The sequence below is a fragment of the Magallana gigas genome, chromosome 6, assembly GCF_963853765.1.
Source record: "Magallana gigas chromosome 6, xbMagGiga1.1, whole genome shotgun sequence".
Classification (NCBI taxonomy): Eukaryota; Metazoa; Mollusca; class Bivalvia; order Ostreida; family Ostreidae; genus Magallana; species Magallana gigas.
Window position 1 is genome coordinate 28,334,639 of NC_088858.1, and position 121,896 is coordinate 28,456,534.

Genomic DNA, 121,896 nt, shown 5'->3' on the forward strand with positions numbered 1-121,896 from the left:
TTTTAACAAATATATATGGGAGTAGAGAAGAAGATTTTCTAAGATTAAATACATTTTTACTATATGGCCATATTGGCTCCACCCTAGAGCCAGAACCCCTGACCCAGGGGCCATAAATTTCACAATTTTGGTAGAGGGCCTCATGGACATCATAACCATGCATTCAGTTTTTTCCTCACATGTGTGGAAGTAGAGAAGAAGATTTTTGAAAATTTGGCTTTTTTTGCATATTTGGCCCCGCCCATGGCACCCCAGGGGTGGTAGAGCCATAAATTTCACAATTTAGATTCTTCTTACCATAGAGATGCTTCACACCAAAAATGGTAACGATTGGCCTGGTAGTTTTCAAGAAGAAGTTAAAAATGTAAAATTGTTAACGCACGACGCACAACGCACGACGACGGACGAAGACCAATTGCAATAGGTCACCTGAGTGACTCAGGTGACCTAAAAATGTTCAATGTTTCTTCATAAGGAAGCTAAGCACCGGACACGATTGCACAAACAGACAGAAGGTGATTCCTACTTACCCCCGAAAACAATATATACCGGCCGCCACAAACTTTGTTTGTGAGAGGTATAAAAATATATGGTCAAGGTCAAAGATTTTGACAGGGTTCAGCTACATTTTCTATCTATGCTACAACCTGAATGATAATTAACACTCCCATTACAAGACACCTGCCAATTACAGTTGTTTAATAGAACCATAAAACAAATTTTGATTTGTAGTACATTTATTACAAACAAAGTCATTGGAAAGCGTATATATACAATGTTATACATTATACTGACTTTCACAATGGATTCATAATAAAAAAATAAACAAGGAAGATGAAAGAAAAATTAATATACTTGTATATTGCACTGTTCAGACTATCACAGATGATCAATAACTGAAGACATCAAATGATTGTTACAGCCAACATGGCTAGGAAGGCCACCACAATACAGTCTGTATTGAATGAGGTGTTAGGTCAGTATTTATATACCCTGTGGAAGGATCTCGAAGTGCCAATGTTATATTTTCATTTGATCTGGAGGAAAAAAAGAAAAAAATGAGGATAGCAGTCATTACACAGATTTTTACACAGCGTTGTGAAAGAAACAGCAATCTTACACTTCAAATCATTTATCAACCTTAACATTTATGAATCATTTATTTGGCAATTTGATCATTTAATTAGGTGTGACCTGTATTTAAATAAAAAAAAAAATTATACCAGGTAGTCTGTTCTTTACCTGAGAAAATCATCTCTAGTTTTTAATGAACTTCAAAAAAAGAATTTAGTGAATATTAATGCAAAAATAAATAAAAATTGTCAAAATCTCAATTAATTAAATGTGACGGAGAGTAGGGGATCAGAAACCCTTGGCTAACAAAGATGGAGACATTGATATCTGATCAAGTTAAATTGGAGACAGTTATGTCCCTGTATATTCTCTTGAGATAGAACTGGAATTACAAATCATATCGTCCATTTTTTCAGTAGCATAAACTGAATCAACAGATCAGAAACATTCTTTCCATTAGAAACGATTAAATAGAATATCACACTATTGTTTTGAACTCAACCCTGGTATCAGCCCAAGTAGTTGGTATTGGCCCAAGCCCGATACCATCCAAGGCTGATACCAGGGACAAGATCAACACAACAGTGTGATATTGTTTGTATCTTATACATTGTAACTAAAATCAAAGATTTTTATTCAAATTCAAATTTCAAATAAGTATGGGCAGCGGAAAGGGCAAAAAATACATTTTTACAAAATCAATGGTATTTTAAATTCAACAATGCAAAATAATATCAGCAATGACTATAAATACAAAACCAACAGTCTTTTCTTTGCAATATAAATTTACTTTATGTAAATTTATATTAACCAAAGGTGTTTTTATACAAATCAAACAAACAAAACGTAAAACCAACATACATAAATGCAAAACGAACAGACATCAACATACGTATATGTAAAACAAGCGGACGCACAAAAATAAACGCCAGGTGGCGTATTGGTGAATAATAAACAACTTCTAAAAAATAGTTAACTTTTTTTATTAACAATGATATTATTTATTTCATTATAATTATAGAAACTACTGGTTTACATGAAACAGTTTTAAAATAGCCCCAAAACCACCGCCCATTTTACAGATTATCAATTTTCCCTAAACACATGCTCCATCTAAACCATGGCTCAGATAATGGCCCCCTTGGGACAAATGAATTCAGCCACACTTGTCTTTGATGTTCTTATTAGCTCCTTTAGAATTTATCAAAGAATTTATCATTAACAAACAAAAATTTGGCATTGTCAGTTAAAAGAATACTTATAAAAAATAAATTTATTTAAGACGTAAAGACAAAAAACCTCCATTTGGATGTATTCATACAAATATATTTTAGAGTGTTTTAATACTGTTAATTAATGATGACATTTACTCAAAATGAAATAAAAACCCACCGATGATAATGAAAAACCATCTATTGTGTCTTATAGACCTTTCCTTGTAGTGTTAATTTTCACTTTCAGAAAAGTAGGTCAATGACCTACTTTTTTAGTTAATTGCCATTGCATATTTTTTGAAAAATAAAGGAAAATCCCATAAAATTTTACACTATGATTGAGATTTTCTTAATGGTAAAAATGCTACAAATAATAAAACACTTTAAAAAATAAGATATGAATGGTAGTGGCACTAAATAAGCATTAATATTTCTGCAACAATTTTAGAAAATATTCCAGTCCGAATTTCCTCTATCAGTTTTCAAATCCCTACCCATTTTTTATCCAATTTTACAAAAAATTGAATGATGATAATACAAAAACATTTATGGTATTAAACTATCTATACTGACCTTATTCTGTTGGCATAAAATTTATATAAGGTCAATAATCAAAATTTTGAGATATGGTGTATTTTATCATTTTTAAGCATCTGAAATTCATGGCCAAGACTCAGCATCCAAGTCTTTCGAGTCTATATGTAGGTCCAGATACATCATCCATGCAAGTTTGGTGAAGATAGGACAAGTAGTAACTTAGATACAGGACCTGCAAAAAAAACTTTAACGAGGTCTGAATTCGATGCCGACGCCAGGGTATAGCATAAGGTGCTATAATGGGGGAGATTAATAAAGTGGAGGAGGGGGGGGGGCCTCATTTAAGAAAAAAAAAACCTTAATTTGAAATTCTTATCTGAGACAGTTATAAAAATTATCAGGTAATATATATTAATTTGACCTACAGAACAAAATTTAGAGATACAACGCACTAAATACCTATATACTGGTTTGAAATAAAATCAAAACAAGTTTTTTAATCCTGCAATAAAAAGAATTAAGATCATAAAGATATATCTAACATCAATTTCAGTTAAGATTTTTCTTCCCTGTCCGCTCCTCTAAATATCTAGCCATGCAGATAATCTTTTACATTTATTTTAAAAAATAGGTTAAGAAAGCGTAATAAGAAAATCAAAGGCCTGAAGGGCCACAATGGCGTCGAGTTAAAGTTAATTTGAAGAGTAAAAACCTAAATAATTTTTTAAACAAATGAAAAGCTGTCAATGTGACAGCTAACCGGGTTTTCTTTTTATATGTGAACTGTATCCATAATCCATGTCAACCCATATCCTATTTTGCTAAAAAAAAGACTTAGTTCAAAAGCTGGTATTTTTTTCATAAATAATCAGAAATAAAAATCCTAGATATATGCACACCTCTGATATATGTATAATTGATCTGCAAAAGACCAACTTCCTATCTTGAAAACTGTAGGAGGAGTTATCCGTACAATGAGGGTACCCTACATGCAATATTCTGCCAAAAAATGACTAAGTTCAAAAGCTGGTATTTTTTTCATAAATTATCAGTAATCAAAATCCTAGCAATATGCACACCTCTGATATATGTACAATTAATCTGCAAAAGAACAACTTTTTATCTATAAAACTGTAGGAAAAGTTATCCGTACAATGAGGTTACCCTATATGCAATATTTTGCTAAAAATTGACTAACTTCAAAGCTGGTATTTTTTTCACAAATTATCAGTAATCAAAATCCTAGCAATATGCACACCTCTGATATATGTATAATTGATCTGCAAAAGAACAACTTCTTATCTTGAAAACTGTAAGAGGACTTATCCGTACAATGAGGGTACGCTATATGCAATATTTTGCCAAAAAATGACCAAGTTCAAAAGCTGGTATTTTTTTCATAAATTATCGAAAATCAAAATCCTAGCAATATGCATACCTCTGATATATGTATAATTGATCTGCAAAAGACCAACTTCCTATTTTGAAAACTGTAGGAGGACTTATCCGTACAATGAGGGTACCCTATATGCAATATTTTGCCAAAAAATGACCAATTTCAAAAGCTGGTATTTTTTTTCATAAATTATAGAAAATAGAAATAAAATACATTAGTCAACTTTAAAAAAAAATAAAAAATGTTATTTATCACATAACTAATAAAATTACAATTCATTACAAATTTGCTCACCTAATTCTTAAAAAGTTTTGAATTTCAATTGAAAATTTAAGTTTAATATAGAAATTTCTTAGGAGTTAAAAAACGTTTAGATTTTTTTTTCTCTATTTATATGGAAATAAATATTAAAATTATTATTGTGTTTAATTCTATATATTGTATACTGCTGATAACCACTCTGTCTCTTATTATCAATTTCATCTAAAATTCACAAGGGTCCAAATGACACGGTCCGAAAAGATCAGGGGTAGATAAAAGAAAGCACCCATTCACATTGTTTACAAAGTGAAAGTAGTTCACTAGTTGGTTTAAAATAACTTTTGGTTGTAGATGTACTTATCGCTCGATTAGGAAGTTTTGTTCCTACAAGATCAAACATTTGTGCATTGTCAATTTTCGATATGGATACAAAATAATCTATTTTGCAGGCTAGTACATTTCATAACCAAATTGAGTATGTTAGCCCAGCTATCGCATGTGTCTCGGTGCTAATGTATTCATCCGCTGAAACCGAGACATGTTGTTTTCAATAAAATGTGAACATTTTTAAAGACGGCAACCATTTCGAATCTGCAAACTTGTTTTGTTGACGTACAGTTCTGCTCGAAATTGAAGTATATGTCATCTATTTTTCTTCAAACACATACGAAAACTTTGCACTCATTTGAGTTGTTTGGCTCCTAAAAATGTAACTTCCGGACGTACGATCCCTAGATGGCTTTCGAGCTTCGCTCGACGCCAAAAAAAAATCAAACACAGAATATACAACAATGAAAAAAAAATATGCTTCAACATATTAACATTGTATCATATTAATGCGTAAAGTATTAATTCTTGCGCTGGCGCGGGATATCATCTAGTTTACTTTAAACAAGAATTGTATTTTAATTGAACTCGTTATTTTCCATGTGAAATTTTGGCTTCTTGGCGATCGGCTAGGTTTTGCGGTAATGAAAACAATGCTAACAAGTTGTACACAGAATGTGTATCTGCATAAATATTTATTTAACTTGTATGTAATATAATTCCTTGGTAATGCAATGCATCATTTTCTTATACAGAAAGACATGTTTATGATATTTAGATCAAGCTTTGTATTTTAATTGAACCCACTTTTTCTGTGCGATTTGATCTCGGGCTAAAATGTTTGCGGCAATCGGCTAGGGTGTTCGGTTTGTAACAATGTTAACAATACAGATAATTTATTAATCATTCAAGCTCATAATTTTTGTTTAAAATTTAACTGTTCATTTTTATACATTCTAGAAATGATGCAGTGATGATAACGAAAATTATATATATATACACACACACGTATTTATATTGGGGTATCATTGGGGTTCATTGGGGTAAAAAGATGCACCGATAAAAAAGTATATCATTTGATACAATATAATACAATAAGAAGTTGTATCAAATTATATGATACAATAACATAATACATATATAATATAATACAATATTGTATCATATCATACTGAAAATATCATATTATTAATAAAACATAATATCATATGATTCAAGATAAAAGGAATTGGAATGATGGTATATAATATTTAAACAATAACATCCATCATGAAAGTTTGAGGTAGGAAAAGGTTTTCTTAGCATCAAGATAATCAAGATCAAGTTCTGTATCTGAAGCTTCCTCTGTGTTACACTTCAATAGTTATATTGATTGTGCAAGTCTCATTGGACATAAACAGAATTTCCTTTAATATGAAACCAGTTCAAAGACCTAAAACAAATTTGAGTTGTTCTTAAATCTTAAACATAAACATCAGGGTGAGTGTCAGGTTAAATAAGATCACTTCCAGTATCTAGATCTCACTCTGTTATTCACTTACATAGTTAAATCAACCATTTAGACGCAAGTTTAAATAAACAAGCTCCAAAATCCATAACCTTCTCCAGCATCCAAAACCTATGGCTCAAATTTAGCATCCAAGCCGGTCAAGTATCACAAGATACTCATCAATCCAGATTTGTTTTTAAGATAAACCAAAAATAACTAAGATATGGCCATCAAAGCCATTTAAAGGGCTCAATAACCTTAATATCCTTCAGCATCCAAAATCTACAGCTAAGTATCAGCATTCATATCTGTCAAGTGTATCAATCTCTCTAGATCCATCATCCTTCGAAGTTTGGTAAATATAAAACTAATAATAACTCAGATATGACCATCAATTGGCACCTTCTCTAAAAACCTTAATTTTCTCCAGCATCTGAAACCGTTGAATCAAATTCATAATTTAAGCCTGTCAAGTGTACCAGTGTCAAAACTTTACAAAATGCATCATCTATCCAAGTTTGATGGAGTTAGAAAAAGTATTCTCTTCGATATGGCTGCTAAAGGGAACCTGCTTAAAAAAAATCTACTAGCTCCAAAATCCTCAACCTCATCAAGCATCTGAAACCTATGGTTCAGATTCAACTTCAACATCCAAGCCTGTTGAGTGCTTAAGTTACATAAGATACATCATCCATGCAAGTTTGGTGAAGGTAGGACCAGGAATAACTTAGATGTGGTAATTTAAGTTCACCTGCTCCAAAAGCTTTAATCTACTAAATAAACCTAAACCTCCTTCAGCATCTGACTTTCATAGCCCAGATTCAGCATCCAAGACTTTTAAGTTTATTAGATGGCCCGGTGCACCACCATGCAAGTTTGTTGAGGATAGGACCAGCAGTAGTAGATATGGTCATTAAAGGGCACCAGCTCCAAAAACCTTACTGCTTTAAAACCCTTATCTTCCTCCAGCATCCAAAACCTATGGCTCAGATTCGGCATTCAAACCTGTCAGGTGCAAAAGTATCTTAAGACACATCATCCATAAGAGTTTAATGAGGATAGGACCAGTAGTAATTTAGATATGGTTATCAAATGGCACCAGCTCCAAAATCCTTATCCTCATCCAGCATCCAAAATGTATGACTCAAATTCAGCATTCAAGCCTTGTTAAGTGCATGAGTATCATAAGACCAACCATCCATGCAAGTTTGGTGATGATAGGACCAACAGTAATTTAGATATGGTTATCAAAGGGCATTTGCTCCAAAAAACTTTTACCTTTTAAGTCTTTTAAGTTCACTTTTTTTTTAGTTCTTTATCATCAAAGAACCTAATTGCTTAAAGATGTCTCATGTTTTTAACAAAATCCTGGCAAAGTGCATTAATTAAGTTTGTGTTATTGGTGTTTGCATTCAAGGAAGAATAGCAGATCAAACAGATATTATACAATTTTGGCATGAAAAACTAACTTGGTATAAATTAGATGATCAAGTATTTAAAGTCTTGTTTATCAAAGCTTGAATCTGAATGGCTTAAATTTGTATGTTTCTTCATACTTTAAAGGTCGCTCTAAGATGACCTCCTATGTTGTTAGATCTCGTATCATAGAGAAGCGGTTTTTTATTCTAATTAGATTGCTTTACCTCCTATAGAAAATCCTTTCATTTAGACATTATTCTTGACAAAAAAGACATAACTCCTGTTATAAAACAAATTTTAACATGCCAAAAGAGGATATTGGAATATTAAGACAAATTGCTATAGACATCAGTCTGATAGTCTTGATTTCAGTTAGAATTATACTTCTTGCAATGCAAGACACATAACTTCAGTTGTAAAGATATAACTACAAACATCAGTCAAAGCTCCTAAGATGATTTAGAATTTAAACACCTGTTACAATAATTAGAATTCAAATCTTGTGAGAAGAGGCATCCATACAGGAGAAAGCTCATGATGTTCTATGAATTCAAAAGCAATAGTGCAGGTTCCAAAATAGTTCATGTTATCTCCTTACCTGTTGAGTAATATACAAGCAATGGCTTTGTCTGGTCTTTGAAATCCAACAATGTACATATCTTTTGGAAGATTTTGGTTTGGTACCAGCTCAACTCTTTTTGACATGGGTAGAATAAACTTGCTATTTAAAAAAAAAAATACTATAAAATCAAGACATGTCATTTCAAAATTGATTCACAAACGATCTTAAATCATTTGTTTGTTTTCAATTGTTTGTGGGTAATTAAAGCAACATGACTTTTGAAATACAATGTATATATATAAACATTTCTTCATCTCACCTGAAATGGCCTAGTGCATAAAACATAGGTTGCTTGTAGAATTCATCGCTCTTAGCATTAACAATCACTGGACTGTCTACAAAGTTTTTTACCCAGTTTGGTCCACCCTCCATGTTCAGGGCAATGTTCCAGTCGGTCCACCCACTTACAAAGTTATTCAAGTCCTACAATGCAACACTTTTGTCACAATATGTTTTTAAGGCAATCAATAAATGCTTTACTTGCATAGTTTTAAATCCATTACACAAAATACACCTCTATTATTGCTTTGAAAAATTAATCTACAGGTATAATACAAGTAATTTTTAAAATTTCAACATATTACACTACTGAAATCTCCTAATTATCAAAGTCAGCTCAATGCCTGCAATTATAACAATCAAGATTTCAAAAAACTGCTATGCAATATTAAAGAAATAAAAGTGCAGCATTAAAGAAAGAGGCAACCTATATTCTTGAGGTGTTTTATCAGGAGGCATAGAACATTAAATCTTTGCTGTATCAGCAATATCGACAGAATTGGCTACCTGTATAATATCATGAGCGTAGTCCTCGCCTCTTTTCCAGCTCCCTAGAGATACTTTGGGGATATCCCATGGCATGGCCCCAGAGCAGGCCTCAGTAGCTAGTATGAATTTCTCTGGGAATTTTTTATGGGTACTGGAGAGGGCCACAGCTGGGGTTATAAAATCCTGATACCAGTGAACAGCTACTCCTGATACATATTTTCTGGCTTCCTCACTTCTGAAAACCTGAACACCTTAGCACCATCAGCATTGAAATATACTTTAAGACAATTTTATATATATATATCTATATCTATATTGAAATACAATAAAATCAAAAGTGGTCGGCAAGTTATAAAAAGTAAAAAAGAAAACACAAAAAACATGATTGCCGTGTTTTTCGTGTTTTCTTTTTTACTTTTTATCTATCTATCTATCTATCTATCTATCTATCTATCTATCTATCTATACATCCAAAGTATCTTTTTCAGTGAAATCAGAATAATAAAAAACTTAACAAGAGGCCCATGGGCCACATCGCTCACCTGAACAGCAGTTCCTTGTAACATTACATTTCGTAGCATAATTATGCTTTTTCTATTTTAAACATTGAACCCCTTTCTGGGGACCCAGTTATGGTCCGAGGTTTATGGTTGGCTTGAACAACATAAATAGTAACATAGGAATGAAAATGTGAAGCACTGCGGTGGGACCGCACGTACACAACCTGAAAAACTGAACATAGCAGAGTTCCACTTCAAGAGGAATAACTCTCAGACTGTACAGAACACAAGAAAGATAACTCTTGGTTCCACTACATTAGAGTTTACACAATTTGAGGATCCTTGCATAGTAATCTCACAAACTGTAGCATTATAGTTCTCGAGAAAAACTTTTTAAAAACATTTTCAATATATCTTTCTATGTTAAACTTTGAACCCCTCTTGGGGCCACAGTATTAGTCCAGTGCTAAAGTTTTAATTATTTGGAATCTACATTATTTAAGGATGCTTGCCTAGTTATCTCACAAGCTGAAGCATTATAGTTCCCTAGAAAAAGATTTTTCAACATTTTCCCTCTATATTTCTATGCTAAACTTTGAACACCTCTTGGGGCCCCAGTATTAGATTGAGATCACGGCTTTTATAATTTCGAATCTACACTATTTGAGGGTGCTGACGTAGTTATCTGACAAATTGATGCATTGTAGTTCTCGAAAAGAAGATTTTGAAACATTTTCCATATATACCGGTACTTCTACATTTAACTTTAAACCCATCTTGGGTCTCTAGTATTAGTCCAGGGGTCACTATTTTAAAACTGTCGAACCTTCATTATCCAAGGTTGTATGCATGATAGTAATCTCACAAATTGAAGCATTGTAGTTCTCGAGAAGAAGATTTTTTAACATGTTACCTTTATATTTCTTTAATAAATTTTGACCCCATCTTGGGGCCCCAGTATTGGTCCGGGGGTCACGATTTTACCAATTAGGAATCTACATAAGCGAAGGATGCATGCATAGAAATTCCACAAACTAAAACATTGTAGTTCTTGAGAAGAAAATTTTTAAACTTTTCCTTTATGTTTTTTAAAATGTTTAAATTTTGAACCCCTCTTGGTGCCCATCAATTGTCCGGGAGTTACAATTTTTTGAATCTACATTATTTAAGGATGTACATGTATGTATAGTAATATCCCAAACAGTTGCACTATAGTTCTTGAGAAGAAGATTTTAAAACATTTTCCTACATATGTTAAAATCTAAACCCCTACTGGGGCCCCACTTTTTGTTCGGGGGTCACGATTTTTACAATCTTCACTATGTATACAACCTTTTGTGTATGTATTGGCATTTTTGGTGAAGTGGTTCTTGAGAAGAAAATTTTTAAACATGTTTCATATGTAGTTCTATGTTAAACTTTGAACCCCGCCTGGGGCCCCAGTCTTGGTCCGAGGGTCACGATTTCTACAATTTAGAATCTTCATTATACATACAAGCTTTTGTGTAAATATTGGCATTTCTGGTGCAGTGGTTCTTGAGAAGAAGATTTTTTATACATTTTCCTAAGGTATTTCTATGTTAAACTTTGAACCCCGCCTGGGGAACCTTCGGTTCAGGTGAGCTAAAAACACTGTTTCAAAATATTTCAACTGTGCTACAGGTCTTCATCAGCTGGTGTTTCCAAATACCGACTGATGAAGACCGGTAACACGGTCGAAATATTTTGAAACAGTGTTTTAAAGTTTTTTATTATACTGTTAACCAACATTTATTCGCAGTGAATTTATTTCGCAATTTACTACTTATAAACTGGTTCGTGACGACTACTGTTCGTGACCAAGCCTTATCCAGACCTGTGTTTTGTTATAACAACCATACGAAAAGACTAGTTCGCGGCAAGAAATATTCACTACGACGAGGCTTTCGCGAACCCCACGAAAATTTCTCACATGCCAATAAAAGTTAATTAAAAGTGTATGTATATATAAATATATATATATATATATATATATATATATATATATATATATATATATATATATATATATATATATATTTTTAAACTTGGTCAATTGTCTGGTCAACTGCAAAGGTTGAAATCTGCCCAGTGGTTCTTGAGAAGAAGATGAAATTGTGAAAAGTTTACAACGACGACGACAACAATGACGACGACAGACAACAGACAAATTGTGATCAGAAAAGCTCACTTGAGCCTTTGGCTCAGGTGAGCTAATAATAATAGGGAAAAAGAAACCGAACGAAAACAATAAGGTCTTCCGTTTCCAACGGAAGACCTTAATGAACATATCTTATGTACATTCACCTGAAGAAGGATGTAAATCCAGAAAGCACTAGTGAATAGAAACTTTGGAACATTTTGGATTATATATATATATATATATATATATATATATATATATATATATATATATATATATATATATATATATATATATATATATATATATATATATATCCTTTTCTTGGTATCGGGGATGAATAAAGACAAAGAATAAGTCCAATGATTTTGTTAAACTGTTTCAACCTAAGTTAAATTCTTAAGGTACCTCACTACACCTACACCTATACTTTTTAAGACACTACGTCACAAGATGGCGATTTAAATGTTTTGTTAAACTGTTTATATCGTTCGATTGTGTGTTATATCGTCGTAGCTCAGTGGTTAATGTATTGGGCTTCTGAACTGCTGATCATGAGTTCCAATCCGCCAGGAGCTTTTGTTCATGTTCACTGGATTAAATTTTTGAAAATGTACTTTTTCATCCAAAATTGAACATTTTTTGTTCTTATTAGACTTAAATACTTCTTATCCATTATGATATCTATCATAATCAAGTAAATTTCTGTTGATTTGAGAAAATATTTCACGGTGTAGTGATCCACCTTAATATTATGTATTTTTAACATCTGCATATAATATCTCTTTAACATATATATACATGTATATAATTATGTACAAGAGACACTGGATTTCTATCATTATAACTGTGTTGACTCTTTTTATGCACTGTATTTTGTTTTGACGTCACTATGTTTTGACGTCACAATCACATCTTAAACACTTTGTTTGTATAACGCTGCCTACCTAACGTCACGAGATTTGACGTCATAATGTTCATGTTTACTTTGTTTAAATCTACTGAAGAGCCCGGTAGGGCGAAAGCGCTAAAGATAAAAGTTGTTTGAGCATTGGACTTATTCTTTGTGTTTATTTAAGGAATGAATTCAATATTTGTTTGTTTGGGACAGTTTACGCTTTATAAACCGCGAAGCGGTTTATAAAAAAGCGTAAACTGTTTCAAACCATTTTATATCGTATAAAACTAATAAATATTGAATTCATTGCTCATAAATTAATCTTTTTACCCTTCATTGTAGATAAAAACGGTTATTTGACCTTTAAAATGACATAAAATTGTACAAAATTCAAACGTAATGTCAGGTGTATTGATACGTTTTTGACGTTAGTCTTACTATGACGTAGACAACATTCTTTATAAGATATAAAATAATTTTTTAGCCAATCAGAAAGCACGTTACAACCAGAATTATATATATATATATATATATATATATATATATATATATATATATATATATATATATATATATATATATATATCTATCTATCTATCTCAAACATTTCATCTTTCCATTGTTTTCAGACCATTGTTCACAAAAGGCCCAAATTTGTAAATGTCACATATGAATCAAGACAATTTTTGCTGTGAAAGACACCAAATCTTATGAAAAGTATTACTGGTACGTGTAAGTAATTGAAGAAACTGCTCATACATCTGCTATCAATGGAACCACACTGTAACAATAAAATGAAAAACATGAAATTTTAAAATGGCATTCAATAGAGATCTACCTGTTCTGCCCAGTATGGGAGCTGCAGTCTGGAGTCATCTAGAATCATTATTTTCACATGCCCAAGAGAGTTCTGTTGTAGTGCAGGACCCAGATCCTTCACAATGAAGTCTCTCTGCATTTCAGGTGTCCAGCCCATAGCTTGAAATGAGAAGTTTGTGATGAACCCATCAGTAGGCTCGTTCTGCCCGGTTACACCCCAGATAGGAATACCTTCCTTAGCATAAGCTTTCAAAAACCTGAAAATGTAGTTATTATATACCAAGGCCATCATTAAAAATATCTATGTTTCCCCTAGCACGAACCTAAATTTTGAAGTTGTGTAGGTAGGTAGGTAAATAATTTTTTTTTCAAATTACAAAACTAAAAAAAAAAAACAAGAGGCCCAGGGGCCACATCGCTCACCTGAGCAACAATTGCCTTAATTCTGATCAAATAAGCATTACAGTATCAAAATATCTTGACAACTAAGTACAGTAAATCTGCCAATTTTTATCCACCTCTTTTTGGGGGGTAAATACCAAGCCCCTTTTGTACATGTAAGAAAATTTTTCTCTATTCCTATTTACCCCCCCCCCCCCTCTATTTCGTGGCCCCACTTTTCTCTAGGGAATCATGGTTTCATCAAACTTAAATCTGCCTAACCTGTGCTTTCACACTAAGTACTGAGTTTTGGACCGAAAACTTTCCCAGAATATTTTTAATGATTTTCTTAATATATTCCTATGTAAAAATTCAAACTGCCATCACGGCCCCGCCCTATCACTAGGGACTGTGATTTTGCAAACTTGAATTTACACTATCCGAGGATGCCTCTACACAAGTTTAAGCTTTTCTGGCCAAATAGTCTTTAAAAAGAAGATTTTTAAAGAGTTTCTTTATATATTCCTATGTAAAATTTCACCCCCCATTGTGGCCTCATCATACCCCATGACTATTATTTAAACAAACTTAAATCTATACGATCTGGGGATGCTTCCACTCAAATTTGGGCTTTCCTGGCCAAAAATTTTTGAGAAGAAGATTTTTAAAGATTTTCTTTATATATAAAAATTTATCCCCCACTGTCGCCCCGCCCTAACCCCAGGGACCATGATTTTAACAAACTTGAATATACATTATCTGAGGATGGTTACAATTTGAGCTTTCTTGCCCAAATAGTTTTTAAAAGAAATTTTTTTAAAGATTTTCTCTATATATTCCTGTATAAAAATTTATCCCAATTGTGGCCCCACTCTACCCCTGGGACCATGATGTGAAGAAACTTAAATCTACACTACCTGAGGATGCTTCCACTTAAATTTGAGCTTTTCTGGCCTAATAGTTTTTGAGAAGAAGATTTTTAAAGATTTTCTCTATATATTCCTATGTAAAACATGATCCCCCTATTGTGGCCCCATCCTACCCCCAGGGATCATGATTTCAACAAACTTGAATCTACACTACCTGAGGATGCTTCCATTTTAATTTGAGCTTTTCTGGCCTAATAATTTTAATCTTTAAAGATTTTCTCTATATATTCCTATGTAAAACTTGATCCCCCAATTGTTGCCCCACCCTACCCACAGGGACCATGATTTGAAGAAACTTGAATCTACACTACCTGAGGATGCTTCCATTTTAATTTGAGCTTTCCTAGCCTAATAGTTTTTGAGAAGAAGATTTTTAAAGATTTTCTCTATATATTCCTATGTAAAAATCCATTCCCCCATTGTGGCCCCACCCTACCCCCGGGACCATGATTTGAACAAACTTGAATCTACACTACCTAAGGAAGCTTCCACTTTAATTTTAGCTTTTCTGGCCTAATTGTTTTTTTAAAAGAAGATTTTTAAAGATTTTCTCTATATATTCCTATGTAAAACTTGATCCCCCAATTGTGGCCCCACCCTACCCCCGGGGACCATGAATTGAACCTGAATCTACACTACACTGCCTCAACACAAGTTTAAGCTTTTCAGGCCGAATAGTTTTTGAGAAGAAGATTTTTGAAAAATACCAACAAATTTTCAATAATTCTCAATTATCTCGCCTTTAAAGAGGGCGTGGCCCTTCATTTGAACAAACTAGTGGTGCTTTGTGCCAAATTTGGTTGAAATCTGCCCAGTGGTTCTTGAGAAGAAGATGAAAATGTGAAAAGTTAACGACGACAACGGACAAACTGTGATCAGAAAAGCTCACTTGAGCCTTTGGCTCAGGTGAGCTAAAAATATGACCAGTTGTAAAACAAATTGGATGGGGGCTATAAGGGGGGGGGGGGGGGGGGGGGGGGGGGGGTGTTATACATAACCGTAACCAAGGGGGGTTATACATTATCGTAACCAATGACAGTATTCAAGATTTTTATAAGTTTAGCCCCTCCTTACTTATAATTTGCTTCCGACGCCACTGTGTAGTTTATAAAACTGCAAAGTGCATTAGCTATTAAGGAGTTCATTCTGACGACGCGATGAAAACAGAACGCTTTGGTTGTGTTTATATACAAGAACTTACTGAAATAATGCTTCGTAAGACTTTTTTCCACCACCAGTAAGCATTCATATTCAATATTTTCAATTCCGAATTGTTAGGCTAGTGTGTGTTTTATAAAACATCAACAACTGTTCCTTGTTTGAGTAAATTCAAACAAACGAGCATTCTCAACTTTGTGTATGTCAACTAACTTAATTCAAGTCTTCTGATCAGTATTTCCATTTAATCAGGTGATTAAGCTCTAAGAAAAAATATTTACAGCTAAAAAATTATTTCAAGCTTTATTTCAGTGAAACTTTACATTAAAATAGTTAGATTTATCTCCGATATGACGTACTAAATTGCATTGCACTAGGTCGCAATAATCGCATAACACAACATTGTATCATCGCTTTTAACCTTTGAAAAAAATCAATTCGGGGTTGTCTCAAAAGCTTCATAATATAAATTGTATGAGATAAATAGAACATTTATAATTGTGTGATTTTATATTTGCTTTATCCAATTCATTGAAATGGTTATATTATATCATATATATTCACCATTTCAACTCGTTGGATAAAGCAAATATAAAATCACACGATATAGATATATGATAAAGTTAAAGGGACTTGGACACGATTTGAGATCAAAAATTTTATTTTTATTTTTTATGTAAAAAATGGTTTACTGGTGCATTTTAAATGATTGACCAAAATATAGAATGTTAAAGTCAAGTTACCAGTGAGATACAGAGGTAAGAATTGATTGTAATGTTAAAAAAGCTAGAGTCTTATAGTTGTTTACAAAAAATGTAATGTAGCGAATTACCATTTCTTAGACAAAATGACACGTAAAAACAATTTAAACTTATTCAATATCTTCATAAATACTATTATCAACAAAAGAAAAATACATTAGATTGAAACTTACACCAATACAACACATATGTAAAATATGATAATATTCCAGCTTTGTTTACAAAACAAAGAGTTATGAACTCTGTATCTTGCTTATAACTTGATATTTGAAATAGGCGTACATACAAAGAAATATTAACAAAAATGTGAAACATAATGCCTGGGAAGAAAAATAAATTTAGATAATAAAGATTTTTGTAAATTTACCAAATTTGACTTTAATTATAGTCATTACCAAAACCAACTCTATTTGAAATTTGACAAAATTTAGAGAACTGTTTAAATTTTTAACATCATAAAGAGTCTTTCATATCACAAGTACCAACCTAATTTTTGGGAGACTTATTTCTCCCTAACAGAAAAGTTATAAGGAAGAAGTTTGAGAAATCAGAGAGACTGTCATTATTTAATTCAGTTAGTTGTCAATAACCAGGGAGGCAAATTTGGGTTTTTTGTACACAATTTAGTTGAATAAATGGAATAAAAATCTAGAAATAGGTTTAATAATTTAAAGAACTTATTTCTTATGCGCATTTAAAAGGCGGTGCAGAGCATGAATTTTTGGATAATTGCCAATCCAGACTTCACCAAACAGTTACACAGAGAGCCATGTTATGTCAAATCTATAGGTTTTTTATTTGTTTGCGAATAAATTTAGTGTGAATTTTTTTCCTCTCTTATTAATTACGTGTTTTTAAACAAGACTATGCATTTTGGGCACATGTACAAAGCGCATAAATTTCCATGAACTACTTTTCAAAGCATTAGTGTTTGGCTGCACATAGAGGTAATGAGGGGAAGGGGGTTGATTTTATAACGCTTGTTTCAAATTTCAATACAGCTGTTGATTTTTTTCTACTAGACAGACATATTTTTATTTATAGCTGCTAACAAAACAATTCAGTCACTCTCTGGCGCATTTCCGACATTAAAAGCATGAGAGAGAGAGAGATTGCCAGTTTTTACTACAAAATATGCAAACGACACATCAAGAGACCGGCTTTCAGTACAACTTCAGTACTTTCATTTATATTGTTAATTTTAAAGAGCGTGATCCAATTTTCCTGATTACCACACTATGAATTTCTGAATTCATATCACCATCATTCTTTGAAAATAATGAAGTTGTTTACAATAAATAATGTTTACCTTTACTGCATTTTATAAAAAAAAAGTTCCTCTCAAATGGTTTTTTACCTAGTGTAAAATTGGAAGTATATATTTATCACAATAACAAGCATTCTGAGAGTATTGCATAAGCAATACACGTCCCCTACCGGTTTGTATTATTCTATGAAAGCTTCGACGCATTCATCTTTTTCAAAATTATTATAAACGAGATGTTAGGCTTTAATCAGAGATAAATGAACAGAGAAAATTCAAACTACATAGTTGATATAGAAATTAAATAAAAAATGGGTTAAATAATACTCTTTATTTTATCTCCAGTAATTTCGCCAAGTCCATTAAGTATTTGCTGGTAGAAATTTGTGAAAACAATGCACTGTAATGCAGAATATCATTTCTTACCGTCTTCTGTTCCCTGAATCAACAGACTAACCCGATAGCGAACCCGATTGTAATAATACAAAAAAAACCGTCGATTAAATTTACAACACAATGCTTGACACTATTTTACAGATTGAACTTATTGTTTGTTAGAAACATTAAAAGGAATGGTACAAGTGAATCACAATATCATTACTGACTACATACTTTCCTCGTTTATTCAATACACACAAAACCCGATAACGAACCTGAACATTAAAAAAATGGAATATAAAAAATTAATTTTCTCGAAAATATGTCAACCAGACGTTACAAAAGTGTAAACTTGATCTGTAGTTTGACATTTTGAAGCTGTTCAGCAAATTTCATATTATTCCTCAAACGCATAAAGAAAAAAAGTGTAGAAAACTGAAGTGGGACAGACTGACGGACGGACGGACAGACGGACTGACGGATGCAGAGGAAAGCTATAGTTCCCTCCGGTGAAAACCGGTAGGGGACTACTAACAGTAACTAAATCTTAAGAGTCAGTTCATATCTCACAGCAGATATAAAAACAGTTCAAAATCAATGCTTCGCGCCTTCTTTATTTCTGATGATTCATGTCCGGCAACTTAATGGAATCCAGCTCTTTAGATCCAGCTACTCTGATGCTGGTATTTATTTCCTGTTGAAATTCTTTAAGTTCTCTTTTAGTGAAAGTAAACTGATTCATATCTTACTTCACAAAATACATTGCCCAGGTCTTGAAGTATGGCCCGCCGGGCTCTCCAACCAGGGTCCCCTTCCCAGTCATGTTTTTGTTGGTTTTCATCCAGGCGGGAGCACTCCAGGGGCTCGCAAATAATGTCAAGTTTCTTTTGTATGTCCTCATGACTGCTTGTATGATAGGAATCTATCAAGACAAGGAAAAGTGTATAAGAAGAATATAAGTTTATAAACTTTATGTCTACACCAAATGTGACAAATATCATAAAGATTTTGTTACTTTAAACTTTTTGTCTTCTTGGGTTAACGAAAATTTGGTCAAATTGAAATCCCCGCTATTGTCATCATAGGAATATGGATGCATGGAAAAATCACAGCTAGCCATAGGAATTCTTCCCAATGTATACTCAATACCTAAATGAGAATTGTGAAATGAGAATAGGATACTAATGGGAAGTAGTTTTAGCTCAAAATTAGTTTCAAGACTCCATAATTTCAATAACACAAATGTGAGCACAATAGTTATTTTAATTTCAGTTTAAAACAACTCCCAGTAATATCATTGCCAATGTGCGATGATTACCCATACCTCACAATCTCTATCATTTGATATTTTGAAAAGTGATTAAGACTTTTCATAAAAATTAATAAACATAGGTAATCACAGATTAAAAAGCTCACCGAGACAAGGCATCTCCTTTATGAAGCATCACCTTTATGAGACAACATTTATCATAGTATATGAAAATCATAGTTGATGATCTTGGATATACATGGATACTGTTTTGACACAATATAGTATTACTATATCATATTTCAAAATATTGTATGATAATTTTATGTTTATTTCATACATTATTATAAGATACAATGTTTATCAATACAATAATATAAAATAAGATATAGCATCCTATGATTCATACAATAAATATCATATAATACAATAAAATATTATAATTATAAATATTGATGCAATATGAAAGATAACATGATTTGACATTGTATCGTGTTATACATTATTGTATATGAGCACTTAATACAATATCATAATATAAATGATACATTTAAGAATCATATAATACAATATCATATTCACATAATATATCACAATATTGTAACTTATGATTTTATTTTGTATACTATAGTATGATATTGTATTGTATTTATAATATTGTATTATATTGATTCATAATATGATATTGTAAAGTACAGGCAACGCGGATCCCGTGTTTCCCGCGCCCTGTCTCGGTATAAACATATCGTGGTGATCGGCCAGGTGAGACAGGTATACCGCGTTCCCATCACGGTAAACTCATCATCTAACTGTCCTCACCACGGTAAAATTATCGATGGAAAAGTATCGTATACAAACGTATTTCATAGCTATCAAAAAAATTATTAAAGTACTTAATTTAATACTTGTGCAGCAATTGCAAATAAAATATTTTCGAATCCATTATCATATTTTAAGAAGGTTGTTAAATTAAAAATTATCATGAAGTGATTTTAATGCCAATAAAATTATAAATGTGTACGCAGTGTGATTGTGTTTTCTTAACAATTAATTGGTCCACCTATATTTGTATTGTTTGTTGTTGAAGTCCATGCATGTCAACTAATGATGAGCAAGTGATTAAAAATTAGGGCTCCTATGAAATAACCAACCCGGTATTTTTAGCACGTTCCGTTCATTTCTTACAAGGTCTTCTACGTGTAAAGAACATTTTTTTGTGAATTCACGTTTTAGTGAATTTGTGTTGCGTTACTTTTAGTATGGCTCGTCGTTTGTCATTGCGCGAGGATTCCCACTTTCTAGTGCATTACGTTTGCGACGACAATCTTTAAGTGCGAAGCCGTGTGTTCTTCAAGACTCAGTTTGACTTGAATATTCAGTGTGGAAATGAGTATGACATTCAGTGGGGCCGGCCTGAGGAAGTCAATCGAGCTGTGGTCTTGCATGCTGGATGTGAGCAGGACATGAGGGCCAAGCTGTGAGAGATGGAAGATACTGAGTGTCTACCAGCCTCTCCTTGCTCATCAACTTCTTTGCCACCTTCGAATACGCCCCATCGTAATGTGAAAAATCAAATTAATGTGTATCTCTCTGCACTGAATTATAACAAATAGAGAGTAAGAAGCCTTAGAGATACCTAGAGTTGCATAAAATTATGTAATCGAAAGATATTGCGGGTATCCCTTGTCATGTTGTCGTGATGGTGTACCAGCTACCCGCCGTGAAGGAGGTTAGCGTTCGATCGCGACCGAACCCCCCCCCTCTCTCTCTCTCTCTCTCTTATCAGAATAACTAGATTTTTTTTTTTGAGAAGGAAATGTTGTTAAACCGTTCTTATGTTCCTACACATTTCAAAGAAATTAAGAACATGTTTTGAAAGTTTTGCTGTTGATATTTCATGCCGATAAAAAAACATTTAAACATTTCAGTAAATGTATTGATATAATTTTATGTGTGCATGTACATGTAATCTTATTGAATATAAAGCTACTACAAATATGTAAACCCGTTTCCCGTTGTCGTAACCTTACCCCACCACCACAAAGCTTTATGACTGTCAAAGTTAACTTCATTTGACTTTAGTCCCAATTGTTTTACACAAAGGTGTGAAACCATCGCACTGACAGGAAATTACTCTACGCTTGAACGCACAGAATACACAGGAATGAGGCAGGTAGATAATCTGTGTAACGATTGACCAACAAGAATTCTACATGCATATCAAACAATTTTCAAATAATTGATTCATTTTACTGCATTCTTTGACCGCTAATTGTGTTTAAGATGTTCCTTCCCGCAAAAAACCTCCATTATAAACTAAACAAGAGATAGAGAAAAAACACAATGAATTAAACTCCAAACACAGTATATCATGCATCACAAACATTGTAAAAAAACTTAACTGTTAGACATACTTCTTATTTTCTTTATCAAAAATAAAACTAACAGAACGAAACTTTATCAGGGAGGAAACACATGGTAGAGCTAGCGGGCTGATTTGATTAACAGGTGCAGCACGTGGACTCAAATCTGAAATTGCATTGCATGATGGATTCAATCACAGTGTACCATATTCTTTTATAAATTCTAATTTTATGAATATTTAGTATTGGATATTAGTATATTTCACATAAGTGTACGTTAAATTACGCCTAAACATCTCTCTCTCTCTCTCCTCTCTCTCTCTCTCTCTCTTTTTTCTCTCTCTCTCTCTTTCTCTCTCTCTCTCTCCTGTAAGGTGTTGTGCGATTAGACGAAGCCTTACCCGATATAGACTTTTTCTTTTGTCATGAATAGGTGTGAAAAACCCCAAGGGCATGTCATTTTCTACCCTGAGTTTGTTAATCACTACATGTATACACAGAAAATGATCGTGACTTAAACTTTATTAAACTTTATATGTATACACAGGAAACGCATACTGACATAACACGTTATGATTCCATGTGATTTAACGCAGCACCAACTTTATATATGAATGATAATTTTATTATTAAATGGAAAAATAGATTTGTTAGTTGATTCCCGACATTTGTTCATTTCTCAATTTAAAACATACACATGTATTGACAGTTTACTGCGCTATGCATGTCAGCTTATAAAATGAGAAGATGAAATTGCTCTGCATTGATAAGAGTTCATCTAATGAAAATATTTAATTTTAAGATTGTTATAAAAACATGATTATCAACTAATAGAAATAATAACTGAAATAACCACGTCAAATACAAAGATTTGTGTTCTTATTTACACATCACAAAATTTAACAGCATAATAATCATGTTATGTTGTAACTCCAATGTAGTTTCCGATTTCATGAAATTCTATTTCATAAATATAATTTATTAATTTAATCATAATATGGACCACAATTTATTTACAATGCAGCTGTTATGCTTAAATCTGAAGTCGCATATTTGACATGGATTTAGGCGACCCGCATTGTCTGTAATGTACAGTACAGGTAAGGTAACAACAACAAGCAGCAGCAGGAATAACGGTAAATCACACCGTCGCGGTGTCATCACGGTCGCAATCCATACCGCGATCAAAAACCGCGATGGTGTATCGTGGGAACGATGAAAATACCGTGACGGTAACGCGGGCCAATACGGGATCCACATTGCCTGTACTGTATCATATCCTTATCAGTAATATTGAATCTAAAATTATAGAATATAAAAATTTACTGTAATCTCACTAAAAAAAATTCTAAATATTTCTATGTTGAACTTGAGCTCCTCTTGGTGCCACAGTTTTGCTTTGGGAGTCATATATTGAACAATTTAGAATCTTCACTATTTATACAAGTTTTAGTGTAAGTATTGCCATTTTGGCTTCCGTGGCCCTTGAGAGAAAGACAAACCCAACAATTTAAAATCCACTTTCCTAAAGGATGCTTAATTTGGACCAAGTTTCAAAAATGTGAAAGTTTACAGACAGACAGACAACAAGGGATCAGAAAAGGATTAAGTGAGATAAAAAAGGAAAAAAAAATTGATGAATTAGAACTAGAGTAAACAACCTTCTGTTGAAAAGTAGGAAGCCAGCAAGTTCTTCTGAGTGCTGGCCGACAAGGACTGGATGTTGATCCCTGCGGCATCAGTGAAGGCTCCACCAAAGCCAATGATGGACTGAAACGTGTTGTTCAGATTCACCAAGACCTCTGTTATATCGAGATAAAATGGAACCAATGAATATAGAATACAGGTACCATACATAAAACATAACACATGAAAAAATCATTTCTTAATTGAACTCAATGTAACAAGTCGAGCGGTCCTTGCCACAAAAGAAAAGTTTTTCTATAGTCTGTCCCAAGATATTTATGCAGCACATTTGGACGATTTTTAATAAAAAAAACACATACCTGTAAAACAAGTGCAATTGAAATAGTTGAAAGGGATAATTTCCAAGATAATTTCATTGACACATTATAATCTTTCACTCAGAAAAATTCACAGGAACGAAAAAGATTCCTTACGAATATTTATAATGGGGAATGTTTACATCTTTTCTCCTTTCGGAATACATCGCGCAATTTTTCAATGTTATCATCCCGGCTAACTCCAATACAAAATCCCCATAGACATTACATTTTTAGCATTGTATTGAAACCTGATAAGCTAACAGGGGCGTTTTGACTGAGAAATCTTGGAAATGTTTCATACTTTTGAATGTACATCGTTTGAACCCCGAGGTATTTATAAATATCATGCAATTAAGCAAAATGTAAATCCAGGATATCTTGGGACAGAGTATAACACACAACAATTTATTCAGGACAACATACAAACTGAAACCTGGGGCTAGCTATCACTGTTCTAAAAACTCATCCAAAAAAATTAAATGCTACTAGTTCTCTCATCTGCAGGATTTGTCGTTTTCAAGCTCAATATCAACAATAAACATAAGATGGTACTTAATTGAAAAAAAAATTTATGCATTAACTTGCACCGACACATTCGACACACGCAGTCTAATTCTATCTGGTAAAATCACACACCCCCCCCATTTGTACTAGGTATGCTAATTAAGTCCTAATAATTTCCAGTAAACTGTAAATAATCTAGTCAGCCTTATCCGGACATCCGGACAACTTGTTATAAAAATAATGAATAACCTATTTGAGCTTATAAATTAAGAAAATACGAAAAGCAATAGTACTGATTCCCAACTATCCGGACACTCTAAATTCTAAACTTGAAACAGTTCAAACAAATACAGTCTAGACTGCCTTAGCAACTCTCTGTATTAAGCGACTCTCTGTCTTATGCGACGATATTTAGTCCGCCCAACAAAAATTTCCTATATGTAAGCCCTGCATTAAGCGACCCCTTGCCTTACATGACAAGCGACCATCATTTTTTAGTCCCAAACTGCTGTGTAGACTGTTTTAAGCAACTTTCAGCAAATTAAAATGGCGTCCAAAGCTGAGAAACAATTAGAAATGATTTGTTTTGATAACCAATTAGAATATTTATCACCTTTTATGATAACGGTTATTATTATTAACCCCCATACGTGAGGTTTTTCAAGACTCCCGCTATATCTCTAATGACGATTTTTGTCGCACCCTGTATAAACAAACATGGTATTGGGTTCGTTCACCCTATCCACCTGTTTGCCTTAGTCCATTCCCTCTTGGTCCATTTGCTCTAATTATTGCTCGCCCAAATTATCGTTTGCCCTAAACCTCATTCGCTCCTTGTTTATTAATAAACAACATAATAATTAGTTATTTCATTTACTTTTAACTTAAATCTTGTTAACTTAATAACCTCTTCTTTGGGATAGTTTTCTCTATTCAATAACTCTTTAATCACTGATATATTAAGCAGCGTAATTTTTTGCTTAATTTCCACAAAAAAATAAAAGGATCGAAATCAAGACCAGAAGTAAATTTTGAGAAATTTTTATGGCGGTACAAACTTCAGATTACGAGGCATTATCCCTGAAAATTTGAAGGAAATCGAACGAGCCATATTCAAGAAATCGCCTGCACGAAATGTGTAAGGAAACGTAAGTAATCACAGATTACAAAGCTCACCGAGACGAGGCATCACCCTTATGAGACATCACCTTTATGAGACTACCTTTATCATATTATATGAAAATCATACTTTATGATCTTGCCAATGGATATTCATGGATTCTGTTTTGAAACAATATCGTATATCATCTGTTAAAATATTGTATGATAATCATAAGTTCATATGTTAATCAATACAATAATATAAAATTAAAAATTGCATCCTATAATACTTACAATATATATCATAAAATACAATAAAATACCATAATATACAATGATGAGATATGAATCAGATATTGTAACATATGATATGACATTGTATTGTGTTATACATCATTGTATTTGGTTATATAATACGATATCATAATATATAATACAATATTATTACTTATTAGGTTAGTTACATGTATATATTAGTTCTATGAAATTGATCAACCCAATATATTTCCGTAGTGAGTCAGTAACTAACCTAAAAGTTTTGTTTTCTCAAGGACTATCAAGCGACATATTTATTCTCAAATAGCGATGATCATGGCACAGCCATGTACAAGATACTTAACATCTCGTCCAATTTAACTCATTTAAACTCTTCAAAATTTTCAATCTCACCTTTCAATACTCTTTAAAAATCTTTGCTTCACCCATGTTTACATACAATGTTTTGTTGCTATTCAATTTTAAATGTTTTCTCCCTTTTCTCTGCAGAGATTTGAGCAAATTTCGACGCTGCCATTTTGTTCTGCTCCAGACAAAACAATGTGACGTCAATATTCTAAGGGCAACTACTCTAATTTTAAAGAATTTCAAAGGGCAACTACTCTTAATACTTTAAGAACTTACGGCATGCGGTTTATGTATAAAATACTATGAAATGGTGAAATGAGTAAGCGAAGCGTCGACCAATGACGGCCATATTGCCTAATATTATTTCTCACAGAACAAATATAGAGATATATGAGGCATTCACGTGCTATGTTTAAACCAATGAAAATGTGACATTTCAGTCCAAGGGAAAACAAAATATTATTTTATACATATTGTTAAATATTATACAATAATATATATAACAATATCATATAATACAATTTCATGTGATATAATTCTTTATTACAGAAACCAATATCATATCATACAACATCGTATGATACAATATTACAGAATATACAATATTGTATCATAGGATACAATATTATATATTGCAATATCATATGTAATAGTATCTTGTGATAAAATAATAAATTAATAATACAATATAATATCATTCAATATTGTATCATAATTTACAATACTATACATAACAATATCATGAGACAATATCATATCATAAAATATAAAAAAAAGAAGTAATGATACAATATCATATCGTATCATATAACTTTTTACAATATATCATATGATATTATATTATATCATATTAAACAATAGTGTTTCATATCATGCAATACTATATCATAGGAATCAACAACAACCATATCTATCTATCAAGCAGGTTTGAGTGAGGTAGGAGATTTCTTAAGCATCCTTGATAATGGAGATCAGGCTCTGCATCTGAAGCAACCTCTGTGTTTCATTTATAATATATTAAAATCAACTATGCAAGCTATCATCAATAAAACATGTGACCTGTTCGAAAAAACTAAACCCCATCCAGCATCCGAAACCTATGGCTCAGATTCAGCATCCAAGCCTGCATCAGTATCATAAGACGCATCATCCATGCAAGATTGGTGAAGTTAGGACTAGTAATAACTAAGGTATCATCATCAGAGGGCACCAGCAATTAAAACCTTAACCTCCTCCAGCATCCGCAACCTATGGCTCAGATTCAGCACCATGCCTGTCAGGTGCATCTGTTTCATAAGCCACACCATCTATTTAAGTTTGTTGCAACAAAAATTTTAACCAGCTCTTAAAACCTTAACCTCCTCCAGCATCCGATACCTATAGCTAAGATTCAGCTTTCAAGCCTGTCTGGTGCATCAGTATCATAAGATCTATGCAAGTTTGGTGAAGTACAGACCAGCAGTAACTTAGATATTGCTATCAAAGTGCACCTGCAACAAAAACTTTAACCTGCTCCAAAAACCTTAACCTCCTCCAGCATCTGAAATTTAGGACCCAGATTCATCATCCAATTCTTTCAAGTCCATAAGTAGGTCCAGATGCAAGTTTGATGAAGATCGGACAAGTTATAGCTTAGAACAGGACCTGCAACAAAAACTTTAACCAGGTCCGGACGCCGACATTGACGCCAATGCCGGGGGTATAGCATAAGCTCCCCTTGACTTCGTCTCGGTGAGCTAAAAAAAGAATAATAATAAGTAAATTGAAAAAGAAACAATAGAATAATAGTAGGGTCTTCCGCTGAGGACGGAAGACCCTTATAAGAATTTTGGAAAAATTTCAGAATAATAGTAAGGTCTTCCACTCGGAAGCGGAAGACCTTAATAATAAAACTGTTTTATAACATAGACAAGATCAAAGAACGCCTTTATTCAATTATAGTCATGCTAATATGTATTTTTTTAAAAATTATGAGTCCAAAAACCTACTTTGTAGGTAAAGGTATAATCTTTTTTCATTTACTCATTAATATTGTTAAAATCGGAATTCTCTGTGTTTGCAGCTACATAAAAAAGCCCAGGTGTGCATTACATCAAGGCGCAAATATTGTGCATTGAATAACAGTAGACCGCTAGCAAGGCGCAAATCTTGTGCATTGAATAACTGTAGACCGCTCGCCAGTCCAGCCACGACCTATTTCCTCGGCCGAGGGCAAGTGATCGGATACGTATACCGGTAATTGTTGACATACACAGCTCGGAATCCAGCTAGATTTTATAAGAGTCTCAAATGCAGTATAGAAGCAGTTCTTTTATCAATATTGTTTTTCGCTAGAAAAGAATTAAACTGTTTAAACACTTTTCACATGTAAGCTGGTACACTGTCTATGGTACATTGTAAGTTAAGGTATAATCTTTGTTTTATTTACTATTTAAATCGTAATTTTTGTGTTTGCAACTTCATAAATAAACCAATGTGTGCATTACAGCAAGACGCAAATCTTGTGTATTGGATAACAGCAGACAGTTCGCTAGTCCAGCCGCGACCTATTTCCTCGGACAAGGGATCGGATATGTCATTGTTCACATACACAGCTCCGAATCCACCTAGATTTTAAATGGGACTCAAATGCATAGCACAGAAGCAGTTCTGTTATCCATAATGTGTTTCACTAGAAAATAACTAAAATGTTTCAACACTTTCCGTATGTAAACGGGTACCCTTTATGTCAGTTATATGCACATATACCCCATTTATTTGCCAAATAAAACACAAATACATGGTAACAAGTCTAGCTTTTTACACTAATAAGATTATAATGAACAACTTTTGCAGCGACAGCTATATTGAAATCTTAACCGCTTTTGAGTTATAAAGTGAAACCTTTCAAGGGTTTTAGGTCCCTAATTTGAGGGGCCAACCCCTTTTTTTTATGTCAAACAAAAGATCTTGTAAATTAAAATCTTTTTTATTCTACATGTCTTAACAAAATATTTGTGAGAAACGAGATAACTAAGAAAACCAAGCAAAATTACAACGCTTTGTTTTTATCAATTTTCTAGCCCTTCCGAGCTATGGCGTTTCTTGTGCTAGGCAAACATGAATGCTTTTGTTCAGATAATCAGTCTTTTGTCTATCATCCCTGAAATTTTGAAAATCGATATCGTTTGTAATTTCTGATTACACTCGTGGACAAACCAACCCCCTAAAAATCCTTATAATGCCAATATCTCAAACATAGGTAATCATAGATTACTAAGCTCACCGAGACGGAGCATCACCATTATGAGACATCACCTTCATAAGACCACCTTTATCATTTTATATGAAAATCATACTTTATGATCTTGGATATTCATGGATTCTGTTTTGACAAAATATCGTATATCATCTGATAAAATTTTTTTATGATAATCATATGTTCATATGTTAATCAATACAATGATATAAAATTAAATATTGTATCATTTCATATTTATAATATATATCATATAAATCAATAAAATACCGTAATAAACAATAATGAGATATGATATTATAATGTATGATATGACATTGTATTGTGTTATACCTTATTGTATTTGATCACATAATACAATATCATAAAATATAATACAATATAGTATTATATTACAATATCATATTACATAATACATCATAACATTGAAACATATTATATTGTATAAAATAGTATGATATTGTATTGAATGACACTGAAACATATTTGATACATTATATGATATTATATCATATAATACAGTCAATATAATTTGATTCCAACATTGTATCTTATCAAATGATACAATATTATGTGATAAAGCAAAATATTATAAAATACATTATTATATTATACATATTGTATCATATGACACAATAATATATATTACAATATCATATAATACAATTTCATGTGATAAGATAATATATCATATAAACCAATATCATATCATACAATATCGTATGATACAATATTATATAATATTACGATATCATATAATACAATTTCATGTGATATAATTCTATATTACTGAAACCAATATCATATTATACAATATTGTATGATACAATATTATAGAATATACAATATTGTATCATAGGATACAATATAATATTTTGCAATATCTTATGTAATTGTATCATGTGATAAAATAATAAATTAAAAATACAATATAATATCATACAATATTGTATCATAATATACAATACTATACATAACAGTATCATGATACAATATCATATCATAAAATATCCAAAAAATTGATACAATATCATATCGTATTGTATAACTTTTTATAATATAACATATGATATCCTATTGTATCATATCAAACAATATTGTTTCATATCATACAATACTATATCATAGGAATCATGTTATATCATTTATCAACAAACACATCTATCTATCGAGCTGGTTTGAGTGAGGTAGGAGATTTCTTTAGCATCCTTGATAATGGAGATCAGGCTCTGCATATAAAGCAACCTCTGCATTTAATTTAAAATAAAGTTAAATCAACTATGCAAGCTATCATCTATAAAACATGTGACCTGTTCCAAAAAACTAAACCTCATCCAGCATCCGAAACCTATGGCTCAGATTCAGCATTCAAGCCCATCAGGTGCATTGGTATCATAACACGCATCATCCATGCAAGTTTGGTGAAGTTTGGACCAGTAATAACTAAGATATCATCATCAGAGGGCACTAGCAATTAAAACCTTAACTTCCTCCAGCATCCGCAACATATGGCTCAGATTCAGCATCCATGCCTGTCAGGTGCATCTGTATCATAAGACACACCATCCATTCAAGTTTGGTGAAGTTAGGACCTGTAATAACTAAGATTTATTTTTTAGCATCCTTGATAATGGAGATCAAGCTCTGCATCTGAAGCTACCTCTGCGATTCATTCATATTACAGTTAAATCAACTATGCAAGTTTGATATAGTACTATCATCTATTAAACATGTGACCTGTTCCTAAAAACTTAACTTTATCCAGCATCCGAAACCAGACTCAGCATTCAAGCCTGTCAGGTGCATCAGTATCATAAGACACACCATCCATGGAAGTCTGGTGAAGTAAGGACAAGTAATAACTTAGATATCATCATCAGAGGGCACCTGTTTCAAAAACTTTATTTAACCAGCTCTTAAAACCTTAACCTCCTCCAGCATCCGAAACCTATTGCTCAGATTCAGCATTCAAGCTTGTCAGGTGCATCAGTATCATAAGACGCACCATCCATACAAGTTTGGTGAAGTAAGGACCAGTGGTAACTAAGATATAATCATCAGAGGGCACCTGCAACAAAAACTTTAACCAGCTCTAAAAACCTTAACCTCTTCCAGCATCCGAAACCTATTGCTCAGATTCAGCATTCAAGCTTGTCAGGTGCATCAGTATCATAAGACGCATCATCCATACAAGTTTGGTGAAGTTAGGACCAGTAGTAACTTAGATATTGCTATCAATGGGCACCCACAACAAAAACTTTAACCTGCTCCAAAAACCTTAACCTCCTCCAGCATCCGAAACCTATAGCTCAGATTCAGCACTCAAGCCTGTCTGGTGCATCAGTATCATAAGGCACACCATCCATGCAAGTTTGGTGATGTACGGACCGGCAGTAACTAAGATATTGCTATCAAAGGGCACCTGCAACAAAAACTTTAACCTGGTCCAACAACCTTAACCTCCTCCAGCATCTGAAATTTAGGACCCAGATTCAGCATCCAAGTCTTTCAAGTCCATAAGTAGGTCCAGATGCATCACCCATGCAAGTTTGGTGAAGATAGGACAAGTAATAGCTTAGATACAGGACCTGCAACAAAAACTTTCACCAGGTCCGGACGCCGACGCCGACGCCGACGCCGAGGGTATAGCATAAGCTCTCCTTGACTTCGTCTCGGTGAGCTAAAAACGGAAATGATGTCATCAACCAAAAAAATTTCTGATAAGGTTCAGAACATAGTTGGTAAGATCTGAAAATTTTGTGCAAATCGGTAAAGCCATTTCTGAGATATCGCGTGCACAAAAAAAGGCAAGAAAAAGTGAAAGGGGAGACACAATAAACATTTTATTCCTATACAAAGCCTTGTCCGGATATTACTAATCATATATATATTAATATAACAATTTGTAAAAAAAGCTATTGTATTATTTTTTTTAATCTGCTTCAAAGTGAGGAAAATGAAAGTTTCCTATATATTCCTGTAATAAATGTACCACTATTTTGAGGTGGTCCCTAAAAAGAACCAGATGGTTGATTTTCTTGAAACTTGGCAAATAAACTAGAGTTGGTTTAAATGAAACAAGGGCACAGCTAAGCGGAGCATCCCCTCGCAACATGAGTTATTGTGTGGGGAATGCATTACTTAGGAATATATAGTTATGTAAATGAGGAGATCACATTCTACTAACCCTCCATTACTACAAAAACTACTGTTTCTTTACCTGTATCTAAATCCAAAAATATCAAGTTGTTGATTGAACTGCTTACTTTCACTTTTGTTTCACAGAAGTGAAGCGGAAGTAGTTATTGTCAAGTCATACATAAAATTTCTGTATAAAACTGTGTTATTTTTACGATATATTAAAAAGTACTCAACTAATTGACTTGAAAATTATCAAGCTTTATCCTTTTACCATGCCAAATACTTGTACGAAGTTTGATAAATATCAGTGCAAGGGTTTTCTTTAAACTTGCTTCAAAGCTGAACACACACACATATACACGCACAGCAGCGATGCTATATCCCTTTCGTATAATAATACATGATATAATAAAGCATTTTGTAATGTTGATAACACATAAATAAGTGTCAGAATACGTTTGCATGTCAATGAGTGAAGTGGTACATCAAACAGCATGTTTCGTACAGAGAAGTTTGTGAGCGGTAAAATGACGATTTATCTCAAAGTACAGGGGTAGTGTCAAAACACTAAAAAGTTCAGAACATGTAAACATTAATATTTTGGTAAATCACATCTACGACAGGTTTTTGAAAGGTAAACAATGAATAACTGAACATATGATACAAGGCATTTCAACTAGATTTGCATGTCTGATGTATGATGTCTGATGTATTATAAAATGAAATATTAATAGAACTAGAGCAAAACTTGTGGCAAAGCCACGAGTAGGTCTTCCGTTATTGCTTCCAGTTGAAAATATATATGATTTGGTGTCAAACAATTGTAATGACTAAAATTTCAGTTCTGCTCTCTCTCTCTCTTTTGCCTTTAATATCTGCAAATCGACTAAATTTTGCAAGCATCTTTTAACAAAAATTTGTGTCAAAAGAAGAAAAATGCAGTGAATTTTGAAATAAGCATTATAAAATCAATCCCCATTTCTTTGATGTGTAGCCAAATAACAATGCTTATCAAGTACCATAATGTAGTTCATGGAATTTCATGCACATTGTATATGTGCCCAAAATGGAGAGAGTCTTGTTTTTACAACTTTTGCAGTTGTGCTACATAAATAGAAACACTGGCTAAAAATGCAAGATACATGTACATATATTTCAGTATTTATTTGAATTAAGTCATCCATTGTTCTCATAGAGAAATATTGAAGATATTTAGGTTTTTTAAAAGCTTCAAATGTGTTGAAATCAATGCACTTTCTTAAACTACAGCCAAACTGTACATTCTCTTCCATCTGCCCATGGTTCAATGAGATATGAGAATCCCTTAGCCTATCAATACGTCAGAAATTTACTTCAAAAATTCAGGGGCCAATTGACCATCCACTGAATAAAAATGCAATTCTATAATTGGTGCATACTAACAAATGCGTGTTCAAAAATCTTTTTTGCATGATATACTACTCTTCATGATAAACTGATTGACCATTTAAAATATTTTAAGTTACCTGTATGCATGTATTTGACCAAAAAATGTTTTGAAAACTTTTGGAAAGGTAAAATTTACAAAGCCCCAGCAGGATTCAAACTCATTACTTTAAGATTCGTCCTTAACACTCTAATCAATTGCACTAAACTGTTAGGTAACAATTTAAAATTACAAAATCATGCTTTATCTTATTGGGGTTTTAAAGGAAGTACTTTACATTATGGAGGGGTCCTATACAACCTTAATATTTCTTCTTGGCACAGATGCTAGGTGCAACGGGGTTGGTATTGCAGGAGGAAGCAATAGTACCAATAGACAACTCAAGTGTCTGAACATGCGTCCACAATGCTCTCTCAGTTTCAACTGCTGCCGATCTCAGGTTCAGGCTGAGAGGTGAGTTATCCACTATGCTTGTATATATAAGCTATTATATGTCCTTTATATACTGTAGAAGCAGAAATATTCGTTGAGGATTTTATTTCATTATTTTCGTTGGCAGTATAAATCAACAAAATTAAATCCATGACCAATTTTTTAACCCAAGTATTAATAAATACAGAGTTGATACACGATACATTTTAGGGGTTACGATATGATGAAATTAAATGCCAATAAAATTGCATTTAGTTCAAAAATATTAATGTTATGTTAAATGTTAAAAATTAACAAAATTTTAACCCAACGAAAACAATATGTGCTTCTACAGTATGTCTTTCTCAATCATTTATATAAGAATATTCCTTGCATGAGTATATTAGATTACTAACCTAATCCACAGGCCTGTTTGCTAGCACTGCCATAGCTATGAAGTAGGCGCTTCCCTGTGATGTCGGACTGGTACATGGAGTAGCCTCCCTTGCTTGCCTTTTGTGGGTCGGTGTTCTCCACCTTGTCACAATATGTGGAGTTACAAACACAGACAAAAGCATTCCCACCAAAAGCCTTCAGCATACAGCCATTGGAACCTGTTGAGTCAAACAAAATTATCTACATACCTGTTCAAAAACAGACAGACAAAACACAGACTTCAACTTATCTGCAGTACTACGAAGGTCAATCAAAAAATACGAAGACTATGTGGCTGTCTATCATATATTTTTCATGAAAGTCATACTTAACAGATTATTCTGTGCACCAACACTTATGTTATTGATATGCGAAGTTTTAGTCCATTTGATGAAACGATATTTTTGTTACCCCTTTTTAAAAACATGTTTTGTCACCACGGCGCACAGTAACGTTCAAAGCATGACGTCAAGATTTAACATGCACAGTTTATAGATATACCCTATTTTTATATCACGCTTAGTCTCTTGTGCCTGTCTCCTTACAATTTAAAATGGCACTGAACCACTTAACATCTTATTTGCACACATTTGTTTGAGAATCATAAGTTAGTTCTTCAAAGTTTTCATTTTCTAACCGTGTATCTCTCAGTTTACAGTAAGGATAACCCTGAACGTCAGTTGACGTTATTTATTTTTTGACCAAATATTTACAGATATTCTACTGTTTCAGACTGTTTTATATTAAAAATACAATTACAACCACCCCCACAAAATTTATTACAATCAAACACAAACTTACAATTGTTGACTTATTTTTTGCACCATTGAGCATTTTTACAGCTTGTATCTGCTTTTTCCTGAGTTAAATCCATTTTGTGCGTACTTCTCGTTGCGCCATGAATTTATTAACTTTTTCTTCTTGCAAATTGTTTGAAACTATTGCTAAATTATGTCTACCAAATTTAGTAATGATACGACGTTAAGTAACATAGCTATGACAAAAGTCTTCATATTTTTTGATTGACCCTCGTAGATGATATCCAGCGCAAGCGTGGGTCTGAACACTTTACACATTAATGACAAAATGCTAAAATGAACCAAATCTGTTTTTTATTTCCATATATACTGTGTCTGATTTTTTTCTTAATTGTTTTCTTAACCTATTCTTTAAAATTGAAACAAAAAACTGCATAGCTACCGTATTTTTTGGACGAATCAATAGCGAATGACTAGTCGAATTGCTCATTTTTAGCCCAAATTTTAACAAATTCCTACAATACGTCGATTCAGACGATCACTTCAAAATGGCGTATAAAACTGCAGTAACATTATCAGTGTATGATGCAACGATGTCCCTGATGTTGCTACCAATTATTATTAATGATTAACATTTAAACAATTATGTTTCAAATTCAAAGGGGGATAGCTAAGTAATTACTATGATTTGATGAAACTTGTTTACTTTACAATTCATTTTAATGCAGTTGCACACAATTTTTTTACATAGACAATGTTAGAAATAGATCGATCAATTGTACGACTTGATTATGTTGATATTTGACATACATACGTTTCCTAAACATTTTTTTTAACAACAATCAGAGACATAAATAACATTATTTATGTCTCTGCAACAATCAAAGAATTGGACAATAATTAATTAATGAACTATAATCACTCTTATAACAGTACTCTTTATATACACAGGGAGTGGACACGCCTTATAGATCTCAGCACAACCATTGTCAGCCTACTGTATAAACTAGAACTGTCCTAATGGGACTAATACCCCCGCTAGGCTAATTTCAAATGGGACAAATAATTGAATTGAATAATAATTAAGGTTTGGAACACATACAAAAAAAAAATTCTAGAAAAGTAAAAAAAAAAAAAAATAGTTAACAAAGAAAAATTAAAATCAAAATTGTCAGAATTTCACTGTAAATACATATCTATAACAGTAATACATTTACAAATGTATGTATTTGATGATATATTTTTTTAATTTAATTGATTTAAAGAAAAACCAACAAAATGACAATAACCCCTCCCTTTGCAGTGAATAGAAATACCGGTAGCCAACCAATGGTCTTCTGTTGATAAAACTTTCAATATCTTTCTAATAAGAGTCTTGACAGATGCAATTAGTTGTTTCAAATTTTCCTCACTTTCTCCTATGGCACAATTGAACTCCAAATCAGAAAATTGATCCCATAGGACTATGATTTTCTTTGATGAGCTTGTTAAATTTAATAAACTCCCAAAACATGACCATAATTACAATACTATGTAAAAATATGTAAAAAAGAAAATTTAATATTACAAACAATTTTAAAATTGCCAAAACACTTCAATCATATCAGTAATTTTGAATTTCATTTAAATTAATGCCCAATAGGGTCACTTCATCAAATTACTTGACAAATAAATTTAAACAACCTCTAAAAATAGTTTAACTTCTTTAATAATAATTATATTATTTATTTCCTTATAATGATAGACCTTTTGGTTTACATGAAACAGTTTTAAAATAGCCCCAAAACCATCACCCATTTTACAGATTATCAATTTCCCCTAAACACATGCTCCATCTGAACCATGGCTCAGATAATGGCTCCCTTGGGACAAATGAATTCAGCCACACTTGTCTTTGATGTTCTCATTAGCTCCTAAGAATTTATCATTGACAAACAAAAACTTTGCATTGTCAGTTGATAGAATACTTATAAAAAATAATTTTTTTTTTATTAATTAAGACATAAAGACAAAAAACTCCATCTGGATGTATTTATATAAATATATTTTAGAGTGTTTTCTATTAATTAATTAATAAAATCTGTAAGGATTACCTCCCTTACTTTTCAACATTAGTGTACAATATATAGAATAAGGAAAATGAAAACTGTCATAAAATCATTAAATCTTGTCTGATCTTAAAAAAAATTGCAGGTGCACATCTTCAGATGGTGTTCAACATATGTACAAATTTTCAAACTGTTCCATGCAGTAATAAAAAATTCTATAGGGGGGACAAAGTTGCGTCTACAGACAGACGGACAGACAGACAGACGGACAGACGGACAGACAGACAGACGGACAGACGGACAGGGTGAAACCAATATACCCCCCTAAACTTCGTTTGCGGGGGTATAACAATAGTATTGATAATTGCCCATTACGTATTTAAGATTGAATTTGACCATGAAATATTTCTTATTTATACTTTCCACACATAACTCCTTACTAATAAAATAATAAAACTTAAAAACATTTCCCAGACTTACAGCAATATTTTTTTCCATTCAAAGGACAATGTGTGGTATTTAGCATATTTATCGTCCCCAAAATTAAAGTTTTAAGAAGAGATTTAAAAATATGGTGGAAGATTGTTGAAATCATATTGAAAATAAGGGTGTGAAAGGTTATCACAACAGTTACGTCATAATGTAGAAATGACGTCATGAATATTAGCCTTTTTTGATAAATTGATGTTTTGTAGCAAAATATGGGACGTGTTTTCCGATGGTTTTTCAAATGGGAAACATCGAGCTCAGGCTTGCTCAAGTACCATTTTTTAATATGATGTGTATACTTGTGTGAACAAAAACATATGTTAAAACTGCACTTAAGCAGACCTGCGCTCTACTCTTCGGAATGTAAAATATAAAGAAAAAATGGTAATATTTTATTTGTTTGCAAAATTGCGGGAATTGGGTCATTTAGGTGATATGATAGATAAACAGCGAATGAGAAATGATGACTAAAACCAAAATTAAAGTGATAGGCATCCTCTGTAAGATGATTTATGAAGATTCATTTGTAAATGATACAATTTAAAAATTGGTTAAAATTAGGGGCAAATATTTGACCATATGAAGTATAGCCCTTTGGTTTCAATTTTACTGCGCAATGTTATCTTCCCACTAGTCACATATGGAACCATGTGACGTACAATGTGTTTATAAAAACGGAACAGTAAAATTTTTAATTGATTAAAGACATGTGCCATTTCTTTAATTATTGTTATTATTATGTATACTAGTGTTAACAAATAAGTGAAAACGATAATTAATAAAGATGAATTCAACAAGGTAATTTCCAATCACACAACAAACTCAAGACAACATTTGACAACATTTGTAACATTGTGTAGGAGGATTTGTGCAACTTTTGTCAAGTACAGTATTTTTCGAAAATTAGGTCGATACGATTTATTGGGCGAAGGAGGTCGTTTTTAGCCAAAAAATAAAAAATTTCATCGAAAGTTTTACGTTAAATATACAGAAAAAAAACTTGTTCATGTATTCTATTATGAAAACACATTTTTTTTTTTTTATTACTACCCGACGATATTTTCCCCCCGTAATTACCCTTTGTACGGTTCTCATTTTACTTTTACCGCGCGAAATCGATTTCCTGTTTATCGTAAGCACACGATCGAGCGATCAAACTGCATGACAGCATATAATAATGATCGAAAGATGATTCAGTCAGTGATCTAAGTAAGAAATGTAAGAAGAAACTAGAGCAAAGCTCGTTGCAAAGCAACAAGTGGGTCTTCCGTTAATGTCGGAAGTAAAGCTGGAAGTTCCTGTAAAATGCAGATTTCTTAAACCAATAACAAGAGTAACTAAAATAAAAAGATGGAAAAAATTGAATTATTCCTGGTACGACTTAACAAAATCCGAATGATTTTAAGTACGAATTAACAAAAACCTTTTTGATTTCAAGTACGACTTAACAAAAAAGTTCAGAATATGTTCAAGTACGATTTAACAATTATTTTTGGTACGAGTTAATTTTACTTTGAACATTATGTATTTTTTAAACCAAGGACGCGGAAACAAAATTTCCGGAAATAACAATTTTTAAACCCCGATATCTCTGTAATGCATATTCTGATTTTTAACGGATTTCAGTTTTAAATTAAGCTTAATAAAAGCTCCTTTGTTGCTTTATGATTAATATCAAGTTATTGGTCAGAAAAGAGTTATCATAAAAACACTAAATAGCCCTTCTGGCCCCTAATTTGAGGTGTCAGCCCCTTTTTCTTGATATCAAATAAAAGGTCCCTCTAAAATAAACATATTTTGTTCTACAAGTGTTCACGAATTGTAAACCGTTCTCGAGATATCTAAACAACTGTGTTTTAGGGACCGACCCTTTAACCCCTTACCGGGGCCACTAACAACAAAATGTTTGGTATCATATTGTTAAGAACATTATTTTGAGCAACTTTTTTTATACATTGCTTTTCAAAATATTTCTCCTTTTTCAGATATTAATGATCAAAATTTTGAATTCTGGCCCCTTAAAACCCCTAATTACGTAATATATGACTTAGGTATGGTACTGTATAGATAAATAGTTGTACAATAAAAATTTTTGCTTCGATAATCAATAACAAATTATTGTTTAGTAAAGAGTTATTATAAGAAGACTTTATAGCCCTCTTGGCCCCTTATATGAGGGGCCAGCCCCTTTTCCTTGATATCAAACAAAAGGTCTTGCAAATATAAACATATTTTGTTACACAAGTGTTAACGAATTGTTAACTGTTCTCGAGACATATGTATTAATATGTTTTAGGGGCCGACCCTTGAACTCCTTACTGGGGCCACCACCAACAACATTTTAGTTATCACATTGTTAAAAACATTATTTTGAACAAATTTTGCTCTACATTGCTTTTTAAAATATTTCTCTTTTTTACAATATTAATAATCAAAATTTTGAATTCTGGCCCCTTAAAACCCCTAATTACGTAATATATGACTTAGGTATGGTACTGTATAGATAAATAGTTGTACAATAAAAATTTTTGCTTCGATAATCAATAACAAATTATTGTTTAGTAAAGAGTTATTATAAGAAGACTTTATAGCCCTCTTGGCCCCTTATATGAGGGGCCAGCCCCTTTTCCTTGATATCAAACAAAAGGTCTTGCAAATATAAACATATTTTGTTCAACAAGTGTTAACGAATTGTTAACTGTTCTCGAGACATATGTATTAATATGTTTTAGGGGCCGACCCTTGAACTCCTTACTGGGGCCACCACCAACAACATTTTAGTTATCACATTGTTAAAAACATTATTTTGAACAAATTTTGCTCTACATTGCTTTTTAAAATATTTCTCTTTTTTACAATATTAATAATCAAAGTTTTGAACTTCTGGCCCCTTAAAACCCCTAATTACGTAATATATGACTTAGGTATGGTACTGTATAGATAAACAACTGTACAATAAACATTTTTGCTTCTATAATTAATAACAAATTATTGTTTAGTAAAGAGTTATTATAAGAAGACTTTAGAGCCCTCTTGGCCCCTAATATGAGGGGCCTGATATCATATTAAAGGTCTTGCAAATATAAACATCTTTTGCATTAGATGTCTTAACAAAATATTTATACATCAAAAGATATTACAGAAAATGTGCGAAAATTTCGTGAAAAAATTTGGTGCTTATTTTCAGGTTCAGGCGAGCTTCGAGGCATTGAGGAATTTTCATAATTGGAAGCATGGGGGTACATCTACATACATTCATCTACAATCCCTGAAAATTTAAAGCTTCTATCTCGATTACTTTTGGAGAAGATGCGTGGACAAAATGACCCTTAAAAATTTATAAATCGATAAAACGATTGGGTCTTCCGGTAATGTCGAAAGAAAAGCTAGAAGTTCCTGTAAGAAGCAGGGTTCTTAAACCAACAAACTAAAGAAACTAAGACCAAAAAAATCGAATTATTCTTGGTACGAGTTAACAAAATCCGAATGATACCAAATACGAATTAACAAACCTTATCGATTTCAAGAACGACTTAGCAAATACAAATTCGAATCTGTAAAAGTACGATTTAACAATTATCGAATAATTCTAGATACGAGTTAATTCAACTCTGAACATAAAACTATTTTCTTAACCAAGAATGTGGAATCAAAATTTCCGGAAAAATCAATTTTTAAACCCCTATATCTTTGTATTGCATCGTCCAATTTTAGAACGGATTTCAGTTGTGAATTATGAATAATAAGCTCTTATTTGCTGCTTTATAAATAATAACTTATTATCGCTTAAAAATAAGTTATTATGAAAAGACTTTGTAGCCCTTTTGGCCCCTTATTTGAGGGGCTGGCCCCTTTTTCTTGATATCAAATGAAAGGTCTTAAAAATATAAACATATTTTGTTACACAAGTATTCACGAATTGTTAACCGTTCTAGAGATATCCGAACAACTGTGTTTTAGGGGCCGACCCTTAAACTCCTTACCAGGGCCACCAAAAACATATTTTTAGATCCCATATCGTTAAGAACATTATTTTGAGCAACTTTTCTTCTACAAGGCTTTTCAAAATAGTTCTCCTTTTCTAGATATTAATGACCAAATTTTTAGACATCTGGCCCCTTGAAACCCCTAATTACGTATCATATGTCTTAGGTATGGTACCGTATAGATAAACAGATGTACAATGAACATTTTGGGTTCTATAATTGAAAACAAATTATTTTTCAGTAAAGAGTTATTATAAAAAGACTTTAGAGCCCTCTTGGCCCCTTATTTGAGGGGCCAGCCCTTATTTCTTGATATCAAATAAAAGGTCTTGTAAATATAAACACATTTTGCTCAACAAGTGTTCAGAAACTGTTGACCGTTCTAGAGATATTTGAACAATTGTGTTTTAGGGGCCAACCCTTAAAATCCTTACTGGGGCCACCAACAAAAATTTAAGGTAGCATATTGTTAAGAACATTATTCTAAGCATTTTTTGTTCTATAATGCTTATCAAAATATTTCTCCTTTTCTAGATACTAAAGATCAAAGTTTTGAACTTCTGGCCCCTTGAAACCCCTAATTACGTAACATATGACTAAGGCATGGTACTGTATAAATAAACAGATATACAATGAACATTTTTGGTTCTATAATTGATAACAAATTATTTTTCAGTAAAGAGTTATTGCAAAAAGACTTAAGAGCAATTTTGGCCCCTTATTTGAGGGACCAGCCCCTTTTTCTTGAAATCAAACGCATGTCCTAGTTAATCTAAACAACTTTTGCATTACATGTCTAAACAAAATATTTACACATTAAAAGCTAGGACCGAAAATGTGCGAAAATTTCGTGAAAAAAATTGGTGCCTATTTTTGAGCTCGGACGAGCTTCGCCGCCTTGCGCATTTTTCAAAATATCAAATAAATAGGATCATCTACAGACATTCATCTACTATCCCTGAAAGTTTAACGTTTCTATCGCAATTAGTTTTTGAGAAGTTACGTGGACAAAATGGTCCTTAAAAATTCACTAAATCCTCAAAATCTCAAACCGGAACTGACGTCATCAGCCAGAAATTTTATAATATCAAGTATAGTTGATGCTCAATGTGTCCTGTAAATTTCATGCAAATCGGTCGTGTAGTTCACGAGAAATAGCGTTCGAAAAAAGTCAGAAAAAAAATAAAATAAAAAATAATAATAAGGAAAAGAAACAATAGAATAACAAGAGGGTATTCCGTTGGAAACGGAAGACCCTAATAAATCTATTTACATTTAATTTTGTTTAAATGATAAATTACTACAATATTTTGATCAAAATCCATACGATTTTTACACAGAAATTCAAGCAGTATTATAGTAAACACTCATGATTTTATTGGAGGGTTGTATAAATTTTTGCAAAATTTCATATCAAATTTTCCAACCAAAAAAAAAACATAAATTGGGCGAAGCGATGAATAGGGCGAGGTCCACGTGTCTGGAAAAAAAAGTATTGACCTAATTTCCGAAAAATACGGCAAGTTGTTTTTTGACATTGTTTACAAATCGTGTCCTACTTTCGATTCTTCCCTTGTGTATTATTTATATATATGTCATAGAGTGTAGAGCGGATACCATGCCCCTGTGACCGGACCAATGGATTATTAGTCTGTTTGGTTACGAGTCGGTTAAGGTATGACTTCACTTTACTGCGTATGGAATACCGCGAACCCGAAGCTATAAACTGATTGAAACACGCCTTTTCTTTATTATTATTTTCGTAATAACTCAGATTTGAAACAGAATTAGCCCATGATTTTTGCAATTTATATTTTCCCTTCCATAAGGATTATTTATGTTAAATTACGTTAAATGACTTTATGTTAAATTACATTAACTGACTTAGTAGTTCATGAGAAGAAGATTTTTTAAGGTACTTCACTACACCTTCAAATAGTTTCTCAAATGAGCAGAAAATTACTTGATTATGATAGTGAGCATGATGGATAAGAAGTGTATATGTCAAATGGGCGAAAAAAATGTGCAATTTTGGCTAAAAATGATATTTTAAAAAATTTCATTCAGTAAACATAAACAAAAGCCACAGGCAGATTCGGACTCATGATCTGCGGTTCACAAGCCTAATACTTTAACCACTGAGCTATGACGATATACATCTGAATTGATTGATATAAACAATTTAACAAAACATTTAAATCGCCATCTTGTGACGTAGTGTCGTGAAAAGTATAAGTCAAGGTGTAGTGAAGTACCTTTAGTTAAAATGCACCCCCCCCCTTTCTACAGTTTTGAGGTTATCTCCGCTTTGAATAAAGATCAGTTTTCATTTCTGCAATTTATATTCACCTTCCCATAAGAATGCTTCGTGCCAAATTTGATTAAAATTGGCCAAGCGGTTTTAGAGAAGAGGTTCAAAATGTAAAAAGTTTACATACGGACAAACAGAAAGACGGACGGACGGACGACGGACAAAATGTGATCAGAATAGCTCACTTGAGCTTTCAGATCAGGTGAGCTAAAAAAACTGTAACAGAAAAAGGAACAGATTGAAAAAGATCGGGTACGTTAGGGGCACCATTTTTTCAATTTTTCTCTTTGGGGGGGGGGGGGGGGGGGGTGGGGGGGGGGGTGCCAACAAACTACATACGTGTTAGTCGAGGTTTCGCATAGTATTACCTGGATTATGCTGGTAACTTGAATGTGCATATAGTGTTAAAACACACCCAATAACCATGGACACTACTTGAAAACCCATTTCCCACTTTCTGCTCATGTGACTCTTATTTAGTAGGCCATACCCGATTGAAAAGAATTACAGACGTTTAGACCCCAACATGTCTAGGCCCCAAGACGGTTAGGCCCCAGGTAAGATATTTAGGTCCCAAGATGTTTAGGCCCCAAGATGTTTAGGCACCTGTTGTTTATAATAATAACTGATAGTTGAAAGAACATGGCTTTTAAGCACTTTGGAGCCAATAAATGCAATTTACTTTAATTTGTAGTAAACTAACAATCGTTACGCAAACATGGCGTTGTTTACTTTATATACAAGTTCTTGAAAAACTTTTATCACGAAAAACATTATGCTATAAACTTGCATGCACACGCTATCAATGATAGTATCATCCAGCATGGCTATGTGTCCGTGCTTTAAATCAGGTAATACCGTGATCAAATCATACTATCATCACAAAGAAACGAACAAATGTTATATAAGGGGAAGTATTTCATTATTGATATTTCAAGAAAAGAAAACAATTTATGGTATTTTTTTCAGTAAGCTTATTTATGGCAACTGATTTATACATAATATTTTTAAGAACCCTTATATATCCCAAAAGAATTCACCTACTTATTACCCAAATACAAGTGAAATATTATTTCTGTGATCATATTTGTACAATTAAAGGATATCTCCCAAAATTATGTAATCTTTCTGCCAATGAAGCTTAACTTGTATTTAGCCTGTCTTCTTTTGGAGACCCGTCTCTTCATGGTTTACTTTCAAAGTGAGGTGTGAAACCCTCGTTGTATTACTTGAGGATCTCTACATTATCTTCTCCTAATTAGCACCTATCTAGAGAGGGAGCAGGATACGGTGGGGGTGTTGTTTTAACAATTTAATTCATGTCATACACAAAGTAAATAAAAGTCTTTACCGTTTCTTTGATCTCCAATTAGAAAATTGAATATAGAAAATAATATGATGTGACAAAATAATATAGGCCTATTTAAAAAATAATAAATTATGCATGAGATGCAGATTATACTTCTTTATAATTTTTAAATGAAATGAAGTTTTAATTAATAAAATGTAAATTATAATTAATTTAGAAAAATGTAGGCTGGTGCCTAAACATCTTGGAGCCTAAACATGTTGGGGCCTAAGCGTCTTATCAATGAAGGGCCTAAACATCTTGGGGCCTACCATTGAAAACACATCGGGATCGGAATTTTAAAATATATACCAACTTTGTTGTTGCTATGTACAAAATGCAGTCCAATTAGTGTTTTTTTTTATATTTGAAAAAATCTAAATATGTCAAAAACAGTTGGGGTAGCGGAGCACGTATCAGTAAGATTTCGATTACGATTACAAGTTCCTATCCAACTTGCTTGTCAAGAAAGCTAGATTTTATTAAATTTATGTTTTACTCTGCTAGCTGACAGTCCTGTGCTAAAAAAATCTAACGTTATCTGGTTAAACGTTCTTTTTCGTATTGTCATTTTATCTCCCTATGCAAAATGCACACAAAACGACTAAATAATACAATTTTCTACTTCAGGGAATACTTCCTGTAGTCCCTGGAAAATGGATCTGGAAAGAGGAAACCAAATCTTTGGATTTTGTGAGGTATTTAAGAATAGATGTTTGCATGATCGGTTAATATATAGATCTCCTGAAATGTCAACACATGGAATACCTCGACCCTCTTTCACACCAAAACTTCCACACCATGCAGTTGTAAAAGTTACTGTGAGTTGAAAGACAATCATCTGACCATTTTTCCAAAACCAGTTTCATATAGACCAGTCTGACTTGCATGATCACAATATCCACCCAGATAGCAGGACATCATTGGACCTTTGTTTGGCCAACAAAGTTCCTTATGTTGGGCCACAGTATGCATTTAACATTGGACCAACAGCAATTTGCTCATCGGCCCTCAATCGGACCAACTTGTTGGCTTATTGTTGGGCCAATGTAACAGACAATAGTGGCCATTATTGGGCCACTGTATTCTTTTAATGTTGGGCAAACGTCACTTTTGTACAGTTGGGCCATTGTAAGCAATTAACATTGGGCCAACGGCAATTTGCTCATCTGCCCTTAATCGGACCAACTTTTTGGCTTATTGTTGAGCCAATGTAGCGAACAAGATTGGGCCTTTGTTGGGCCACTGTATTCTTTCAACATAAGGCAAAAAATAAAATACCTGAGCAATAAGAAAAGAGTAAATTTAATTATAACCTATTGCTCATGCAGTTCATGAAGAAAACATTTATAAAAAAAACTCGCAAGTCTCCTCCTCCCTCCTTTTCTTCTCTGCATGTTACTTCCTCCCCGTCTCTTTGGTATACTTTGTAATGTTAGAACTTACAACATGAAAAAGTGATGGGGGACCAGCATCTAAAGAAAAACTAACTGTTGAAAACAGACCCCCCTTCCCCCTCGCATTCTACTGGCCTGTGTATAGTTTGTCGATACAAAGAACAAATTTTGAATGAAAGCATACGTTTGAGTATTGACTATTGTTTTAGTTTAGTATTTTCAGTATGTTTGACCAGAGACATAAATAAAATACTGGTAAATGTTTTGTCTCTGGTTTGACCATGTGCTCGACAGTGTTTACTCTACGTACTTGGCTTCTGCACTCCCCATTATCTGTTTCATGAAATCGTTTAACCTTATAACGTTAATTATACCCGCACTTTCTAAAAAAAAGTTCGGGTATATTTTTGTTACCCTGCTCCGTCTGTCACGTTTTACTTTCTCAAACTGCTCTTACATCTTATAAACCAGCAAACTGAACTCTTGGAGTTTGATTTAGGGTGTCATGTTGTTCTGCAAAAAGGTTTCAAAAATTCTCTAGTATTCCTGGGTGTCAAATAATTGGTAAAAATTTATGTTTTTTCACAAAAAAACCTTCTTCCTCGAACTCCTCCTACATTTTCAATAGTAGACAAATCATCTTTTGGATTACGGTATGTTTTAGGGTATCCTATAGATGCGCAATAAGGTTTCGGAAATTTAAATTTTGTCCTGGGGGTCATTTAATGGCTGAAAAATGATGTTTTTTAACAACAAAAAAATGGTTTCCAAAAAAATCTTTTTTTTTTGCAGTCGCCAAATGATCTTCTAGAATATGATTGGGGTGTCATATTGAAGTGTGATCAGGTTCCAGAATTTTTTTTTAAGGGGATCAGTGGGCACCAAAAAATGATGTTTCTTTTTTGCAAAAAAAGTATGGTTTCCAGAACTCCTCTTGCAACTTTTGGAGTAGCTACGTCATCTTTTGGGATATTAATTGGGGCTGTCCTACAGATGTGCAATGAGGTTTTAAAAATTTAAATTTCATCCAGGGAGTCAAATAATAGCAGAAAATTAACGTTTATCACTCAAACAAAAAAAACAGATCCCAGAACTCCTCTTATGATTTAATGGATAGACACATCATGTCTTGGGATATGATAGGGACTGTTCTATAGATGTGCAGTAAGGTTTTAAAAATTTAAATTTTATCCAGGGAGTCAAATAGTAGCAAGAATTGACGTTTATCACTCAAAAAAAAACCATAGATCATAGAACTCCTCTTATGATTTGATGGATAGACACATCATATCTTGGGATATGATAGGGACTGTTCTATAAATGTGCATTTTTATGACATGAAATGTTAAGATTATTGATTAAGTTAAAATTCACATGCAGACAGTTCAACCCCAAATTGCACATAAAGTGCTGCTCATGTGTATTATCATATGGGAAGGGATCTCATTCTTCAGTTATGCAAATGGCGCGGCTACGATATTACGAAAAGTAGCCTGGATGTTGTTTACCCATGATGCTTAGCCAGATTCATGACATTGGGCCAACTCATTAGGCCGATATCAATCCCACAACAAATACTCTTTCTAACTTCAGGCGTTTTATGAAAATATGCCAACAGTTAGCCCAACATTGGCCCCATAATACATCACCAGCTATCAATATTTGGTGTTGGACCACCGATGTTCCAATAAAGTTAACCCAACGGCGACAATACAACCATATGAGATTGGGCCAACGATGTGCTGCTATCTGGGCATGCATCTGTATACTGCTTTTTGTGCAATGCAAAATGACACAGTTTGATGAACAGTTTAGTTAAATAGTTTTTCTATTAATGTCTTTTAAATAGTTTTAATTATTTATAGTCAGTTTTGTCAAACTACCAGTATATTATTTGTTTGTTATGCATATAAAATTATAAGAGGAGTATATGTACCACGGCTATTGTGAAACAGTTTGAATCCACTATAATGTATGATTATTATTGAAGAATTAAAGGACCACAGTTGATAAGACCAATAACCCCCCCCCCCCTTTATCAAATTTTTAGATACATGTATTAATATTCCATCCAAATCAGTTCTTCATAAAAACATAAAATGTTACACAGATCTTGATATCATTTATCATTGAATCAGAATGCAGATTTAAATACATATTTGAATTACATTCATTACATGTAATAACACATAGGAACTTTTAGTTTATATAATTATTTCTCAATTCCAAGTGAACTATAGCTATTACCTTAATATCTGGGAATTTTACAAATAAAGTGAGTGAATACCAGAAATCCCTCCTCAGCTATTAAAATGTACTTGTGTAAATGAAACACAGGATAAAACAGAGAGAGAGAGAGAGAGAGAGAGAGAGAGAGAGAGAGAGAGAGAGAGAGAGAGAGAGAGAGAGAAGGGGGAGGAGAGTAAAGGTTTTTTATTTTAATATGCACATACATGTACCATAATCAAATACAATATGAGTTGAAATGATTTGGTACATACAAAATCCACTTACCAGTAATGATAAAATGTGTCTATTTAATGGTAATTTATTTAAATTATAGTGCAAATCCAATGGCAGAAAGAGACAGAAAAAAAAGAACAAGAGAAGGAAATAAATTAAAAGACAGGTAAAATATGACCTTTATTTCTTTAGCCTGAAAATAGACTGTTACTTTTGAGTATGCTACAGAAAGGGCCTAGGTGTCCTGAGAATTATAACATGCATTCATAATTCAAAATATTGGTTACCACTAAATAATGTTTGGGATTTTTTAAAATTTGATTTGTTTTAGAGTTGCTTCCAGTGTTGCAAGGGGCGGATTTAGAGACAGAGGTCAAAGTAAAAGAAATGCCACAAAATCTCCACATCCGCCAATTAAACAGACCACAGAACACTCTACCGTCACACTGGATGATGTGAAAGGAGTTGCTTACAGCACAATATTTGATGGAGAAAATCTGTCGGAAACTTTTGAGGGAATATTCCAGTAGGTTATATTCCACAAAAATTTTGTATTTGGAGTGCAAAAAGTTGTATTCAATTTCATGTATACTAAAAAGAAGTCATTATAAAATGTATTCATGCATTTTCATTAATTTATAACATGTGATATGTTGCAGCACGGACCAGTTTGATAATTTTCTTCTACATCTTCTGAGTTATTTCCATTGCTTCTTTGATAAACTCCACCAAGAGCACAAAATAAACACAACAACTTACATGTAAGTACAAGTAACAAGCATATATTACAACATTACAAACTGTATACAGGGTTATTTTCGCCCGTCTTATTTTCACCCTTCTTCACTTGCAAACGGTTTCGCTCTGTCTTGAATTCGCCCGGATGCAGTTGTGTAAACAGAGATATTATAATTTGCTAAATAGAATTCATCCATTCTTAAATTCACCATCGGAAAACAAGGGAAAAGGGGCAAAAATAATATGGGGGCGAATATTTCCATGTATACAGTAAACATGTAGTACCTGTACTTTTTTAAGCATCCCAGTTTTCTGTTTTTACCAGAGAAAACTTTTGAATGTATATGCACACATATATCTGTACATTGCTTACCAGGAAATTTTACAAATTTTTTTTTATCAGAGAGCCCAGTAAGTCAGAGAAGGAGGCCTATGAAGTGGCCTGTGCCAAGCTGAAGGTGGCACACAGACTGCTGGGACAGTCCTATTGTTTACTTGTGCTGGGTCTGGGGCTGGAAAATGTGCACCACATGGCTTGTGGAGGGTAGGGACTTATTGTCAATATGTAGCATAATGCTTTGTGCTGTCTGTTGAGTAGATTGCATTAGAAGGAAATGAAGGAAATTTACAGAAGATAAAATTAATGGTGGTTTTTTTTTATGAGAAACTATTAGTAGATCATTTTTTTTCCTCTTTAGATCAAGAGTCTCATCTACTCTGAAGGACAGAAGCATGTTTGAGGTTTGTCATAGACATCATGATAATTGTAAAGATATGTACATCTGTAGTCTAATTTTGGCATCATTTTATGTTAAAATGAATGTAATGGAATATATGATAATTTAAAAATTTATGAGTATGTGATTATTGATTTTGAGAAATATTGGTGCTTTTTCAGTGTTTATGAAATTTTACAAGCCTTATGTTATGTTTGCTCTACTGTTGCAGACCCTTTACTCCTTCTGTGCTTATTTCGTGTGGATTGCATTTAAAAAGAAAGAATACGAAAATGTTAGAAAAGAAATAGGAAGGTAAGAAGATTTCAACTACATTGTTTTTAGTTTTGATTATCACCAAGTCAGAATAAATCATTATCTTTTAAGAATATATTTCAAGATTTTAAATAATTTTGAAATTGATGGGAGCATTTACGCAGTAATGTATTTTTCTCTGCAGGTTGCTAAGATCAGACACATTTAATCCTGCGATTCGGGTAAAAAATGCACCTGATGGTAAGGTTTTGTAACACACCATATGTCTTTTAATTCATGCATCATGACTAATTACACAATGTACAGAAAATTATTTTTATTATTTAAGGATCTATTGTAGGACAGTATTATACTCGAAAGACTGTAAATTAAGACCAATGGCCTCTTCTTTTTTGTAATAGAGAAAGATCTGAAGGAAAAGAAAGACAAGGAAAACAAAGAGGAGAAGAAATTGACCCCAGCAGAATACCGGAGACTGCATCCGTAAGTAATCGGATGCTTCATACCCAGTTGCAAATATCCAAGCAGTATAAGTTTAGGCTGTGGTTTGCAATTTAACATTATCATGCTATTACTTGTTAGGTTTATTACTGCCTTACTGCAGATATGTATCGGGTTGATCAGTCTCATAGACATCTTGGCTTTGCCTCACCATCTATGAGACTGATCAACTTGGTATATTTCTGTAGTCAGTCAGTAACAAACCTAGTAAGCGTTTTGATTTCCCTAGGACCATTCAGTGAGATAGTCATTGCACAAGAAGCAATGGTTTATGCAAATGCATCTGAAACTAAACATGGAGTTAGGCCTTACTTTTTGTCTAATTTTACAGTTGAATCTCATTCTTATCTTTCAAATAGAACTTAAAAATCTTAGCTACATTCCTGACCACTTTCAATGTTCTATTTCTATTTAATTTATACTTTTCTCCCTTTCCTCTGCAGAGGTTCAAGCGAATCTCCATCCTGCTATTTTTAGGTCACCTGAGGTTTTGTATGTTGTACAGAAAATTATTTTTATTATTAAAGGATCTATTGTAGGACTATTATACTCAAAAGACTGTTAATTTTAGGTTACAAAACCTATTAAATGAATATGTGAGACTCCTCAACAAGTTTGTGTATGGATTATATGCTACTCAGGTGACCGTTAAGGCCTATTGGCCTCTTGTATTCTGCTCCAGCCACCACAAAGTGACATAATTTCAAAGGGCAACTGGTTCTTAATAATTTAAGAACTTTCAGAATGCTGTTTCTGTATTAAATATTATGAAATGTCAAGATAAGTAGGAGAATGATCGAAATATTGCCAATGTTTACCATGTTTTTATATTTACAATAATGTCAAACGATAAAAGCTTATAGTAATTATTGTGACACTATTAAAAAGTTCACACAAAAATTTACATTTTTAGCTCACCGAGACGAAGTCGGGGGGAGTTTATGCTATATCCCCAGCGTCTGTGTCGGTGTCAGGACCTGGTTAAAGTTTTTGTTGCAGGTCCTGTATCTAAATTATCACCTGTCCTATCTTCACCAAACTTGCATGGATGATGCACCAAACCTACTTATGGACTTGAAAGACTTGGATGCTGAATCTGAATCCTGAATTTCAGATGCTGGAGCAGGTTAAAGTTTTTGGTGCAGGTGCCCTTTGATAGCAATCTAAGTTGCACCTGACAGGCTTGAATGCTGAATCTGAGCCATAGGTTTCGGATGCTGGAGGAGGTTAAGGTTTTTAGAGCTGGTTAAAGTTTTTGGAGCAGGTGCCCTCCGATGAATATGTCTTAGTTATTACTGGTCTTAAAGTCACCAAACTTGAATGAATGGTATGTCTTATGATACTGATGCAACTCACAGGCTAGAATGCTAAGAAGGTTAAATTTTTTTGGAACAGGTCACATGTTTTATAAATAATAGCTTGCATTGATTTAAGTATATAATGTAAATGAATTGTAGAGGTAGCTTCAGATGCAGAACCTGATCTCCATTATCAAGGATGCTAAAAATATTTACCTCACTCAAACCTGCTTGATAGATGTGTTTGTTGTTAAATGATCTATCATTATTCCTATGATGTAGTATCATATGATAGGATATGATACACTATTGTATAATATGATACAATATAATATCATATATTATTTTGTAAAAAGTTATATGATACAATTATGTGATATTGTTCTAATTTTTTTTTTATATTTATGATATGATATTGTTTTATGATATTGTTATGTTTAGTATTGTATAATATCACATGTTATTGTATCATATGATATGATACAAGGTTGTATCAAATCATATTGTATCATATGATACAATATTATACAAATATTGACTGGAGTTTAGGGCAACATTGATTATATTAGCCCCCGAGGGACAAAATATTGCCCGACGCGAAGGGAATCAATATTGCCCGAAAACACAGTCAATATTTGTTTTGTTATATGAAGAAACGTACCAAAATTTAAGAAAGTAATTAAAAAAAGATCGCTGTGAATTTCTTCGCACAACAAAGAATTCACAAATTCATCACTGTGCTTAAGTTCATCTCCAAAATATCCTCAGCATCAAACGGTCACTGGTGATCCGATCCGCCGCCCGTAAGAATTAAGACACAGATGTTCTACCTGATTTAAATTCACAATAATTCGCAAATCCTTATATCCGTTATGATAGCATTGTGCGTCCGTTGTTTGCTTGCCTTGACTGGCTGTCTATTATGACATCACCTTGTTTTGGAGTCGCGATGAGTTATTTACTTCATTGTTTACGAATCAACAAATCAGAAGTGATTAATTGAAATAGTGGGAATATTCTCTAGGTATTATTCCTCGCCAGTCAATATTAAAAAATATTGACCGGTCAATATTTTTCGGACGAGCTAATATTATTATTATTGACTATTTGTCTATATAGAGTTATATAGGGAGAATATACTACTGAATATAGCAATATATATTATGTATCAAATATGATATACAGTATCATACAATACAGTATCATACTATATTATACATTATATTATTGTATTGATAAACATTGTATCTTATAATACCGTATGAAATGAACATATGATTATCATACAATTTTTTAACAGATGATATACGATATTGTGTCAAAACAGTATCCATGAATATCCGAGTCATAAAGTATGATTTTCATATAATATGATAAAGGTCGTCTCATAAAGGTGATGCCTCATAAAGATGATGCCTCATCTTGGTGAGCTTTGTAATCTGTGATTACCGCTATGTTTTCTTTCTATAGGTTAATTGATTTATTGCTATATTAGATATAATTTATTTATTGTAGAAAAAGACCAGCAATAAAATCAATTATACAGTAAGTATTGATTATACAAAGGTTTACGGTGTTTGTTTTGGCAGTGTGAAAAAAAATTGAAGAAGCTTCCATTTTGAACTAGGGATTATGGAGAGAGAATAATGATAGGTAATAAGTGGGAATACATCTTGGCTAAGCCAAGGGGGGTTTATAAGGGGTTTATGGGTGTAAATTAGAGAAGGGGTGGTTTTTATAAATCAGACTGAATTAAAGTTTTTTGCAAAAGGGCTATGTGCGGTATGGTCAAATATCTGCCCCGATTTCAACCAATTTTTAAATAGTATCGTATAAAAATAAAATCTTCAAATATCATTGTACAGAGGATGCCTATCACTTTAATCTTGATTTTAGTCATCATTGCTCATTTGCTGTTTATCTATAACGTCACCTAAATGACCTAATTCCCGAAAATTCGCAAACAAATGAAAATATTCTCATTTTTGCTTTATATTTTGCATTCGGAAGTGTAGAGCGCAGGTCTGCTCAAGTATGATACTAACATTTGTTTTTCTTCAGATAATTATACACATTATACTAAAAAATGGTACTTGAGCAAGGCTGCGCTTGATGTTTCCCAGTTGAAAAACCATCAGAAAACATTATAATATTAATCAAAATAAGGCAATCTTCATGACGTCATTTCTACATTATGACGTCACTGTGGTGATAACCTTTTACACCCTTATTTTCAATATGATTTCAACAATCTTTCACCTTATTTTTAAAGCTCTTTATAAAACTTTGATTTTGGGGGCAAAAAATGCTTAATACCACACATATAGTCCTTTCTAGGAATAAAATTTCTTCAATATAATACAAAACTTTATCAGTTTGAATTTTTTATATTTTTACCCATTAGTCAGAGGTCTCCAGCCATTGTAGCTGTGTTACCATCTCCTAAAGAGGAGGCCCATTGGCTGTTCAAGATGAGAAATGCTTTGTCACCAAGGTAATATTGTTGGTGTTAATTTTGCCTTTATTGAAATGGTTAATAGTAGCCTCCCAAAATCTTGCATTTTGTTCTTGTTATAAGATACTGGTTTGCAACATCATGGAGATCTGTGTCCATCAAAAATTGTTAGAAGAAAACATTTGAACAAGTAAAACACCAAATATATACACCAGTTAAATAAACCATTGTTCCATACAGAATCTTGACAAGTTACCTATGCAACTTTATATAAAGCTGAAATTTGATCATTACATTATTACTTGCATGTACATGTATTAGAAAACTCTACATAAATTTCTTTAATTATACCCCCCGCAAGTGAAGTTTGGGGGGGTATATAGGAATCACCTTGTCCGTCCGTCCGTCTGTCCGTCCGTCCGTCCGTCCGTCCGTCCGTCTGTCCGTCTGTCTGTTCGATTCGTGTCCGGTCCATATCTTTCTTATGGAGAAACATTAGAAGTTCCCTCTTCACACAAAGATTGCTTATGACCTAAGGGTGTGTCATGACCTTGAACCAAGGTCATTCGGGCAAGGTCAAGGTCACTGGCAGAAAAAGTACAAAATTCGTGTCCGGTCCATATCTTTCTTATGGAGAAACATTAGAAGTTCTTACTTCACACAAAGAATGCTTATGACCTAAGGGTGTGTCATGACCTTGAAACAAGGTCATTCGGGCAAGGTCAAGGTCACCAACAGAAAAAGTGCAAAATTCGTGTCCGGTCCATATCTTTCTTATGGAGAAACATTAGAAGTTCTTACTTCACACAAAGAATGCTTATGACCTAAGGGTGTGTCATGACCTTGAACCAAGGTCATTCGGGCAAGGTCAAGGTCACCAACAGAAAAAGTGCAAAATTTGTGTCTGGTCCATATCTTTTTAATGTAGAAACATTGGAAGTACTTACTTCACACAAAGATTGCTTATGACCCAAGGGTGTGTCATGACCTTAACCCAAGGTCATTCGGGCAAGGTAAAGGTCACTGACAGAAAAAATTGCAAAATTTGTGTCCGGTCTATATCTTTTTAATGGAGAAACATTGGAAGTTCTTACTTCACACAAAGATTGCTTATGACCCAAGGGTGTGTCATGACCATGACCCAAGGTCATTTGGACAAGGTCAAGGTCAATGGCAGAAAAAAGTGCAAAATTCTTGTCCGGTCCATATCTTTCTTATGGAGAAACATTGGAAGTTCTCAGTTCACAGAAAGATTGCTTATAAGCTAAGGGTTTGTCATGACCTTGACCCAAGGTCATTTGGGCAAGGTCAAGGTCACTTGCAGAAAATTATAAAACTCATGTCCAGTCTATATCTTTCTAATGGACAAATATTGGAAGTTCTTAATTCACATCTAGAATGCTTATAACCTGAGAGTATGTCATGACCTTGACCAAAGGTCAATTGAGGAAGTTAAAGGTCATTGTTAAAAAAAAAAATCGGGCTCAGTATACCAATAATTCAAAATGTTTATATTAAGTGGCTGCTTGACATGTGGAATTTCGTTTGATTCGAGTCATGTTTGTTAACATAAGGATGCAAATGTCCTCATGCATTAACAGTTAACTTGAACTAAAATGGAATTTAAAGAATAGAAATTAGTTTGTGTACTCATATAAGCATTAACAGTTTTAAAAAATAGAGCAGTTGTTATTTATAGAAAATGGACGATGAAATAGATTCATCCAATATTTTCTATAATAGAAAAAATACATGAGTTATGATTTTTCTTAGCGGGGGGTATCAATTGTGAGCTTGCTCACAGTACCTCTAGTTATATTTTGGTTATTTATGATAAACTTCCTATTCAATATTCACAGGCATAATCAATCAGTATATATTTAAGGCCCAGGAAAGGAATTTGTTGGTTGATGCAGAGCAATGCCCAGATTTTCATAGATTTAGAGTATAAGGAAGCAGAATCTATAGAACTGTCGGATACATATCTGATCTCAGGATCATAAAGCAGTCTTAGACTTAACTCATTTGTACGCTGTATTATTATCTTATGATTAAAAACATCAAAAAAATAAAATGCTATTATCAAATATGTCTCTATATTACATTAGTAGTTACATATATTAAGCACAACTTTTATGATTTTAATTATTAAAATTTTATGAACAATTGAAATTTAGACTTAAGTCTAAAATTGCTTCATGATCCAGAGGCCAAATTTTTTACATAGGAACAAAAATATTCCAAAACAATGTAATTTTTTAACCTTTAGTATCTCTTAAAAGGGCATGGTCACGATTTTGGTCAAATCTTATTTTTCTGATGTGCTTATTTACAAAGCTTTAGGAATGCATTACTAATGATCACATGAAATTTGAGAGACAGTCGTTGAGTTATTAGCATCATATAGGACTCACAAGTCATTTAAACAAGGCTCGTGCCCTGTTTTTGTTTACATATATTCAATATACCAGTAAAAATTCTTTTTCAAGCTGATATGTATATGTTCTTATTCATTTGACGCATAAATAGACAGTTCCTAACGTTATACACATACATATTGAATCTAAAACTGGAATTTTCACCTCAACATTCAAAATGTAAACAAAAGCTTTGTTTACATAGCAAATAATTGTAAGCTTTGTAACTCCCTTATAACTCAACGAATGACGCTCAACTTTTGGTTGTTTATTAATAATGCCTTACTAAAACATTGTAAAATCGGAAAAATAATTTTTGACCAAAATTGTGACCATGCCCCTTTAAGCCCTTGTACTTCTTATGTTGGGACGAAGTATATGTATATGCATGCACTAGTAAGTATGAAGTAAGTATGAAGTAAGAGTCTGCATGTACATATATAAAGAATAAGGAATCATTCTTTGAGTATTATGAGGTGATAATTTTGGTCGGGGCGTGATCAAATCCAATAAAGCCCGAAGGGCTTTATGATAGATTTGATCACGCCCTGACCGAAATTATCACCTCATAATATTCAAAGAATGATTCCTTATTACTTATATTTGTATAATTTTAAACCATTGTATGACTAAATATTTAAATATAAATAAGCAAACCCCGCTGGCGCCTCAATTTGGCATAATTTGTATTATGGTTTATATATAGTTCAAAATCGATAAGCTAAGTGTTATCACAGGCAAAGACACTGGAAAATGTAAATATACTGGTATATATGTCTGCATGATCTTTTGAATACTTATATTTTGAAGTGAGTTGGAGAAGATTGGCAGAGGAGAGGAAGAAGAAGAGGAGGAGGTGTTTGAAGAAGATCAAATTTACCTCAATAAAAAGACAATCAAGTAAGAATGTGATGCTTTTGCAGGGACAACATGTATTTCTTACTGTGGTGAATGAAGATAAAACATTCATGGAATTATTGACTTTATTACTGACCTGGTCACTTGTAATTTTTAATGAATTTAAATATCATTAAACATGTAATAATGGTAAGGAGGACTTTCAGGATCGGAATAATTGGTGAGCCACTAGCCATGTTCAACCTCCAAACACTGTCTCCTCTTGGAGCTGACAATGAAGATGAAGAAAATGAAGAGGAGGGAGAAAAACAGTAAGAAACACCAAAAGATTAGGGACATTTGTTTTTTTAATGAATATATGTACACCAGCTGATATCTTGTACTTTGAGTAACGGGTATTACATGAAAAGCTGAAGAAACTGTAGCTCCATGGGAAATTCAGGTTGATGGACCGTGGAGCTACAGTTCCATTCATACAAAAAACTATATGTTTTGTGCACAAAAAAGCTGTGCTCTGTATTCTGTAAATATTTTCATACCCAAAAAATTCCTGAGATATTCTATTACGGTAACAGTAGCTGCAGAACTGTAGCTCTCCGGGAAAAAAATATTGACAGACCAGAGAGCTACAGGGCCACCCATTGAAAAAATTGTATATTTATTGCGCAGAAAAACGTGCGCTAGTTTTGGACTGATTTACCTTATTTATACACAAATTCTGTGAAAACAATTAGTACCATTAAATTCTTCATGCAATTTACTACTGATATCGCCTCTTTATTTGCCTCAGACTTTCATCAAAACACGCTACCGACCTCAGAAAATCAAGTATGTTGAATTTACATCGAGATTAGGAGTCGCCATTTATACATGTAAACAAAGTGCACCACATGAATTTACGGGACTGGTGATGGTGTTTAAAAGACTTTCCGAGACAAGTGAACAGACGATATCAGTAGTAAAATGCATGAAGAATTTAATTGTACTAATTGTTTTCACAGAATTTGCGTATAAATAAGGTAAATCAGTCGAAAACTAGCTCACGTTTTTCTGCGGAATAAATATACAATTTTTTCAATGGGTGGCCCTGTAGCTCTCCGGTCTGTCAATATTTTTTTTTCCCGGAGAGCTACAGTTCTGCAGCTACGGTAACAGTAACTAATTCCCCACTTTACTTACCTCAAACACCCTAACCGATCTTAGAAAGTGAAGTATGTTAAATTCAAGTTGGGATCAGGAGTCCCCATTTTTACCTGCAAACAAAGCACACCATTTTACTTTTTAAACTTATTCAGAGGCAAGTGAAGTAGTAACATTGTTCAAAATAAAATGTTTCAGGGAATTTTTTGTATTCTCCCAGAATATGTTCCTATTTTAGTTAATAAGTTCATGCAATACAGTGCACAACTTTTTGTGCATAATAGGTATACAGTTTTTTGTGTGGACAGATCTGAAGATCCATGGTACGTAAACCCAAATTTCCCTATGGAGCTACTAAGTTCTGCAGCTATACATGTATTTGACTTAATTTTAAACCATCAACATGCAAAGATAATTTGTAACTTTATCATCAAATGATTAAAAAGAATTATCTCTCAAAAATCAATTTCTCAGGTCACTATCTTTGGCAAGACTTCAGTTTTTAGTTATTAAATGCTTTGATATGTTACAGGACCCCAGTAGAAGACCAGTCAGGGGAGACAGTACCTCCAGGTAAGAGGCTGAGATGATGACAATGTCCATCAGTACTGTATTTATAAAACCAAGGATTTTTTAAAATATATTTAAAATTAATTTTGCATAAAACTAAGTCCTTGTATTTCATGATTCTTCTCTGTTTCCTAGTGGATTGTGTACATGTGACTTAACAAGGGGTATTGTGTTGCTGATTTAGATTTGAAATCATCATAAACCATTACATACCATATTTCAGATGATAAGGAAAAGAAGGAATGATTTTTCTTCATTGCACTCGGGGTATGGTTCTGTATCTAATTCTCTGGCACAGATTTCAGTGTGAATTGGGTTGAGATATGGTCACTGTGTTTTTTATGAAATCTGTGTCTTGAGATTTTTGTTTAGTCCCCTATTCAACCATTGTGTGATAATGCTTAACATGTTGTCATCCTCTTTGAGTCTTGATCAGGACATCAAAGATAACCAATTTAAGGAGGCTTGTTGGTTAACAAATTAACAATCAGAATTACCTGATATTTTTAGGTATGCTCTTTTAAAGCTGCTTGTTTGAATTTTATATCAAATTTTGTGTACACCCTTAAACAGGTCCTTACCCCAACACCCCCTCCTCTGACCCCAACCCCCCTCTAGATCCATGCGTGCTGTTGTTAGTTCTTTTTTAAGCAATATGAATTGCTTATAAAACAACTGTGCTTCTAAAGCTCTCCAGAATAAAGGAATAAAAAATGAAGTCACAGATTTTTTTTTATTTTCTGTATGAAAGATTTATGAGAATAGCTAGTTTATAATATTTTTTGATTTGTTTTTCATTGAACTGGATTAAGTACATTGCTTAGGATGTTTTTCTGCAGATGAGCTGAAGCAACGACAGAGGTTGCTTAGCAACATGTTTTCAATGTTTGGTAAGAAATAAAAATAAATGCATGGTATGAAATCAAATTTTATTACTTCAGGAATTAATGCATTTAAATATAGGTAAACTAATGTGTAATATTCGGAAGTTTATTTTTAACAAAATTTGTCAAGGAAAGAGGGACACTGAATGTCCAATATCTTAACTATAGTTCTCTTATCTGTTTGTGTTAACTTACTAATTACTGTGGCTGTTCAGACTTAACATCACATTGTCTGTCTCTCAGTAAAGCTCTATAACTATCAAATCCTGGAAATGTATGTTTCGATAGTAATGAAGATGCGCTATAGTTATAGTACAGTAGACATTTTGTTTTTGAGAGAGAGAGAGATGTTATTTTGGTCATCTCAATTCAAAGGAAATATCAAAGCATCCAAAACAGTTTATCCTTGTTATTGCAAACCTTGTCCACTTTGTAAAACATTAACATTATATCATCAAACAGAGTGCGCATGAGTTATGAGATGGTGAGTAAATTACATATTTAAGTGCTTTCCATATATTAAGTAGGGAAAAATATACATATTTATATTTTTACTAGTGTACCATTATAAAAGGAGGGTAATTTTTCTGTAGTAGGATATATGAGATGCACAAAAACATACATGCAGCAATATATAGAGCCCATGCTTGGTAAAGTATAATGACATATATACAGAGGCCAGGTCCACACATGGATCATAACTGTCCCAGTATATCCAGTCTATGGAACTTTGAGGTTTTATCAAATTTAAAATCAGCTGGTGAATTTTCTTAATAGTTCTAATGAAAATGCTTGAAAATACTGGTAAAATCCATAATATACCAATATTCAAATGTAATTTTTTTTTATGGAATAGGAATAAATATAATTTGAAACTATTGTCTAGTTTAGCTGATACAACAAGATTTACCCATGAATATGAATTAAGGGACAAATTTAGTTTGTGTCTGTTAATTGGGTTAATTGCTTTTATCCACAGAGCAGAGAGTGAGTCGACAACACACAGCCATTTCCACAGCCACACTTGATGCGGAAGAGACATAGCAACTTAAGGAAATGTAAACAAAAGGAATTCTTCAGTGAAAAAAAAATAATTATCTAGATATTTTGTTATAAAGAACACTTGCCAGACAAGGTTTTTATGTGTTGTAAATAAATGTAAGAAATGTATTATTATTATTCTCTGATTCTTTTACAAAATTGGAAAAAATGCACTGTTTTGTATACATTTATGACATGTGATGTCTTGATATATAAGTCTAGGTTTATTGAGCTGAATTAATTTTGTATCAATTAAGATTATCAATCTCGAAAAAAATTGCATAAACCTACTGCTGGAAAGATTTGTGGTTCAAACACCCCACCCCCACCTTGAAAAAAAATCACCTTTAAGATAGCTCACTACACCAAGACTTAATCAAGGAATAAGGAATCTTTCTTTGAGTATTATGAGGTGATCATTTTGGCAGGGGCATGATCAAATCCCCAAAAAGCATGAAGGGCCTTATGATAGATATGATCACATCCCAACCAAAATTATCACCTTATAATATTCAAAGAAAGATTCCTTATTATGGTGAGCCCCTTATTACTTATAATTATATAATTTTCAGCAATTGTATGATTAAATAATTGAATATAAATAAGCAGACCCTGCTAGTGCCCCAATTATACGTCAATTGAATTTATTGGACTGTATAGTACAAAATCAATACGTAATGTTATCACAGACAAGGACACTAAAAAATTTAAATGCGTGTATATACTTTTTAAGTCACAATATGGCAATCAAAATATATTTTGTTAAATGGTTTGGATCATTCAATTTTTTTTAATATCATTAAAGCTTGGTGGTTAAAGTATCTGACTTGTAAACCGCAGATCATGAGTTCGAATATCCGCCTGGGGAGCTTTTGTTTATATTTTTTGAAATCATCATTTTTTCCCCACAGTTGCATATTTTTAGCCTATTTCAATTTAATACTTCTTTTGCATAATGAGATCTTTCATAATCAAGTATAATTTTCTGCTGATTTGAGAAACTATTTCAAGATGTAATGAGCCACCTTAAAGACCAACCCAGACCACAGGTGTTTATGGCCAGGACCCCACCCATCCTTATCAGATTGAATCTCTTATTTTAAAAAATTGAAATAAAACAGTTGAAAGACATTCCAATGAAATTTTAAAAACACAAAAAGGACTGAAAAAAAACTTCCGAAATCCTCTGCATATGCATGATATATACATGTAATTAACAACAAAATATAAGTTTTTGTATTGGAGATACAATTAGCTATATTTTGTGACTGAAGTCTATAATTAACAAATATAAAAATATGAAACATAGTTTATCCAATATTCATATATGACCGGTCAACCGTCTTTGAGTTATTGGTTATTTTAGCTACTGTTAAACAACTCTTCCATGTTTATCATAATACAAACTGGCGTGGTTATCTGTATTTTAATTTTAGCCATTTCTAAGTAAAAATTAGATGGAAATGTTTCGTATATTTCTGCAAGGCAGAAACCTTTCATGGCAATACTGCAGGTATTTTAAATTTTAATAATTCTTTTGTATAATCTCGAAAAGAAATATCCCATTTTCTAGCTTTCTTAAATTTGGCTGTATAACATAACTTATTTGCTTGTCTTTTTTCTACAGTCGATTTAGAATACGAATTTCTCTACGCAGTACCGAGTTAAACCATGGCTTTTCACTTAATCTAAAATGTTTCAATTGATTTTTCGGGTATGCGTTCTCTAACATGTTTTTTAAGAAGGTTGACGAAATTTTTTTTTTTAATGGCATGGTTAACATCGTTAGCTTCTTAATTAATTGATGCCAGTCTGAACCAGAAATAAGTTTATCAAAATCGGCATGTTTATATAGCTAGACATAAACTTTACTTTTACTACAAAATCTCCGGAATCCAAGAACCTATAAGTAACTACTTTTAAACAACCCCAATCCCCCCCCCGGCGAATGAAGGTTTTGAGAATGGGTTGGGTTTTTTTTTGTTTTTGTTTCTTTTGGTTTTTTGGCTCGTCAAAAATCAAGATCGGATAAAGGTCACCTTCCACTCTCACTTTCAAGCTGTTCCGACGCTACTGAAAGTTAACTTATAACCGTATTGCAGGCAAAAACTACAGAAAATGAACCGTAAGTATGGTTTACCGTCCAGAAACAATCGTCTATATGTATTTTCAAGATGCGATTCAGTTTTTTCAGAGGCAAAATGATTCGACAATCGATGATTTGCGTTCATGAATAATGGCAACAGCATATACAATCAAGTTAGTGTACAGAGTTGATAACAGTAGCAACAGCTAGCATTTTTGTTGTTTTGATTTTGAGTTTTTTTTTCGGGGGGGGGGGGGTTATTTTTGTGGGGTCGAAATATTTTTATCATCTTCCCGTATCTGATTAGTTTAATATCTTATTATCTGTGACTTTGCTCATTAAAAAACAGTTGCAAGGTGTCCTGCTCTGCATTTTGAAACGTTTATTTTCCCCAACTAAACTGCAAGCTAAAAATTCTGTATGTATATACTTAACTAGTACTAAAATATATGCAAATAACTAAAATGACAATTAAAAAGTGGCCAAGAAATATTTTTGGCATACCGATTTTTCTAGCTGAAAGCTCAATTTAAGTGAGCTTTTCTGATCACATTTTGTCCGTCGTCCGTCTGTCCGTCGTCAAAGCAAAGCAAAAGAAACAAAAACAACAAAAACATAGCAGCAGACACTACAACAACCAGTAAACATTTGGCAGTAAGAAGTTCGCAGTATTCAGCTGGTTTACAGCTAACGTACAATGTATGCCAGTCTGAACCAGAAATAAGTTTGTTAAGTTTATCAAAATTGGCATGTTTATATAGCTAGACATAAATTTACTTTTACTACAAAATCTCCGGACTCCAAAAACCTAAGTAACTACTTTTAACACCCATTTAACGAACAAGTCCAACAAATTCGTAAGTAGATTTTACTAATTATTTATTTTGCATATTATTCCGGTAATGAAGATAAGTTACATTTTAAATTACGATACGGCGAAATATGGTTTCAACCTAAGGACAATTTTTGGGAGTTGATTTTAATCAACTCTCCTATGCAGTTACTGTGGCAAACCGAAAGTGAAACAGTGTTTGGACCTAAGCACAAATCATCACCGCTGACAAGACTTAGATCTTGAAAATAATAGATAAATTCGGTGTACTGCATGCTGTACCATTGTTTTTCAAAAAACGTATTTTATAAATACCTTGAAAATAGTCAGATTTTATATAGTACGAACAATTTAATTGTTTTTTAGTAGTTGCATGTATTCCTTCGCCAGAGTTCAATATAGTCTCGTTCAACCAAACGCTCGGCTGTCTCCGTAAATCTCCGACAAGCAATGAATCTCTCTTGGTAGTCGGAGATTAACGGAGACAGCCGAGCGTCTGGTTGAACGAGACTAGAGTTCAATATTGCTTGGATCCAGACGTGTAAAATTTTAGAAACATTTCGATTACTGACAGTTTGATGGAATTAATTCTATCATATGGGCCGGGTTTTCTCGAAATTATTGTCGGAAAAGTTCGAGAATTCATATATTAATTATGATCGATTGTGCGTGCCAACACAGATTAGAAACTACTTGCCAGGCAAAATAACATATCGTTGATTTTAATATTGATGATAATCAATAAAATCAACTCCCGACAGTAGGGTATAGTCCACTAATGCATTTTCCATAGGCGGTAATGTTAACGTTATGGTTCATAGCTCTGGCCCTAATTTTCGTTCAGCAACGAGGGACCTCTTCAATGAAAGCTCATCAAATTGTCTCTTTCCTGTTAAAATTTCGTGGTTTGAAGTCAGATTCGTTTTCCGGCAAAATGCGTCTGTATTGAAAAACTCTGAAAATGAAAGTAAAAGTAGGGAATTTCTCAGTTTTGGAAAGGGTGTACATCAAACAATTTCAATTCTTTATTTCAAATGATAATTCAATTTTGACACTTGTTTTAAAAATTGCAAATCCTCTTTTCTGACATGTGTCAAGCATTCTGATCTAAAATGTCCCAATAAATGTATATACACTCTGCAAGTATAGGGACTATTTTGCTTAAAGGCACTTCTTTGTTGTCCTACCGATTCTAAAAATAGTTAGAGGGATATACCCAATATAAAACAGTCATTGTGGTTATTTACAATTCTTAGCTTATATATTCACTCTAGACACTATAAAGAACCATGATTCCAAATTTGGAAAAATTCAATACATAACTATGGATTTTGCAGCATTGATACACATGCATGAAATTTGAAGAAACAGTCCAGTCATAATTTACCTAAACAACATATAGCTCATTGGCACTCGATGCTCTTCAAATTGCATAAATTGAGGAAACATAATCTCAAGGATTAAAATACATGTAAAACATAAACATTCAATATTTTACCAAATTTATTTTGTTCATATTCTTATGAAAAAGCTCAATTATGTCTGATTTTATAAAATTGTTGTCGTAAAAATCATGAGTTTTTCTTTAGTTACAAAAAAGAATTGTTTTCAAACACCACGAAAAAGGTAAAATAGAAAAGTATATGAATTTCCCTATCCATCAAGGTATTACATGTAGGTATTGGTTTATAAATAATAAAGTTATATGACTCTATAATGTGAGGCCCTCAATTCAGTTTTTGCTCCATTTTGATGCTAGCTTGAGATTACCTCACCTATGACGTCATAGTGATGAGTTGTTTTTACTCATATAAGTGTAATATTTGCTGAACTTTTTATTTAAGCCTAATTTCGGAACAAATGCACCATGACTTAACTCCTTAAATATATGTCATAGGGAAAAGAAACTTGCTAATAAGGATTTTTTCTTTTACTCTTGTATATTGTTACCATGGTAACAAATTTAACAAAAAATTATCAAAAGACATATCCTGTGGAAGAGAGTCTACATTTAACTAAAGTTCAAAATCCAGAAGAACAAGAAATACCCACAAAGTCTGTGAAATATGTATAATCAATGTAAAGTTTCCCAGTATCTATAATATTCTAAATTATCTGCATGTAAAATACTGGCCATGCAGGGTATATAGTTTTTATAGGTTCCTTCTTTTAAACTTGGACGATTGAAGTTACAAAAATTAAATTTTACTTACATCAAGTGTGGCTCATTGTTGTGTTTTATTCTTTGAAGGACTGACTTCCATTTCAATTTACATGTTATCTAAAATGAAATGTTTTGAATTAAATTCTACATTATCCAACACTATTCCCAACATTTGCAATTCCATATCAAAAGCAGCCATATGTTGAGAGAGAGAGAGAGAGAGAGAGAGAGAGAGAGAGAGAGAGAGAGACAGACAGACAGACAGACAGACAGACAGACTTAGAGAGAGGGGGAAAGATACAGAAAGAGAGAACAGATAGGCAACAATAACTACATCTTCATGCACAACACATCTATACAGCCTAAAGACCAATACCCCCCCCCCCCCACCCCAACATATTGATCTATTTTTTCAATAGTATGAATGAATAAATACTAGTAAATATCTACTTAAAATGATCACTGATAATTTCATTCAATTTTGATTATGATAAACAAAGATAGATTTTGTGGATTAAGTACTAACCAACATGGTACTGGTAGGCTTCTACATGTTAAAGAGTGCATACCTACATCTTCGGTATATAGTCATGTCACATGCATGACAAATTAATTTACTCCAATTTAATGCAAATCTATCGGACACTAAAACAATTCCCTTACAATGCAAACTAATCTAAGATAGCTGGACACTGCTAGAATGAAGTATTTTTTCTCACCGGAAACTTTCTGCTTTTCTACTTTCACTTTTGCTCGCTTGAAATGATCGCACTAAAAACCCGAAGTGATATTTGGTCTCAAAATTTATAAAGATGTCTTCTAAACTCATATATAATTAGAAACACACCTACATTTTCATTTTTTTATGTAAAAACTCAAAATAAATTACTTTCAAGTTAAAATCACAATTTCTTTAATTTTAATTGGTTTTTTGAAAATCCCGGGGGGGGGGGGGGGGGGGGTGGGGGTGTTGTGATGGATATTTTCTTGGAAAATATGCTATTAAAATGATTAAACTTGTTGAACTTGTTGGAAATTTAGTTTATTCACATAAATGAGAAGATATACAAAAGAAAAATGCACTTTTATCATAATAATTGCAAATAAACAAGAAATATGCCTTACCAGCATGGAGCTCAATATGGGTATAGTCCACTAATGCATTTTCCATAGGCGGTAATGTTAACGTTATGGTTCATAGCTCTGGCCCTAATTTTCGTTCAGCAACGAGGGACCTCTTCAATGAAAGCTCATCAAATTGTCTCTTTCCTGTTAAAATTTCGTGGTTTGAAGTCAGATTCGTTTTCCGGCAAAATGCGTCTGTATTGAAAAACTCTGAAAATGAAAGTAAAAGTAGGGAATTTCTCAGTTTTGGAAAGGGTGTACATCAAACAATTTCAATTCTTTATTTCAAATGATAATTCAATTTTGACACTTGTTTTAAAAATTGCAAATCCTCTTTTCTGACATGTGTCAAGCATTCTGATCTAAAATGTCCCAATAAATGTATATACACTCTGCAAGTATAGGGACTATTTTGCTTAAAGGCACTTCTTTGTTGTCCTACCGATTCTAAAAATAGTTAGAGGGATATACCCAATATAAAACAGTCATTGTGGTTATTTACAATTCTTAGCTTATATATTCACTCTAGACACTATAAAGAACCATGATTCCAAATTTGGAAAAATTCAATACATAACTATGGATTTTGCAGCATTGATACACATGCATGAAATTTGAAGAAACAGTCCAGTCATAATTTACCTAAACAACATATAGCTCATTGGCACTCGATGCTCTTCAAATTGCATAAATTGAGGAAACATAATCTCAAGGATTAAAATACATGTAAAACATAAACATTCAATATTTTACCAAATTTATTTTGTTCATATTCTTATGAAAAAGCTCAATTATGTCTGATTTTATAAAATTGTTGTCGTAAAAATCATGAGTTTTTCTTTAGTTACAAAAAAGAATTGTTTTCAAACACCACGAAAAAGGTAAAATAGAAAAGTATATGAATTTCCCTATCCATCAAGGTATTACATGTAGGTATTGGTTTATAAATAATAAAGTTATATGACTCTATAATGTGAGGCCCTCAATTCAGTTTTTGCTCCATTTTGATGCTAGCTTGAGATTACCTCACCTATGACGTCATAGTGATGAGTTGTTTTTACTCATATAAGTGTAATATTTGCTGAACTTTTTATTTAAGCCTAATTTCGGAACAAATGCACCATGACTTAACTCCTTAAATATATGTCATAGGGAAAAGAAACTTGCTAATAAGGATTTTTTCTTTTACTCTTGTATATTGTTACCATGGTAACAAATTTAACAAAAAATTATCAAAAGACATATCCTGTGGAAGAGAGTCTACATTTAACTAAAGTTCAAAATCCAGAAGAACAAGAAATACCCACAAAGTCTGTGAAATATGTATAATCAATGTAAAGTTTCCCAGTATCTATAATATTCTAAATTATCTGCATGTAAAATACTGGCCATGCAGGGTATATAGTTTTTATAGGTTCCTTCTTTTAAACTTGGACGATTGAAGTTACAAAAATTAAATTTTACTTACATCAAGTGTGGCTCATTGTTGTGTTTTATTCTTTGAAGGACTGACTTCCATTTCAATTTACATGTTATCTAAAATGAAATGTTTTGAATTAAATTCTACATTATCCAACACTATTCCCAACATTTGCAATTCCATATCAAAAGCAGCCATATGTTGAGAGAGAGAGAGAGAGAGAGAGAGAGAGAGAGAGAGAGAGAGAGACAGACAGACAGACAGACAGACAGACAGACTTAGAGAGAGGGGGAAAGATACAGAAAGAGAGAACAGATAGGCAACAATAACTACATCTTCATGCACAACACATCTATACAGCCTAAAGACCAATACCCCCCCCCCCCCCCACCCCAACATATTGATCTATTTTTTCAATAGTATGAATGAATAAATACTAGTAAATATCTACTTAAAATGATCACTGATAATTTCATTCAATTTTGATTATGATAAACAAAGATAGATTTTGTGGATTAAGTACTAACCAACATGGTACTGGTAGGCTTCTACATGTTAAAGAGTGCATACCTACATCTTCGGTATATAGTCATGTCACATGCATGACAAATTAATTTACTCCAATTTAATGCAAATCTATCGGACACTAAAACAATTCCCTTACAATGCAAACTAATCTAAGATAGCTGGACACTGCTAGAATGAAGTATTTTTTCTCACCGGAAACTTTCTGCTTTTCTACTTTCACTTTTGCTCGCTTGAAATGATCGCACTAAAAACCCGAAGTGATATTTGGTCTCAAAATTTATAAAGATGTCTTCTAAACTCATATATAATTAGAAACACACCTACATTTTCATTTTTTTATGTAAAAACTCAAAATAAATTACTTTCAAGTTAAAATCACAATTTCTTTAATTTTAATTGGTTTTTTGAAAATCCCGGGGGGGGGGGGGGGGGGGGGTGGGGGTGTTGTGATGGATATTTTCTTGGAAAATATGCTATTAAAATGATTAAACTTGTTGAACTTGTTGGAAATTTAGTTTATTCACATAAATGAGAAGATATACAAAAGAAAAATGCACTTTTATCATAATAATTGCAAATAAACAAGAAATATGCCTTACCAGCATGGAGCTCAATATGGGTATAGTCCACTAATGCATTTTCCATAGGCGGTAATGTTAACGTTATGGTTCATAGCTCTGGCCCTAATTTTCGTTCAGCAACGAGGGACCTCTTCAATGAAAGCTCATCAAATTGTCTCTTTCCTGTTAAAATTTCGTGGTTTGAAGTCAGATTCGTTTTCCGGCAAAATGCGTCTGTATTGAAAAACTCTGAAAATGAAAGTAAAAGTAGGGAATTTCTCAGTTTTGGAAAGGGTGTACATCAAACAATTTCAATTCTTTATTTCAAATGATAATTCAATTTTGACACTTGTTTTAAAAATTGCAAATCCTCTTTTCTGACATGTGTCAAGCATTCTGATCTAAAATGTCCCAATAAATGTATATACACTCTGCAAGTATAGGGACTATTTTGCTTAAAGGCACTTCTTTGTTGTCCTACCGATTCTAAAAATAGTTAGAGGGATATACCCAATATAAAACAGTCATTGTGGTTATTTACAATTCTTAGCTTATATATTCACTCTAGACACTATAAAGAACCATGATTCCAAATTTGGAAAAATTCAATACATAACTATGGATTTTGCAGCATTGATACACATGCATGAAATTTGAAGAAACAGTCCAGTCATAATTTACCTAAACAACATATAGCTCATTGGCACTCGATGCTCTTCAAATTGCATAAATTGAGGAAACATAATCTCAAGGATTAAAATACATGTAAAACATAAACATTCAATATTTTACCAAATTTATTTTGTTCATATTCTTATGAAAAAGCTCAATTATGTCTGATTTTATAAAATTGTTGTCGTAAAAATCATGAGTTTTTCTTTAGTTACAAAAAAGAATTGTTTTCAAACACCACGAAAAAGGTAAAATAGAAAAGTATATGAATTTCCCTATCCATCAAGGTATTACATGTAGGTATTGGTTTATAAATAATAAAGTTATATGACTCTATAATGTGAGGCCCTCAATTCAGTTTTTGCTCCATTTTGATGCTAGCTTGAGATTACCTCACCTATGACGTCATAGTGATGAGTTGTTTTTACTCATATAAGTGTAATATTTGCTGAACTTTTTATTTAAGCCTAATTTCGGAACAAATGCACCATGACTTAACTCCTTAAATATATGTCATAGGGAAAAGAAACTTGCTAATAAGGATTTTTTCTTTTACTCTTGTATATTGTTACCATGGTAACAAATTTAACAAAAAATTATCAAAAGACATATCCTGTGGAAGAGAGTCTACATTTAACTAAAGTTCAAAATCCAGAAGAACAAGAAATACCCACAAAGTCTGTGAAATATGTATAATCAATGTAAAGTTTCCCAGTATCTATAATATTCTAAATTATCTGCATGTAAAATACTGGCCATGCAGGGTATATAGTTTTTATAGGTTCCTTCTTTTAAACTTGGACGATTGAAGTTACAAAAATTAAATTTTACTTACATCAAGTGTGGCTCATTGTTGTGTTTTATTCTTTGAAGGACTGACTTCCATTTCAATTTACATGTTATCTAAAATGAAATGTTTTGAATTAAATTCTACATTATCCAACACTATTCCCAACATTTGCAATTCCATATCAAAAGCAGCCATATGTTGAGAGAGAGAGAGAGAGAGAGAGAGAGAGAGAGAGAGAGAGAGAGACAGACAGACAGACAGACAGACAGACAGACTTAGAGAGAGGGGGAAAGATACAGAAAGAGAGAACAGATAGGCAACAATAACTACATCTTCATGCACAACACATCTATACAGCCTAAAGACCAATACCCCCCCCCCCCCCCCCCACCCCAACATATTGATCTATTTTTTCAATAGTATGAATGAATAAATACTAGTAAATATCTACTTAAAATGATCACTGATAATTTCATTCAATTTTGATTATGATAAACAAAGATAGATTTTGTGGATTAAGTACTAACCAACATGGTACTGGTAGGCTTCTACATGTTAAAGAGTGCATACCTACATCTTCGGTATATAGTCATGTCACATGCATGACAAATTAATTTACTCCAATTTAATGCAAATCTATCGGACACTAAAACAATTCCCTTACAATGCAAACTAATCTAAGATAGCTGGACACTGCTAGAATGAAGTATTTTTTCTCACCGGAAACTTTCTGCTTTTCTACTTTCACTTTTGCTCGCTTGAAATGATCGCACTAAAAACCCGAAGTGATATTTGGTCTCAAAATTTATAAAGATGTCTTCTAAACTCATATATAATTAGAAACACACCTACATTTTCATTTTTTTATGTAAAAACTCAAAATAAATTACTTTCAAGTTAAAATCACAATTTCTTTAATTTTAATTGGTTTTTTGAAAATCCCGGGGGGGGGGGGGGGGGTGGGGGTGTTGTGATGGATATTTTCTTGGAAAATATGCTATTAAAATGATTAAACTTGTTGAACTTGTTGGAAATTTAGTTTATTCACATAAATGAGAAGATATACAAAAGAAAAATGCACTTTTATCATAATAATTGCAAATAAACAAGAAATATGCCTTACCAGCATGGAGCTCAATATGGGTATAGTCCACTAATGCATTTTCCATAGGCGGTAATGTTAACGTTATGGTTCATAGCTCTGGCCCTAATTTTCGTTCAGCAACGAGGGACCTCTTCAATGAAAGCTCATCAAATTGTCTCTTTCCTGTTAAAATTTCGTGGTTTGAAGTCAGATTCGTTTTCCGGCAAAATGCGTCTGTATTGAAAAACTCTGAAAATGAAAGTAAAAGTAGGGAATTTCTCAGTTTTGGAAAGGGTGTACATCAAACAATTTCAATTCTTTATTTCAAATGATAATTCAATTTTGACACTTGTTTTAAAAATTGCAAATCCTCTTTTCTGACATGTGTCAAGCATTCTGATCTAAAATGTCCCAATAAATGTATATACACTCTGCAAGTATAGGGACTATTTTGCTTAAAGGCACTTCTTTGTTGTCCTACCGATTCTAAAAATAGTTAGAGGGATATACCCAGTACTTCAGTACTTTGATTATTTTTATGAGCATGTATTTGAATTCTTATTCCTGCTAAACTAATATGCCCCTTCCTCTAGGATTGATGAATTCTCATATAAAGCTAATTAATGATATATTAATTGGTTGAGGGTGTTATTTCAAGCCCCACATTCAAGCTGGTTTAAAAAAGACAACACTAGCTAAAAATATGTAAATATCAATGTTGCTGTAATCGTATCTATATATTGATTAACATGCAAGGACAGTCAGTCGCTACAAGTTAATTTGTTTCAATTTCTGATAAAGAGCTCATAATGGACGGAAAGTAACTTAGCTATTAAAAAAATCAAAACTCCTCGCAAAAAATTAAACTTGCAAGCTTAGAAATGAAAAAAAAAAACTGTCAACCGAATAAAGTAGTCCCCTGTTAATAATGACAAGATGAATATGAAACTGTTTGAACATATACTTATATTACTTTTTGATGTGTGCAAAACCAAATGCTCACATATATATATATATCTTTATCAACACTTAGTTTTCAGCACTGATTATATAAGATATAACTTACAAATTGCACATTTTCTTAGCAATGAAATTCATCTTTATACAATGTTTGCATGTAGTGTATAGGTAATATTACCCCGCAGTCTGAATCCAGTTGATTCTTACCAAAAGATACAGAAAGATATGCCCATAAAACACATTGTATTTCCTTAACAGAGAACATTATCAATACAGCAGACGATTTCTATCGTAAAATTAAACTAAACTGAAAAGTAATGTTGTTTTAGGCTAAATACATTTGCAATCTTTTTGTTATAGCCTAGCCTAATATACATGTAACGTTATATGAAAAGGATATCCAATCTTGACATGTTTATCTATTTTAAATATTTTTGAAAAGTGAACTTCTTATTTGAATACAGAATTTTATTATTATTTCAAATTATTTCTTTAATTTGTGTATGGTCTTTCAAATCAAATAGATTAAGAAAACATAGACCTAAGGTGAAATATTTTAGCATATTTTCAGTGATGTCATAACGGTATAGATCCACCAATCAAAACCCCCTATTAGCAAAAGGTGCGCACGACGTTCTCATTTTGGCGTGGAACGAGTCGGCCATTTTTGTTGCTTGACATAGGAAATAGAATTTGTTTCTATGCGTAACCTAGAGGTCTAAACTCTGAAATTTCATGGCCCAGGCTGAGAGTAACAAGTCTTTTTCCCTGTGATGTGTTTTAAATGGAGATAACACCACAATTGCTTTGTAAACTTCACTTTTTGATGGACCCAAGGGCAGTTCTCCACAGTCAACTTGGTGCAGTATTTGTGAAAAACAAAGTAAAGAACGTATTCTAAAGATCGTCGTAGCAAGATAAGTAGTCACACTGTGTGTAAGAAAACTGAAAAGTTGAAAAAATTGCGAATGACGTGCATTATTGGTGCGTAGAAGAGCATCAACTGTAGTCGCACCTGGACGTCAAAAAATAATTTATTCAACATGTCGACTCGAACACCACTACAAACAGTTCATGAATCGGTTACATCCGAATCAAGGAGCAGCAATCGTCGGGTAAGTACACATTTATGGGTCCTGTGTTTATTTAACACTGAGGTTATTTCATTTTTGCGGCTGATGTGCACTTCCTGTGTGACCTAATTATTTTGCTTTTGCATACGCAGCAAACCGATGACAATGCCAACCCAAGAATCTCATCCTCTGGGCGAAGAACGGATGAACCGCACATTGGAAAATACAGACTAATAAAAACCATTGGCAAGGGAAATTTTGCAAAAGTGAAGTTGGCTAAACATGTCCCAACTGGCAGAGAGGTGAGGTTTAATATGCAAGAGGTGTTGTCTTGTGGTGATTACTGCAGCTGTCACTCTGATCAGCTGATTGTCAAAATTTAGAAATACAAGAGGCATATGCTTAAGTTTTACTTCTATCTGTGCAAGCAAATAATGAGTCAGACATGACATTTTGTCATCATGATAATTGTATGCATAAAATCAAACAAAAGAAGCTTTATTGATATATAATAATTATTTGCATTTTTTAACTCCATTGGTGAACAACACACCTTAGAATGAAAACTATTAGAAATGATATTATTACTTGAAAAATATTAAACAGTAATTGGAATGAAAGTGTGACTGCTGAAAAATGTCAAGTTGTTTTCTGAATATAAGAAAATTGCTACATGTGTTGAAAGTTTCAAACAGTGTTTTATGAAATGAAATAAACATGACGATAAAGCAGTTTTGATGCACGAACCAGGCATTAAAATTGATTATAAACCATGAAACGACGTATAGCCTGTCAGTTGTACATGAGGTCTGCAGTTGCCTTTAATGGCTTTATATTTGTAAAATGTTGCATGTTGACCCTGCACATTCATTGTAGGAAAATAGTGTCAAAGATTGAACAGATCAGAAAACCTCCAGAATTTTATAATATTTATCATTTAACAACATTCATTTGTCAGTACTGTGAGCTCTTTTTTTTGTATAAAGTGCAACTCTGACGCAAGATTTGTATTGAAAGTCAAAGATGTAGAAATGTTTATAACTTTTGCTTAGCAAATGATGACATAATTTTTTTTCTGTTCAAATTGAATAGGGTGGGTTTTTTTTCAAAACAGGTAAAATAAAATCAACATATTAACCTTGAGAACGGTACTATCCATACTAGTAATCATATACAAAAACTGCTAAATAAGGGATGGGGTGGGGTACTGGGTTAAATGACAATCTGCTTAATGTTGGGAGGAATTAAGACAAACTGTCATCATCATTTTTACTTGACAATAATGATATCACATAAATGAGGTGGAAATGAATGTAATTGTATATGATAACACCAAATTAATGCATAAAAATGGGAGTATAACTTACACTTTTAAGGCAGTGGTCCATTATCGGCCTCATTTACAGAAAATGTACCCTTACATACTTCTATAGAAATTGACATCCCTGTACCCTACATACTTAAATGCTGGTAAGATATTTGGGATTGAAAATTGGAATGAAAAACTTAACCATGACCTATTATTAGTTATTTTTGTTTAGTTGTCCTTTTTTGTGTTCACTTTTTCAGTTAGATGTATCAAAATTTCTTCTCAACATTGGTTTTGCACGGAGGGTTAAAACTTTGTAAAAATTAGTTCTGATGTGGCTACGTAATTAAATTTTGCCAAATTTACTCCAGAATTAATTAAATCAACTTATTTATGAGCTTGACATTGTGTGCAGTTATTTACAGCTCATATATTTCTTGTGTTCACAAAATGATGAAAGTGTCATACTTTCCTATGTCTTATTTCATCATGATTATTTTTCAAACTGTTGGAGGTTAAATAAGCTATCCATCCTCTTTTTGGTCACTTTCACCTTCAATAGTGTGTACCTCTTGAACTGTTTGCTTCTGAAACTTGTGCATCATGCTTATAATAATGTCATTAAGGCCACATAAGATTAATTTTTAGATTCGAATCCCCGTCCGCCCCTCTGAAAATTTTGTATTAAAAAAAAATTATGGAAAAGAAAATTTGGGGGGGGGGGGGAAGCCTGGCTCTGTATTAAAAAAATTCAAAACATTTTAATGGCTGCCTAAACATGTGGACCGTGTCATTCCAGTCATGTGTGTTATCATAAGGATACAAATGTTGTTATTTCTAGAATATGAATGGTGAAACAGGTGTTTTTTAAAAAATAATAAATAAAATCCGCCCACCCGTTCCATATTTTTGGCAAATTAGGATGAGAATCTAAATGTTAATTTTATATGGCCTAATATGGGCTCATGGAAATAATTTGCTAAAGAGGGAGAACAAATTGTTGATAAAAGTACATTAATGGTTAGGGTTGGATACCGTTAAGGATGAAATGGTACGATACCATACCGGTATTTTTTATACGATATGGTATTTTTAACGATATGGTACTAGACCTTAATAAATGAGAATGATGATTTTTTTTTTCTTCAATGAATGAGTTTTTGATCTTTCAGTGTTAAAATTTATAAAGATAGTATCATATATTTACAATAGCATACGAGTTTACAAACTGTGTTAATTTGTGCTTTTAATAAAAGATTAACAAACAAATAAATTGAATCTGATTCTCAAATGTTTAGTAAAGTTACTGGCGTTTCCCCCTTTTCCCAGGCAAAATAACTGGCAATGGTTGCAAACACCACCATCTGATTTCCTACTGAAATGAGACTAGACAGCCGAGCGCTTTACCCGGTTGCCAGCCATTGTTTGGTCGCACTAATTGACGAAACATCAGAAAATCGAACGGAAATAAATAAAAAAAACTTTTGCGCTATATTGTCTTTAATTTACATTTATTGTCAGAATAAAATTTAAACACCATTATTGTAAATGTATTTTACTTTTTTTTTTTTTAAATTATGTATTGATTTATTAAAGTATTGGCAGTCGAATCAAGTGTTGTACTAAGAATGATAAAGCACATATTTCGTTAATCAGCCCATCCTTATAATACGCGGAGAATTCGATTTTACCGAGTTTTAATCGTTTTTTAAAATCATTTTAGATGTATAAAAAGGTTTCAAAGATACAGAAATACCGTTATTAGTACCGGTATTAAATGAAACGGTACTTTACCGGTATTTTTAAAACAACTATTCGGTACGGTATTGGTACCGTGTACCGGTATCCAACCCTTTTAATGGTAAATTTTAGGATATCTGTTACGAATGTCATTGGCCTTTGCATTTATGTTGTACTTGTTTCCATTTAGGTTGCAATCAAAATTATTGACAAAACACAGCTAAACCCATCAAGTTTGAACAAGGTAAGTTGGAAAGATTAACCCTTAGGCTGCTACGCGCGACAGTTGTGGCGCCGAAATTTCAGGTCCGACACTGCTACGCGCGACTTTTGTTTTTCCGAGAGCGAGTTATCTAAGGTTTCCCTAAGCCTAGCTTTAAACAAAAACACGATGGCTATTGTTAAGAATGAAATATGATTTGTCAATTGATGTTTTTTGGAAGGTTTCTAGAGTTTTCCAGAGTTTAAAATAAAGGCTATAGAGCAGTAAACTTCCGAGAAATGTTTTGAATTGTAGCCAAAATGGCGAAAGTAGACTGAAGCAACGAGACGAAAGTTTTGAACTTTTTCACAGTGATAGAAAAGACGATAATAATTTTTATGGATTTAATTCTGTAGTACATAACTTAGGAGATGTTAATTTATTGATCTATATGTCTTTGATGGACTTTGTGCCAAGAAATGACCGAGAATTTGATGTTGATCTTGAGGTAGGCTAGTCGCATGTTGATCCACAGCCATTGAATATCCCATTCACCAGAGAGGAAAAATTAAACGTTAAAATGGAGGATTAAGAACCTTTATCATTTCTAAATTATTTTTCAATGATATTTTTATAGACATTCTTGTTTAATTGATCAACATCTATACCTAGAGACGTGTGCAGTCCGAGAATGTGAACCAGAGCAACATTAAAAAATAACATTGATAAAGTGTTTGAAGTATTTCTTTATTTTTCTGTTATTTTTACCTCTAAATTGTTTACCTGATGTTCGAAAATTATATGAATAAAAATGAATCTCACAATGTATGACTTATTAATATACTAAGGATCTTTCACAGTCATTTGGGTTCTAAGATTTGAAAATTGAAGAATGGAACAATAAAAGGCATTAATTTTAATTGATTTTCACATTTGAACGTGCCCAGATTGATAAATACAAGTAAAATGAGAAAAATGAGCATTGCATTGAAATCTTCAACATTTTCTCTTGCAATCAAATGTAAGTTTGGTAACTGTAGCATAAATAGCTGCTGAGATATATGATTTTAAAACTTGATATTCATTTACCATTAATTGTAATTAATTGATTCAGTAGTGGCAGCCATCTTGGCGAAAATTAAACCAGCAGCCTAAGGGTTCATAGAATTTCTTTGATTTAACATTTGGAATTATCAAGGTTTAGGTAATAAATGTTTTGTAAGCATTCAAATCAGTGAAAGCAGCGAAAGATATGAATTTTTATGCCCCCCTTTGAAAAAGGAAGAGCATATTGCTTTGCTGCTGTCGGTCGATCAACCAACAGTTTCTGTTCACTTTCAACAGAATAATGCCCCTTGGATGTAGAAAAATTCCAATTATTTGCAGTTTCCGTTCATTTTCTTCGCAGAGGATGCAAATATTGATATGAAATTTGGTATACAGATTTATCATAATATCTAGGTCAAGTTTGATTTTTTGGTACGATCATAGAAAAATTCCAAGTATTTGCATTTTCTGTTCATTTTCTTTGCAGAGGAATGCACATATTGAAATGAAATTTGGTATACAGGTTTATCATAATAATATCTCAGTCAAGTTTAATTTTGGGTACGATCGAGCAATTTTCGACAAATTTATTTCCCTTGGGTGTAGAAAAATTTCACTTATTTGTAGTTTTCGTTCATTTTCTGTGCAGATGTTTCCAAGGTAGAGGGGGCATAAGTGTTTTACAAACATCTCTTGTTGTACATAGTATTTCACATCATTAGCATATGCCAAGAAAATATATTTGAACAAATTAAATCTCAGCAACTAACAGTGACAAATGTTTGTACTTGCATATTGTAGCTGTTCAGGGAAGTAAGAATAATGAAGAACTTGGATCATCCTAACATTGGTACGTATTGATCTCCCTAATCAATATACATACTAAATGATATCCTAGTGTGGAAATCATAGATAAATCCTCTTATTTTATTATGTAAATATGTTGGTGCAGAAGATTGGTTGTGACAAAATATTCCATTTTCACCCTCATTGATTGTATGGATGCTGAAGTACAAAGCTCATTGCCAAAAAGTTTTTGTTAGCTCACCTGAGCTGCCCAGCATCCGTCTGTTAACTTTTTACATTATTGACTTCTTCTCCTAAATCACTTTGCCAATTTCAATTAAACTTGGCACAAAGCATCATTGGGTAAAGGGGATTCAAGTTTGTTGAAATAAAGGGCCATGCCCTATTTTAAGGGGAAATAATTAGGATTTATTGAAAATTTGATGATATTTAGTGCTGAAACGAATGTGTGAATGTTCGCGAATGAATAGTAAATTTCTAATATTCGAATGTGTATTTAGCATTCGAATTTTCGATCACATGTTTAACACTCATATAAAGTGCTGTAAACTATGCAGCATCATGTTATTTCATTACGATGGAAAAGCGAAGCTGGGAACATTTTACTCTGAACGAAAGTGAAGACAAAGCCATCCATGACTTCCATGCTTGGTAGAGTCTTTTTCTTAACCCAGTTATAAACTCTTCCACCATGCTTGTTTACATTGAAAGTAAAAGCAGGGTTTACATCGAACGGAGACAAACATTTTACATTTTGGATTTTTCAATTTATTAGACAATAAAGAAATAATTTGCTTAAATGTTTGAACGAGTGTGAGCTATTGAGTGTTTATATCAAAAGGTACATCGAAAGTTTTTTTTTTATAGATTCCTCAATATAATTTTTTTTTTTTAAATAAACAGAACATTTCATGAATTATGAGCGTTATTGGTTTCTTTTTTAAGTCTATATCAAACATGGCAGAAATATTTGGAATTACTTTCGTTATGTTACATATCTGTCTCATACAGGAGTCAGGACTGCAGTATATTATTAAAGAAGTTATAAATCTTTTGATTGTAGTTGATGGAAAAATAAGTTTATTGTTATTTGCATAAAAAATAAATACGCACCTAATTCAATGAATACTGATGCATTAAGTGTCAACTTCGAACTGACGTGTTTAAGCAGTCTACACATACACCCACTTCGTAATACAAACTATCAAATATGCTTAATTAATACCTTGTAAATGACATCTACGAATATTCGAATACGAATCGAATAGCACTAACGAATATTAGAATACTGATTCATGGTATTCGTTTTAGCACTAGTGATATTTTTTTAAAGTCTTCCTCTCAAATACCAATAGGCCAGAAAAGCTGAAACTAGTGTGGAAGCATTTTCAGATAGTGTAGATTAAAGTTTGGTCCCAGAGGGTAAGGTGTGGGGCCATAATGTGGGATCAAATTTTACATAGGAATATATAGAGTTAATCTTTGAATATCTTATTACAGTAAAACTCGGTTATAGCAAGGTCCTAGGGAACAGTGGATTTACTTCGTTATATCGGTAATTCGTTATATCTGTATAATGAATTCGTAATAATAACTATAGCGAATTCACTATATACATGGTTTCTTTCACCAGACTATAATTGTTGTTAATTGAGGATTAAAATAAAAATACATCTCTTTGATACCTTTGATAATTGGATTATGAATTGAAAAATATTTATAAAAATAAACTCATTCAAACTTTTATGTTTAATGGTAGTGCAAATTTTTTTTTAACTGTAAAGAAATTCGTTATTAAAGTGTTAAATTTCGTTATTACTCACTTCTACAGGACTCAAAATGAGTTCATTATATCCGTAAATTCGATGTATTCGAATTAGTTATAACCGTAAATTTTTTGCTAAGATTTGTTAAGAATTTTCCAAGGGATTCAAAAACACTTCGCTATATCTGAGAATTTGCTATAACAGTGTTTGTACTAAAAGTGTTTGTACTGAAAGCATCCTCAGATAGTGTAAATTCAAGTTTGTTCAAATCATTGTCCCCAGGGGTAAGGTGGGGCCACAATGGGGGGGGGGGGTTAAATTTTTACATAGGAATAGAAAGAAAAAATTTATTTTAAATCATCTACTCAGAACACGACTGGCCAGAAAGCTATAACTTGTGTGAAGCATCATTAGGTAGGGTATATTCAAGTTTGGTCAAATTATGATCCCCAGGGGTAGGGTAGGGGCACAATGGGGGCCGGTTAAATCTTTACAAAGGAAAATATTGAGAAAAATCTTTAAAAAAAAAACATTTCATAAAAAAGGTGCAACATTAGTGAAAGCAACTTTAGATAGTGTAGATTCAAATTCGTCAAAATCATATTTTTCAGGAGTAGGATGGAGCTTCAAGGGGGGGAGGTCCAATTTTACAATGGAAAACATTTTAAATTCACTAAAACTCAAATGTTTTAATATAAGGTATTACTTATATGCAAGCATTTTGACATATTTTTGATTCTTTAAAATTGTTTAGACTTTGGCCTCTGGTCACAAGTTTGATGTAGGTTTATATCCCATTTGATTTAGATCTGCTTGAGAACTGTAATGCTCAATATGTGAAATGACTATACTGTGACAAAAATGGATCAATGATAAACAGAATAACCAGGGAAAAAATTGATTTTTTCAAATACAGGATCTCTTACACATATATTTTTGGTATATTACTCCGTAAAGCTGATTTTATGATGTCTGTTGTTGCTCAGGTGAGCAGTGTGGCCCATGGGCTGCTTGTTAAGGGTAAAGTGATAAAAAAAAAAGTAGTAGTACATCAAATATGCTAAGTTGAATCATTTTGTACTAAGCTTAATGCCAGCCATTGCCACTGAAAGAAATAGCTTAAATGTTGTACTTTTCTTGCAGTGAAGTTGTTTGAGGTGATAGAGACAGAAAAAACACTCTACTTAGTTATGGAGTATGCAAGTGGAGGTTTGTGACAATATTTTAATTTTTAAGCATGAGCACATTTTTTATGAGACATCAAAAGGTTCTCTCAACTGTAAATTGATGGCATTATATTGTCATTTATCTTTGTTCTATTGTAGTATGACTGTTGAAATTTTCAGGTTTTGAACAAATCATATCTAACTCTATATACAGAATATCTATTATAGTCAGGGTTGGCAAAAAAGCGTTAAATACTCATATTTCCGAGGACAGTGGGAAATACTGGTTATTTCCGGGAATTACTGGGAAATAAAGTACAACTACATATATCAGTGGCCTCCGGGTATAACGAGCTCGGATATTACGAGGTACTTCTTACAACGAGATGATTGTGTGGTCCCAAATTATTTCTTTATTTCCTTTTAAAAAATTTCGGTTCCAAGAGATCATTTATAACGAGACTCCGTATATTTCGAGGTAAAAACTTCTGCCCATTAGTTGTACGCGCTATCGGATATAACCAAGTACTCGCTGTACGCTTGATAGCACATGCTGGTTCCATGTAACGAACGGTATGGCAGTGTAATTTTCACAGGTATGTATACACAGGACATTAGATTAAAAGTATTCAGAAGTAATGATGAGTTGTTTTTATTGCAATGTTCTCAGTCATGGCTTCGAAGTAAAAGAAAAGGAAAGTAATTTCGCTAGAAACAATAGGACTTTTTTATAGATATAATTTTTGCCTGTTAGTTGTAAACGCTATTGGATATAACAAGGTACTCCCGACAAAGGAAAGTAATTTCGCTTGAAACAATAGGACTTAAAAAACTGGAAAAAGTAAGCGGACTTGTCTAGAAAAGCCAGTGACTCTAAAAATAGCGATACCGACATTGGGTCTTCCCATATTATGAAAGTGTTGATTCACTGGTTACGGTATTAAATTTTTCGACAGATACTAAGTTAGTACAATTTGGAGTGAAATTAAAAATGATGACGAGACAGACACTGAAGAGGATGATGATGATATCGGTGTGTCGGCAAAAACTCGAGAATTTTCTTTAAAAAATGCACTAAATACGGTAGTGATTTTCAAACCTTCTTCATGCAGAAAACAGACATCGAAGATTCCACATTAAGTGTTTTACAAAATTAAAACTGATTGACATTATTGAAACTTACCAAAGAATTTATTTAAAAAAAAAGAAAAAAAAGCAACCGAGAATCACACAGTTTTTGTCTCTCGTGAAAGTAACACATGTTTAGATTGTACACGTAATTATTCCATGGTCATTTACATGAATATGCTGTAAGTATGTTACTTTTCAACAAAGTTTGAATAAATTATATGTATTTATTTCATTATCACTTGTTTATTTGAGATGTAAAGAACAATCACATGTCACCTTGGGAAGTTGCCAACCTAGGATATAATGAGTATCGGTTATAAAAAGAAATATATAACTAAGTCTCCAGCATCTCGTTATACCCGGAGGCCACTGTATAGTACTTAATACTTAGACATTAGTCTTAATCAAATCCGTTAAAATGTAGACAATAGTACGCCTTGTCAGCTATATGACATTTTATAATTTTCTTTGATTTTAACAAGTTTTGACTGGCCACTAATGCATTGGTTATCTTCTTATGAATACTCCAAACTTGGTTCATTCGTACCCCATTGTTATTTTGTTTTTAAGACTTAAGTCAGGTATAGGTGCATCTATACAGTTATCATAAACATGGAATCAAAAGTTCCATTTTCTTGTTATTTGGTGAATGTGATAATTTAAAGTCATTGAAAAGTATTTTAAATTTTCTTTGTATTGACACAAGTCATTTATGAGTAACATATTTTCTCACTATTGCAGGAGAGGTGTTTGACTACCTTGTTGCACATGGGAGAATGAAAGAAAAGGAAGCCAGGGCAAAATTTCGACAGGTAAGTCTTTTGACCTTATGGTGTCATCTTCAGACCTGTTTACAATTTTTGTAATGATGTCTTGTTTTTTTGTGTGTGTGTGTGTGTTTGGTTTTTTTTGTTGTTGACTATTTTCATATTTCAAGGTTTTTGTTTTAACTCAATATAGAAAAGTATCATTCTAAATTCAGACATCAATTTGTTTATTTAGAGATAAACAACAGGTCACTGAAATCTTGAGCTGTTGAATTGCTCTTTTATGAAATTCATTATTTTTACTTCCATGAACAGCTAAAATTTTCTAAACATTTGAATCTATAATATGTTTTTGAGTCTGAAATTAGGGCTGTCACGGTCCAAAAAATTTTCGGGTCGAGTTGGGTCTTAAAATTTTGGATTTGGGTTTTTTTTCGGTTCGGGTCTACTTTCAAATAAAAATTCATATCTTAAACATCAAAAGTTTATTTATTTCTATTTCTTTCCTCTTTTATATTAAATTTTAACACAATAGCTAGTTTTCTGACTAGAAATTCAAATGACATTTGATAATTTTAAAGTTAAATTTAAAAAAAAAAATATATTAATTTAAAGAATAATTTCACTGCAGATTACTTAATGAACATTTTGAAGCCATATGTATTACAAAGGATTACTAGAAAAAAATATTGTAAACTTCCGTTTTTAGCTCACCTGAGTGAAAGCTCAAGTAAGTTTTTCTGATCACGTTTTGTCTGTCCGTCTGTCTGTAAACTTTCACATTTTAAACTTCTTCTCTAAAACCTCCTGGCCAATTTCAGCCAAATTTGGCACAAAGCATCCTTATTGTAAGATGAATATAAATTGTAAACATGGAAGACCAAACTTTATTTAAAGAGGAGAAAACCTTGAATCTGTCGAAAAAGGGGGTGCATTTTTAAAAATCTTTTTCTCAAGAACTACTGAGTCAAATTCAACGTAATTTAGCATACATAATCCTTAAGGAAAGGAAAATGTAAATTGCAAAATTATTGGCAAATTCTGTTTCAATTTTGATTAATTTATGAAAAAAATATTAAAGAAAGAATGGCGGTCAATCAGTTTATAACTTCGGTTTGGTATTTTTATACCCCAGCTCTGAAGGAGAGGGGGTATACTGTTTTACCCTTGTGTGTCTGTCTGTCCGTCTGTCTGTCTGTCCGTCCATAACAAAAATTTCTGTCGCATTTATCTCAGCAACTATTTATCGCAGATGCTTGAAATTTTAACACAGTGTTTGTTAAGGCATGCCATATCGTGGGATATATTTTTGTACCAATCGGACGTCAACTTCCTGTTAAATGACGACTTTGCTTATTTTTTTAACCAAAATATTCAAACAAATTTTCGTCAAAGATTTCTAAGCAACTGTTTATCGCAGATGCTTGAAAATTTTACACAGCATTTGTATAGGAATGCCATATCGTGGGATATATTTTTGTACCAATCAGACGTCAACTTCTTGTTTAATGACGACTTAGTTTATTTTTAGCGAAAATTTTCAAACAAATTTCCGTTAAAGAATTCTCAGCAACTGTTTATCGCAGATGCTTGAAATTTTTACACAGTATTTGTATAGGCATGCCATATCGTGGGATTTATTTTTGGTCCAATCAGACGTCAACTTCCTGTTAAATGATGACTTTGTTTATTTTAAGCAAAAATTTGCAAACAAATTTCCATCAAAGAATTCTCAGCAACTGTTTATCGCAGATGCTTGAAATTTTTACACAGTATTTGTATAGGCATGCCATATCGTGGGATGTATTTTTGGTCCAATCAGACGTCAACTTCCTGTTAAATGCGACTTTGCTTATTTTTTAACCAAAATTTTCAAACAAATTTTCCTCAAAGATTTCTCAGCAACTATTTATCGCAGATGCTTGAAATTTTTACACACTATTTGTATAGGCATGCCATATCGTGGGATATATTTCTGTACCAATCAAACGTCAACTTCCTGTTAAATGACAACTTTGCTTATTTTTTAACCAAAATTTTCAAACAAATTTTCCTCAAAGATTTCTCAGCAACTATTTATCGCAGATGCTTGAAATTTTTACACACTATTTGTATAGGCATGCCATATCGTGGGATATATTTCTGTACCAATCAGACGTCAACTTCCTGTTAAATGCGACTTTGCTTATTTTTTAACCAAAATTTTCAAACAAATTTTTCTCAAAGATTTCTCAGCAGCTATTTATCGCAGATGCTTAAAATTTTAACACACTATTTGTATAGGCATGCCATATTGTGGGATATATTTTTGTATCAATCGGACGTCAACTTCCTGTTAAATAATGACTTTGTTTATTTTTTGTTAAAATTTTCAAACAAATTTTCGTCAAAGATTTCTCAGCAGTTATTTATCAGAGATGCTTGAAATTTTTACACACTATTTGTATAGGCATGCCATATCGTGGGATATATTTTTGTACCAATCGGACGTCATCTTGCTGTTAAATGAGTACTTTGTTTATTTTAGCCAAAATTTTCAAACAAATTTTTCTCAAAGATTTCTCAGCAGCTATTTATCGCAGATGCTTGAAATTTTAACACACTATTTGTTTAGGCATGCCATATTGTGGGATATATTTCTGTACCAATCGGATGCCAGCTTTCTGTAAAATGTCGACTTTGCTTATTTTGCATATTCACATCAGAGCGGGGGTATCACTAGTGAGCATTGGCTCACAGATATCTTGTTTATATTGAAAACAATATGATAGAGACAGAGAACCAGTCAAGTTCTTTGTTTGAAGCAGTCATGTTGGACGCATGATAAACGGGTCAAACTGACAAAGATGAATTTGCTTGTTGTTTCACGTGGGAAGGGAATATTTGAAACATGCAAAATATATTTGTTCCTATTTTGTGAAGTAAATTGAGGATAAATATTTCAATGCATTGACATTTTCACTCCTTGTGACAGTGGTTTTAGCTTGTTTTGATTTTTTTCATTTGCGTTATGCTTTTTAACTTGAGGGGAACTACCGTATTTTTCGGGGCATATGTCGATGTGGGGCATAGGCCGAATTGCTATTTTTTAGACAAAATTCAAGAAAAATTCTTAGACTAGCCGAATTGGGGGATAAGCCGATTTTTAATCGATGATTACTATAGTGAAAGTATGACTGCTGAATAAGGAAGTCATCGTATTAAGTATGTACTTTCAGAATATCGATGTAGGAAGTCAAAAGAGTAATTAAAGTTATTTAATTTGCTTAACATATATATTTTAAGCAATTTTAAAAAATAAATCTGTGTTTTGTGGCTGTTTGGTCTCTTCCGTATTCGTCGGTGTATCGTTATGTATCGTAATTTTACATAGTGTAAATTTAACTGCAGCACCAACCTCTGTGGTTCTGTCTGGTAGAACTAAGTACAATGTATAATATTTTACCAAACCTTTTATAGTTTATTAATACCTTATTGCTAAATCTCATTTAATCAAGTTATACTTTGAAAGCTACTTGTAAATACGGGGTATGGCGTCCATTAGCTCAACACATGGTTTCATATTCAAATAGAGTTATCCCCCGTAATCGCTATGAATGAGAAAACGAAATACCAAACATAAAATATTTAATTTGTGTTCTTTCCATTAATTAATTTAATAGCGACTTGCCGTTATGCAGAGAAGTTGTAATGTTAAAAACACAGTTAATGCAATGAAGTGTAACGGTGTACACTAGGCTACGTGCCCCCAGGCTGTGTTTTAGTCACGGGTTTCACACCTTTGTATATACACACGACACCAGAATACCGTTATTTCATCCAACAGAAAATTAATTGTAAAAACACAAAGCATTTGATTTATTCTACACCCATTGGCCAAGACCAGTGATTCCCACGAACGCAGACATGAAGAATTCACAAAAATTCCGTCATATTACATTCTACCCGGTTTCGTTTTCTTTTTTACTACGCAATAATAGTTTCCAGGGTTCATACACGAACGTGGGGAAAAAATTCTTTTGATTGGGATTGTAAAGAAATACCTCGTACAGTACTGTACATTTTATTACTCACGATGTCATTACAAAAATTATCAACGGGACAACTATCGAACAATAGTTCAAACGGATGAAAAAAAACCCAACCCTCATAATAAACTGCTACGGATAAAAACAGTGGATTTTATATTTTACTGTTAAATTTTTTTTAACTTTGAGTCTAAGAATAGCCAATCCCGGGGGATAGGCCGGGGCTCGCTCATCGGAGAAAAAAAATACCGGCCTATGCCCCGAAAAATACAGTATTGTCTGTATTTTGGATTTTTTAAGTATTGAATCAAATATAGAATTCAGTAAATCAGACAGCTGATTGTTAACCTGTGCAAGATGAACAAAATCTGGTGCACTAACAACACATTATACAATACTATTCATTCTGTTGGTAATTCAGTACGATCTCTACATAATGGTTGTTTAATGCAACATGTTTTGTATAGATGCTCAGCATTTTGAGTCCTAACAGAGATTAATTTTGCTGCAAGAAATATATAGGTAAATATATGATGTTAAAATAAAGGGTGCTCTTTCTTTGTTTTAGAGCATTTTTCTTTTGTTTTAATTGTTTATAATTTTCTATTTTCTAACAATATCTGAGAGTCGAGCCATATTTGAGTGTCAAGCTTCCAGTTTTAAGCAAGATACAGAGCTTTGCGCACAATGCTATGTTTGTACACAGAGCTGAGGTCATGCTTTAGTTTGTTTATATTTTAAATGCTGAATTGGAATTCCAAGTTTTAAAAATCTTAAATTGAATGTATAGTCTGTCCCAAGTTATTGCTTTCATCGCTTTTTGATGATTTTTAGTTAAAATTCACATACCTGTGAAAGAATTACAGATGGAAGGAAAAATGTCAGAAATATCTTCATTGACACATTTTCATTTTTCAATCATAAAAGTTCACAGAGACGAAATCAAATTTTTCACAGAGATTTATAATGGGAAATGTTTACATCTTTTAACCATTTGAAACTCAATCGGAATTAAGAGGTAAATATGTCAAAAATTAAGTATATGCAAAAATAAGTGTAAAATTCAGATACTTGATTTTGCTCAACTGAGCTATTCTGATCACATTTTGTCCGTCGTCCGTCTGTAAACTTTTTACATTTTGAACTTCTTCTCTAAAACCGCTTGGCCAATTTCAACCAAATTTTGCACAAAGCATCCTTATGGGAAGGCAAATATAAATTGCAGAAATGAAAGATCGATCTTTATTCAAAGCAGAGAAAACCTCGAAACTGTAGAAAAAGGGGGGTGCATTTTTAATAATCTTCTTCACAAAAACTACTGAGTTAAATTCAACATAGTTTAGCATAAATAGGAAAATATAAATTGCAAAAACTATGGGCTAATTCTGTTCCAAATTTGAGTAATTTGCGAAAATAATGAATGAATTTTGTGAAACTTTTTAGGTATTTAGGACACAATGTGTATATGTGCATATTTCCAAGAAATTTTTATTCCTTTATTTTTGTGAGAACTTTGGGCTTTTTGAATTTATAATGTTGTTAAAGGTAAAGTAATAGATGTACAAATTTGCATTAAGATGTGAGCTGATGATTTTTCCCATGTTGTGCCCTTTATCAAATTATATTGAGTATTTAATGAGTACCGTGCTGTTCATTGTGAGTAGCATTGTCAAGTAATGGGAAGAGTGGGGTATGTGAGCTTGCTTTCATTCATGAATCAACAGGTTATGATCAATGCCCAAATGTGTTTTGATAGCCCATTTGGCTTGTTTGGTCATGGCCATTTTTAGACTACCTCTAGAATGAGAGATAAAGGAGATCACTCATATTTTAAAGCTATATTTATCAGATTAAGGGCATATTAATTAATCATGTAAATTTTTGTCAGTGTATAGCAAATTTAATAGCAAAAGTGATGAACATGAAAATTTGAATTTGTCTCTTTTTCAGGATATTAAGTAAAATGATTTGTCACAAGAGAGGATAGGGAGTAGTGTAGATCATTTTTTTAATGATAGTTAAATAGGATGCAATTCCAATTGTTCATTGTGTTAAGCAGATTAAATATATATTGTTTTGCTATGTATGTGTAAATGAACTCAACTTAAGATAACCTTATGTATTAGTGTGCATCTCCATATTCGGGGTGTGGTGGTAAACTCCACCATTTTCATTTTAGGGATATGCATTGCATCTCTTCATCATTATTAAAGGTGCTGTTCAAAAACTGATTATTTTGAATAGCAAGGTTTGATGTTGACACAGTGTCTGAGGTTATCCATGTCAGATTTGAGGAAGCGATAATAATGCAGTTATCTAGGCTGGCTAGGTCTACCATTAGTTCATTCATCAGCCAAAACTTGATCTGCAACTGACGTCTTGCTTGAGGCTATCATTGAACAGATTAAGTGTCATGATTGGGTTTCAAGGTCAACAAAGATTTGACATTTGAGTAATGTACATAAGTCACAGATGTGTATGTTGCAATGACCCTTTTGAAATATGTGATTTTGTCAATAAACTGATGAATATTTCTGTAAAAATATTGTTCTGGTAGGAAAGAACATTTATTTTAGGAAGAGACTGAGTTATAAAAAATGCTTAAATGCATCCTCAATGTTATGAATTGAGTGTACTTGAGCATCGTCATCAAACAATTAAGAGATACAAAGCTTACATAAAGCTAACAATGTCAATTCAGCCTATCAGAGTTAGATGTATTGTATTTCACAGTCTTCGGTTAAAACAGAATTTTTGTTGTTGTAGATTGTTTCAGCTGTACAGTATTGTCACCAGAAGCATATAGTCCACAGAGATCTAAAGGTAAGGTTCTTCTGTGGTCCTACTTGTATGCCAAGTAAGTCTGAGAACCAGTAATATGGTCATTCATATTACTTATTAGTGTTGAAGAGTGTTTGCCTAGGAAAATATTGATAACAGTTTAAAGCACTTGGGCCTGGGTAGATATGTGATACTGTATGTCTTCAGTCATCATGTGAAGTCAACTGCAACTAAGCACAACAACTATAAAAAAAAATGCCCCTCAATAACTTCATAGCATTAACATGTATAGAGCTACAAAAAAGAGAAAAAACCCACACAAATTCCTTGACATTAAGTTGGTTTATATAGTCTGAGAGCAACTCATGATTATTATTGGAAGTATACCATATGAGTGTTCCCAGTGTATGAAAATATGTGATTTTCTTATTTCAGGCAGAAAACTTACTTTTAGATGCTGATATGAACATAAAGATTGCAGACTTTGGTTTTAGCAATGAATTTGTTCCTGGAAACAAACTAGACACTTTTTGTGGTAGTCCACCTTATGCTGCTCCAGAGTTGTTTCAAGGTAGGCTCAATAGCATAATGATATTGTAGGCACCAATCATCTTCTTGCTACAGGTGACAGGGTAGAAACTAATCTACTGTATTTGTCCACAGGGAAAAAGTATGATGGACCTGAGGTGGATGTTTGGAGTTTAGGTGTGATACTGTATACTCTAGTCAGTGGTTCTCTTCCGTTTGATGGACAAAATCTAAAAGTAAGTACATTGCAATGAACTTGCGTCCATGTGAATGTTATTGCTGCAACATTTTTTTAAACTTGGAAAAGTTGCAAATTATATGTAAAAAAAATTATGAAATTATTTTTTCAAGGATTTATTTAGTTGAATAATTGTTTTTAAAAAAAAAGGTCAATGTAAGATTTTACTTCAAAGTCGTTACGTTTTAAATGTGTAAAAGCAATTATAAAGTAAATAATTCTTTAAATCATTAATTTTGACTTTGTAGGAACTTCGAGAAAGAGTTTTGAGAGGAAAATACAGAATACCATTCTACATGTCAACAGACTGTGAAAATCTGTTAAAAAAATTTTTAGTGTTAAATCCTACCAAGCGAGTGTGTCTAGAGGTATATTTTCTTGGCTCTACAAAACCTTTTTTTGTTTATTGAATTAAAGCACTGTTTCTATTATTATTCAGATGTGTAAAGAAGCTCCTAAATGAAAATGTAATCTCAATGTGCTTCCAAGGTCAAACTTCTCAAGCTTGACATGTTGAATTATGATAATGAAGTACAGAGATTATAGGGTACAAATAGTGCAGAAAGTCAATGAAACAATCATAGACTCTTATAGATACATAAAAATACAAACAGTATATACTGGATGTTGCAATAGTTCTGCTCCATCTTAGCAGTTTAGGTATACACATTTTGAGATGTCATGCTGAATTTTTAACTATTTTGTCATTTCTTTAAACTTCATACTATGACAGAATATTATGAAGGACAAGTGGATGAATATAGGTTGCGAGGATGATGAACTAAAACCTTATGTAGAGCCCCCTGCAGATGTTCTTGACCCCTTGCGGATAGGTAAAACTCCCAGCCACAAACTTGTATTGTCCTGTAGAGGAAAAGGGTTTATTGCTATCAAGATTTCTGGAGAAAGGGGGTAGGGGGTGGTGGTAGGATGGTGAAAAACTAGGCAAATTTTGTCTCTAAGAAATCCTGGTCAGCAAAACCCTTCTTAGAAGCAGTGTGAACATTTCAGATGATGATCCATGATTCGCTTAGGTTCAGTCTTTTATGAATTCTTATTTGTAATGGTGCAAACAGTGTAACCTAGGCTTATCATTGGTTATCGAATGGAAAGAGTTCATGCTTGCTTGATGTCAGTATTATGTGTTGTTTTTTATTTCATGGCATTTCTTATTTTGTGTCAGAATATAATGAGAGACAGATGGATCAATATGGGTTATGAAGAACGGGATTTAAAGCCCTACAAGGAGCCACCAAAAGACCTCCTTGAAAATAAGCGAATAGGTACATAATTTGTCAGATGCAGACATGGCAAAGAGGATGACATGCATGTGACCCCACTTTATGCTGAACTTGCTGCATACACACAGTGGCACATGGATGCGTTATTTCTTTGCTATCAAAGTTTCTTGACTTCTGAGATTACTAAAATTCCACTCTTTTAACAGGCGTGTGCCATGCACACACACCCCCCTCCCTTTTGTAACAGTAAAAGAAAATAAGTATTTGTATAGATAAACAACTTCAAACTGAAGTTGCAAACAAGATTGCTGTGATTGTTATCTGATTCATAATTACAGTATACATCAAATTATAAGCCTGAATGATGAAGAATTAACAGGAAGAAAAGGGTTATTTAAATTATGAATCTTTATGTATTTGTCTTGATACTGGACCTGGGTCTTTTGATTCACTTAACATTTCCATAAAAAAGGGATATTTTCAATGACCATCTTAGTCCTCTGTTTTGATTTCTATCTGGAATATTTGAGATTTGGTTGAAGTATTGTTCTATGTTCATAGTATGTTGTTGTATTATTTATATATTTTTCTTGCATGTACTCTTTGGAAATCACTTGAAAGTACTTCTTTCTTAAACTGTTTTAATTCAGTGTTTTCCTCAGAAAAATTTTTAAGCATGAGGTAAGTTTGTCTGAGTAGGTGCGGCGCTAAAGAGCCCAAGCCAGCTCGAAATCACTGCGCTTAATAATAATACATGTATAACCATTTGATGAAATGTACTACATGATATGTACTATGATTGATGCATTTTCATGAAATCTACATCAACAAGTATTATTTCAATTCATAATTATATTTTAATTAATATCTACAATTTTTTCTGGGTTTTTTTTCTGGCAAAACTAATAGCATTTTTTTTTCAATATCAATTTTTTTAAGAGGGTGGCCCTCACAAGTTTTCACAAGACACAAGAAATATAGATTCACAAGGCAGTTCAGCTTGTGTCCCATTTGTCTTCTACGTATTATATAGAGATTTTTTAGGGGAGGGGGGTTGGGTGTAGAACAAGAAATAGGGAGAACAAGTCCATACAATTACAGCAAACTTGATTCAACTTATTCTTGGCAGTTAATATTTCTTGTTTAAATAGGGGATTTATATGAAAGTTTCTGAGATATCTTGACACCATTCCCCTTCGTCGTTTACATACATGTATGTACACAGTCCATCATTTTCATAGGCATACAATATACGATGTTTCTTGTCATGTGACATCGCTTCCGTGTATTACCTGCCATTAACTGTAGTTTTTAGCTCACCTGAGCTAAAGGCCTGAAGGGCTTTATGATAGATTTGATCACGCCCCCACTGAAATTATCACCTCATAATATTCAAAGAATGATTCCTTATTACTTATATTTATATAATTTTAAGCCATCGTACGATTAAATATAAAAAAATGAATAAGTAAACCCGGCTGGCGCCTCAATTTGGCGTCATTTGTATTATGGGTTTTATAGTACAAAATCGATACGCAGTGTTATCACAGGCAAAGACACTGGAAAATGTAAATACATCTACTTATTACTGTTAAGATGTGAAATATTTGGGAAAAGAATTTTGCTTTGAAATAAACATGCATAGCGGAAAGCATGGTGGCAGCGTGTGATGCATGGCAGGGAATCTTCAATGCACGGCAATACCGCCATGCAAAAACACTGTTATTACTTAAAGGTGACAAAGAAAATGCTGTCCTGTTACCTTTGAAACCTATTTCAAATTACTAACAGTCTGAAATAGCTAATCATATGATTTCTTGTGTTCACTATACAATATGCCTTTTGATGTATTTAACAAAGGTTGAAATATCAAACAAGATATTGATATTAAAGTAAAGGTATATGACTTTGTTTACAAAGGAAAGTTGAACAATTACAAATGTCAATGTTTTTTTTTTGGTACAAGTAAAGTTTTTTGTTGACTTTAGAGCTGATGCTGAATATGGGATATACACGACAGGCTGTGGAGGATTCCATCACCCATCAGAAGTACGATGATGTACAGGCCACATATTTGTTGTTAGGCCGCAGAACATCCGATGTAAGTCAAGCCAGACATCCTGGGGAGTGTATATTAAAGTGTAGAATGAGGATCTTCTGATTTCCTTAGACTAATGTGTAACATTCTTTGTAGTTGGAGGGTAGTGATCGCTCTGGAAGTAGTCAGTCGCTGCGACATTTAGCCCAGATGTCGTCCAATAGGCCCCACAGTGAAAACACGGCCAGCAGTCAGTCACCTAACAAAGTGACTCGCAGTCAGTCCGCTACCAGTAGTGGCACCAATCAGGGCCGCCGGCGATACAGTCAGGGCACCGAAAACAATGGTAGTATCAAACGTAAGCAGACTGCACACTAACCAACAGACCATATATCTGATCATATGATACAAAAGATTCAACTTAACCCTTGTTTTGATAATTTATTGAAACATAAAAGGAAGTCCAATGTATTTATTTACAAAATGGGACTGGGGATGAATTGAGAAATGATGAAATTTTACAAATTTGCCAAGAAATGTTTTTTATTCCTTGATATAAAAATTGAATTAGCTTTTGGTAATTGATATCAATTTGACAATGGGCGCACTTGATTTAGCTTAACTAGGTGTACACTGGTGTAAACATTTTGTATATCAAGTGCATTTAAAAAGTGTGGTGTGGGAAGTGAAGTATTATTATAGTGGACAAGGATGCATTTTTAGCGGGGGATCTTATGTTCAACAACAATATGTGGCTTTTTCCCAATAGAAATGAAATGAAATAAACTCATTTCAAATTTGATGGGTCTCACTTGAAAGACAGCTTACATGTGACTTCTTATCGGTTATAATGCTGAAAATTATTGGTCAAGTTTTTAATCATAACATTTACCCCCTTGTATTGGTTTCAGTGCTACACCCAACAACAGATGCCCCCGACTTGGTGTAGGAAAGTGTACACTTGTTCTACACCAAAACGCCACACCTCTGCATTTTATTTTATTTACAAAAATATGCACATTATTATTCCCTCGCGCAACTTGTTGTGAAGGGGATATAGCATCGCTGCTCTGTGTGTGTGTGTGTCCATTATCAGCTCTTTAGCAAAATTCCAAGAAAACCCTCTCATGAATATTCATCAAACTTTGTACCCTTCTTTTGCATGGTAAAAGGACAAACCCTATTAATTTTCAAGTCAATTGATGAAATATTTTTTTAAATTATCGTAAAAAAAACTAAGTTAAAACAGGAATTTTATGTATGACTTGACAATAGACAATTCCGGTAATTTTATGTACGACTTAAAGTAAATCGATACCGTATGCAGTTCAAATCATTAACTTGACATTTTTTTTTATTTATATCTAGTAAAGTTAAAAAAAACAAAAACCCAGTTTTTAAGCTCTGGTGGTATCGAACCCACAACCTAAAAACCCTAGTTCTATAAATTTAACTAACGTTTGCTGCTCTAACCACTGAGCCATTTCATTTACAACAAAGTTCATTGTTTAAATGCTATATGAGACACTGGTCAAGGTTTTATGGACTTGTGTAATTTTACTAGAACGTTCAATTGTTGGGCTACAAAATGACATTTTAAAAGTATAATGGGTCATCTCTCCACATTTTTGTTGATTAAAATCGGTATAAATTCCATTAAACCACATTTAGACTATGACAAAAATATGGAGCTCAGACCCACTCTATAAAAGAAAAGGCATTGAAGTTATAAAAATGACGCTATTTGGAGGTTTTGACACACACATTAAATTGATGTATTACATGTATTTAAAATATTTAAATGTTACGAAGCGATGTTGCGTTAAATATGCACTGTTTTTAATTATTATTTAAAAAATTATCAGATTTAATGATATTTTCATTTTGCACGCCTTATTCACCCATCTTCTTTACATGTATTTTCCTAAATAATGCATTTTCCCCTACAATGAGTCATGTAACAAGGGGATGCTCTGCTTTGCGGTGCCCTTGTTTTATTTACGAAAGTGTATACATATACAGTTACACCTTTTGGGAAAATCAAGCACGCCCCATGTTCTTGTTGATTTTGTGTTGTTGTTTGTTCTGTTTTTCAATCAAAATTAACAGAATAAGGTCACTTTAAATTCTAGATTCTCATTACTGCCCGCCATGATGCATTTTATTTATTATTTTGAAGGAAAAAAAATAGTGTGGAAAAAAAATTTCGGGGAAAAAAATCAAGCTTGGTATACAAAAGATTCAAAACATTTTAATCGCTGCCTAAACATGTGGATTACCATTTGATTTCAGTCATGTTTGTTATCGTAAGGATGCAAATGTATTCGTGCATAATTAAAGATTAAAAGTGGGTTTGTGTACTCATATTAGCATTAACAATTTAAAAGAAAAGAGCAGTTGTTATTTCTGGAACATGAACGGTGAAAATGGTGTTTTTAAAAGAATAAAAAATAATAAATATGATTCGCCCCATATTTTTTGCAAATCAGGATGAGAATCTAAATATTAATTTTATGTGGCCTAAGAACAGATCTACACACTTTAAAACCTCAATCTTTGTATGATATTGAGACTCCTTTAGTTAACATTTGTAAACATTTTGTTTTATACAGGTACAACAGGACCATCCAGCTCTCAATCATCATCACACACCCCACGTAGACAAAACACCATCGACCCTTCCTCCACCAAGGAAAACGCTCTGTCAGGGCGGAAAACCCCCTCAGGGGGCCCTGTCATGGAATCTCCAAAGGTAGATAAGTCAAGGGAACAGTGACTCTCAGAACAGTAGTGGAAAAATGATGTAGGAAATAATTGCTCACAACTGCCAACAAGTTGATTATATTTATAGATAGAGTGCAGCACTAGCACCAATATTTTGATGCATCATAGAAAATGTAATCTATACATCTCACTGTGTTGTATGGGAATATAAACAATATTTGTTGTTACAATCATTAAATCAATATGAAATTAGTTGATTTAATTTTAACTATTAAAGGTATCACAATAATGAAAAATATTGTTAGATGAAAATTTTTTCTCAAAAATTCAATACATATATTATTGTTTAATTGATGTATAATTCCTGTGTGTGTATATATGTATAAATATGTATCTATCCTAGATTTTATGTGGTAGTGTATGGGTTTGCATTGGAGTAGCATATTATGTTTAATGTGTATATAAAGCTTTTGATAGAAGCATTTAAGGAATGTATGTGTATTTGCTGTGCATGCTAGAATACTAACATTTGCATAGCTATACCACAATAGTGTTGCACGGGTCCAGCACATTAGAAGATTATATCATTACCTCCAGCATGAACAAGCACTAGGAATTAAATGTTTGAAATCTTTTTGAAAAATCAGAACACTAAAGAGAGGGGAAGGGGGGCACAAAAAACATTAAAAAAATTATGAAAGCCTTTAAGATTGTGACACGAGACAAACGTTGACTGTTACTCTATAAACTGGGAAGGTGTGATATGGTATCTGAAAAATACACTAGTATATACATATATATCAGTAACCATTACATAACTAAACAGTATTGTACGAGTATGCCGTATTCAACCTATCGGTGGTAGGTGTATAACTAATTCCCTACTCCAGTAATTGTCACCAATATTGTACAAAGGTTTCATTAATTTCAGAGATCTCCTTTTGTACGAGAGAGTATCAAGGGACAGCAGGTGATGTTTACTTATTCCCAAATGATCAAATCAAATTAACAATTCTTGATATCAAACATAAATTCCCTCCTCATCATTGAGGTTCAAAGCATTTTTTTTTCATGAGCATGATTTTAATGAAAAAAGAAGATTGCATCATATCACAGAATAGAGATGTGCCATTGCATGTGCCATTGTAATGCTTCATTCATCATCAGATTTGGTTGCTTGTGTAGCATTTAAAATGTTCCATGCATCCAGCCACAAAGAGGAAATTGAACCTTAATGTCTGCTTTACAGATCAGTTCCACACCAACACGTTCTACCATGCCTAAAAAGCTGAGTTCATCACAGACCTCCTCCTCCTCCTCTTCCTCCTCTACAGCCAAGAACAGCTCCATCCACAGTAGTATTCCCCGCCGCACAGGCCGCAGTGAGACATTCAGTCCGGGGGACACACGGGTCCCACCCACCCAGGAAAAACCAGCACGGACAAGCAATGGCCAGGATCTCAGAGGGTAGGAACGACTGATTTATTCTGTCATTCATGAATTCATTGTCTCCTTGTTATACAGGCATTCAATCTACAGTCAGTATTGAACCTGGAGGGTTGAAAATTACAGGGTTTAGTTTCAAGGGCATTTACTGTAAAGGTTAAATTTATCTGATGGTCAAATTGCATGCTTTCAATGTATGTTGTATATAGAATCTTCGACAACTGATTTTGAGTCCCATAGATGTTAATAATAACGAAATTTAACACTTTTATAACAATTTTCTTTACAGTTTAAAAAGTTTGCACTACGATTTAACGTTATAATTTGAATGAACTTATTTTCATATAAATTTTCATTTCACAATCTGATTATTAAAGAATCAAAGAAATGCATTGTTATTTTAAGCCTCAATTAGCAAAAATTATAATCTTACAAGAAAACATGTATATAGTGAATTTGCTATAGTTATTATTAAGAATTCGTTATACGGATATAACAAATTACGGATATAACGAAGTAAATTCACTGCTCCTTAGGACTTCACTATAACCAAGTTTTACTGTACTGCTATTTGATACTTGTAGACCAATGTCAAATTCAACTGGTGGTACAGAGAATCCATCGGTTCGTCCTAAGAGTCATGTGAAATCTGCAAGTCTTACCCAGTCTCAGGTGGCCCGTGTGACAGACCTACCTCCACTCAGTGATGGGGACAACTTCAGACCAACGTAAGTTACTTGTGTTAGAGATGCTGTAAGTATGCATAGTAATCGGGAATAATTAGTCACGTAGAATCAAAACTAACTTCTCCTGACCTCAAATTGCAGCTTTGTGTTCTAACATGTCAACAGGATGGAGATCATCTTGTGAACTTGAGAAATCTGCCGAACTTTGGACTACATACAATACAACCCCTGAAGATGCTAACCATGTACATGTACACATATTTGGTAGCTTTGAAACATTGTCAATGAAATATGTGTGCCTACAGTTACACAAAGTTATAGTACACAAAGTTAAAGTGGTTAAGTTGAAAGGTGTATGAAAACCAAATGTAATTCACACTAATATTTGATATCCCCCTCCCCTTTGTTATGTCAAAGAACACAAAAGGGTGGTTTTAATTGCAAGGCAGACTCTTATTTCAGAACACAGGAGAGATTTCAGAGGTTGCTACAATAATATTTTGATATAAAACCATTATAATAAATCCTTATGCAATATTTCAAAACAATTTTTTTTCTGGAAGGGCAATGTTTATTGATATGGCTCTTCAGTAGTAGTAATCTGCAATATGTGTTCACAAATCAGCTCAGGCCAACTAGCTTTGACATGTAAATCAAAGATATTGATGTTATAGATACTGATCTTTGACTATATTATTTCACCATATAGGTATTCAATATTTAGGTATTCCTTAATCTTCATAAAGCTGTGTGTTCACATTTTTGATACATCTTGTTAAATCAGATGATATAAAATGTCAATCAACAAGCCACCAAATTCTTCTATTTATTTCAATGAAAATGGGTAGTCTCAGATTTCTAGCTAGAGTCTCAAGTTTGTAAAATGAGTTCCCCTATGTACAGCGTCACTTGAATGAATTAGAAGGTGAAACATTTCAGGGTGAATTTCCGACATACATGTATTTTATCACGCTGCGCAATCATTTAGCTTTTGTGCAGTGCATCAATGGGCACAACATGATAAAGGATGCACATTGAGTATGTTAGGGATGGTGGGTGAGCGTTTTGTCCAATAACACTCCCTATTTTTTTAGGACCGCCCCTGGAAAAACTTTACCTGTTTCTCCTGTACCACCCAAAAGTTATCTGAATAGAACTGTACTCAGAAACACATTCCATGGTGGTCCAGTGAGAGACAGACGCCAGCCCAGAACTTACAATGGACCCGATCAAACTCAGGACACCTCGGCCATGAATGCGGCAGGTCGCATGTCATTTTTCAATAAACTAAGTCAAAAATTCAGTAGAAGGTATGTATCATGTGATATAAAGATGCATGAATATTGTTTCTGCTTTTGAAATGCCTTTCGTTTTGTTTTATTTCTTTTTTTCATTTTACAAAAATATCACTGGTAAATGGCCTATTGAAAGAAACAAGATAGTAATTGAAGTTAAGAAAAATAATAGTTTTTAATTTGTCCTTTAATTTACTTTATGTTAAATCTCGATGATTTAACAGTTTTCATTTGGATCTGATCGAGAATGAGAAACTAGTATATTTATAAATTACACTCAGATTGCCAAGCATATACTCATTGTATCTTAGCAGTACTATTACGTTTGCATACCAGCATATCAGTTAGTGCATACACTGTTTTATGACACTTTATTTTGGCTTAACTAACTTCTGTATGGTAGAGACTTGATTTACTTCTGAGTGAACAATTATACATGGTTTATTGATTCATGTGGCTTTCACAGAAGTGTGTGACAAAAAGACTGCATGCATTTCCCACACAAGGATGCTTAGGCATCCTTTCTGTCAAAGCATAGTCACGTAGTAATAAATAGAGGCAGACCCTGGGTTGTTGGCAGTGGGTGCTGAATGCAGTGATTGTGGTTTTGGGATCTATTGGAAACTATATATAATTCAGCACAATTTTTCAAATTTTTCTTTACAAATATTCTAGTCTTACTTAGAAACACAGCTGATATGTGCAATTCTGAACAACTAGTCCAACAGCTTGTTACAACTGTTGCTGCTATTTTTAAAGAAGATATGATATTCAGTATGACAATTTCTGTGCACAATTCTACATTCATCAAATCATCTTTCAGGGATAACACAACTTTGAGTGGGGAGAAGGTGGAACATAGGTCGTTGAGTCGTGAACTGTACGTTTCCACTCACAAGTATTGTTAATTTTATATTTCTAATTTTTACAAAGTGTAAAACATTTAAAAGTCTGCCATAGTGATGATTGGAATGTATGAATAAATACTGGCAGATTAGTAGAAACCATGTATAATTGTTTTATTTGTACAACTATTTATATATTTATTGATATGCTATTCAGTTTGATATCAAGTGTAAAGTATGACTAACATCATTGTTTATCTTGGCTACCCTCACAACACTGAGACCATCAATACTGGTATACATATTCGGAGCACACATTCTAGTGGAACAATATCTGAAACAGCTGATTCCTAACTGTCCAAGCTTGGTTTACAGAGCAAGAAAAGTACCAATATTCATTTTGTATCCCCAAGACTTTCTTATTCTTATCAATTTGTTATAAAATTGATTATAAAGAATTGTTAAATGTTCAATTTTCTGTACATATGACTGAGTATTATGCTTAACTTATCTGACAGGATTTGTTGGAGTCAGTGGAGTTTAGACTCTGTTGGCCCTAAAACTGACAAGACAGGAATTGGCTGTATTTTCCCTTTGCTTTCCCCATATCTTTGATATAGTCTTATTGGGTGGAAGAAACTAATATTGGTTTTTTTCTTCTTTCTGAATTTTTGCTTTAATTGGTCTTTTGGGATTTTTTATATTTTGACACACTTTAAATGACTTTTAGAAAACTGAAATGATTTACATGTATCAAAGAATATTTGCAACACATTGAAATTTAAATTGCGCATGAAAATTATGATACTCAAGCCTCAAAAATGCATGGTAAACATGAAAATGAAAATTGAAGAGTATGTTATGTAGCAAAGAAAAATATACATGACTTTGACTTTGGGACATGCTGCATGAATCATTTTATCTTTGTGAATCTTACTAACTGAATCAGACCTCACATGCCAGTGTCGGAGGGATAGCCATGAATTAAGTATTACATTATTGTAATTTTCAGCAAATTGTTCCGCAGGTCAGTAGCAGAGGGTCAGTCAGACAACCCAATGGTCAAACCCAGATCTCTCCGATTCACATGGAGCATGAAAACGACTAGTTCAATGGACCCTAATGACATGATGAAAGAAATCAGAAAAGTGTTAGATGCCAACAACTGTGATTATGAACAGCGGGAGAAGTTTTTGTTACTGTGTGTACATGGTGATCCTAACACAGACAGCTTAGTGCAATGGGAAATGGAGGTCTGCAAACTCCCCAGACTCTCTCTCAATGGAGTACGATTCAAACGGATTTCAGGGACCTCTATAGGATTTAAGAACATTGCTTCAAAAATTGCCAATGAACTTAAACTGTGATGCCATGTTAAAGTGCTGGATGGTTGAATGGCTGCTATAGGACGGCCACTGAAGCAGGCAGAGGGGGGCAGGGCCTGGACCAACCATTGTGTAAAAGTTGGACAGTGGACAGATTTTTTAGATATTAACTCGACTGTGGTAAATTTATATAACAATCGCATTAACAGATTTTTATTTTGTACAGATATGTTAAGAAAATATTAAAGTATATGTACATTAAAATAAATTGGGCCCATGCAAACCGCTGGGATGATAATGTGTACAAAAGTATAATATATATTTAAGACCTGTGTAAATGTTGAAGAGAGGTAGATGTGGATGTAATTGTGTATGTGTGTGTGATAAACTTGGAGGGATGGACACTGAAACAGAGTAAGGAATGGTAGAATTCGAACGTTCTTCCAAGCTTGTCGGGTTACAATAGTATGGAGGAAACAGGGATGGTAATATATCACTAAATAATGAAAAGGAACTGCTCCAACTTTTAATCTTGCCATGATTGTATTTGGTGAAAGTAGGAATTATGTTTGAAATGCATTTGCATATTTTGTGACAGTGCCATCCTTCCATAGTTCCCAGTTATCTAGTGCAATTTACTTTCCAAAGGTAAATATTGTGAACAAAGATATAGGTGGTGTTCTTTTATGTTTTAGACATGTCTGCATGTGTATGATATATGCTTCCATGAACTACTTTTAAACCCTTCTCGATGCCTAGATGATAATCTAGCTCTTTTCTAGCCCCTGGCCAACCCCTGCTTAATTTGGAGGAATTACCCACAGTGGACCTATTTAAGCATAATGGATAATAATCTGTCATCATCTGATTTCATTAACCAAATTGGAGAATACTTACAAATGAGATTAATTTGTAGTGGATGTAGAGAACAGTATTTTACATTAGTAACTGCCAGTGCAGGATTTTTTGAACATTCATTATGGGTATAAAGTGTGCACTTTGTGTTGGTCATTGTACTAGTGATAAAATAACTTGTAAACATGTCAATGCTTTTAGATTTTTTTCGTTTTATTGTACCATGTAGAACTCAACAAGTTATTTTTTTACGTTTATTTTGGGTTGAAGAGGACATGTTCACCCAACCAAATACAGTGGCATAAAAGATAAGATGGAACAGTTTAGCATGTTAGGGTTGGCGATTGTTAGCTGTGAACCTCTCAGGAGCTTCACAGTCAGATTCAGGAGCAGTTTTTTTCTTCACAGACAATAAAGTAGTTGATTCACCTTATACATGTACCAAGCAATTGTGCCAAGATATTCAATCTTTTCCCCCAAGGTTTTTTAGCACACATGTTGAACAGAAATGAATGTGTTGAATGAGTGTCTTAAAAGACATCTTTCAGCAGGTGCAATTGTTTAGCATTTTGCATCAGCTGAATTATCTTGCAGATTTTCTTTTATCATGAAATGAATTCTGGTTATTTATTATCTCTGGACCTTCCTCTTGGACTGAATACTTCAACTCTGACCCATCAATGCTACTCTCCTACTTTTTCAATTTTTTAAATATATACTATTATGCATAAAATGCAATATATTTGGGTGTTAATAATTTTAATTTTTTTTCTACTTAAACATTGTACATATAGATACACGGCATTTGCAATGTAAGTGACTTTGGTCCTTGTACTTAACAGAATCTGCAAGTCCAAGAATTCCGCTCAGGAAGGGAGCTTTTTACTTTATTATTTGTCTCACTGCATTCTGCACAACAGGGTGATAGAACTGTACACATGCGTTCATGAATATGTGATATGATGAAAGGTTTTTATTTCAACATCACAGATTGTTAGCGATTCATTATCTTTATTCCGGCATCTGAATAGATTGTATTGTTTTTATGCTTTTGAGTATCATTCATGTGATGATTTATCAGTAATATACGCGTATCATGGGTAAGTCACATTGTACTTGACTACCCAGTAATATATATATGCATGAAAACAGGACAATCGTATTTTGATGTCTGGATGTTGTTGTTTGTTACCCAGGATCAGAGTTCACCCTATCAGAAAAATAATCTTTTTATCAATTGTCATACTTTTAGTTCATCATGATAAATAGTGAACAGGCAATTAAAATTTTCAAACGACTTCACTCTTTGCGGCGTTATTTTTCAGTTAAATGAAGAAAAAATTCGAGGAGCAACATAAGAGGATCGTTACTTGATCTTAGCAGTCTTATGAAACTTGATCAAACTAAAATTGTCACAATTACAATCGAATCACTGGAAGCAGATACCAGACCCCAGTAAAACGTTTTAAGTTCTGATTCGCTCACAGCCGAAAACATTTAAACAATAAACCGCTTTCTTCGGTGATTCAAATTAACAAAATCAATTAAAACAACACCGCTCGTAAATTGGGCATACTCTAAAACCTGGCCTCAAAATTGGCCTTCCCAAATTTTGGCCTGGTCTCTAGTTTGCCTCTTCCAAAATGTTTTGCCTTAACTTTTAAAAAAAATTCTTTTTCTTATTTTCTTAGATTTAGACTGATTTTTTTTTTATTTCTTTAATCATATGAAAAATAAATATGACAAGTGACCGATTGTCCAAGTTTAATTAATTTAGTCCATGTCTAAACACACCAAAAATACCTATGACATGCATGTACAGCATTGCTCTTACTATTGTTAAGTAATAGATTATGTCAATACCAAAGCGATGAACTTTAAAACTTAGAGCTAATGCATTTTAAAATTTACAGTTTGTTTACATTACCTGTCAACACCGATCAAGCCCAAATTTCCCTCCCCAGCAGAAATAGCATACTCTAAAACCTGGCCGGCCTCAAAATTGGCCTGGCCCCAAACTTTGGCCTGGCCTCAAAATTGGCCTATACCAAAATTTTTGTTATTATTATTAACGATAACGCTTGTTAATCCTTAATCATATGACAGAGAAAAGAATCGGATAGATGCCGAGTTTTTTAACAATGCAACAGATAAAACTAAATTCATAGAATATCGTTTTTGACTTTGTTCCTATCGCAGGGTAAGTTTTGGTAACGCTTGTTAATGCTAACATTGCAACAGGTTTTATGCATCCTTAATTCCCAAAAAATTGACGAGTGACAAATACTGTAGTCTCTAAAATGTTAGAGTATTATTTCGTAAAAAAAAAATCTATATTTTCAATTTTTCCTTTCCCGACTCAGTACCTGATAAATGCATTTCAGAAATAAACGGCGATTTATTAAATATATATTGGATATAAACTTCCAAAATCATTTACTGCAAAACGTGTATAATATTATACCGTTACTTCAAGAAAATATGATCTTAACTTGAGCGACAGTGATATTTCAAGATGGAATTATACAAATAAGAATGATTGTAAAACTCATGCGCGGTTCTAAGGGCTCCAGACCACAACCTGTATAATCAAATCTCCTTAGATGTACATTATAAAAATAAAATCTATATATGCCCCCCCCCCCTTCCTACCCCGGCAAACTCAAATAACCATCGAAACCACCCTTCCGCTTGGAAAAAAATTCTGGATCCACGCATGGAACTGGATCGTGTAGATTTCTCTACAGAGCTGTCATTTTCCGTAAGAAATAGAAGAAAAGAAAACATACTTGGTAGGTGTAAATATTTAATAATACACACATTGATAAAGATAACTCACTACATCAAGGCAGTATACCTTTTAACAGAGACAACGAAACTAGTTGGTGATTAAAATCTTAATTTGTGAAATAGTATCGATCGATTTGATTGATTATCACCATAGCTCGATCATGGTTAAAGTGTCCGGCATGAGAACTTCAAATCCGATGGAGGCTTTTGTTCATATTTACTAAAATAAATTTAGAGAATTACGTTTATCGCTTATTTTGCGTTTGACGTACATAATTATTTTGCATCATGCTTCATTATAAGAATGTGGGCGCTTAAGATGTAGATTCGGCAGGAATCTGGGCGCACAAGGAGAGTGAAAATTTTATCAATTAATTTTGAATATTTTTAACCGGGTTTTCCAACGGCAAAAGCCGGTTATTAAAATGGTGAAAATGGCGGGCGGATGCCAAAAGGGTACCCTCATTGTACGGATAACTCCTCCTACAGTTCTCGAGATAGGAAGTTGTTCTTTTGCAGATCAATTGTACATATATCAGAGGTGTGCATATTGCTAGGATTTTGATTTCTGATAAGAATGTGGGCGCTTAAGATAGAGATTCGGCAGGAATCTGGGCGCACAAGGAGAGTGAAAATTTCATCAATTAATTTTGAATATTTTTCGAATTATAACCGTTATTTGGTTTCTGTTGGATGTGGAATGAGTGGAAAAATATTTGAAATGCAAAAGGTTTTATCATAATATGGGTCTAAATATAGCAACACGATGCAATTCATGCAAAATCCTACTTATTTACAACTGTTTTTAAATGATTTGTTGTCTCTGGGTCTTCTCTCCACAAATTTGAAACGTGTAAAGATAACATATTTCAACATTAAAAATGTTGCTTTTTAAAAAAAGATGGAGAGATGACCCAGAGATGACTAATTATGTACTTTTTCAAATTATTTTGAAGGATAAAAAACTAAGTCCATTGATATGACAGTGTTGTTTCAAACAGTACTTTATAGAACATATAATGACAAGTCTCGCATGGCTCAGTGGTTTCGTTCTGGATTAGTGAATACATACATTCAATGTTTTGGGTTCAAATCCAACTGGTGGTCTTTTAAAAAAAAATTAAACTTTTTTGTTTTAAATGTTTGTTATTATAACATGATGTTGAATTATAATATACCGGTATATTTTAATTTGTTGTTATTGATTTCTAGATCTGCTGTATGAACACTATAAAAAAATTCTTTTCTTATTACTAGTTTTTTAGGATATACACAATATAACTTCATTAAAATATGTTTGCATTAACATTTCCAACAAGTTATCCGTTTACCTCTCATTGCCATTTTTGAAAGCTTTGTGAGTTTTTTAATAACCGGAATAGTCATGTACTTCGACTCTCAACATAATATATTTTTGTTGAAACCTGTACATAGCCTTTCGAGGTTATAGACATTTAAATCCCAATTGATTCGTGTCGAGGATTCCTGCAAACTTACTATCTTGTGCGCTCACTTTCTTTATGAAAAAAATACCAGCTTTTGAACTTAGTCATTTTTTGGCAAAATATTGCATGTAGGGTACCCTCATTGTACGGATAACTCCTCCTACAGTTCTCAAGATAGGAAGTTGTTCTTTTGCAGATCAATTGTACATATATCATAGGTGTGCATATTGCTAGGATATTGATTTCTGATAATTCATCAAAAAAATTCCAGCTTTTGAACTTAGTCATTTTTTGGCAAAATGTTGCATATACATGTAGGGTACTCAATTTCACTGGATAAGGATTGACATGGATTATGGATACAGTTTACATAAAAGAAAACCCGCTTTGCTGTCACATTGACAGCTTTTCACTTGTTCGAATTATAACCGTTATTTGGTTTCTGTTGGATGTGGAATGAGTGGAAAAATATTTGAAATGCAAAAGGTTTCATTATAATATGGGTCTAAATATAGCAACACGATGTAATTCATGCAAAATCCTACTTATTTACAACTGTTTTTAAATTATTTTGTTGTCTCTGGGTCTTCTCTCCACAAATTTGAAACGTGTAAAGATAACATATTTCAACATTAAAAATGTCGCTTTTTAAAAAAAAAGATGGAGAGATGACCCAGAGATGACTAATTATGTACTTTTTCAAATTATTTTTTGAAGGATAAAAAACTAAGTCCATTGATATGACAGTGTTGTTTCAAACAGTACTTTATAGAGCATATATCATGTATATTGACAAGTCTCGCATGGCTCAGTGGTTTCGTCCTGGATTATATAGTGAATACATACATTCAGTGTTTACTGGTGGTCTTTTAAAACAAAACTTTTTTGTTTTAAATGTTTGTTATTATAACATGATGTTGAATAGTAATATACCGGTATATTTTAATTTGTTGTTATTGAATTCTAGATCTGCTGTATGAACACTATTAAAACATTATTTTCTTATTACTAGTTTTTTAGGACATACACAATATAACTTCATTAAAATATGTTTGCATTAACATTTCCAACTAGTTATCGGTTTACCTCTCATTGCCATTTTTTGAAAGCTTTGTGAGTTTTTAAATAACCGGAATAGCCATGTACTTCGACTCTCAACATAATATATTTTTGTTGAAACCTGTACATAGCCTTTCGAGGTTATATACATTTAAATCCCAATTGATTCGTGACGAGGATTCCTGCAAACTTGCCATCTTGTGCGCTCACTTTCTTTCATTTTCTATCGTCTTTGACAGTGATAACACCACGAATCGATTTGGTAATGTATAGTCCAATACATTTTAATGACTATTTCAATATTTATCGTACAATTGCTGAAAATTAAATTAGAATAAGTAATAAATCATTCTCCGAATATTTTGAGTTGATCGAAAACGGTCAGGCTCGCTCTCAAAAATGCAGTTTAATAAAATATCGCACGATATACATATATCTTTAAAATGAAAATGTTTATCCAAGCATTATAACATATGGTGAATAAGACAGAATTGATGTCGCGTGTGAAATGTGCGTGAATTATAATGCTATGTTGAATGTCACCTTCAAAATACAAAAACTACGAAGGAGGGAGATAGAATTTGAACAAACACCAAACAATTAATTCATTTTTAGCTCAACAAGCTGTAACTTGTGTGAAAGCATCCTCATGTAGTGTAGAATCAAGTTTGTTCAAATCATGATCCCCGGGGGTAAGGTGGGGCAACAATTGGGGGTCGAATTTTCAAATAGGAGTATAATTTTAACAATCTCAAAAATCAATTCGCCAGAAAAGCTGTAACTTGTGTGGAAGCACCCACAGGTAGTTAAGATTCAAATTTGTTCAAACCATGATCTCCGTGGGTACGTAGGGGCCACCATCGGGGGACGAAGTTTTACATACATGTAGGTACATAGAAAAGCTGTAACTTGTATGGAAGCATCCTCAGGCACTGTAGATACAAGTTTGTTCAAATCATGATCCCCGGGGGTAAGGTGGGCAGCCATCGGGGGTCGAATTTTTATATAGAAATGTAAAAAAAAATATCTTCATCTCAAAAATCAACTATAAGCAGAAAAGCTGTTACTTGAATGGCAGCCTGGTTCCCGAGGCCTTCCGATGTGCTTGCACAATCGGAAGGCCTCGGGAACCAGGCTACTTGAATGGAAGCATCATTAAGACTGAAGTAGTGTAATATATTTAGAAAAAATATTTAATAATCAAATAAAATTGATGAGACTATAATAGGGTGGAGGTCGAGTTTTTTTTACATAGGAAATAAAGAACGGGGGAATAAGCCGAGGCATAAACCCACTGAAGTCCATTTAAAAAAACACAATTTTTAGGTCACCTGAGTAAACTCAGGTAAGCTATTGCTATCCGTTTTCGTCCGTCTAGTGCGTTAACAAATTACATTTTTAACTTCTTCCTAAAAAACTACAAGGCTGATTGTTACCATTTTTGGTTTGAGGCATCTCTATAGCAAGAGGAAACCAAAATGGTGTAATTCATGGCTCTACCACCCCCGGGGCACCACATGTGGGGCCAAATATGCAAAAAAGCCAAATTTTCAAAAATCTTTTCTACTCCCACACATGTGAGGAAAAAACTAGTTGCATGGTTATGATGTCCACGAAACCCTCTACCAAAATTGTGAAATACATGGCCCCTTGGTCAGGGGTTCAGGCTCTAGGGTGGGGCCAATATGGCCATATAATAAAAATGTATTAAATCTTAGAAAAATCTTCTTCTCTACTCCCATATATATTTGTTAAAAACTAAATGCCTGGTTATGATGTCCATGAGGCCCTCTACCTAAATTGTGAAATTCATGACCCCTGGGTCAGGGGTTCAGGCTCTAGGGTGGGGCCAATATGGCCATATAGTAAAATGTATTAAATCTTCTCCTCTACTCCCATATATATTTCTTAAAAACTAAATGCATGATTATGATTTCCATGAAGCCCTTTACTAAAATTGAGAAATTCATGACCCCTGGGTCAGGCTCTAGGGTGGAGCCAATATGGCCATATAATAAAAATGTATTAAATCTTAGAAAATCTTCTTCTCTACTTCCATATATGTTTGTTAAAAACTAAATGCCGGGTTATACTGTCCATGAAGCCCGCTACCAAAATTTTGAAATTCTTGACCCCTTGTAAGGGGTTCAGGCTCTAGGGTGGGGCCAATATGGCCATATAGTAAAATGTTTTAAATCTTAAAAAATCTATTTCTCTAATCCATCACATATGGGCAAAAAACTGAATAATGATGTCCACTAACTCCTCTACCTAAATTGTGAATTCCATGGCCCCTGGGTCAGGGGTTCAGGAAATGGGGGGGGGGGGTGGCAATATGGCAATGTAGTGTAAATGCATATAATGTTTTATCTTCTCTGTCATGTTGTAAATTTTGAATTTACCGGGTGGCAGTAAATACAAAATTTACAACATGACACATCTATATAAAAAACTGACGGATAATTATGTTTACCAGGAAGTCCTCTACTGAAATTTTAATTTTAATGTCCCCTGGAGTGTGGGTTTTGACTCTAGGGCAGGGCCAACATGGATGTATAGAAGTTAATGCATATAATGTTAAAAAATTATTTTCTTTACTCCCAATCACCTGAAAGGAAAACTGAATTCGTGATTTTGTAGACCAGATCTTTAAGTTTTTCGCTAAAATTATAGGTTATATAGTTCTTTTTGAAAGATTTTAGGCAGGGAGGTGGTCGTCATTACAAAATTATAATTTTTCTACTCCATAATGAAACCTAATTAATTAAATGCATATATAAGACTCCTCGACAAGTTTGTGTATGGGTTATTTGCTACTCAGGAGACCGTTAAGGCCAATTGGCCTCTTGTTTTTCTTACAAATATCACTTTTGTTACATTTTTTAAAGGTATATGTGGCGTATTTGGAATAAAATTTTTGACATTAGTTTGAGTAAAAATATACATTGTGCTTCTTATAATTAGACGTTTCACAAACTCTAGGCCCGTAAAACATGTTCTTTCTCTAGTTATTTGTCTCTAAACTTTGCTACACGTCTGATGAATATTAATGTGATCCGCCATTTGTAACGCCATTGCGCGTGAGTGCGGGAAAACCTAGTATTGAAAACACGATGGCAGAACAGTTTGTTTACAAATTAGAATCACGTTTTTCATGTCTTAAATTAGATAATTCTTATATCAGAGGATACCTGAAGCATTATTATTCCGTTGTTCATTAATGTAGAAAGATATAAATTGCTATTTATGTGTAATAAAGATGAAACGCGATTTTAGCATCAACGACACGGTAAAATGAGTGAATACCCCATCTCCCTGAGGGATGCATGTACTGAGAGTGTTTATTTATTCTTTATTTTAAAAATCCTCTACTTGTGGTTTATAACTTATAAAGTAAAGACATGGAACACATGGAATACGTACGAATCTGATTATAGCAAAAACCCTACAACATTGTACAACTTCATGATAAACAGTCTAGACGGACTCCCAAAACGGAGTCAACGGAAGTGAATTTCTGCAAGTATTTTGGACTCCGTTTTGGGAGTCTACGCATGCGCACTTATACAAAAAATGGCGATTTTTCGATGAAAACATGGGGTCCACGAGAAATCATCTTGCAAAGTGCTGCATGTGTTGGCAGACTTCTAACATGTTTTAAAAGACCCAGGATATAATTTACTATCGATCGTATTTGCACGAAATAGGTGTTTATTTGCACTTAAGAAAGTTATTTATCTCCGAAGTTGGATGTTTGGACGATGCTTAAAAAGTGATATTTTTGTGTTTTTCATGGAATTTTATCGTTACTAAAAGGTAAATTGCATTAAATTGTACTTTCTTCGTATTGTGTTATAATTTAAAGTCACCAAACACACAAATTGATAAGTGCAAAAACGAAAAGGGTCCCGACTACTAACAAAAACTGGCTGCTCTAGCGATGATTAAAAACGTCTTATTTGTTTTAAAAAAATAGAATTGGTAGTTTAAAAACCTAGAAAATTAAACCAATTGTCATACTAGATACAATAACTCTTTAAATTAAACAGATAATTATCATCAAAACAATTATAATCGCTCGCGGCGTTTCCGATGTTAGTTAACCATATTAAATGCATAAATATTCGAGATAATTAAGTAATTAAGCCTGAAAATGATGTAAATGAGACTATATATCAACCAACAACGATTAATAATCATATTCAAGCATTTAATTTATTTCTAAAAAGTTATAGTTATACGCGATCGAAGATATGGGTGAATTTTTCATTTTAAAAATTAATCTTACGTAATACAAGTAAACAGTTATGAAAATTTGATATAAATATGACAAATAAACTTTTAGAAATGTTTTTGAAAGTTTAAAATTAATTTTTGTCGTGTTTTTGGCCAATTTTAGAGATTTTTTTAGAACTAAGGGGCATAACTCATACGTTGTTTACATTAGAAACGCCATTTTACCGCAATGCATGATGGAGCCAAAGACTCCGTTTTGGGAGTTAACTCCGTTTTGGGAGTCCCGTCTAGACTGATAAAACCTTAAGTTTAATTCGGCTTTAATTCCTAGTCCATCATTCTTCATGGTCTCCGATGACAATCTTCCCTCTGTTTCTATCCCTTTCAGTCTGTCTCTTTTTTCGTTCTTTGCCAATTCTGTCAAACTTGACGGTATATCTATCTTTCTCGTCGTCGCCATAGTTGTTGTGATAGACTGAGCGTGGTATCACGTGACCGATTTAAGGACATGTGAACCTGACATGAAACTAATTGAATAATTGAAAAAATTGTTTAAACAGACTCTATTCAATTTGTTTTTGTCAAAAAAGACATTTTAAGCATATGTTCGTGAGTTCGTTTCCATGGCAACGACCTTCAAACTTACCCATGTTCAAAAAATTAGAACGAGAAAAAAAACCTTAAATGCAAATTAAAAATGTCATAAAAGACATATTTACAATTAACTAGAAAAATTTTCTCACCAAAATATTAAAAAGGTTAATAAAATACTCTATTTATCTGAAAATGGATTATAAGAATTCCTTTTATTTAATCCGCTATTTTAGTTTGAATTTCCTCTGACCACTAAAAAAGTGACAATTTTTGACGTGACCCGAGCTAGAAAAATTGCAAAAAATACAATTTCCTATAATTACACTCTTATTTTTTTTATGTAATTTTGAAGAAATGATAAATAGCAAAAAATTAGTAATCAATAATTGGCATGTTCGTGAATTAGAAAAAAAGATAATAACGTCTGAATTTCCTCTGACCTCTATTGAAATAGATGCTACAAACCCTACATGCTGTTAAAAAAAGACGTATAATTCAGTTTTAAATGGCGATTTCTTTCAACTAGTTATACTGTGAACCTGCATAAGTTCTTGTCGAACAAAATTAAAGGAGTTGTGTTGTAAATACTACAACTAATTGAATTAAAAAGGCTGAAAATCCGAATTTCCTCTGATCTGACTTTTACAAAAAATCACTCTGCGCGCTTTATGAAAGTCAACACTGCCATAAATGGTAGTATTTCTAAAAACCAATCATATAAAAAGAAAATGATTCTTTAATTTAACAATTTTTTCACTTCCTAAAGAGTTTATTTTAATGGTAATTAACAGAGTGTCATAGTTGTGCATCTGATATAATCAAGAAACTCTAGTCTCTGTACACAAAAAAGAAAAACATGCATGAAAACTTTAATACACACAATCTTTATTAAGCCTTTGTTGAAAGATTTAAAATACAATCAAACCAAATAAATCACAGGTTTCATAAAAATCATATACCGATTGTAATTAATTTGAATTTCCTCTATCAATCTTTAAAAGTTTTGTCTGATTTGTAAGGTATTGCATTAAAATGGGTGTCGGAAAATAGGAGAATCTTTCAAATGATTACAGGTATAAAATGAAATTTGATACTTAATCATGATAATTCTTTAAATCATATTATCTGATTGGACTAAACAACACTGCAGATTCTGAAATGATTTATGATTTGTCCTTATGTATATACATGATTGTATGCAATCCTATAATTCCTTTGAACTTTGAACCCTTCCTTGGTCCCCATATTGGTCTTGATGCTATTTATAATGTATGATTGAGACTTTATCAGAATGATTATGCAGGGTAATATATTACAATGGTTCAGCCTCAATTTGAACTAAAATATAGAAAATGTGGAAGGCCACACCAATTAAATTTCTTTTTTATCGGATCCTGCATGCTCGCGTGTTTAAATAAAACTTTACAAATCATATCATTATGGACCGCCCCAAAATTTTGGCTACAAAAAATAATAATCTTATTATTTTATCGCTAGCCCGCTTGTACCCTTTTCCACTTAATGTCCGACAAGCAAGAAATTAGATTGGTGTGGCCTAACTAGGATATGTATATTTTTTTTCATGCAAAAATGATAAAAATATAGATAAGGATAAGTTATAACAAAAATATTCTTATTCACAAAAATCATTTCAAAAAATATTTAAAATAAAAATTGTACTCAACCATACATTCATAACTCATTCAAAAACTCTGTAATTTAAGAGGACTGATATTTTCTGTGAGGCTTGTTGTATATAAGTATCATAATGATGATCTCAACTTGATCTACATCAGTAACCTCATCAGGGTTATAAAATAAAACAGACTTCATACAGATAAATGGATGGACAGAAAGACACTAATAGACAGAAATGGTGATTTGATATACTATGCAATCATCAAATTAAACATAATTATAAACATAAGACATATATTTTAAAAACCAGTTTCTCCACATGAACAGTATATAGCCATTACAAACTTCATTACTGCACTTGGTCAGTATAAACACCTTTTGAATTGATATCTATCAATTGTATTTCTTATAGCATATGCATTATCATAATATATATTCTTTTACAATACTAATTCTTAATTGTATGCATTATATGTCCAAATTATTCATGACTTTTGGAGTTTCAGAAATGGTTTTCAAATCCAAGTAAATGTAATAAATCATAAATGGTAGATTATCACTGGTTTGGTCCAGTTTCATATTTCAGGATATGTTGTGCTGCTTATTAATTGTCTTAATATTATATCATAAATGTTGAAATAAATATTGTCATCCTTAAATTACCAAATAAATGATCCAGGACATCAATTGGGAAAGGCTTTATCAGGATGAACATAACAGAGACAATAATCTGATTATCAGCTCTTCTCTTCATCACTCATGGTTTCAGTTCTTTACATTAGTCTTATATTTTTCCGCATTGTGTCTTGTATTAGGAATGACCTCGTTAACACATACCAGTGATGTTCTCATCTCTTGGAGGTTTGAAAAGTCTGTATTAAAAAAAAACAAAACTGATATTACTGGTACTATTACTTATAACATATAAGAAGGACTTATATGAAAGGATGATTTTAAGAATCTACATGTAGAAAAATATATAAAATTCATATAGGCATATCATTAAAGTGTATGCAACATAGACAGACAGAACCTTATATAAATGGATTATCCTATATAAAAATTTGATATCAGGTGAAACTTGTCAACATTTTATTCTAATCTTGAAAATTTAAATTAATGTTACTTAACTTTACCATTTCATATCTTATATAACTGTGTGTATTTAGAAATCTTGTGTTTTAATGATTTGAAAATAATGGGAAAAAAATAAGAATTTGTAACAATAATGAACCCAGCACATGAAATCTAAATATGATGTGAGCAATTCTATCAACCGATAAACCATGATATACTAATTTTTCTTTCAACTGTACTTTGATTTTTACAGTTCAATAAAGGTGAATATCAGTCAGCTGTTCAAATGTTTTCACAGTACAGAGAATCAACATTATCAGTTATTGATAGTGAATAAAAGATTAATTCTTCATGTTATGAACTATACTGGCGTGCGACCAGTTCTCGCCGAGTACCATTTCTCGCCAGTACATTGTGACGTCATTTTATCAACACATAAAATTATAGAGGAAAAATGACGTCACAATGTACTGGCGAGAAATGGTACTCGGCGAGAACTGGTCGCACGCCAGTATGTGCTAAAAATATCATCAATAATACAAACATATAACCTATTCCTTACAAATATACTGTTCAAGCTAATGTGCATGAAAGTGTTAGACTAAAAATATTTTGTGAGTAAATGTTGGTATATAAGCTTGTCATATGCTAGAGTAAACTCAGGGACCTCTATGCGGTCAACCTTACCATTTATCATCAGATGGTTAATTTAAATGAAAATTCGAACTAAAATTGTGATTATTTTAATTACAAACACTGACTGAATTAACAATGAATAATTTTTATGTTTGAACAAATTAGGATTATTGTGTAGCTATTCTGCATATAACTCGGCGATATTGTTTTCACGAGGATAATATACGAGCATAATAATCTGTAACGTTAACATAATACAATATAGCACATGTCATGATAAGACACCTACCATGCTTACTGCTTGCAAATGGCAGGTTTAGATCACAGGGAACTGGTGTATGGTCTCGTCCTTTTTTCCATTCCCTTTTTATGACACCCGACATCAGTTTGTGTTCGCAATATTCGTCATACACTAATAATATCCATCAGTTTTTGTCATTCCGACTTGTTGTTTACATCGAGATTTGGGAAATTACCGGAAATCGGCGCAAGTATGTCGTAAACTTTAAGTTTGTAAATGATTAAAAAAGTAAAACCTTTTGATGTAAATGTTGATATAAATTATATTTTATGCAAATTCATAAACTTACACATTTTATATCACTGTTTTAAACCTTAAATTAAGCAAATAAACCGTCGATGTGAAATACGATTGCTTGTCGCCAGACGACAGTTCGCGTTGCGCAATGAACTTGTTTTTGTCAGGTACACATATCCTTAAGGCGGGGTTTATTCAAATGCTGGATTTATTATCGACTCTATAATAATTATAAAAATTATTTATTTATTTCTATATATCTTTAACCCGAATGATATAAACTGCGTAATTTATTGTGAAGATTAATTATCTTTATATAACTTATTTAAATAAATCAATCAAATATTTCTGAGCATGAAAAAAAACGCCACATGTAACTTTAAAGGCCGAACATTTTACAAACGCCCCCTTTTTTACCTGTACAATCTTCAAAATGAAGCCGCTTGTCAATCAAGTTTGAAACAATAGCATCCAGTTTGATTGACGTGATCGTCCGAGCGTGATCTGGCCCGGTCCGCGGATTTCTGTTTACTAGCAATTAACAACGTTATCTTTGATAGCTTCCGTAATGTATTAAAAAGGGGGAATTAAAAATTGAATTTTTAACATTACCAGTATCAAAACTGATTATGAAAAATAATTATTCAGTGATTGAAAATACGCACAATTTTTATTTGAATTATGTTGAATGTGTGTGACCCAATAAATTCCACGAGAATGCATGGACAGCTCCAAAACATATGAAATGATAAAACCTTAAGTTTAATTCGGCTTTAATTCCTAGTCCATCATTCTTCATGGTCTCCGATGACAATCTTCCCTCTGTTTCTATCCCTTTCAGTCTGTCTCTTTTTTCGTTCTTTGCCAATTCTGTCAAACTTGACGGTATATCTATCTTTCTCGTCGTCGCCATAGTTGTTGTGATAGACTGAGCGTGGTATCACGTGACCGATTTAAGGACATGTGAACCTGACATGAAACTAATTGAATAATTGAAAAAATTGTTTAAACAGACTCTATTCAATTTGTTTTTGTCAAAAAAGACATTTTAAGCATATGTTCGTGAGTTCGTTTCCATGGCAACGACCTTCAAACTTACCCATGTTCAAAAAATTAGAACGAGAAAAAAAACCTTAAATGCAAATTAAAAATGTCATAAAAGACATATTTACAATTAACTAGAAAAATTTTCTCACCAAAATATTAAAAAGGTTAATAAAATACTCTATTTATCTGAAAATGGATTATAAGAATTCCTTTTATTTAATCCGCTATTTTAGTTTGAATTTCCTCTGACCACTAAAAAAGTGACAATTTTTGACGTGACCCGAGCTAGAAAAATTGCAAAAAATACAATTTCCTATAATTACACTCTTATTTTTTTTATGTAATTTTGAAGAAATGATAAATAGCAAAAAATTAGTAATCAATAATTGGCATGTTCGTGAATTAGAAAAAAAGATAATAACGTCTGAATTTCCTCTGACCTCTATTGAAATAGATGCTACAAACCCTACATGCTGTTAAAAAAAGACGTATAATTCAGTTTTAAATGGCGATTTCTTTCAACTAGTTATACTGTGAACCTGCATAAGTTCTTGTCGAACAAAATTAAAGGAGTTGTGTTGTAAATACTACAACTAATTGAATTAAAAAGGCTGAAAATCCGAATTTCCTCTGATCTGACTTTTACAAAAAATCACTCTGCGCGCTTTATGAAAGTCAACACTGCCATAAATGGTAGTATTTCTAAAAACCAATCATATAAAAAGAAAATGATTCTTTAATTTAACAATTTTTTCACTTCCTAAAGAGTTTATTTTAATGGTAATTAACAGAGTGTCATAGTTGTGCATCTGATATAATCAAGAAACTCTAGTCTCTGTACACAAAAAAGAAAAACATGCATGAAAACTTTAATACACACAATCTTTATTAAGCCTTTGTTGAAAGATTTAAAATACAATCAAACCAAATAAATCACAGGTTTCATAAAAATCATATACCGATTGTAATTAATTTGAATTTCCTCTATCAATCTTTAAAAGTTTTGTCTGATTTGTAAGGTATTGCATT

General features: G+C 32.9%; 3 protein-coding genes and 1 long non-coding RNA gene across 19 annotated transcripts; 2 read left to right on the forward strand and 2 right to left on the reverse strand.

Moving 5' to 3' along the window:
- Nucleotides 1–831: 831 nt before the first annotated feature.
- Nucleotides 832–44,973, reverse strand: LOC105343267 (lysosomal acid glucosylceramidase). 5 transcript variants are annotated; one of them, XM_066086763.1, is made up of 11 exons: nucleotides 44,815–44,973; nucleotides 34,836–35,033; nucleotides 23,630–23,770; nucleotides 19,372–19,505; nucleotides 19,106–19,278; nucleotides 13,505–13,742; nucleotides 9,126–9,350; nucleotides 8,599–8,762; nucleotides 8,316–8,438; nucleotides 1,224–1,272; nucleotides 832–1,037 (listed from the first exon to the last, which is right to left on the reverse strand). In XM_066086763.1, exons 1-10 carry the CDS (start codon nucleotides 44,909–44,911, stop codon nucleotides 1,239–1,241), a joined length of 1,527 nt encoding a protein of 508 aa, XP_065942835.1. In that variant the 5' UTR covers nucleotides 44,912–44,973; the 3' UTR covers nucleotides 832–1,037; nucleotides 1,224–1,238. The 5 variants fall into 5 exon arrangements, 3 of the variants coding, with proteins under 3 accessions (XP_065942835.1, XP_034326923.2, XP_065942836.1); XR_004601796.2 differs by lacking the exon at nucleotides 1,224–1,272 and having other exon boundaries at nucleotides 8,691–8,762; XM_034471032.2 differs by lacking the exon at nucleotides 1,224–1,272.
- A 1,089-nt stretch (nucleotides 44,974–46,062) lies between these two features.
- On the forward strand, nucleotides 46,063–62,677 carry LOC105333341 (protein phosphatase 1 regulatory subunit 36). Of its 4 annotated transcripts, none has more exons than XM_011436256.4 (17): nucleotides 46,064–46,213; nucleotides 46,425–46,492; nucleotides 49,755–49,820; nucleotides 49,986–50,180; nucleotides 50,314–50,415; nucleotides 50,796–50,936; nucleotides 51,091–51,133; nucleotides 51,341–51,423; nucleotides 51,569–51,624; nucleotides 51,786–51,867; nucleotides 54,699–54,728; nucleotides 55,588–55,677; nucleotides 58,866–58,955; nucleotides 59,120–59,224; nucleotides 60,586–60,626; nucleotides 60,847–60,890; nucleotides 62,487–62,677. In XM_011436256.4, the coding sequence occupies exons 1-16, from the start codon at nucleotides 46,178–46,180 to the stop codon at nucleotides 60,867–60,869; spliced, it is 1,251 nt and encodes a 416-aa protein (XP_011434558.3). In that variant the 5' UTR covers nucleotides 46,064–46,177; the 3' UTR covers nucleotides 60,870–60,890; nucleotides 62,487–62,677. The 4 variants fall into 4 exon arrangements, with proteins under 4 accessions (XP_034326921.2, XP_011434558.3, XP_011434556.3 ...); XM_011436254.4 differs by lacking the exon at nucleotides 60,847–60,890 and adding an exon at nucleotides 61,463–61,513; XM_034471030.2 differs by lacking the exons at nucleotides 54,699–54,728; nucleotides 60,847–60,890 and adding an exon at nucleotides 61,463–61,513 and having other exon boundaries at nucleotides 46,063–46,213.
- Nucleotides 62,678–66,225: 3,548 nt separating this feature from the next.
- On the reverse strand, nucleotides 66,226–74,297 carry LOC136276217 (uncharacterized). The gene is made up of 7 exons (XR_010714647.1): nucleotides 73,849–74,297; nucleotides 72,771–72,838; nucleotides 71,303–71,512; nucleotides 70,224–70,291; nucleotides 68,756–68,965; nucleotides 67,680–67,747; nucleotides 66,226–66,421 (listed from the first exon to the last, which is right to left on the reverse strand). It is a non-coding gene; the product is annotated as an uncharacterized lncRNA (long non-coding RNA).
- A 1,089-nt stretch (nucleotides 74,298–75,386) lies between these two features.
- LOC105333342 (MAP/microtubule affinity-regulating kinase 3) lies at nucleotides 75,387–107,105 on the forward strand. Of its 9 annotated transcripts, none has more exons than XM_066088702.1 (20): nucleotides 75,387–75,884; nucleotides 75,995–76,144; nucleotides 79,082–79,135; nucleotides 80,942–80,990; nucleotides 83,857–83,922; nucleotides 85,752–85,822; nucleotides 92,572–92,628; nucleotides 93,022–93,157; nucleotides 93,250–93,350; nucleotides 93,601–93,720; nucleotides 94,536–94,635; nucleotides 96,582–96,694; nucleotides 96,788–96,977; nucleotides 99,244–99,383; nucleotides 100,287–100,325; nucleotides 100,605–100,822; nucleotides 101,386–101,529; nucleotides 102,582–102,797; nucleotides 103,606–103,680; nucleotides 104,640–107,105. In XM_066088702.1, exons 1-20 carry the CDS (start codon nucleotides 75,813–75,815, stop codon nucleotides 104,992–104,994), a joined length of 2,466 nt encoding a protein of 821 aa, XP_065944774.1. In that variant the 5' UTR covers nucleotides 75,387–75,812; the 3' UTR covers nucleotides 104,995–107,105. The 9 variants fall into 9 exon arrangements, with proteins under 9 accessions (XP_065944774.1, XP_011434561.1, XP_011434560.1 ...); XM_011436259.4 differs by lacking the exon at nucleotides 94,536–94,635 and adding an exon at nucleotides 94,086–94,185 and having other exon boundaries at nucleotides 75,388–75,884; nucleotides 96,788–96,989; XM_011436258.4 differs by having other exon boundaries at nucleotides 75,388–75,884; nucleotides 96,788–96,989.
- Nucleotides 107,106–121,896: the final 14,791 nt, after the last annotated feature.

Bases quoted from the DNA above. Each gene is read 5' to 3' on its own strand.
- LOC105343267 (XM_034471032.2), bottom strand. From the start codon at position 44,911: ATGAGCAGAAAGTGGGAAATGGGTTTTCAAGTAGTGTCCATGGTTATT. The intron at 9,351-13,504 runs GTAGATCTCTAT...TAAGGTGTTCAG, and splicing joins TCCCATACTGGGCAGAACAG to GTTTTCAGAAGTGAGGAAGC. The intron at 8,439-8,598 runs GTGAGATGAAGA...TTTTTTAAATAG, and splicing joins TATGCACTAGGCCATTTCAG to CAAGTTTATTCTACCCATGT.
- LOC105333341 (XM_011436254.4), top strand. From the start codon at position 46,178: ATGTCAAAAACAGTTGGGGTAGCGGAGCACGTATCA. The intron at 50,181-50,313 runs GTAGGTTATATT...GATATGTTGCAG, and splicing joins ACTTTTGAGGGAATATTCCA to CACGGACCAGTTTGATAATT. The intron at 51,868-54,698 runs GTAAGTAATCGG...TATTTATTGTAG, and splicing joins GAATACCGGAGACTGCATCC to AAAAAGACCAGCAATAAAAT.
- LOC105333342 (XM_011436259.4), top strand. From the start codon at position 75,813: ATGTCGACTCGAACACCACTACAAACAGTTCATGAATCGGTTACATCC. The intron at 76,145-79,081 runs GTGAGGTTTAAT...GTTTCCATTTAG, and splicing joins ATGTCCCAACTGGCAGAGAG to GTTGCAATCAAAATTATTGA. The intron at 94,186-96,581 runs GTAAAACTCCCA...TGTTGACTTTAG, and splicing joins TCTTGACCCCTTGCGGATAG to AGCTGATGCTGAATATGGGA.